The sequence below is a fragment of the Corylus avellana genome, chromosome ca11 (genome assembly GCF_901000735.1).
Source record: "Corylus avellana chromosome ca11, CavTom2PMs-1.0".
NCBI lineage: Eukaryota > Viridiplantae > Streptophyta > Magnoliopsida > Fagales > Betulaceae > Corylus > Corylus avellana.
Window position 1 is genome coordinate 19970862 of NC_081551.1, and position 120565 is coordinate 20091426.

General features: G+C 36.0%; 12 protein-coding genes and 1 pseudogene across 19 annotated transcripts; 8 read left to right on the forward strand and 5 right to left on the reverse strand.

Moving 5' to 3' along the window:
• Positions 1-20238: 20238 nt before the first annotated feature.
• Positions 20239-28365, reverse strand: LOC132166437 (putative ABC transporter B family member 8). The gene is made up of 9 exons (XM_059577253.1): positions 28105-28365; positions 27961-28015; positions 27369-27547; positions 26637-27094; positions 24953-25493; positions 24537-24716; positions 22409-23698; positions 21407-21825; positions 20239-20676 (listed from the first exon to the last, which is right to left on the reverse strand). Exons 1-9 carry the CDS (start codon positions 28363-28365, stop codon positions 20301-20303), a joined length of 3759 nt encoding a protein of 1252 aa, XP_059433236.1. The 3' UTR covers positions 20239-20300.
• A 6643-nt stretch (positions 28366-35008) lies between these two features.
• On the reverse strand, positions 35009-41429 carry LOC132166457 (uncharacterized protein C3F10.06c). Of its 3 annotated transcripts, none has more exons than XM_059577272.1 (7): positions 41091-41429; positions 40794-40951; positions 39846-40545; positions 36918-37018; positions 36711-36819; positions 36238-36297; positions 35009-35659 (listed from the first exon to the last, which is right to left on the reverse strand). In XM_059577272.1, exons 1-7 carry the CDS (start codon positions 41383-41385, stop codon positions 35469-35471), a joined length of 1614 nt encoding a protein of 537 aa, XP_059433255.1. In that variant the 5' UTR covers positions 41386-41429; the 3' UTR covers positions 35009-35468. The 3 variants fall into 3 exon arrangements, with proteins under 3 accessions (XP_059433255.1, XP_059433257.1, XP_059433256.1); XM_059577274.1 differs by having other exon boundaries at positions 40794-40946; positions 41091-41290; XM_059577273.1 differs by lacking the exons at positions 36711-36819; positions 36918-37018.
• A 772-nt stretch (positions 41430-42201) lies between these two features.
• Positions 42202-44568, reverse strand: LOC132165557 (senescence/dehydration-associated protein At4g35985, chloroplastic-like). Its single transcript, XM_059576179.1, has 5 exons — positions 43777-44568; positions 43170-43303; positions 42901-43067; positions 42645-42729; positions 42202-42512 (listed from the first exon to the last, which is right to left on the reverse strand). The coding sequence occupies exons 1-5, from the start codon at positions 44356-44358 to the stop codon at positions 42341-42343; spliced, it is 1140 nt and encodes a 379-aa protein (XP_059432162.1). The 5' UTR covers positions 44359-44568; the 3' UTR covers positions 42202-42340.
• Positions 44569-45733: 1165 nt separating this feature from the next.
• Positions 45734-49959, forward strand: LOC132165755 (cytochrome B5-like protein). Its single transcript, XM_059576432.1, has 6 exons — positions 45734-46174; positions 46954-47058; positions 47195-47235; positions 48664-48741; positions 48862-48953; positions 49563-49959. Exons 2-6 carry the CDS (start codon positions 46980-46982, stop codon positions 49630-49632), a joined length of 360 nt encoding a protein of 119 aa, XP_059432415.1. The 5' UTR covers positions 45734-46174; positions 46954-46979; the 3' UTR covers positions 49633-49959.
• Positions 49960-50054: 95 nt separating this feature from the next.
• On the reverse strand, positions 50055-57439 carry LOC132165887 (uncharacterized). 2 transcript variants are annotated; one of them, XM_059576578.1, is made up of 14 exons: positions 57106-57439; positions 55974-56029; positions 55674-55848; positions 55191-55292; positions 54943-55014; positions 54689-54805; positions 54409-54486; positions 53342-53404; positions 53164-53260; positions 52494-52572; positions 52207-52418; positions 51315-51460; positions 50827-50949; positions 50055-50595 (listed from the first exon to the last, which is right to left on the reverse strand). In XM_059576578.1, the coding sequence occupies exons 1-14, from the start codon at positions 57190-57192 to the stop codon at positions 50443-50445; spliced, it is 1560 nt and encodes a 519-aa protein (XP_059432561.1). In that variant the 5' UTR covers positions 57193-57439; the 3' UTR covers positions 50055-50442. The 2 variants fall into 2 exon arrangements, with proteins under 2 accessions (XP_059432561.1, XP_059432562.1); XM_059576579.1 differs by lacking the exon at positions 55191-55292.
• Positions 57440-64935: 7496 nt separating this feature from the next.
• LOC132165580 (uncharacterized) lies at positions 64936-67276 on the reverse strand. Its single transcript, XM_059576206.1, has one exon. The coding sequence runs from the start codon at positions 66973-66975 to the stop codon at positions 65155-65157; it is 1821 nt and encodes a 606-aa protein (XP_059432189.1). The 5' UTR covers positions 66976-67276; the 3' UTR covers positions 64936-65154.
• A 1172-nt stretch (positions 67277-68448) lies between these two features.
• On the forward strand, positions 68449-70969 carry LOC132165642 (mitochondrial import inner membrane translocase subunit TIM17-2-like). Of its 2 annotated transcripts, none has more exons than XM_059576288.1 (2): positions 68449-69335; positions 70656-70969. In XM_059576288.1, the coding sequence occupies exon 1, from the start codon at positions 68551-68553 to the stop codon at positions 69223-69225; it is 675 nt and encodes a 224-aa protein (XP_059432271.1). In that variant the 5' UTR covers positions 68449-68550; the 3' UTR covers positions 69226-69335; positions 70656-70969. The 2 variants fall into 2 exon arrangements, with proteins under 2 accessions (XP_059432271.1, XP_059432272.1); XM_059576289.1 differs by having other exon boundaries at positions 68449-69289.
• Positions 70970-73425: 2456 nt separating this feature from the next.
• LOC132165266 (probable 3-hydroxyisobutyrate dehydrogenase-like 1, mitochondrial) lies at positions 73426-81878 on the forward strand. Its single transcript, XM_059575751.1, has 2 exons — positions 73426-74514; positions 81405-81878. Exon 1 carries the CDS (start codon positions 73491-73493, stop codon positions 74508-74510), a length of 1020 nt encoding a protein of 339 aa, XP_059431734.1. The 5' UTR covers positions 73426-73490; the 3' UTR covers positions 74511-74514; positions 81405-81878.
• Positions 79748-81017, forward strand: LOC132165267 (probable 3-hydroxyisobutyrate dehydrogenase-like 1, mitochondrial). Its single transcript, XM_059575752.1, has one exon. The coding sequence runs from the start codon at positions 79822-79824 to the stop codon at positions 80758-80760; it is 939 nt and encodes a 312-aa protein (XP_059431735.1). The 5' UTR covers positions 79748-79821; the 3' UTR covers positions 80761-81017.
• On the forward strand, positions 81518-91814 carry LOC132165265 (leucine-rich repeat receptor-like kinase protein HAR1). 4 transcript variants are annotated; one of them, XM_059575749.1, is made up of 4 exons: positions 81518-81609; positions 87602-87714; positions 89337-90908; positions 91022-91814. In XM_059575749.1, the coding sequence occupies exons 2-4, from the start codon at positions 87612-87614 to the stop codon at positions 91444-91446; spliced, it is 2100 nt and encodes a 699-aa protein (XP_059431732.1). In that variant the 5' UTR covers positions 81518-81609; positions 87602-87611; the 3' UTR covers positions 91447-91814. The 4 variants fall into 4 exon arrangements, with proteins under 4 accessions (XP_059431732.1, XP_059431731.1, XP_059431730.1 ...); XM_059575748.1 differs by having other exon boundaries at positions 81521-81609; positions 87598-87714; XM_059575747.1 differs by lacking the exon at positions 81518-81609 and having other exon boundaries at positions 87659-87714; positions 88135-90908.
• A 5321-nt stretch (positions 91815-97135) lies between these two features.
• LOC132165204 (LRR receptor-like serine/threonine-protein kinase HSL2) lies at positions 97136-100658 on the forward strand. Its single transcript, XM_059575692.1, has 2 exons — positions 97136-99752; positions 99866-100658. Exons 1-2 carry the CDS (start codon positions 97136-97138, stop codon positions 100288-100290), a joined length of 3042 nt encoding a protein of 1013 aa, XP_059431675.1. The 3' UTR covers positions 100291-100658.
• Positions 100659-105348: 4690 nt separating this feature from the next.
• LOC132165205 (receptor-like protein kinase HSL1) lies at positions 105349-108642 on the forward strand. Its single transcript, XM_059575693.1, has 2 exons — positions 105349-107980; positions 108075-108642. The coding sequence occupies exons 1-2, from the start codon at positions 105349-105351 to the stop codon at positions 108419-108421; spliced, it is 2979 nt and encodes a 992-aa protein (XP_059431676.1). The 3' UTR covers positions 108422-108642.
• A 6474-nt stretch (positions 108643-115116) lies between these two features.
• On the forward strand, positions 115117-118532 carry LOC132166389 (receptor-like protein kinase HSL1; annotated as a pseudogene).
• Positions 118533-120565: the final 2033 nt, after the last annotated feature.

A 120565-nucleotide genomic window follows, 5' to 3' on the forward strand; every position in this document is an offset into this window, starting at 1 on the left:
AAAAGAAATGCAAGAATATTATGCAAAATACCAGAATCGCATTATGCATGGGGTAAAGAATATTTTGGAAATATATATTTTTTCCTGATTTTAGGTTTAGGCCACTAAAATATGGATAAAAATACATCCAAAAACAACCTAATACAAACGTGCAGGAATGAGAATGAGTTCAAATAATTATTTTGTTAACTATTTGACCGGGATAAAAGATAAATCAAAAATCAACTTGATTCGAAGTCCTGGTTAAGCTGGAATACGTGGTTATTTGTCCTTAATCCTTAGCTTAACTCCTTAGCACTACCATAAAAATTGGAAACAGTTATAGCGGAGGGGTATTTTTGTCTTTTCATTTTTTAAGGGTATATAAATACTTCTCTACTATTACTAACTGGGTTGAGGACGTGAATAATTTTTTGGCCTCTTGGGTTGAGAAGGATTAGTTTTAGCGTGGGGCTTTTGCTCATGCTTGGTAATGGGCTACCTATGTCCCGGATAGAGCTCTGCCTGGAGCAAATTTGTTGTATAAGCTAAAGATTGGGCATGAGTTAACAGATGTTGACGTCATAGATAGGATTTCAATGTAAGATTTGTATGTTTTGACCTCTATAACGTGTAATCTCTTAGCTTCGACTATGATTTTTTAAAGTTTTATGCTCTGTGATTGTAAGAATTTTTATGCTCTTGATTATTCGATTAATGAAATCTGAATGAATTTCTCTAAAAAAAAAAAATTGAATGATCTAAAACTATCAAAACATTATTGTCAATGTTCCCCTCCCCCTAGACTAGTAAAAAGATAAAAATGCCCCTATAGATTTCTCAATAAAACAAAAATACCCCTATAATTTTTTTTTAAAAAAAAAGGGAAAAAATTTTAATTTAAAAATAAGAATTTTTTTTTTTAAACGGAAAATTTTATTTTATTTTTTGTTTTACAAAACGAAAATTTTATTTTTTTTAAAAATGGAAACTTTTATTTAAAAAAAAATTATAAAAAAAAAAGAAAATTTTCAAGTTTTATAAAAAAATCAAAATTTTTTTATTTTTTTTTTCTTATAAAAAGGATTTTTTTTTTTTAATTTTTTTAATTTGGCCACCACTTGGATTTTTTTTGAAAATTTGGGGGAGACATTGTCAATTGGGTGGTAGTTTGAAGGGAATATGTGAACTTTCCTCTCTTTTTTTTTTTTTTTTTTAATTTTATTTTTAAGAAAAAGTATTGCAATGATCCTTAAGTAGTTAAGTATGACTTTTATCAAATTGTTGGTCATTAGTCGGCCTATTAGTGTTCCCAATCATAGACTAGTCATCAACCAATTAGTATGCTTAATCATCCCCTAAGCAATCAGCCCTTTAGTTAATGGCTCAGTCATTCTGCCAGTTTCGAGGTTCAAAGTGGCCCACTTAGTCCAAAATATTTTTTAGGGTGGCTAGCCACCTCCATTAGTTTCGGGAGTGACTAATTCATTTAAGAGCATCTCCAGCAGCTTAGTTAAAAGACTAATATTAACTATATTTAACTATTATTGCTCTTTTTTTAGCTCTAACAGAGTAGCTTGCCATTAGATAAAATAGCTACATTGCTACAGTGAATAGGAATTTTGAGTTATTCACTATAGCACACTAGATGAATAAAATATTGTTTATTTTGTCTTTATTTCACCTCTTTTCACCCAACATTTATTTTTTCTTCTGAACACCTCTCACATTTGCTACGTCTCTCTCGCAAACAAAAAATTTCTTTACACAATTTATCTCCCTCTCTCTCTCAAAATTTATTCACACAGTTAGATGAAAAAATTTATTTCATGGAAACACACGGATGAAAACAAATCAATTGCAATTGAATGAAAAATTTAATGCAAAAAAAAAATTATTGCATAGAAACACATGGATGGAAAAAAATCAATTGCAGTTGGATGAAAAAATTTATTTATTTTATTAATTTTAAAAATTAATACTTGCATGTGAGATGAATGTTCCTCGTATGTGTTTATTTTTGTTTTTATGAATGATTTTTATGTATGTGTTTGTTTTTCCCTTTAATTAAGTATTGACAATAATATAATAAAAAAAGAATAAAAAAGAATATTTTAAAATAAATAGAAAATAAAATAGAGAATCTGTAAAGAAATATACTTTTTCACTATGTAAGAATTGTAGCTTTCCCACACATATGGTGATTTTCATACCGCCCGTTCTTTATATATATATATATATATATATATATATACACACATCTACGGAAATATATCACCAATAAAATATATAGTTAATTATTACCCCTTAAGGTAAACAGTGCATATCTTAGTTTTGGTTGTTCTTCTTCCTTCTTTTATATATATATATAGCAGGCCCGCTATTTCACTATTAACCAGATGAATAGTTTGGCCAACTGCACCATGAACCCGTCCCCTAAGCGAACCAAATGGATTGCAAATGTCATATTTCTTAGATGACTGATTATCACATAATTGTTGCACTATTTGTTATATTTTTGAATGATTGTTTATCACATAGGTGGTATGTCTTATAAGCTAGTCATACATTTTTAGTGTTTACTCTCTGCAGCACATACGTTTTCCTTTTAACTATTTCTTCTGCCTATATATTCTCGTTACTGCCTTAACATTTTGGCATTCAAGCCTTCAATTTGGTCCTAGTCTAGTCTAATTCTATTTTATTAATCTCTCTCTTCTTTGTGAGAATGGATTGCAAGTCCTTGAGGAAATTTCTCTTTACGGAGGTCTTTTCCTTTTCTTTTTTTCTATTTTTTTTTTTTTTTGGCAAAAGATATGTTGATACTAGTTTTCTCTTCCTCTTCAACTCAATAATATAGGATCTTTTTGTTCAAAAATAATAATAATAGAGTTTTTGTATTAGAATATGAATTATACAATTAAATTTACATTTTTTTTTTTTTTTTTCTATCAAGGTCTTGAGTTTGAACTTTCACTTTGTCATTCATTCTAAAAGATAAAAGTTATTATCAAAATTTAATACTAATTACCTATACGGGTTATTGCAGGCAATTCTTAATGACCAGTTCACTAGACTGGAGGAATTGGACAAGGACGGAGATTCAAGCTTTGTTTATACAATGACTAATACTTATTTGGGCGGGTCGCTAAAACATATAGATGCCATTGAACAAGCATTGTGAGTGGCATACATAATATGAAATTGATTCTCATGTATTTTCCATTTTCATTAAACCTTTTTAATTTTTTTTAGGCTCATCAAATTTTGCTGTCTTATAAATAACAATAATAACTAAATTCCAAATTTAAAGTTGTGATTGGAGATAGTTATAATAACATCGGGCCCAACAGACAATAAACATGCAAGTACCGAATCTTATGGTAAAAAATAGACCCACAAACAAAAATGTTATTTCCAGTTTTCCCTTTCAAGAGATCCCACCGCCGGATCTTGAACTAAAAAACCCACCACCACCTCCTCAGCCCAACACCGCCGAAGGCCATCGCTCAAAGCCATCGTCTTTCAAGTGTAGTTTTGTGCCTTTTCTCTCGTTACTCTCTCTTTAGAAATGAATTTTGCTTTGACTATAGGTGGCGAAATTTCTCGTGGTCGGGATGTTTTTCTCTTCGGTGGTTTTGTAAAATAGAGATGGTTATTTTATCTTAAACCAAAAGCCCACAAAGCTTGATCACGTAAAGGCAAAGAAACATCCCCTTTTGACATTGTCATCATGAAGGAAAGAACTATTATATAAACAAAAAGGCCAAGAAAGAATTCTTTGGCATCAGTGACTTATTTGGCTGGCCGAGATGATGATACTATGAGCTCGTATATATTGCTAAGGGAGATAGACCAACGTTGCTGAGAATAGAGAATTGAGGTCAGAAACAGCAAGAGATCCACAACCCATTTCTATTAAACAACATACAAAGAATTGGGGTGGCGGAGGAGGTAGGGGATTTTTTTCTTATAGATTTTATGGGTCTCTTGAAAGGGAAAGTGAGTCTCTTTTGTTGTTCAGAGGTTTTCTTTTGTTCATAAGATTCGGTGTTTTCATGCTTATTGTATTTGATATTTTTAGCTTATATGTTACCTTCTTATTGAATGCCGTAAAAGAAGGATTTTCACCACATCCTGATTAAAAGTATTCTCTTATGTGTTTAATAGGAACGCAATCCCCCTCGATCAGGCTAAGGTTGATCAATGTCTTGAAAAATTCCAAGGCAGCAGCACCACGTAGGAATTTTTTTCTTTGTGCTGGGTACTTGCATGAAAAAATAACTCCAAAAAAAAAATCACTCTTCTTTTTAGTATTTTCTGTTTTCCTAATTTTCTAACTATTATTATGATTTCAATAATTATTGTTATTTACAGCTTTGGTGCTAATAAGGTGACTATTGAAGTCATTAAAATGCTGAATTGTTGCAAGAGAGGCGACATGGAAGGGTAATGTTACCCAACTTGAATTTTTTTTTTTTTAAGCCCTTAATTAATAATTTGGAATTCTAAATATAGTTTTATCTGCTTATATTTCAGTCCAAGATTTGTTTAACAACCTGAACATACTGCTGATACTGCTTATACTTTACATTAGTACTAATGCTAAAGCATTATAAGAAATTATTGACTTGTCCATGAATGTATAAACAGTTGTAAGGCTGAATTTCCAAGTCTGAAACAAGAGTGCGATACCCTGAAGAATAAAATGGAAGAGTATATGAAGGTCTATCTTTAAACTCTAGCTCTCTCATACACATGTATATGCAAATTAGTGGTGAAAAGGTGGTTACAATTAAAGGTTATTGGCTAAAACCACTAACTATAACCGCTTAGGTGGTTAGTAAAATCGGCTAATCGTTTAGGCCGTTAGCTGTTATTTAATAACACTCGGCTAACAACTTTTTAAAAGAAAAAAGAATTTTAAAATAAATAAATAAATAAAATGATGTCGTTTCTATGGTAACACCCTATTACATAGGACATCTTTTCTAGATTTTTATACTTTTTCTAATATATTCAAATACAAAAACGACATCATTTCATGTATTTTTATATAAATTTATAAGCGATTAATGCCCGCTATGTCAACCCTTACAAACACGAATAATGCTATAAGTCTTCTTAGAGTCATCCTAAATGTGATGTGGCTTTTAAAATTATCAATAGATTAAAAGTCAATAAATCACATCTCAAATTCAACGGTAATTTTAAAAGTCACATCACATTTGAAATGACTCTAAGAAAATTCTAGGAAGACTTTAGCATTACTCTACAAACACAGACAATTACTTTTAGTTTAAATAAATAAGTGATATGTTTGTTTTATGTTCATTTTGCAGTTGTTGATAAACAAGACAAGTCGGACTTGTCAGGCACTAGTGGCACCTAGTGAAAATGTGGTTAGCAAGAATAAGTAGTATTTGGTGGATTACATCAAAAACCAGGCGATCCGATCCGTGGACTAGTTATGTTAACTTTTTATTGTGATAATTGCTTCGAAACTAGTTTTCTCCAAATGTGATTTGTGAGGACTAGGTTTCTTGTCAAGGTTTTCTATAATAATGATTACCTATACCTAATAAAACCCTTTTATGCCTATGAACTTTAATTAATTTTCGTATTTTTAGCATTATATGAAATATTCTCCTTCTTTGTATGACTCTTAGTATTAGTATGCATGCGAACTTCAATTAATTTTCGTATTTTTAGCGTTATATGAAATATTCTCGTTCTTTGTATGACTCTTTTAGCATTAAGATTTGCCCAAGTGGTGAACACGTTGGAGTTATCAAATTTATCATAGCACGTTCTTATTTTAATTTAGGAAAAATTTCACTTTCGACCCCTGAACTATCACGTATGCGATTTGACATATTTCCTCCCCCCCGAACATAGAAACCTTTCAATTTGGACTCATAAACTTTCAATTTCAATCAATTTAAACCCCTGCGTCAAATTTTAAACGTTAAAAGTGATACAATGACTTTATACCCCTAACTTTTTTATAAAATTCCAAATTTACTCTTAATTTCAAATTCAAGATTTATATATATATATTAGGGTTTTTTTTTTTTTTTTGAATATATATACGGATATTTTTGTTTCATTAAAAAAATTTATGAGTATTTTTGTCTTTTTGTTTGCCTTAGAAGGAACATTGGCATTCTTTTGCTATTTTTTTGTGGGGGAACATCGACACAATTGACAATTTGGGCGGACATTGACAATGAAATTGTAGTTTGGAGGAAGTATATGTATTTTTCGATATATATATATATATATATATATAAAGGTATAAAAGAAGAAACTAAATTCTAAGAGGTTGCATTATATATATATATATATATATATATATATATATATATATATATATATCACCAATAAAATATATAGTTAATTATTACCCCTCAAGGTAAATATTCCTTTTATTTATTTATTTTTATATATTTTAGGTTCAGTAATATTAACCGATGATTAATTTTGTTAATCATTACCTATCTCAAAAGCTTAAACTTAATTTGAAAAGTTAAATTTAATTATTTAATCAATACTTTAATAAGCAAACTATATCATTAACTCATCCCCTAAGCCCACTGACTCAATGAAACACATGTTTTTTTAAGACGGACATGCCTTGGCTCAAAATGAGTGGGGACTAAATTTTATTTCATTTTTTTGGACATTTGGGGGCTAATTTTATTTTATAATCACACAAAAATCATGATCTATAAACATAAAATATAGTTATTTCTTTTTCATTTGTTTCATGATCGATGAAGAAGACAAAGAGATAATATTGTACATTATCTGAAGCATATTAACCAGCTGGGTACTTAAAATAAGATGATACTTAGTTATTTACTATTTCACCATATGTCATATTTCTTATATGACTGCATATTACATAATTGTTGTGTTATATTTTTGAATGATTCTTTATCACATAGTCGATATGTCCTATATATCTATAGCTAGTCATACATTTTTAATGTTTACTATGATTATATATTTTCCTCACTGCCTTCCCCTTTTGACATTCAAGCCTTCAATTTGGTGCTAGTCTAGTTCTATTGTATTAGTCACTCTATTCTTTGAGATAGCAAGTCATCGGATAGCAATTCATTGGAAGAACAGATTTCCACCATGAGGAAATCTATTTTTTTTTTCCAAATGAAACATTGATACTAGTTTTCCCTTCCTCTTCAATGATATAGGCTTTTTGTGTTATAATATAAATTAAAAGATTAAATTTACATTTTCCTATCAAGATCATGAGTTCGAATTTTGACTCCGTTATTCACTCTTAATTTTAATTTAATATTTCATGTATTGAGGCTTACTTATTTTAGAATATAAATTAAACGATTAAATTTATCTCTTTAAATTTTTGTTCATCTTCTTCTACGTCCTTGTGACTAGATAGGAAAGTAATTAAACTTTTTCTAAATTTTTTGGCTACATTGTTTGGTCTAAATACTCCTTACAATCTGAGTACCTGTTCTGCACGGAATATATACATGCAACACTAGTTTTTCTGTCACTTTTTCCTTTTCATTTCCTTACCCTTTTGTTTTCCTATAATTATTTGTTCTGGGTGTTTAAGGACCGAATTAATTCACGAAAATCATTAGCCATTTAGACAACTCTCTTTGTCCTAGAAGCTTAGTCCATGCAAAAATCTTTGTGGGAAATTAAAACTCGAATATTTAGAGTTGAGTTTTTTCAATTAAAAATAAAAAATTAGCAGGATTTCAATTTAAGCCTGCTTGATCCATCTTATGACTGGATATAGAGCTTGAGTTATGCCTTTCCCTTCTCCATATATGCAAAAGCATCATAATCAAATTGTCTTCATTTAAAGAAAGTAGTGAGATCTGAAAGATAAAAGTTATTATCGAAATATAATACTAATTACCCATGTGGGTTATTGTAGGAAATCCCTACATTGGAGATGATGGAAGATGACAACGACCCAAACTTTGTTGATACAGGTGCTAGTACTTATTTGAGTCAGACACCACTTGATATATATGCCATTGAACAAATATTGTGAGTGGCATAATATGAAATTGGCTCTCATTTTTTTTCCATTTTAATTAAACCTTATCAATTTTTTATTTTTTATGCTCATCAAATTTTGCTATGTCTTACAAATAACAATAACAATAATACTTATAATAACATTAATTTGGCTTTATTTCGGTACGCGATCCCATCGATCCTGCTAGAGTGGATACATATCTTATAAAATTGAAAGGAGCGAGCATCAGATTTTTTTTTTTTGGTGTTGGGTACTTGCATGAAAAAATAACTCCCTAAAAAAAGGAATTTCTCTACCGAGCTTGCATTCAATATTAATATTTCTCATCCAATAATCTTCAAAAATTAGACATGGTGAGTTCAAAAGCTCAACATCCTAACAAATAACATTAATTGAAGCAATTTTTTTTTTTACATAAATTGAAGCAATTGTGAACAAATAATCACTTTCTTTTTAGTATTTTCTATTTTCTTAATTTTTCTCACTAGTATTATGATTTCACTTATCATTGTTATTTGCAGCTTTGTTACTAATAAGATGACTATTGAAGTCATTAAAATGATTGATTGTTTTAGGAGAGACGACATGGAAGGGTAATGTTACCAACTTGAATATTTTTTCAACCCTTAATAATTTTGAATTCCAAATATTGTTTTATCTGCTTATATTTCTCTTTGAGATTTGTTTAACAACCTGAATGATACTGTTGATTTCTTTAGCAATATTGCTTATAGTTTATGAGTACTAATGCTAAACCAGTAAACCATTATAAGAAATTATTTACTTGTCCATATGAATATATAAATAGTTGTAGGGCTGGACTCCCAATTCCGAAACAAGAATTTGATACTCTGAAGAATAAACTAGGAGCATATTTGAGGGTCTGTCTCTAATCTCTCTCTTAGACACATATACAAGCACACATACAATCGATTAATTAATGTATAGTAGCAGGTATAATTAAGTGATATGTTTGTTATCCGTTCATTTTGTAGTTGTTGCGACAAAACAAGCCCAGCACGTCATCTTGTGGCGCCAACTATTGAAGAAGATGTGGTTAGCAAGAATAACTAGTATTTGGTGAATTACATTTGTTAGTAAATTCACAATTTTTATAATTCTCGAACAATAATGAATATTCAATTCCCTGGTGCTATTTATGTTCAACTTTTTCTTGTGGCATTTGGTTGAAAACTAGTTTCTTGTCAAGTTTGTGTAATAAGGTTGCCGATACATAATAAAACCCTTTTGTGCATGTGAAATTCAATTAATTCTCATATTTTTAGCCTTATATGAAATATTCTCAATCGTTCTCTCACGGACGCTTCAACCTCAATTTCCTATATGTATGACTTTCTTGGTACCGAGAGTTGACCCAAGTGGTGAATGCCTTAGAGTTACCAAATTTATCATTTTTTATTTTATTTCACTCTCACTTTCTTTTATTTATTTATTTTCTTGGTAAGTGATAGACGAAGGGCTGATTCCACAAATATAATGCACTCCCATAGCGGGTTTAATTTCATACAAAATAAAAATTACAAAAGAAATTCATGATTTTTCTCATTGATGAAAATATACCATAATATCAACCAAGAACATTCTGCATATATATATTTCTTTCTTGATTTTTGGTCGGTTCATTGATGAAAAACAACACAATACAAAGGTGCAAGGAATGAGAACGAGTTCAAATTATTATTTCATTAACTTTTTGACCGGGATAAAGATACATGCATTAAAACAACTTTAATTAATTGATTCAAAGTCAAGCTTAAGCTGGAATGCCTGGTTATTTGGCCACTTGGTCCTTAACCCTTACTTTAGCTTCTTGTCTTGTGAGTATCCAGCCTCTTGTCTTGCCATTTCTTTTGTGTGTGCGAGTGGGATTTGTTTCCAAAGATCATCTTCATCCTCTGGAAACCCTAATTTACTCTATATATCCAGATTTGACTCTAATTAAACTTCAATCTCCCATATCTCCTTCTTGTTATATATATATATATATATCCATTTGGATTTGCAATTTCAAAAAGTGCATACGATTTAAAAATAATAATTTTAAAAAGCACAATTAACGGCTTAACAAAATCGTGATTTGGACTTTTAAATTGCAATTTAAATTTTAAAATTTTGGGTGGCTGAGATAAAAGTTGGATAAAATTGTGGTTTCTAGGTTTACTAGAATTTTTTTAAATAAATTCAAATAAAACTAATCTGCAGATAATTAAATAAAATTATCGGCTATATATTGGTTTTGGATTTTAAATCATCGGCTAGTGTGATTGAGAAGTTATAATGTTTGAATTAATTCAAACATGTAATTCTGTTATATTTTGATCGAATTCAAACACTAGTACTTATCACTTTTCTTCAATTATATATATTTTCCTTTACCTATTTCTTCTGCCTATATATTCTCGTCATTGCGCTTCTATTTTGGCATTCAAGCCTTTCTTCTTTGTGAGAATGGATTGCAAGTCGTTGAAAGAACACATTGCCATCACAAGGAAATCCCTCTTTACGGAGGTATTTCTCTCTTTTTTTTTTTGGCAAAAGAAACGTTGATACTAGTTTTCCCTTCCTTTTCAATAATATAGTCTTTTTGTGTTAGAATATAAATTAAATAATTAAATTTACCTCTTTCTATCAAGGTTTTGAGTTTGAACCTTGACTCTGTCATTCACTCTTAATTTTAATTTGAGCTCATATGTGAGGAGAAAATGTTATAATATAAATTAAATGATTAAATTTATTTTTTCATATTAACTTAAACTTTTAAGATAAGTGACGATTTAATTTTTTGTTCCTCCTCTTCTAAGTCCTTGTGACTAGATAGGATTGGAAAGTAAGGTTGTTTTTATTTTTCTGGTCTCATAAATACTCCTTAACTTACACAAAAGTTTTTAATATTGTGGTCTGTCATGATAGTACGTATATGCATGTACGATAACTTTCAATCTAAGTAAGTGTTCTACATGGAATATATGCAACACTAGTTTTTCATTTCCTTACCTTTTTGTTTTCCTGTAATGATTTGCTCTGATCAGAATGTTTAAGGACCGAATTAATTCATGAAAATCATTAGACATTTAGACAATTGGATGTTAATAGCTTAGGTCTCCTTGTCCTAGAAGCTTACTAGTTATTAGGTTCAATATATATTAAGCAGATGAATAGTTTAGCTAACTGCACCATGAAGTACCCGTCCCCTAAGCCCACCGAATGGATTGCAAATGTCATATTTCTTAGATGACTGATTATCACATAATTGTTGCAATAATATTTGTTATATTTTTGAATGATTGTTTATCACACAGTTGGTATGTCTTAGCTAGTCATCCATTTTTAGTATTTACTCTTTGCAGCACATATATGTTTTCCTTTTAAGTGTTTCTTCTGCCTATATATTCTCGTCACTGCCTTACCATTTTGGCATTCAAGCCTTCAATTTGGTCCTAGTCTAGTCTAGTTCTATTGTATTAATCTCTCTTCTTTTTGAGAATGGATCGCAAGTCGTTGAGGAAATTCCTCTTTATGGAGGTGTTTCTTTTTTTTCTTTTCTTCTTTTTGGGCAAAAGATATGTTGATACTAGTTTTCCCTTCCTCCTCAATAATATAGGCTCTTTTTTTTTCATAAAAATAATAATAATTAGGTTTTTGTATTATAATATAAATTAAACAATTAAATTTATTTATTTCTATCAAAGTCTTGAGTTTGAAACCTTGACTCCGTCATTCACTCTCAAAAATAAAAGTTATTATCGAAATTTAATACTAATTACCGATGTGGGTCATTGCAGGCAATTCTCAATGACCAGTTCAATAGATTGGAGGATCTGGACGAGGATGGGGATTCAAGCTTTATTCAGTCAATTACTAATACTTATTTGGGCGAGTCGCTAAAAGATATGGATGCCATTGAACAAGCATTGTGAGTGGCATAATATGAAATTGATTCTCATGTATTTTCCATTTTGATTAAACCTTATTAATTTTTTTTTTTTTTTTTATGCTCATCAAATTTTGCTATGTCTTATAAATAACAATCTAATAATAACAATAATAACTAAATTCCAAATTTAAAATTGTGATTGGAAATAGTTATAATAACATTGGGACCTATTGGTTTAATAGGAGTGCAATCCCCCTTGATCAGGCTAAGGTGGAATTTGTTATTCATAAATTCAAAGGCAGCAGCTCCAGGTTCTTTTTCTTTTTTTTTTGGCGCTTTGAACTGGGTACTTGCATGAAAAAATAACTCCAAAAAAAGAAGGAATTTCTCTCTCGAGCCAGCATTCAACTATTAATATTTCTCATCCAATAATCTTCAAAACACTAATAGACATAGTGAGTTAGAAGCTTTACGTCCTAACAAATAAACATAAATTGAGGCAACTACGTACATAAAAATAATCCCTCTTCTTTTTAGTATTTTCTGTTTTCTTAATTTTCTAACTATTATTATGATTTCAATAATTATTGTTATTTGCAGCTTTGGTGCTAATAAGGTGACTATTGAAATCATTAAAATGCTGGATTGTTGCAGGGCAGGCGACATGGTTGGGTAATGTTACCCAACTTGAATCCTTTCTTTCCTTAATTAATAATTTGAAATTTTAAATATAGTTTTATTACTTATATTTCTCTCCAATATCTGTTTAACAACCTCAACGACTTATAGTTTAAGTTAGTAGTATTGCTAAAGAATTATCAGAAATTATTGACTTGTCCATGAATGTATAAACAGTTGTAAGGCTGGATTCCCGAGTCTGAAACAAGAATTTGATACTTTGAAAAATGGAATGGAAGCATATATGAAGGTTTATCTCTATTCTTTAGCTCTCTAATACATTTATACAAACACACATACATTTGATTTTAGTTAGAATAAATAAGTGATATGTTTATTTTATATTCATTTTGCAGTTTTTGCAAAAAGATCATGGAGATCTAGTGGTGCCTACAGCTGGCAAGTATTGAAAATGTGTTTTAAGTAGAATTTGGTGGATTACACCCTATAGTTCTGGAATAATATTGAATAAAAACCAAGTGATTGGATCTGCTAGTTATGTTAACTTTTTCTTGTGGCATTAATAAAGGTTACCGGTACTTAATAAAACCCTTTTATGAATGTGAACTTCAATTAATTTTCATATTTTTAGCTTTGTATGAAATGTTCTCTTTCTTTGTAGGACTCTCTTAGTAACCAGAGTTGGCCAAAGTGGTGAATGACTTAGAGTTATCAAATTTATCAAGATTTTTCTCATGAGGAAATATACCATAATCTCAAATCAAGAACATTCTGCGTATCTATATTCTTATTGTTTTTTCTTTCTTGATTTTTGGAGTTCATTTTTGGTTGGTTTAGGCCATGCACTAATTAAAATATAAATAAAAATACATTTAAAAAAAAATTAAAAAAAACTAATAAAAACGTGCATGGAATGAGAATGAGTTTAAATAATTATTTCATTAACTTTTTGACTGGGATAACCGGATAAGGAAACATCAAAAAACAACTTAATTGATTCAAAGTCTAGTTTAAGCTGGAATGCCTAGTTATTCGGCAACTTGGTCGTTAATCCTTACTTTAGCTTCATAGCACTACCATGAAATTGGTAGCGCGCATCTAGCCTAATCAGAATTTGGGCATTAAAAGTTAGAGACAATTGCTTTTCACGAGAAGTATAGGATGAAGAAAAGTGTTAAGACTGTGTTACAACTTACGATCTTTGTGTCTTATATGGGTTAAATATAATCTTAACCATATTAGGGCGGAGCCAGCACAGGTCGAGAGGGCCAGTAATTTTTTTTTTTTTTTTTCAAGTAGCTTGGTTGCCGTCCCTCAATCACTCGATAGAGGCATCTACATTACACTGGCAAAGCATTCCCAAGATTAAGAGAACTGAGATTTGGTCTTTGATGCTTTCACCATATCAAATTTTTAAGTTTCAGAAGTTTGAGGTTAGCATTTTCACATTTCTAAGGAGGAGGACGAACGAAAGATTGCGTTTAAATCTTTTACAAAACGTTCCGTTTTATTGAAGTTTTTAACAAAACGTGTCGGATTGTCTTAGTGTTTTGGGAGCTGCTGCATTTTAATTTTTGCGCTGGCATGATTTAAAAGCTCTGTTTAGTTTTTATTTTTTTTATTTATTTATTTTTCCTTCCAGTAAACATGACCTCTAGCCTTACGCTACCATGAGTCATGACTTTCGGAGTTGGGAACTTATCTAGAAATTGGTGAGTTTTATGGTTGTCCTCACATATTAGTACTTATATATATATATATATATATATATATATATATATTTGTGTTTTCTGTGTTTTTATAAGTCAAGAAAGAAAAGAAAGCATTTCTGAAAAAGTTACATGTCCAAGGGCAATTTAGGGAAAAGGCTAGAGTATGCGATCGAGCGCATAAGACATTTAGTAAAACATGTTAAAAAAATATTTTTTTTTATCAAATATTTGTTATGCGAAATCGTGATTTTGGTTTAAATTCGCACTTTTTCAAATATGCACCCACTAGCGTGCTTATAGAAATTGCAAATTTTTTTTTTTTTTTTTCTATTTTAGATTAAAAGCTTTTAAAATCGCAATGTTAAATGTCTTACGTTTTGCGATATCTTTTATAAATTCAGATTATTCATATGAAATTACAATCTCCAATGCACCCTAAGCTCCAATCAATTTAAAAGGAGCTTGCGTTAAGGTAAACAATTATGAAATATGAAGAGTCATTGAGGATAGGTATGACAAAATAAATTTCAAATTATATTTATATATTTTAAACAATAAATAATTTTTATTCAATTATTTATTTATTAATATTTTTGTTTAGTTTTTGTTTTTAATTTTGCCCCCTGTGAACCAAGATTTTGGCTCCATCACTGGGTCAATATATATATATATATATAATTCTTGGACACCTTTCCCTTGCAAGCAAATAGATTTTTAAGGGGGAGTTCTATTCAAAGTTTGTATAATTTGTTATCAGAGCTAAACACCACATCACAGATTCGAATCATAGAAGAAGTAACTTATAGGCTGGATTAAAATATTGAAAAGTGAATTGAGTTGCTAAAAGAGAAATGACTATCATCGGGTTAGTATCGATAAAGTGGGCTGCCATAAACACAATTCTCTTAGACGCTAATTTTCAATGATGAGTTCTATCCAAAATTAACAATAAAATAAGCCTTTTGTGATAGACTCAAAATGACACAATTTATAAAACATAGCATGATTCATAAGAGGCATAAAGCTCAGCCCAGTTCCAAAGAAAATGAAATGACAAAAGATTCTCTGATCTTCGATATCCCATCCACGCTATAGATTAGACTATTTCACAACCACCCGCTGCGTATTACATTACAAATACACACACATTTCACTAATCCAATAGACCATCACACTTAAAGGGCCCACGGCCCAGTAACCCAATAGATATCCATTACACGAAGAAGAGAATTTGTTGGCTGGCTGAGGTAACTCTACTTGCCGGAAATGCTCTTATTTTTAGTTCTTTCAAAAACTGTTCCTTCCAAAAAAAAAAAATAATAATAAATAAATAAAAATCAACTGGAAAGGAGCCCGTTTCTTCTGAGTGAAGGGCAAAATTGTTAAAAAAATATGAAATGATAATTTTGCCCTTCACTTAAAAGAGAGGTACTGACTCCTTTTCAGTTGATTTCAACTGGACATGATCCATTTCTTTTTGTGCTTCTACTGAACCTCTCTCTATTGTCTTAAAGGAGTGATTGGTCTCTTGTCCTCCCAAAAATTGCACTCTTCTTTTGTCGTATTCTGTTTCGTAGCCATCTTTTAGTGAACTATGATAATCTTATTCACTATCTATAAAGTGCGGATGTATATGTGAAATAAGAATATTATCCGCTTATATAGTGCGATTTACCCTTGAAAATGAGGTGATGTATATAATTATTAATCAAGAGAGGCGTGCCTTGGTTTAAAATGGGTGAGAAGGGAGAGCCTGGGGGGACTAAATTTTATTTTACTTGGCCATGTGGGGAAACCAACCTCTAATTCAAAATCTATAAACATAAAGTATAACAAAGCATTTTTTTTTTTTTTTTGCTGATCCGTGATGTAAAATGATATTGTACATTCTTGATTTGAAGCATACTGAAAGGCTAGTTAAATTCTTAAAATGGGATACTTTGACAGTTTAATTCTTCCAATTCTATAATTCTTCCACATCTCCCGTGTGGGGACGTTTTTTTAATAGTAAAACGGCACCTCTAAAGGGTGTTGTTCACTGTTTAAACGACACCTTTTCTAGAGGTGTTGTTTTTATTATAAAAGGGTACTGATTAAAATCGTTTTTTTTTTTTTAGTGACCCACTATTTACTCGTCACAAAATGATGAAATTTTTGTAGTGATGTTATATCTTCTCAACATGGCAACTATCTATTTCACTGCTTATCATTTTTTTTTTTTTTTTTTTTTGGATAAAGCTTTATCATGTTTCTTATATGACTGCTTTTCACATAATTTATGTCATATTTTCTAAATGACTTTATATCACATACTTGCTATGAAGTCTTTTTTTATTTTTTTATTTTTCCCAATGTTTACTCTGATTGTTGCCTCTTGGTTAATAGCAAATCATTTTCCTCTATAGAAATTGTAATCTCACTTTTTAGAACCAATTAACGCATATATAGTTAAACAATTTTTTTTTCTTCCTTCAATTAAATTTCTGGCTATATGTATATATACCCACCTCTATGTGGCTTCCCACTGCAGCATTTAAACCTTCAATTAATCTGATCCTGGTCGAAGTTCTACTGCTTTAATCTCTCTTGTTTTTTTTTTTTTTTTTTTTTTTTGAGAATGGATGCTAATTCCTTGCAACAGCAGATCGCCACCATGAGGCAATCCTTCTTTGATGAGGTTTAATTTTTTGTTCTTTAATTTTTACAAAAGACACAATTTCTAGTTTTCACTTCATCTTTCAGTGCATGATAACCCAACAAAGCCTAAAACATTAAAGAAGAACTTTTCTCTTTCCCAAACATGTGCTTAAATGAAAGACAGAGACCGAAATATATATATATATATACACTTAGCATTGAATGTGGGTTATTTCAGAAAATCTTTGATGAGATTCAGTTCATTCATTTGGAAGGATTTTCCAATAAGGGCTGCCCAAACGTTGTCAAGAAAGCTATCGACAACTATTTCACGGAGACTCCTAAGATGATAGAGGCAATCGAAGAAACATTGCAAGTATTATATGAAATTGGTTGATCATATTTAATAATAAACAATAATAACCCCTTCATATTCTGGTTCATTGTAGGAATCATATAGCAATGGGCAATAACCCACCTATTGATCGCCAAGATCTGTCTATGCATTTTCTAGAGTTCAAATGCAAGAATTACGGGTATTTTACAGTTTTACTGCTTCTCACTGTCACTATTATTATGATATATTAGAAAAAATCACTATTTTTTTATGCAGCATTGGTGCTGATAAGGTGACTACTGACATCACTAAAATGATGGAATGTTACTGGAAAGATGACATGGAGGGGTAATATATGTTTATATACACTAACACCATTTGGAATACTTTTTCTTTAGCAAGTTGTGTAGTACTAAGTATAGTTTTATCTGTTTATCTGTCTTTCTCAATTTGATTTTAGACTAACATTAATAAAGTTAATCATTATGCTGAAATCCCAATATTGGTATGAGCATTCCACTTCGAGGTGTCGTTAGTACTGAGAGTAATTTTATTTAATACATTGTTATACAATTGTCATATACAAATAGACAATTATTGACGAGTCCATTACTACGAGCAGGTCAAGGGCTGCATTGGAGATGCTGAAACAAGACCATAACGACATGAAGAACAAAGTGGAAGCTTATATGGAGGTCTCTCTCTCACAAATACATGGATGATTAATTTTCTCGCTTCAGTTGAAGATAAATAAGCGTCTATTTGTTTTATGTTTGCCTTACAGCTGTTGCAACAAGCTAGTGTTGCTGATCAGTCTTCTAGTAGCAACAACACCGACGAGTGAAGGAATGGTTAGCAGTAACGACTAGTTTTGGCGGATCACATCATTGTGCAAGTTCACCATTTCTATAATACCTAATAATATTGAATAAAAGCCAGCAACTACTAGTTTGTCCAATTGTTATTTGTTGGAAACTAGATTTTCTTTGTCAAGTCTGTCGATAAAGGTTATACCTATGCCCAAGCAAACACTAAAGAATATATGTGAAGTTTAATTAAATTTCATCGTATATTAGCCTTATTTTGCTCTCTCATGTGCAGACTACAACATTAATTATGTATGCAGAGATTATGGTCTCTCTCCACTTTTACAAGGTTCTATATAAATATGTTTTAGTATATTATATCTTTGGCCAAACAATTTTAGTTTGGTCAGTCCCTTAAAAAATAATCCAAAAAATTAAGTATACAAACAAACATGGTTCTATAAAGCCTAGAAATAAAGGTGGTCTCATATGAATTTGGTCTAAATTTACACTAGAATCGATAATATTTATTTGTTGGTAAACAAGTTTTATTTGCGAGACTTTATTGATCATGAAAAAGAACAATTAAAAATAGAACTTCAGCAATATAAACATAATGTAGTTCATCATTTAGACTTCTTTTCTCGTTTTTATTGCAACTATAAAACAAGTATTTTCAATCGTGAATATTGTTAAAACTAGACTATATAACAAAATTAAATATGAGTTTCTAAGTGGGTCTTTGATATTGTACATCGAAAGAGGAATTGTTATGAAATTTAATACAAATTCAATCATAAATTATTTTTGGGATATAAAAGTATGCAAGGTTCGATTTTGATAAGTGATTGAATTGAAAATTGAAATATATATATTAAGAGAAGAAAAAAAAATATTTTGTATCTTTTATTTTTCTAATATTTATTTAATACTAAATGAACACTAGTTTTATTTTATATATAGTGATTTAATCTTCAATCTTAATACATTTTTCATCTATGCTTTGGCCATCCTGTCTCTATGTATGACTATATGGTAACCAACAACTTCCATTTCTTGTGCTTGTGAGGGTCACCATTTGCATGACACTGAATTTCTAAGTGGAAACATTTGGACAAGCCGACAAAAAAAAAGGGGGATAGCAAACGGTTGACACTTGACGGTTTATGTAGATGGGCTGACTCCAACCGATCCCCCTGATCGAGAGCCCAGAGCCCACATAAGCCCATGCTATAGCACATGGGCTTTCAGTCTCAAACACAACGGACCCGCCGACCCGGCCAACTCAAAGCTATTAGCTCAGATGAGTAAAGGGTCGATCGGTTCCTGATTAAAGGACTGTTGAAGTTGAAGCCTGAAGGAAGCAATTTCATATAATCCTATGCTTCTCAAATATTTTTTTAACTTTATTCATATGGATTTTTTTTTTTTTTTTTTAATTTTACATTCACATTTTTTTTCCTTTTTTTAATACATTCACATTTACTTGTTTGGCAAATGATAGAAAAAGGCCTAAAAATCCCACCAATCCACTTCCATAAAATGGGATTTATTGACCCCTCATAGACTCATAGTCTTTTCCCTTATTAATTATAATAAATAGTCTCTTAATTAAATAGGCTGGTTTTATAATGGTTCATTTAGACTTTCTCTTAAAATTTGAACCACCATAAACCTCTTCAATTCTACAGACTAAATACCGCTGAAAACTTCTTCATTACAGCCCCTAAATTAATGCTCCTACATCAATGCATAGCTCCGGCGGTCTCCATGTCTCATTCTTCAACTCATTCGCTTCTCAAACACAATATTGTCGCGACTCACAAATGTTGAGTAATTATAACAAGTTCTTCGCCAACAAATGTTGTCTGCCTGGGTATAGTTAAATAACGGATTCATGTCCTCTGACATGTACATCTTTTTTGGATATGTACATATCGGAGGACGGGAATCCGTTATATGTAAATCTTTTGGGTATTTGTAGTTTATCTTTTTTGCAAATTAATTATTAAATTTGTAAGACGGTAGATCTCACAGATTCAGTAGTTGATGTCACAAACTAGGTTTCTTACCTATATCTAAGAGACTTAATTAAGACTGATTCCAAAAGTGAAAAAGAGCTATAGCCCATCATAGGGATATATAAATAACATCAACTTGATACAAAGTCCAGCTTTTCCAAGTGGGTGACAAGTTTTTCCATATTTTTTAAGCCCTAACATATTACATTACTTCAATGCACACCCCACCATCATATAGGTTTTCCAAGTGGTTGGCATGTTTGAAGGCTAGCAAGACTAAAGAAGGCACCCCGCTTGCTCTTGAGCTGAGCATAGGTTCCTTGCTCCACCACCTTCCCGTCCGCCACGACGGCGATCGAATCAAGCTGTTTTATCGTGTTAAGTCTATGTGCTACCACAATTGTTGTTCTTCCGACCATGATTCTGTCCAATGCTTCTTGAACAACTTGCTCCGATTGCACGTCAAGAGCACTTGTTGCCTCGTCTAGTAGTAGTACCGTTGGGTTCCTTATTATGGCTCTTGCTATTGCTATTCTTTGCTTCTGCCCTCCTGACAATTGCACTCCTCTTTCGCCGCATTCTGTTGCATACCCATCGTTCAGTGATCTACAACAAAGTAATGAGGTCAACATGTGGACTAATTAACCTTATCATATTTATCATATAAAACTAACAAACCTTCGTACTCCAAGTTTAATTAATTGTCCTTATTCAATCACCCATTAATTAATTGGTTGAAAATGTAATTGGATGTGATTGTGGGATATAGATTTTCAGTAATTTTGTAATCCAAACAGCAAATGTGAGAAAATTCTTATGAAACTCATATGTCCAAGCAGGTCTTCAACAATCCACCCATCTTTGAGCAAGTGGGTTTCATAATGACTTTCTCACATCTGTTGCCAAATTTCTAGCAATTCAAATAATAAATTATTGAAAATTTAAATCTGTGGTGTGATTGTTTTATGAAAATTTGCCTCCCAAACTAGACCCATGACAATTTCAAGAAAGACCAATTACTTCAACCCACTTCACAAATAACGGTTTGAAATGCTGAGTTGATGACCATTACAAAAAAGAATAATTTATTTAGTAGACTAATGTACAATTCTCATACAACTGAGATACAATGACAGTAAACATCAGCCATTAAATCAACACTTGTAAAAAAAAAAAAAAATCAAATATTGATTTTCACTGTCATGTCATCAAATTATATGACAATTCTATAATTAACAATCTACTATATATTTTTATTATCACGTCATTTCAATTATATAACAGTCGTATATCAGTCTAGCTATTAAATAACATTACTCTTAACGAAAATACTTACGAGATAAAACCATGAGCGTTGGCAGCTCTAGCAGCCTCAACCACCTCATTCTCCGACGCGTCGAGCTTCCCGAACAAAATGTTGTCACGGATGGTGCCGGCATATATGACAGGCTCTTGGCTGACAAGCGCGGTATGCCTCCTGTACCATTGAATATCTAGTTCTCTTATGTCCACCCCATCTACTCTCACGGACCCCCTCTCAACATCGTAAAACCTTTGAATCAATCCGATTACCGTTGATTTCCCCCCTCCACTTTTTCCAACAACTCCAACACTCGTGCCCGCTTTCACCTCCAAGCTAAATTGGTTCAACACCAAGGTCTCCGGACGGCTTGGGTATGCAAAATCAACCTTCTTCATCTCTATCCTTCCACTTATTTTCTCCAATTTAATTCCACGATTAATGTCTCCCCCATCCTAAATGAAAATGAAAACCAAAACAAATAACATCAATTTTGTGTCATACTTTTAAGCTGGAATTGACTGTAATATTATTTAGTAAACTATCAAACAACTTGACCACTTATCAGTAAAAATCAATATCATCTAGTTTTATGAAACTTGTAAATAGATCGAAGGAGTAACTTTACTTTAAACCCATGAATTACTACGAGATTTGACAAGCCCCCTCAAACTTAAAAACCTCTCAATTTGAACCCCTGAACTTTTAATTGCAATCAATTTGAACTCCTCTGTCAGATCAATTTTAAACATGAAAAGTGAGACAATGAATACACTTATACTCCTGATTTTTTTATAAAATTTCAAATTTACACTTAATTCCAAATTACAATAAATAAAAATAAAAATCAGGGATATTCTGGTCTTTTTAGGTATTTCCATTAGAAGTTAACGGAGGGATTCAAATTGACTACAATTGAAAGTTTAAGGGTTCAAATTGAGAAGTTTTAAAATTTGAAAGGCTTGTCAAATTACGTGGTAATTTAAGAATTTAAAATGAAGTTACCCGTAAATAGAATTAGTCCAACGAGTTACTTACATTATAAGACCCTGGAATTAGGGACTGGCGGTCAAGAATCTTGAACACGGATGCAACCGCAGCGGCGCCCTTGGCTATATCAGAGGTCATGCTCCCAGCGTCGGCAATAACCTTCCCGGTGCTCACCAATATGAAAAACGTCTTGAACACATCGCCGGCGGCTATCTCTCTCTTTTCCACTAGCGTACCTCCGTACCAAAAATCCAAAGCCCATGACATAAATGTTAGGCACTGAGCCGACCCCATCCCAATCCCGGCTAGCCATGACTTCTTCCTCGCCTCCTTCCTCGGCGCTTCCTGTGCTTCATCAAACAATTGAAGAACCTTTCCCACGCTTCCGAATGAAGTCACAATTCTGTGATTATACACTGCCTCCACGGCAATCTGGGTACTTTGATTTTGCGCCTTTACAAAATTTGTTGAGCTGCTGGAGAGCAAAACCTTTCGCGTATAAAAGCATAGAATTGTGAGAGGTTGAACCGCGATCATGACAAGCGCTAGCTTCCATGCCACAACAAGCCCCATGATCATTGCAATGGTCACCGCCGATGTGGTTTGGACGATCAAAGAAACTCTGTCTGCGACAAGGGATTTCACCATGGAAGCCTCGTTGCTCAATCTTGAACATAAGGCGCCGCTGGAGTTTTGCTCTTCATCGAACCAAGCCGTTTCAAAAGTCAATATCTTCTCGAGCATTCTCAGTCGTATTCTCTTCGTCAGCCGCTCTCCCATATAAGCAAAATTGTAGTGCTGCAAGAGGTTCATTGTGATGGAAATGAATGTAAGTAAAGAGAAAATGAGGGAATATGTGCGGATTCTGGCGCGCATTTCTTCGTGGCTTTCTGCAAAGAAAGCCGCTATCATGCCTCCTATGGTTAAGGCATAAACGGGTTGGACTGCCCCGAAAGCTACAGCGGATAAACTTCCGATCAAGCCTTGCTTCCATTCTGGAGCGTTCAAACAGAGAAGCCGGAAAAAGTAAGGCGTCGGGCGAGATATTACAAGAGATGGGTTATCGACGGTCAAGGGTGATTTTGAGAAAACTATAGGGCTTGATCTTGCGGTGCTAAGCCGGCTAGCACTGCTTCTTGCGACTGAAGAAACGCGCACTTCAGAGCTTTGGTCTTGGTCGTCGCAGCTGAATTGTCTCTGTAGTTTTGCTAGTTTGGCATAGTGACCATTTTTTCGGTTGATGAGGTCGTTATGTGAACCTATTTCGATTATGCAACCGCCACCAACTACTGCTATGAGGTCTGCATTTCGAACTGTAGAGAGCTTATGGGCAACCACCTGATTTTAATCAACAATAATAGTTAGTTACTAATGCAGGGTGATATATATATATATTATCTAACAAGTGGTTCACATTACACTTATTACGTCCGCCACAAAGATGTGAAATTAACAAGCATTTCACATTACACTTATTATGTCCGCCACTAAGATGTGAAATATGTTATCGCAGTTCATATATGACACATATTTCTATAAAATGGGGATTATCACATGAGTTTGTAAGCTATGGCAAAACCACCTTGATGGGTGGAGGGTTATGATGCAACCCCAAATTTCTTTAAAAATCCATAAAATATATATTTTTATGAGTATCCCCATTGTAAAATTTATTTTTGCACCTCCCCCTAATATATACATATATATTAACTTTTGTTCCCCATCCTTCAAGTTCTAATTCTATTTTTATTTGTAAGAAGATTATAGTAAAAAGTTGTAGTACCTCGAACATTTTCCTATGAGGTTAGGTGTGCATCAATCCCATTGATACTTTTATTGTTACTCTGTGTTCCATTTTCTAGCAAGAATCAAAAACTCACATGCAATTTCCCATAAATTTCAGAATGCATGTCATTTTTTCTTTTACTTTTGTCTTTGTCACCTAATGTAGTGCATAATGTTAAGAAGAAACCCATCTAAATTTGATGATCATAAACACCAATTTCCTTAGTTCCCTTCATCCAAAAGGGAGAAGAAAGAGAAATCCTATTAATTAATCAGTTGGTTGTAATAATATCTTTTATCTTTGAGTGCTTTAGGTATCGCTAATTGGAAACCGAAAGAGTAAAGATTATTCTAAAAGACAAATCATGAATATTGGAAGTGGGTAAATTACCAGGGTGGTTCTTCCCATGGAGGCTTGATCAAGGGCAGTTTGGACCAATACTTCTGATTCGGAGTCAAGGGCACTTGTTGCTTCATCAAGTAGGAGAATCACAGGGTTCTTGATGATGGCTCTGGCTATAGCAATTCGCTGCTTTTGTCCGCCTGATAATAATCCCCCTCTTTCACCAACCTGCAGCCACAATATCTAAGATTATACTAATACTATTCTTAATCTACTTATTATAAAATTCAATACAGAATTTGATCAAGAATTATGAGATAATATGATAGTGAAAATTAAGCTTTGAATCAATACTGGTAAAAAAAAAAAATGAATGGTTGATTTTCACTAGAATGTAACCTCAGTTGAATAGCAGTATTGCTGTCCACTAAATTATATTACTACGTGATAACTAGCATACCCACCTTTGTTTCATATCCTTCGGGAAGTTGCCTAATGAAGTTATGAGCATTGGCAGCCGTGGCTGCAGCCATGACTTCATCCATGGTGGCATCAAGCTTACCAAACCTTATATTGTTCACTATTGATGTCCCAAATAGTGCATGCTCTTGACTAACAAGTCCCATTTTCCCTCTTATCCATTTCAACTGTAGTGACTTTATATCCACACCATCAATTCGCACTATTCCTTCATCTGCATCATAAAATCGTTGCACCAATGCAATTGCTGTGGATTTTCCACTTCCACTAGCACCAACAAGAGCAACAGTTGTCCCTGCTCCAACTTTAAGATTGAAATCTTTGAGAACAATAGAATCTGGACGAGAAGGGTATGTGAATTTGACACACTCGAATTCTATTTCTCCCCTAATTTTGTCCAATACAAGTCCTTTAGTATTTTCACCATCAATTAAGGGTACCCGGCTGATCCTATCAATGATTCGTGTAGCAGCAACTGAGGCTTCGGTGAAGTACTTCACATCTGGAAGCGCCATGCCAAGGGATCTGCATTGCATTCACCATTTTGGTTAAAAGATGTCACTATACGTTGACTATATTAGAAAGAAAACTGTAATATATTCAGTAGGGGAGTGCTTGATGCAAACAAGTATATAATATATAACCATAAATCAAAATATATTAGAAATGTAAATCAAATAGGATTTATTCGGTATCTTAATACTATGCCAGGTGGTATCAGAGCAATGGTCCTGCTTGCACAAATCAATACGCTAAACATAAGTTGTTTTACAAGGAAAAATAATTTGAAGATATTACAAGGTGGTATCAGAGCAATTCGGCTCTGCAAACCTTAGGAATGATTTCAACTAGGACATTAGTATATAAGCATGTGCTACATTCTCGTTTTACAAGCTTAACCCTAAGGCAATTAGGATGACTCCTTATTCGAGTGGTATGTATGAGGGTAGCCGACACAACCACACCACCGTGTGGGCTATATGTACAAGTATCCTATCTTTAGTGAGTAACCCAAGGGGTGCCTTGGGCAATCAAGTAGGGTTCCCAATATATTGAACATTTCTTTGTGGCCGCGCACGGGGGTGTACCATAAGGTTCAATGAGATGCGCCAACCTTAACCGTATGAAGGTTAATTGCATCTGTGGACGTATGTATGAGGATAGCCGACACAACCACACCACGATGTGGGCTATATGTACAGGTATCCTATATATCTTTAGTGAGTCACCCAAGGAGTGCCTTGGAAAATCAAGTAGGGTTCCCAATATATTGAGCATTAATTTCTTTGTGGCCACGCTTGGGGGTGTACCATAACCGGCCTTAACCATACGAAGGTTAATTGCATGTATGGGTATAGCCAAGGGGAAGGGTTATCATGATGTAAATGCATAGTAGTAGTGCTCCAAAGTTGTTTTAATTAAGAGCTAAAATAATTTGGGGGTGTTGCAACAAATTAAAGGTCCTATATGTTACTTAAAAACTAAGTTCTAACCCTAGGCATACACCCTCATGCAATAAGCTCAATCAGTGAGCCTGTAATTTAGGAATCTTAAGTTAATTAGGCTTTACTATGATCTAAAATTTATACTAGATCTCAAAATAACCAGAAATTAATATGCTTCAAGAGATATGCATGCAATGAAAAAATTGAGCAAGAAGCCACATACAGTCCACTTAATATGAAGGAGATTCCAGCCGCATAGATCCTTCCTCCACTTTCACCTTTGTACATAATCAAATGACTTCCGTACCAAGCGAGAAGAGCCCATATTGCAAAAGAGAGCCCTGTACTTCCAACAGCCAATCCTTTGGCAATGCCTTGCTTAATTCCCAGGCTGCTTGTTCTATCCAATATTGATGAATATTTCTCAACAATTATCCTCTCTGCAGTGAATGAAAGAACTGTTTTAATGGAGCTCAGAGCCTGCTCAATGATGGTGTTTGATTTGCTGTACTCCTCGTAGGACTTCTTGGACAGATAGAGAAGATATTTGCCATAAATTATTCCAGGTATAATTAGAAAAACTAGTGTTGGGAAGGCTACTAAAGACAGCCTCCAAGAAAAGTAAGTGGAGAATGCAAGCCCTGATAAGAAAACTGATGAGTGCATCAAAAACTTGGGCGCCTGAAATTAAAATAAGAAACAACAAAGAATTTTGAAACAAGTTAATTAATTTTTCTGTATTGATTTTTCACTGAGAAAATTAACTACACATTGATATGTACATATAGATCTTGAACATATATGTAATTAGGAGATACATCAAGAACGAATAACCTTCAAATCAGCTGTCATCTAATTAATCACTTTCCTTTTAAAAGATATACATGAAAAGTTGCATTACAATGTTTTCCGTTTTTCGAATGGAATGTTTAGATATAACATGAGATTCTTTTACCTTTTCACTCAGAACTTCTTGTATGAGAGAAGTATCTTTTGATATGCTATTGATGATCTCTGCAGTAGTTGCTTCTTGTGAATCAAAAAACCCAACTTCTTGTCGGAGAACAGCTTCCAAATACTTGTAACGAATTTTCAGCACCTGTCGCTCACTGGTTTTGCTCCAGCAGTAACCTTCTGCAACCATTAACTATTTCTTTAGTCTAGAAGCCACCTTAGTTATATATATATATATCTCTCAAATGAGGCAAGGGCCGGTTTGATAATTTTAACGATGACCCAAAGAAAATTAAATTGGTCCTTTCGTTTTAGAAGGTAATGTATATTCAAAGAGTAATTTCTTATTTTTTTTCCAATTACCTATTTCAAGACTAGGGCGTTCTAGGGTTTCATAAAATGACCATTTTTTTTTTTTTTTTCATTCTGTTAAATATGGCGGATGTCTCCTTATTCCACTACAAACTAAACTAAATCGAGAGATACTATTTGGAACAGAATGGGGACTAATTTAATTTGCGATAAATAATACCAAACACCACATTGTCCTCAGAAAGCAAAGCAAACGAAGGTAAAAGTTATTTCGAAATTACCCATAAAAGCCGCCACCATTACTGCTAATCCCAAGTATACGAAGTACAAACTGCACTGTTAACAGAACCCGAAAAGAGGAAATGAGAGAGAGAGAGAGAAAGATAGAAAGATAGAGCGAGAGAGAGAGAGAGTTGACAACTAACCTTTTCAACCTCGTCCATGAAATTCCCATGATTTTGTTGGGTCTTATTACCATAACCCAAATTATTCATGAGACGGCTAGCAAAGACCAACAAGCAGTTTGTAGAGATGCCATCCCCAATAGCACCAATGGTACCAAACAACATCAACATAATATCAACCCAATCAGCGTATCTGAAAATTATGGCTGTCGAAATCTTGTCCTTCCTTCTCAATATCGACATCCCTCCTCTCTCCAACTCATTCTTCCCTGGAGAAGCCATTAATTGTACCTTTTAAAAAACCTCACTCGAGTATTTGCAAGAGGAAAAAGCAAAAGGTTGTGCATATATATATACAAAGACTTAAGTTGCTCAAAGAAATGGTCTTTATATAAATATATAGGGATAGATGATGACTCGTGATTTCCATGAAGCAACCTTTATATCATAAGCATTATGCATGTGGGGCTGTCCTGTACTTAAAGATATATAGTCTTTTTATGTTTTGGTGGTTGTTACTTTCAATAACATGAGAGCAAGGGGTAACCCATTTGTAATGTTCAAGAAAGATGACTATGACCAGTACTACTGGCCAATTGGCCATTTTTGTTTTTGTGCCCTTTCTTTTTCTTTTCCTTCGCTTAATTTAGTTGTTGTGATCTGAGATCACTTTGAAAACATGTCCTTTCATGTCGGCTTTGTTATTAATTATTGAAACCATGCTATTATAAAAGATCCATTATTAATGCTAGCCTACACGAGCCTATTTCGAAAAAACTCATATTAATTATTTCCTCTAATCCAAGGTCCGAGAGAAAGAGTACAAAAAAAGGAATTTAAAAAATAAAAAATTGGGCCTAAGTCGATAGTAATTCTTCTCAAAGCTTGTAAAATAATTTATGTCAAGATTATAATTAATTAAAAATGCTGGCCGGTGGTTGGTTAAAGGACATTAATTAATCTAGCTATAATTTTCCCAATTCTGCCATACTTAATTAATTTATTATATTATTATACGTGAGAGAGAGAGAGAGAGAGAGATTATCATGGCTGAGAGTTGTGAAATTTCCGTAAAGCATATTCCTCTATCTTTCCAGTGAGCTGCATGCACTGATGATTCTGTTCTCATCCCACTAGCCATGTCCCGAGTTGGATTTGCTGGACTCATTCTCTCTCTCTCTCTCTCTCTCTAAATAATAATGAGCATAAAAATATATTTCGATGGTTTTGTTCCATTATTTTCTCTCTCTCATTATCTTTCTTAAACTTTATTAATTTGCGAATATAGGACGACTCTCTCTTGCGAGATATCGAGCCCTACTCATAGATATTTTGACGTTTCCCTTCGCGTTTCCTAGAATGCATGATAATAAAGTTTAATTACAAACCAATAACATATCTTTTTTTTTTGCATTATAAGGTACCTTTGCTCTTTAACGTATATAACCTACCTATATAATCAAATATTTCCTGTAGATATGAGGTGATTTCCATGAGATACGAGATCTCCGTGACATATGAGATCTTTCTTAAACAATCCATCACATATATAATGTAGTACCAGTACTTTATATATAGTTTATGCCATACTCTAACTTTGTTATTCCTTTACTTTCTTTCCTCTTTTGGCATATTTAGTGATACAAAGCAATGTCACTATGAAGTCCCTATACCTCATACCTTACCCCAATGTAGATGCATAAGCATCCCTTCTCTCCAGCCATGAATACATATTCCAAAAGTACTATAGACCTGTTATTAAGTTTGCTCCCAAAAAAAAAAATTAACTTAAGCTTTTGAGATAAATTAATAGTGTTTAATATAGTATTAGAGCAAATGTTCTAATTTGGGCCCCCATCATGGGCCGGGGGTGGTAGCGAGCCACCCCCCTCCCCTTGGCAGCCACCCATCAATTTTTTTTTTTTTTTTTTTTCAAAAAAAAATAATTTTTAAGTTTTTTGGTGTGTGGGTGAGAGAGAGAGGGAGAGGCATACTCCATATCAAAGTGTGGAATTGTCCATCTTATAAGCGCGTGTTGAAAAAATGATGATGTGGGAATAATAGTGGAAGCAATATAGAGAATAAATACAAATAACTTACAGGTGGTTCGATGTTAATTAGACACGTACGACCACCACTCAAAATACCCCTAAGGGCTACATTGTGCTCATTATCTTGATTTGTCTACAATACAAAGGTCATTATTTATAGGATAATGTCTAAATACAATTATTGTAATCAAATCCCCTTAATTTGATTACAATCCCAATATATGATTACAATCAACTCATAAATAGAGAATATTTGATAATAGCATAATTATGGAATATACGAAAAATATTATATATTTTCTATATATTCTAACATAATTTAGAGCGTCAAATTCTCAAAATTTAGTTAGTGTTGTTTAAACTATTCAAATGACACCTTCTAAGGGTGAAACTAGAATTTTTGGAGAGGAGGGAAAAAAATGGTGGGTCCAATTTCATAAAAATACCTAAAATTTAGAACAATTTTTTAAAAAATTTATGACGTTTTTTAAATTTCAGGTGCCCCGAACCCCAGTGCTAGGGGTGGCTTTGGCCCTGATTTCACTTGACCCTGCATTGTCATTCAGATTCGAGGCAGCAGTGTTTTGCTATGTTTTGCATTCTTTTCCCGATCTTTATCTTATCAGAATTAAAATGAGTCCCACATCTCCATCCAGAGGCCAGGTTTTGGATGCCATTACCATGATAAGAAATCGGTAGATTCTCATTCTCTAATCTGATTTTTGCATCAAGCAATGGATTGTTTATTAAAATATAATTAACTTATTCATTGGGTGATATAAATGAATTTCACGATTAAGGAATGGCATGTTCTAATTTGCTACGTCAGAATGGCACTTGGCGTGTCTGGCCTTTTTCCACTACATCCGGACTATTCCCACTTCCTATAAAAATGTATCAAAAGAGAAGAATATTTGCACATATTCCTTTATATATATATATATATATATATATATATATATATATATTCCTTTCATTTTCCATATACATGCAATGATATAATATATTTGAGAAGTAATATACATTGAATTTGCCCACACGCTTTTCCTCGTCCATTTTAGTATTTTACACGTCCATGAATATGTTGTGATTAATTCAGATAAAGTGTCTGTAATTTTTCTCAATCGTTAAACGCACGTTTAATCTTTTATATGGGAGAAACATGGATGCCACGTCCGGCATTTTAGCCATAAACCAAGCTAAAGTAGCTCACGTAGGTTATAGGTTTGGGCAAAAGTAATTAAGGCGTGCTATTTTCAATTAGTGGGGGATTAATAAACAATTATATTTGTGAGACAATGTGGAGGTATCACTCTCCTTGAACAAGCCTAATTTATTTTCCGAAACTAGTCAAAGCCATCAGCCTCGCAAAGCTCGTCACAGCACTCATGAGTCATAAAATGCTTTTTATTACGCATGTGAATCATGTGCATCAAATATATTTGTATCTGTCTAATCTAGTACGGACACATGGGAAATGTTCAAAAGCATTTTATATATATAGTAACCAAAGGACGCCATGTTTTGAGACAGGCCGGCCGCTGTTTCCGGGAAAATCCCGAAGAGTGTTTCAAGTTAAAGGCTTAAAGCAGCCACGACTTGGAGATGCGTGAATTGTGATCGAATCCTCATCGATCAGTTGGGTTGTTAAAAAAGAAAAAGGCTTCTTTATGTATGTCTCTAACAATAACACGTGATTTTACAAAGAACTTTATCATTAATCACGATAAGAGAAACTAAGATAAAGGAAGAGTACACGTACATCAGTAACATCACCCTTTTGAAGTGGTTTTTGAACCAAAATTTGATTCTGCAATGTAGTTGTGGTTTACCAACAACCATCGATTATGTTTTGGATAAGAATAAAATTACTTTTCACATTCATTATATAGTTTAAGTGATTTTACTTTTGTTTTTGTTTTTTTTTTTTTTTTTTTTAAGTGATTACTAAATTGAAAAGCTACTTGAAATATGTCACGTCAATCAGTATAAAATATGTGTAATAAATAAGTGTGAAGAGTAACATTATTCTTTAAAAAAAGTTTTGAGTAATGTTATTTAGCAAATTGTTATGCAACTGAGATAACGTGACAATAAAAATCAGCTTTTGAATTTTTATCTTTTTAAAAATGCTAATCCAATGGTTAATTTTTACTAACACATTATCAAGTTGTATGGCAATCATATAGTAGTATATTAAATAGCCTCATATACTATAAAGTCTTCTTTTTTTCTTTTTTTTTTTTCAAAATTAGGTTTGATAAATGTTTGTCTTTCTCGAATCTAGTTTATTAAACTCATGTATGTTCTTAAAACTATTAAAAAACATATGTAAAAATCACAAATTTTAAAGACATGCGTCAATCTAATTGACCGAATTAAAAGAACATAACTTTGTCCTAATGCTTTCAAATCAAACTATGTTTTCTCCTGATCATTACGTGGTAACTGGTAAGGGTGGGGCAGCAGGGCATACAATGACTATTTCACGATTTACCCATTAAAATAATATATATCAACTTTGTTGAGTAACAACAGACAAAAATATAAACTATCAAAAAAAAAAATTTTAATTTATATTAAACAAAGATGCGTGCACTTGATTAATTTTAACTTTATAATTAGAAAGTGGATTCGGAGCTGTGGTGGGCCCTGCTCTCTTTAAACTCAGGCCGCTGATTTAGCTTGTTGGCACTGTTTAATACGTGTATAAAGTTCTAAGGAAAAGGTAGGCATTTAGATTGGATGGGTTGGTTGGTTAACTCTTAATTTTTTATTTTTTTATTTTATTTTTTTTTTTTTTTTGTGTGTGCGTGTGTCAAGTAAGAATGACTATGAAAGGTTCAAAAAAAAAATTTCACTTTCAAAGAGGAGAGAATATAATATTAAATTACAAAGCTTTTAGGTCATTTGGATTTTTTTTTTTTTTTTTTTTGAAATGATTTTAGGTCATTTGTTAGTTTTGAATAATATTGCATGGTGATGCCATTGATCACATAGTTCATCTCATATCATATCATGAATACCAACAAAAGATGTAGGGAATGACATCAAAAGATGGATATCTATGATGATTAAGTTAGTATGAAAGGTTGATGAATTTAGTGATAGAATTAGAAATTTAAATTTGGAGTTAAAAAATATTGGGAAAAAAAAAACAATATAGTTTGGAGGGGAAAACATGGTAGGGCAAGGACAGAACTAGCATTTGGAGTTTGGAGGGGCCAAACTAAAAATTAAAAGAAATTGGGAGAGTAAAATTCTACTTATAAAAGGATTATAAGAGCATTTTAGAAAAAAAAAAAAAAAAAAACAAAAACAAAAACAAAAACAAAATTGGGGAAAACATGGTGGCTCGCGGAGCTTCAACCACCCCCTAAACCACCATGTTATTTCGCTTCTGTCCTTGGGTGAGTCCTTTTCTTAGAGAGTAATAGAAAATGAGAGTAATAAGGATGGTACAATATGATCTGTGAATGTGCATGGGTTGCATATCCTCTTATGTGAAGGGCCTATGAATGATGTACAATTTCGGCAAGGTGTAATTAGGTGATAGGGTGTGGCATTTGGCTAAGCGTGATGTCTAATCTGTGTTCTCTAGTGAGGCGTGCCATTGGCCAGGTGTCTCTTACTGAAGGAGTATCATCTTGGTCAAATGCGACACCGAATTTCTTGCATGCTTGTCAAGCTACAAATGTTATCAAGTATTGTGTTGGACTATGCGCCCGCTGACAAGTTAAGGATATCGCCTATTTTTTCACTAAAAATAACGGGATCACTAAGATGAAGCTATGGGAAGTTATATAATACGCCATCTTCTAATTGTTATCTAAGGAGTTGTTGTGTTGGCTTTCTTGGCTCATTAGAGCTTGTGACTAGGACCTGACTCCCCAGTTTTAGGCCATATTTTCAATTTGGGCTAATCGGGCGGATACTCCATATATAACATTATATATATACTTTTTTTTTCCAATGTAAAAAAAAAAAAAAAAGATGAAACTAGCATGAATATTTGATTGTCACAACTTGCAAAGACAATGAAAGCTGCATTTCACTGTAAAATAGAACGTTAACATCAAATCACAGGACCTAGATATTAAAAACATATTTATCTCTCTCTCTCTCTCTCTTTCTTTCTTTTCTTCCTTTTGGTAATATAATCTTCTTTGTCAAGATGAGCATACATAATGTTGCTTTTGTGTGGAAAAGACACTTGACTTATCAATCATTCTAAAGCAGAATCAAACGGGCCAAGGAGGTCCACCATTTTTATTAGTGCAAGTGGAAATGAGGGTCCAATTATGGATTACCATGCTGTTTACTTTCTTACTTACATTCTGTTTTTTATTAGAGAAATCTCTTTCTACAGGGAATTCAAAAAGTTTTGTACAACAATAAAATAAATAAACAATTATAATGCTATGGCCATAACATTGACAGAATAATGCTATGGCCATGCAGAATGTTGGATGAGATCCTGCCCTAGTGAATGCCCACCCCATAAAACCTTACACTGGGACCAGCTGCAGCAGCTCCAGAGCTTTGACCACTTCTTTTTCTTTTTTCTACATAATTATGAGAAGGAGATAGCATAATCATGCCAATTATGTGCAATTTATTCAGCTTTTTAGATGAGTCTAGCTTCCCTCTTTCTTCTTTTGTTTGTTTATGCTCCTTTCCTTGGCATTAAGGTAAAGTTAAATCAATATAAAGCCCTAAACTAGGGCTTTAAGCGACAAAAGCCAAGTGGTAAAAAAAACAAATTAAAAAATTAAAAAAAAAAAAAATCATCTAGAGTTATATTATATAGCAATCCTCTTGTGTAATGAGTAATAGAAAGAACAGTAGCAATAGAAAGCCTGCTTTCAAATGAGTGATACAGCAATCCTCTTGAGTTTTCAACCAGAAAATTTAGGTCATTGTGTAATGAGGTGAAACAATTAGATGGAAAATAACATTGAACTTGGCTCAATCCTAGTGGCTAAAAAACAACCCTCCAACCTTGTTTCCATTGGGAAAAATAATACATAAAATTGAAGGGAGAAAAATATGTGCTCCAACTGCAACACAAAACTGGCAATAAAAATTGTTCTTAAAAAATACTTCAATATGAACAGCTCAACCATACAAAGGTTTAGATACTGAGGGGGCATTGGCCAAAAAACTCAAACCATATCAGCATATGTTAGCTCTGAGGTGGCTTTATGGGGGTGATCAAGATAAATCTGCAGCACAAGCTTATGGGGAACCCTGTAACTTGCAAAAATTTAGAATATATTCATTATTTACCCAAGCAACTACTTCTGTAGGCTTTGGAGAGACATTTTGAGAAAATTATTGCATGTCTGGGGCTGTCTGAGGCTCTGAGCCGCCTCTTCCACCACTTAGAAAACCAAAAACTTGCTTCAAGTTTCCTCTGGATGGCCGAGCATTTGTTGCAAATTTACAGATATATACGAGTCGTCGTCGCATCTCCCATTTAGTAATACATGTCTCATTGAAGGATTTCCCATTGTCGAAGGTTCCTAAACATGAAAGTTTGAATTTAGAAAATACTCGAGCATAGAAAAAGATAGCAGTTACTCCATACATCAATCATTATGGGATGTTAGTAAAAAATGGTTAAAGAATACTTATAGATAGAAAAAAGGTCACAACAATACAATGGAAGACCATGCTTAAGACAATCAGCTAGTTTGCAGAGACATGATTGAGGGATATGCACACCCAATGAATCCATTGGTGAAATAGAAAAAAATATATATATCATGAGAAATTGCCCTTCAACCATGAACATTGGCTGGGCAATTTTAGACATCTCTTTCAGGGCCTCACAGTATAGATGCTTAGCAAAGGAAGGATGCACACTATCTACCTATTGTACCACATATATGTATTGAAACTGTGTTCAATGCTGATGCCCATTGGGCTTTGTAGCCAAGAAATGTTTCATTTTGAGTTTTTTAATTAATAAAAAAGTTGCTTATCTGGGAAAAAAGAAAAAGATAGTAAAAAGAGTGAAATAATTGGATTTTATTCCAAAAAGGAATAGGCTATAAATGTTAAAAATATATTGAACTTGTTGCAAGATAAGGTAACGCACCTCCATCATTGAATAATGATGTCAAGATAGCAAGACAAACGCACACACTTATATCTTCCCCTGAAAAGTGAAGATACATGAACATGTTAGCAACCAGGAATTTGGGAAGCCGATGTAAACAAAAAAAGTTCCATTCAATTTTCTTAGGGCTTGATCATACAGAAGTTCAGAAACGGCTAAGTTAAAATAAGATGGTCTGCAGAAAATGAGATCTGAACCAAAATAAAAACAGTAACAATATAACACAACACCAACACTAATTTGAAGAAACAAGGGAATAATGTTCTTTAATTTCTATAAGAGATCCTGTAAATAACAAGGAAAAAAAAAAATCATTGTAAATGATTACAACGAAAAAATAAAAGTACACTTGCGCTTAGTTAAAATAATTTCATGTCCTTAACTTGGCACATCTAATACCATTTTAATTAGTAAATACATAATACCCCTAGTGAAGAGAAATTAGTCTTTACCGTCATGGCAACATACGAGAAGTGTCTTTCCTTGGCTAAGATTCAACTTCGCAAAGTTTACCGCAGAAGGAAGATTGCTTAATAAGGAAAACCGATCCAATTTTGACGTCTGGCCAATAAAAGCCAAAGTAAGCAGAATAACTTTCAAAATTAAAAATTAAAAAAACAAAAACAAAACAAAACAAAAACTTATCCTTTTACTCGTACCACTATAGGAAGATGCAAATACGCTTCAGCATCTGAAAGACTGAGAGAGATAGACTCTCGATCACAATTCAAGATGCAATCAACATTAGACACATTTGCAGCTGCACCAAAGAATATAAACTAAAGGGTGAGCCAAGTGAAAATTAACAGGTTATGAATTACTGCTTAAATAATTTTGCAGGAGAAATACAATAGGAAAGAGAACAAATAAGTGTAATATGAATACACAATAAGCATAGCACCTGTATCTAGAGACCATAAAACCCAATTACGAAGATGAACAGCAACCCAACACAAAGGATATGTTCATAAGCATAGAAATCTAGAAGGATAAGGTGAGATGAGGCACGGGGGGATAGGGGGTTGTTTCACCAAACCATTCTATCAGCCGGCGTTTTCAACACAATATTTACTGTCCACTATTGATGCATTTCCACATCATATATCATATCCATGTTCAAAACTTAGGATAATGCAACTACTGAACTTCCTATGATTCTAGTCCAGCGAAGAAAATAGTGCTGTATATCTAACTTGATGGCAAATTGTGTCCATAAGGCATTGCTTGGTCCATTTTTCGAAGAATGAAATCTCATTATACTACAAACACCTAAATTTTCTTTGTTTTTTGATTGCTGGGGTATCTGGGGCTTCGCCCCGACTACATCCCCCGGAAACCAAGCAAAAGAAAGGGAGAATATAAGGATTTCCACCATTATTTTTTTTCATAAATAATTAAATCTCATAAAAAGCACAAAGGGGTGTGACCCAAGTACATGGGAAGTATAAAAGAGAAACACGCAATTAAGAAAAAGAAGAACACAACACAAATTGAGAAATTCTAAGAAATTAAAAAAAAAATGAGAATAGTTGTAAGCAAACATCCAAACACAAAAGATGTAAACATAATGGCTTTAAACTCTATCACCATCCTCTCATAATCTTCGAAACTTCTAGCATTGCGTTCTCTCCAAATACACTACATTAAACATAGAGAATCTTCCAAGCTTATATATTACAGTGGCTTTCGAACTGGCCTCTTCAACAAGTCAACAGTTCCACCACCCGTTGGGCATTGAGACTTGACCCACTCTATCCCAAAAAGAAGAAAGTATCAATACCCATATCTCTAGCTACTTTGCAATGGAGTAAAAGATGATAAATGGTTTCCTTACTTACACATACATCATCAATCCACCACTATGATGTTCCTCTTTCTCAAGTTATCTAAAGTTAAAATCTTCCCTAAAGTTATCGTCAATATAAAGAACGCCACTCTCAAACAAGCCTTATTTCTCCAAATGCTCTTCCAAGAAAAATGAGAGCAAGGGCATAGAAAAAAGATCTAACTTCAAACACCCATATTTTTCGTCGTAGCACAACATCATAACCACTTCTCCAAAAGAACTCAGTCAAGAAGAAGCAAATTTCTATCCACCAAACCACCTGAGAATATCTTTTTTGAAAATATGGAGTATAAATCTTTGGCCAACTTACCAGATGGAATTTGAATTCATCACTGACTTCACCCCACAAGAAATCCCACTAATGTTTCCCAATACAATTAGCAACACCAACAAAGATGGGGAAAAGGGACAAATGATAAGTAGGAAAATTAGAAAGAGTACTTTTAATCAAAGTGATCCTACAACCCTAAGACAAATAAAGCTGCCTCCAACTAGCCAAACGACATTCCATCTTCTCAATGATACCATCCCAAATTTATTTTGCCTTTAAAAGAAGCCCCCAACGGAAGACCGAGGTACTTCTTAGGCAAAGAGAAAACCTTACAATCATGGATACGAGCCAAGCCTTCAACATCGTCCACGGTGCCAATAGGAACTAAACCTGATTTAGCCAAGTTAATTTTCAAACTTGAGACAGCTTCAAAGCATAAGAAAAGACTGGTTTGGAACAGTGTGAGGGATGCCTTGGAGCAGGCATTTCGTTGCTCCAAGGCATGGAAACTACATGTTATTTTTTTTCCACTAGATTTTGTTTTAGAATATATTGGACCCCCCTTAGACGAACATCCTGACTTTGTCTCTGTGTTATTGGATCTTTATTTGTAGGTTTTATAGTTATTTAGTTTGGGCTTTGTAGTCCAAGTCATACTAGGATTAAGTTTAATATCTGGAAATATTGATGTAACACTTTTAATTTAATAGAGAACATGAGAATTTTGCAGCAATTATGCTTGATATATATTTGATGCAATTCTTCTTAGATGTGTGGTGTCGAGGAAATCCAAGGTGTGATGCCCAAAAATAACTCTGCTTTTGCACCAATTCTTTTGCTAAAGTTCTCCTCATAAAACCCTAAGCCCCTCATCCATCAAACAACTTCCAAACTACCCGAGAATTAATTTTACTGATCTCAGGACTGTTCACAGCACCCTAAACAGCAGCTCAAAACTTGGGTCTTCCTCATCGTTCCACCTCCAAACCCTACATTATTCCTTGCCTTGTTTTTTAGAAACCTAAATTCCCTAACTTTTATCTACCTTTACCACTATAAAACCCTCATCCTAGCTCTTTCTAAACCCTACAACAAGTTACTGTTCAGAACCTGCTACGACTTTGCTCCCTTCTTCCAGCCCCTTTAAACCCTTCAAAATCCAAACTTTTTGACTCGATTTGAACCATAACCCTAGAAACATCCAGTGCCTGCTGACTGCTGTCTTAGATCAGATTTGGTGCAAATCGGCTTTGTCCTATGCCAACTTTCTTTCATTTCCTGTATTAATTTATGGTTAAATATTCTTTTCCCTTTTTGAGTATGTAACTCACCATAAATGTTCAAAGGTATGAAACCATAAAGCACACTAACTTCATATTGTGATGAACAAAGTTTTGGAAATCTAAGAAACCAGCAATAGTGGGTGACAAAAACAAAAACAAAAAAGATGATAATGTTGATTTAGCATACCAGGTTGGGATGTGCCAACTGCAAGATTTGTTGAACCCAGCCAAGAAATTGCACAATCTTCATCAGAAGACTTGATATCAATTTCAATGTGTGAGATATCCAACGGTAGTGGCACTTCTCTGTTTGAAAAATGAACCGAGCTCTCTAACAACTTTGGGGCCTTCACTGTGACCTGAGGAGCATTTTGTCCCCTATGGGCACGATATACTCGATCCTTTTCAACTATATCTGCTACCTTCTGATTACACAAATCAGGTCCAGAGTTTATAAGATCATAGGCATGATTCCAGAAAAGATTAGGTGATAAACCCCTTGCCCAGCTTTCTTCATCATCTCCTGCTCCTGCTATATAATTCCAGCTAAACTCTGAGGTAGACCTGTGTTGAATTACGCCACTTGAGGAAGAGGCAGTAAGAAGTATAATGGGTGTGAAATCCCATGAATCATGGTCAGGCACCTCATTTAACCAGATGACGGATTTTTGCGAAATCCATAAAGGGCGTAAGGGCTTTTTCAAGCAGAATGCTAGAGAGGCAATATCAGCACCACTTGCATTTAACTGTTTAGTCCACTCTTCTAACCGATCCTCAATAGAGGCCTTCTCTGTTTCAGAAACCCAGAGGGGAAGATGCAAGGAGCAGTCCCAATCAAGAGCGACCCCCCTTATACTTTCATCATCCTGATGAGAAGCATTTGACTCCTGTTCAAAATCAAGCCAGCACAAAGAGAAATGGAATATGTTTATGACTTGGGAGCATTACTGCCAACTTAATGCATAAGGGGAGAATGATATCAATAGGTAAATGCTATGCGCAAATCAACCTATGCATACTCATCTTGCTAAAACAATATAACAGGAATCTCTCAGAAATAAACACAAACTTGAAAAAGGAAAAGACAAGCCCAAATTCTCAAACTTTCATTAAACTAAATTATAGCAGCACTCACCCGATTCGTTTGAGCCGCAGTATCAAGCATACTGTTCAAATGATTGCGAATGCACCGATTCAGAACACAAGTCCAAATGGGTATCGTCTTTGACATGCTGTCGGGAAACCGTTTCCCTCTCCTAGTGGAATCAACTATAATACACCCTCCCTTCTGTCCTACCCATTAAAAACAAAACATATAAAATTGCCAACACCAACACAAAAGCAAGAAAAAAAAAGTTCGAAAAGATTTCAAATTTGCTTCAATTGGGACTCCGAATATAGTTAAGGAACAACAAGAAAGCTAAGCTTATACCGGCGAGGTGAGCGACGTGGAGGTTGAGGCGAGAGGTGCTGAAGGACCAATTGTTGGTGTGGCCGTCGGTGGACTTGAAGTAACAGGTGGAGTGGAACTTGGAAGAGTACCAGGAGCCGCACCGGAGGTTCGCGAGTAGAGGGAGGTCCGGCCATAGCTGGGCGATCTCGCCGACGAAGATGGAGTCCTCGTAGATCGATCTCAGAGCATTGTACAGCGTATTATCTCTCTTCTTTATGCTCCTCGCCGCTCTGTATATGCTCAGATTCGTCGTCGTCGGGGTGCAGTCCTCCATGGGTGTTTCGGGCGCGCAAGAGGTGGTTTGGTCCGTTTGGAACAAGATAGTACTAGGTTTTTACTTTTAGTCTGTTGGGAAGCTGCCACGTTAAGCTTTTGTCATGTCTTCGGGAAGCTTAAGGAGTCAGAACAGCACGTGAGCTGTTTATTCGGGCGTCCCTTATTAGTGGGCCTGTTTCTTTTATTTCGTGGGTCTGCTGTGTTTCTTGTCCATCTTGAAGAATCAGGCCCCGAGTTGTGCAAGCCCATTTCGGCCCCACGCTTAAATGTTGTTAGAGCTTTTTCATTTTCATCTTGCTTGTCAAAATAAGCCAAATATTAAAATTGGATCAAAATGAATTATATTGGGTTCAATAAAATGCTGAAATATGAAAAATAATTATTATTATTATTATTATTATATTGGATTCAAATATGAAAAAAAAAATTCAAAATTGAGAATAAATTTGTTGAACCGGATGTGAACGGTCTTAAGGTCGTGTTCTTAGTAGGGTTATGGTTTTATTGTTATTTAAGCCTTGAATTATTAATGAAAACGCAAGACAGAATTGCACTTTAGGGAGATTTTTTTTTTTTTTTTTCCTATTCAAATGAGGAAAAGGATTAGAAGAAAAAGTTTAGAGAGGTTAGCTATCCCAAAAGTAGCATTGTTGCAAACACTTGCATCAAGTGCCAGATTTGTTTAAGCATTCAAGTCTCATTCTCTAAACCTTAACCAAATTTTAGCTAGAAAATCCGATATTTCTATTTTAACTACTACTTTTCAAATACACCCCACATCTCACTCTCTAAGACTAGCTTGATAAACCATGTCAAGAACAAGAGGCACAATTGCACACATACCATTCATTACCAGCCATATGGGAAAGAACCAAAAAAAAAACATTAATTCTGAGTTGCAAACAAATGACAATTAAGGCATTGCTTCACATATTGTTGTTGGCCCTTAAATCTTAATATTTTCTGCTTCTGTCCTTTGCAGTAGTATTCATGAGTACTCCCGTGGTGACAGATGATGCTGGATTGATGGCCTTCCGTATCTTGAAAACATTCCAAGCTATGCCGCAACAGTGCCCTGCAGTTGCAATCACCTCCCCTGTGGCCTCCCCTGCACTTTCCCCGAACCTGGTGCTCAAGAAATAGGATATATATATAAAGTTACAGATTGAAGTAAAAATGTCACAAACCACAAGAAGTCAACAGCAGTATAGATGGTATATGAGATAATGTAGAATCAATGTATTTGTAGGTCAGTACCTGTTTGAGACCATTCTAGTTGTAGCACTGGTGGTGGCAGAAAAAGCTTGTTTCTCAGCAACTTCAGCTGCATCCAGCACCTTGTCTGCAGTTGGTAGGACGGAATATAAATTAAATGATTAAATTCATTAATTTTTATTAGTTTAAGCTTTTAGGATAAACGTTGATTTAACATAGTATTAGAACAAATATCCTAAATTTGAACTTTGTCTCCGTATTTCGATTTAAAAGATATATAAGGATTAGAACTACTTACTGACAGCATCGAGTGAAGCTAAGATGATCTCTCCTGGAACCATGTTAAGGAATGCCTTCCCCGCTTGGGAATTAACCACGGGTTTCATCACTGTTCCAGTGGCAAAGCTAATACCATCAAGCATGGATTTGCTTATCTTTTCTGTCATCTTGGACATCTTTCTCACTCTGAGTCATAATTAAGCAACAAAAAGCACACAAAAAAAATACTTTAATGGTCATGTTTGCATAACATTATTATAATCAAACTGTTCATATCATTTGGGATACCGTTTTAAGCCTTTGTTGCTTCCGCTCTTCTTTGTGGGACCAGTACTTGTGGTGTTGCTCTTACTTTTTCTTGCCATGGCACCATTTTTCTCCTCTGCAGCATTGATTAGAATCATTTCTCCTCCTTTTTGGACCTGCAGTACTTTTTCTCACTCTTTATGTCTGGAATGGCTCTTACTTTTCTCTTTGGCAAGTAAACCTAATGATTTATAATGTAATGTTGTGGTTCTAGCTAGCTAGTAGCAAGAATTATGTAAAATCTCCATCTTAGAGCTCGTTTGAAATAGCGTTTGATGGACCTTAAAGTACGTTTAATACTCGAAAAGTTCATATAAAGAAAAAAGTATTCGTTTCGTAAAAAAATTAGAAGCGTTTTTAGGTTCAAAAAGCTTAAAAATTGTAAAAAAAAAAAAAAAAAAAAAAACTATTTTTAACTTAAAAATTATATTTCTAAACGTAAAGATTACTTTCTAGCTATCTTTTCGCTTCATCTTGAAATTAAATATTTGGAGAAAAATTATAAGCAAGAATTTCATGATAGGTATTACTTAAACGTGTTAAAGTATTAATTAAACGAAGAAAGGAACCATAATTTAACGAGACGGACCTGATTGATGTAAGCATTGCTACATATGAAGATCCCCCTGACAATCTGACCAGTCCCCCCTGCAATTGCTCTGGCCAACATATTATTATAATCATCCATCCTGGGAGCAAACTCTTTCCAATCGGTATTTTTGTTTCTAGACGACGCCGGACACGAAAAGCACGAGTGGTCCTTCAAAAACGAGTCCAGAGAACCCAGGCTGCTACCTTCAGACTGCTCGGAAAAAGTGACTCCATAGCTGAGAGGATCGCCATCTTTCATCGGCAAAGTGAATAAATAGTGGAGAGCGTTAAGCTTCACAACCGGCTCATCTTTTGTCAAAGGCCACTGTAGATCCTCGCCAACCCTTACGATGGTGGCAAGAGAAACATTGTCGTCGGAGATTCGAACAAGCGTGAACTCGCCGCTTGCGAGCTCTACAGCTTCTCCTTCTTCCATCAGATGAACTCTGCATCCTGCTGGGATCCGCACAAGAACCTCCTGTCTGGTGTTTTTGGGTTCTGGGTATGCAGAAAAACCTCCCGAGGAGGAACCTTTCATGGGAGACGAGGCTTTGGAGCTGCGGAAACTGAAACAACCCATCTATGCTGCTTTCTTTGGTTCCAAGCAACTGTTTGTCATGTAAAAGGGGGCAGGACAAGAAGAATACTTGAAGAGGAAAAGCAGTGATTCCGTGTTTGTAGCTTTATTCTATCCCTATTAGGCTATTCCTGATGAACTTTCGGTGGAGGAAAAATGAGAGCATATATGCATGACAGACTGTCTGTCGTCGTTGATCCTCACAACAATGTGAACCCAAGACTTAACTTTAAACTAGAAAAGAACTTAAAAAGACTTAAATTACTGCTCGATTTAAAAAGATATTTTCAAATTTCATAATTAAAACCTTTCAATTTTACTCTTCAAACTTTCAATTTGATACAATTTACTGTCTACATTCTTCGGTTGGTTAGTGATTAAATGGCTTTCATACCCTAAAATTTTTATAAAAGTTTGAATTTAGTCTAGGGTAATTTAGTCTTTTTAATGCTTTTCATTAAGGTTTAAGGGCAAAAGTTGACACATCTGGCTTACATGATGTTATTTTAACATGTATATTGTACTTTAATCAAGGTCAAGATTGAATTTTAAAGTTGACTTAATTTTAAAAACTTTTAATAAAAGAGAGAAAATGAAGAAAATTTTTGAGAAATTCAATATTGACCATTGATTAAACTACAGTATACATATTGTTATTAAAATAACAGAGCTTTTTGCTCTGTTTGTAAGAGTTTTAGACTCACGACTTTTATCAATAAATCAGTATGATATGTTTAAAAAAAAAAATTTGATAAATGATCGATTGCATTAAATTAAAAGTTCAATGGTAAAATTAAGAATGTTTAAAATTTGTGATAGTCGTATCTTAATTGAGAGGTCCTGAGTGAAGATATATATTGCTTTAAACTATTACTGCCTAGAAAAACCACACGATGATTAGACAAGGGCAGGGGTAGCTCAGCTGTCGGCAAGCGTCTTTTTTAAGCAGTGATTCATGAGTCTGGAGGCTTCCTAGCTAGTATAAAAAACTCAAGGAATTTGTTATGAAGAAAATAAATATCTTCATAATGAATGATCATATTGATAAAGTTGTTCCTTATCTATATAACAAGATTGTGAAGAAAAAAATATCTTCGAAGCTGGACTCATTTAATATCGTGATTTAGCTCCATGTTTTGGGCCAAACCTTGGCCCAACTCTGCAAGTCTTTAAAATTCACAACTTGCACATTGCATTTGCAGTATGGGCCTTCTTCCATCAGGCATCAGGTATAAAAATTAATAAAAATCAATTCCAATTAGGCGTTAAGTTCTAATAGGATACCAATTAGCGGCAAATTAACATAATTAAAATTGTTTTGACAACGTACACTCGTAAATATAAGATGAAGGAAAATCAACGAGGTAGGAATTAGGAAAATCAAAGAAGGTGAAGGAAAAGTTTTGGTAGGAAAAGCAAAGAAGGGCAGCGGCGAATCTTACAGAAGCGGTGGAATTGGCAATCAACTCAGGACGGCGTTGGGCGCAGGGGGGCGTCTGGAAACGGTGGTGGGGAGATGTTTTGTCTCTCAAGAGGGGAGGAATTTTTTTTTTCTTTCTCCTTTTTTACGTAGATGAGGGAAAGAAAGGGTAAGATATGATGTTTTGGTAGCATTTGAATTTTTTGTTACATGCTTATGTGTCCGCATCTTATTGGAGGGCAGAAATCGTAGAACTTGTTCTCTTATTTGGTTACTTCGTAGCGCCCAACGATCAGTCACAAGTTCTCATCCTCAGCCACGGCAACAGCCAGCAGCCCAAGACATCTGTTTCGCCGGCCTCCTCCGATCGCCGCCTGCCACAACAGCTATCTAACTCTGGTAATTGCAATGCGGAACCTTTTCCCATATATCTGAATCAATATTTACTTTGTTGAAATTCTATTTGTTTGTTTATCTATAATAAACCCAGAAACCTGCTCACTATTAAGCATTTTGTCTATATATATTTGTTAGTTGTCGTTTATGGGTGGGATTGGGGGCGTAATGTATCTGCGTTTTAGCTGGAAATAATGGGTTTCGAGTAAAAAGCTCAACTTGGAGGGTACCCGACCTCTGCTTGAAAATCGTAAAACAGCATTTGATAAATAATGTAAGTGCATTATTTGAATTAAAACTTGGTTCATGGGTCAGGTACGAAACTAAAACCATTATATTTAAAGCTTTTTTTTTTTTTTTTTCTTAATATATCTGTTAGATTTACTTTTTGGTTTCCCTTGTTGAATCACTGCTTATCTAGTTTAGGCCGATACAAAATGATTAATTGAATTATTTAATTGATATTCTACTCTCTCTTGTACGTGAGCTCAAACTTTCCATAAAACATGAAATTTTTAATTGAAATGAGAGGTGAAATGACGTAGACAATCTAATAACAAATTTACAAACTGAATAACAACATTCTTGTCCTACATTCAATTGTGACTTTGAATACTCTGCTTTGATCTAAAATTACATATTCCAAAAGCTTAAGTGGATAAGAAATTATTGATTTAATTACTTAATTGATATTCTAACAGCACTTAAAAGCTTGTTTAAGCTTAGTACATACTTGTATTATGCTTTTTATTTGATTTGTTCTAAATTTGATGGAAGCTAAGCTCTACGAGGAGCCGGAATTTGAGATATGATCATAGTTGTACTGGCACTGATTCTGTGTGTCTTACTGGGAGTACTAATTTTGATCCCACGAGGCCGTAAATCTGGTAAGCTTCTTTGTTTGTTTACCTTTTCACTTTCATTTTCTTTGCCCAATTATCGTAACCAAAATGAAACTATGTTAAGTAGTTGTAATGTATATGTACATTATGTTTGATTTAGGGGGAAAAAAACTAATTGCAGGTCATTCGAAGAAAGTCGAGTCAAATGCTAGCAATAAGAAGGTAAACACTTGGTAAATTAACCCAATAAGTTACTAATGTTTCTTTAGATTTTTTTTTCTAAGACTTTATCCTTCAGATTCCTACTTTTTTTTCTGGGCACCTTCAGATTTCTACTTATATGATATGATTTGATGTTCTGTTTGGTTGTTGAGAAGCCCAAGGACGTTGTATAGACAGCATTTTGATTTTATCTTTTGTGTCATTTTGGTTTTGAAGCGTGAGAAGTTAATGTGATGTGTTGTTTCAGGCTTGGTTCAGGGAAGTTTTTGCAGGTTCCTACTAAAAGAAACCGGCAAGTGCTATTATTAGTTTGAAGTCATGGATGTTTAATGAAATATTCATTGAAAGAGAACTTGTTGTGTTTGAAACTGCGGATATGTATTTGAAAAAGAGAGAGAACCATGCTGTTAAATCTTGATCTATGCTTCAAATTTACGAAAACTGTCTTCCTTTATGCACTTAGCACGTCTAAGAACTGTCTTCTTTACTATTAAAATATTTGTTGGTTAATGGCATTCCCTCCAATGATTAGTTGTAATGGTAGATTATGAGATTAGTGCAAAAATGAGGCAAATTTCATCTTAACTGCAAATGAACTCAGCTCATTTATAATACCCTTGAATTGGAGATTAAATGGAGATTAGGATTGATGTAAGGGAAGTGAGTAAACCAAGATACGCACACCAGTTTTCCCTTGAAACAACTTCATTGTATCAAGATGGTTTGAAGACTCAAATTTTGTTATTGGAGGTGGGAAGGGAAATGAGGGAAGGGAGAGGGTGGATTTTCAGATTGAAGTTATTCCATGTTCATAGCTGCTTAAGTGGGATAGACTTGATTACTAGATGAAGAGATCGTATTTGATGAAGATGCACGAGCTCCATAAACTTGAGCTTCATGCAATACTGCATTAAACCTTGGTTAATATGCTTTATACCAAACTGATTATGTTTGTTGGCACAGTACTGAAATATGGAATCAAGATGTGTATTACTCTTATGTACTTCTTCATTGTTAAGAGGACAAAATGCATGTATATCCTCTAATGTTTAATGCATTCTATTGACATCCTCTAGGATTCCAATTTTTTATCATACTCCTATGATAACCAATTATTCTAATAAATTATATGTTAAAATCATTAAAAAGTTGTCTTATAAGAATAATTGGATACCATGTGATTGTGATTGGAGAGTCTATTAAAGATTTAATAGAAAAGTGGATGGAATTAGTTGATTAGAACAACTGGACACCACAAAGGATGTGATTAGAAAAATTGAAAACCTTAGGAGATGTCAATAGAACTACATTGAACCACCACGAGTGTAGGTGCACTTTACCCTAAATTTCTTAATGTGTTTAGTCGCCTTTAATCATTCAGAGATTTCTACATGACTCTCCAACTGTGCATTTTGTTTTTGCTTTTAGGCATCCAAAATCTACAGTAAAGCTGAAGTCTCTTTGCATAACAAGAAAACGGATTGCTGGATCATCATCAAGGACAAGGTCTTACCTTATCCTGTGGTTTGGTGCTTCATTTGAAACTTGGATCTACCTAGAATTAATGCATTGATAACTCTGTACCAGTTTTCTTATGTTGCCCATTTTTCTGTTCCTTGATTGTAGGTTTTTGATGTTACCTCATATGTAGAGGAACATCCAGGTGGTGATGCCATCTTAGCACATGCTGGTGATGATTCAACTGAAGGGTTTTATGGGTACGCATCCGTTTGCTAGACAATTTTACTTTTCACCACTTGTTTTGCAGTAGTAAAACATGTTTTTTTTCCTTTTCCTCTTCATTATTCCATAGATTTTCAAAAGAAAATGTCTTGCTGGTTTTGATTTACCTTCTCGTCTCTGTTAGTGTTTGTATAACAATTAGGAAGCATCAAGCATGCAATAAGGTTTTACTTTATTTACTTTACTTTTTTGGGGCTGACAGTTTGTCCAGAGCTTCTTGAGCACACTAACTAATCCCAGAGCACATATAGCCCCTCCCTCCATCCACACACTAGACAATCATCAGGAAAAAACCTGTGCAGGTGGAAACATTGTGAAATATCTCAATCTCTCTCAGAATCCTTCAAATATATGCTTATAATCTGTGTAAATATTGCATTGCTATTCCTTCAGATTTCCATGCAAAGCGTAATACATAATTCTCCATATTCACAATTGTGTGATCAGTACTTGGTTGAGTTTTTCTTTCATTATCACAGCTTGGATCACAATCAAACTTATCATTTTCTTTTTCTTTTATGTGTGTGTGATATATTGTTATGGCAGTAAAAACCCTAATATCTTGTCAATCTTCCATTTGTCAGGCCACAGCATGCAACCCGAGTCTTTGACATGATTGATGACTTTTACATTGGCGATCTGGAGCAGTATTAAATACAGCCTTTGGTTTGTAAAATTAACAAGAGAAGTGTACTTTCAGAATCTTGTTAATTCTGTTGACAATCATGCCTTTATTGATGAGTTATACGTTGGAGATCGGGAGGCTAGTTAATCACAGCCATTGGTTTGCAAAATTGACAAGAGAAACAGTTTCTGCCTTTAATCTAGACAGTCTGTAATTTGTGTTCTACTTACTGTCCAGTCATTTTTGTATTTTAGGTGACTGTTGAGAAAAACGTTCGATCTTTTAACCAACATTTCTGTTCTCTTTGTTTTAATGGTTTACTTTGCTCTATTTACTGGGAAGCACCTTCTGGAGAACAGCTGGCATTTACCATCGCCATTTGCAAAAGGTAAAAATAAAGAACTTGCTGTTGCATAACAGAAGAGAGAGGGAAATTAAATAAACAAAAGGGTGAACGAAAAGATAACAAATCGTCAGCCTCCAAGAAAGAAGAGGATGGGAATCATAACTCTAATGTCTAACATTATGAATTTTGAACTGTGTATGGACCCATAACAAAACAAAACAAAAGTAAAAAAAATTACAAAATCAGCCCAAACAAGGTGGGTGATGAGGAATAATCAAATTGATTGAATGGGGTTTAAAGAATGAAGCAAAAATTCCTAAGCACTTTGATCAATCTGTAAATGGATTGGCAGCGCAATCTAAATACTCCACAATAATCTTGCTTCTGAAGCCCTTGATGCCCATTAAATCTCAAATACTGGGCAAAAAGATCCAATATTTTCTTCTTTTTTTTCTTTTTTTCTTTTTTTTTCTTCTTTAGGTACAGCCAGTTTCTAGACATCATATTTCTTTGGCTGGTGCCATTGCGACATACTTCTGGCCAATGAGCTGAGGAATGAGGCTTTGGGAGGAGCTCCTTTTTTCCCATATAAATTCTTCCCTCCCAAGTCCGTAAAAACTGGCCCCTTATCCTTGCTTCTTTCAATCTGCAGAGTACATAAAATCAACAAAGATCAATATGGTTTGCTCCAAGATCCACTAGTACACCAAGCAAACTACTGCCATTTACATTAAAACAGAATGTTCAGGCATAGATCTATATTATTGTGTGGAAATTACGGTCCAAAAGTAGGACATACAATAGATATCAAATGAAATAATACTCGATTGGAGAAAATCGTGTTTCTGAAATAAGCAGAAGACCTTAGCCAGCTTACCTTGTATATCTTTCCATTCCTCAAATGGTACCGGATACCAGACCAATTGATAGACTGAGAAAAATGAGAACGCATCGCAGAAACAGGGTATAGAAAGTTATCCACGACCATCGCAATGAATACCTGCTCAATTGAAAATCAGCCCACTTACATTAGTAACTAATAATCAGCCATCACCATGATGTCCCAACTCATGTAATTTAAATTATGTTTCTCTTTGTGCTTAAAGTTCAAGCCTTTTCAGGTATAACAGGGTTGAGGCCGAAGTCGTTGTTTCCATCCTGTACAGGTGTGCGAGTTTTTATTTTACCTATATAATAAGTATTAGTAAGTTTGTCTATGTAAATTCAGGGAGTTGATTGGAGATACTATCGAATGCTTGACGGCATTTACAGAAGTTCCTATGCAGCCTTAGAACTTCCAATGCAGAACGAAATATGAAGTTTACCAAGTCATTTCACTGAAAGAAGAGGCTTAAAAGCACTCACAAGAGTCCAGTTGTAAGAAGCAAGAGAGAGTTTGGGTGCCTCAGGAGATAACATGTTGCATAGTTGAACTTCTATTCTTGTCAAGTTCCACATTGAAAGAAGTTCTATAGCAGTGCATGTAGCTAGGCAGCATACCAGTAATAACCCTGAAAAATCAGTTACTAAACCGTTAGAACTGAAATATATTGTTTCAAACTCTCAAATTAGAGTAATGCTAGAGACCATCTTTTTATCCCTCCAAAGTTGACGTGACTTTTAAAATCACCATTTGATTAAAATCTAATGCTACTTTTAAAAGATGCATCAACTTTTAGAAGATAAAAAAAAAGATAAAAAGATTGTCCCTAGTACTACTCCTCAAGTTAATAGTGCATTTATTTGGCTTGAATTTGTCATTGGTAACACAAATATCCTATAAAGGACTTGCAATCTAAAAAAGTGAAAGCAAAATGGATGCATCTTTAATTGGAAATAGGCGATTTAAACTAAAATCTCAGGGTGCAATACAAGGATAAAACCAGCCTTCCCTAATGCAAAACCATGTATCAAGTAACTGAAACAGCCAGCATGGCTTCTTTTTTTTTTTTTTTTTTCTTTCTTTCTTTTAAAGGTTCCGAGGGGGTATGTAGAGTAGGGTGCTTTTTTCCTTCTTTTTTTTTTGATAAGTAGTAGGGTGCTTTTTTCCTATGGATTGAATATACTAGCAATCCCGCTTCTAGTAACCACACATTTATTTAACTGTTCCTCATTAAGCTTAAAAAGCCACATTATCAAATAATTGTATAAATTGACAGTTTGAAACACTCAGATAAAAACTTTATCCTACATGATATATCCATTTGATCTAATCAACACTAACAACCTACCTAAAAGTGAAAAGTAGTGTGCTCACCACCAGAAGTCAAGGCAGTTTCCTCCAGTGAATACCCTTTAATGTAAATTCTAAGTGCTGCAGTGATATGAATCATAGACATAAAGTATGGTGCTACAAATCCCCATGACAGGTAGCAGTGGGTAGTAAACAATGCACGATTCATTATCCAATTAACCTTCGTTGTGTAGGACTCTAAAACAAACGTTTGCTTCCTCAAGTAATTCCAATACCTACACAAGAAGCCAGGCATTAAAACTTGGAAAGAAGGTAAGAGGCTTGAGTTTAAGCAAGGGAAAATTACAAACCTTGGGAAAGTAAGATCGCTTGCAAGGGGATGAGGAAATACCGCAACTGGAGGTGATGTTATAAGCCTCTTATGTGCCCCTGAGAAGGGAAAATAAAATCAACAATTAAACAAAGAGCTATTCTGCACCATGTTGACTAGAAAATAAACATAGCTACATCCTGCAATTGATGACAGCCATAGTCCCGGACCCTTGTCAAAGCTCACCAAAATCAACATTTTAACACTTAAACAACCAAAAGTATCCATTATGCACCAGATATAGAATAATATACCAGTGATAGCATATCAACCAGTCATCCAAGATCGAGTGCTTCGACACAAAATAACAAAAATAACATACTATTGTAATAATAACATAGCAATGTCAAGAGTTTTTAGACAAATATTTGAAATATGTCTAATGGTGCACAAGGATGTCCAAGATGACAATAAATAGTGGATTAAAACATGGGATTTAACTAGAAGGATTAATAAACCCAAGAGAAGCTCCATTTCAGTGCTCTCACACACATGCCAAGTTGGTAGAAACAAAGGTTCACAGGCATTTAGTTAATAAGTAATCTTAATCAACCGATGACGACACAAAGTTGTGATCTGTGCAGATAAATGCTTCTCTGTCTTCTAAAGTGGCTTGCCAGGAAAAAAAAAAATACTGAAGAGTTCCATACCAGCTATAGCAGCAAGAGTCATATCATCGGAGTATCCACCATCTCGAAGTCCCGAGACCACACCATAGCGATCAAGTCTAAAATCATCAGCATGCATCTGCAAATAATCTAAAACATTTACAACAAAAATCTAAATTACGTGAATGCAGCACCTATAGAAAAGGTAGCAGATAGTTACCATCATGCACCCTCCCCACAAAAAGAATGTTTTTCCACCAGTAGCAAATCCCATTGAACAAGGCTGTGAATTAGAGATGGAAAATAAACTGTCAGCTACACATGAATTGGAGGATATGATAACTGAGTACCTATAACAAAAGCTAACAACTAGATGTCAACATCTATATAAGCCCACCACTGGACGCAGCCATTAACATTCCCAGATTTTCCTATAAGCAATTGAAATCAACTCCAATAATTAAAGTTCTATCCCAGTACTCTGTTCTCACTGAAATTCCGATTCAAAAATGTATTAGTTCACTCATTAAAATCGTTATATCTCCATTTGTTAGTGCTTTGCTATTTCCATGGGAATTCTCATGATGACATAATTGGTTATTCACAACAGAAATGAGTCAGATTTGATAATAGTTTCTAGGAGGGATTCCATTGGTGTTGAGGACAATTAAGCAGAATGATGTACACTCCTCTTACATATATATTTATAACCGGTTATTCACTTAAGCCTCCAGAATATCTTCTTTTTCTTTAATAAGTAATCAAGATATCAGTAAAAAACGTAAGGCTCCCCCAATTACACAAAAAGTATACAAAAGAAATCATCTAACTAGTAGGAGCAAAAGTTTCCAAAATATCTTGTAACAATTTACTTCAACATGCCCCCTCAAATATGGGCTCCAAACACAACCTAGAGGATAGGTCTAAGAACTCAAACACAGGACCAACCTACTCTTGTACCATTTAATGGTACCCAGAGAATAGACAGAGAAGAGATTAGAACAATAAGAGAGCATCTTGCAAATATTAATGTCATTGAATTTATAATATTAACCTTATTAAAGAACAGTAACATAATGCATTCCAGCTGAAAATTTTCTGTAGGAACCCTAGCTATAATTTCAAGCAAACCCAGGCTGTAGCTTTTACAACTACCATTTTCTGGTTTCATGTATTGCCAGGTTGGAAACAAAGATTTATAATACAGAACGAGACATATATTTACACATACATTAAGAAGCTTGGGAAAAAGAACAAATAATGAGAAACTCATAGATTGTGTCGTACCATGTGATATTCATAGATGCAGTAACTCCCTAAACTTCCTGAAGGTAAATCAAGAGGGTATCCAGTTTGAATAAATATCTGTAAAGTGAAGCCAAGCAAAGTTAAGAACAAAAAGAATCCACAGTTTAGACCAATGCACCATAACCATAACAATTATTTTTTGATAAGATAACCATAACAAAAATACACCGCAAAAAAAATTAGCAAATAGAAAGTAACTAGATAAAATCCCAAAGAATTCGAATAGATGGCATTTGGGAGTTAATTTGTAAAATCATACATCAGGATTCTTTTCCATCTCAGCAGTGAGGGCTCCAATTGAACCAGGGTGAAGCCTAACATCATCATCCAAGAATAACACATACTTGGTGTCCTTATGCATTTTATCCACTCCAACCTGCACGAAAGCAACACATTACAATGCCTAAGAACCAATAAAAATATGTGCCTCTGGGAAAAACTATCAACCCATAATGCCACAAGTTATTTTTGCATTGGCAAAGACCTTTACCAAGTTGTGAGCTTGTTACGTACCAACTGATTATGAATTTTTTGACTACAAGTTGTTGACAAACCAGCTACAAGAACCTTAGCCTCAACTTCATCCTGTGCATATTAAAAAGTGAGGAAGAGCCATTAGAAGGCAAGGTCTTGCTTTTAGTATTAGTGTTTTCTGCATTCAGGAACATAAATTATGTATCCAATCACAATAGATGCTGGGTGTTTCTTCTCAGTATTACCACAAAGAGACAAGCATACAAAATTCATGAAATCATGTATACCTTAAAATCTGATATTAACAAAGATACAGCATGGTAAGCAGGATCTTCTGTACTTTCCACCACAAAAAGAAATTCTAAAGGACCACCATAAAGAGACGTGATCTGCATCCATTCATGAGACAGAACCATGATGAACACTTCAGATCAATATAAATATGTGCAATTAAGGCGGAAAGCTTCAATATCAATCTAAAATAAATACAATGAGTTTAACTGTAAATATTAATAAGAAAAATAAAATTGAAAACATGGTCAACGTGCCTAAGTATCAGCTCCAAGAAGAAATTGAAACACTTAACCAAATAATATAGTCATCCAGAAAGAAGCGTTTACCTACATTTAGTGATAGCAGGAACATATATATTTATATATGCATATATTTACTTCTTCTTTTTCCTTTTTGTAATTTTAAAAAATAAATAAATAAATAAATTCACTCGTTTAATTAAGCACACAATAAAATGCTTAAGATAAAAGCCTCACCTGACTTCTCCAATTGTGTAGATTGTGTTCTCCAAAACCCTTTAAAGGCATAACAACTGAAACTCTAGGCAGGTTAACCTGATTAGAGTGCTCAAGTTCATTAACATCACAACAAAGAAAAGAAAAGCTATTGCCATGTCGCATACTGTCCTTCATCTGTTTGATCTGCCTATTCCTGCGAGAAAGAAGATGTTGGAGAAAGCTCAAATAGCAATTTTGAGTTTTTATACAATAATATAGGATTGATCATAGAGACTGTCACCAAATTCATTACCAAAATTAATCCATTGATTGTAATACCTGACATAAGCCGCACAAGCCCACCCAAAAGCAAGAATTAAGCAGATTAGACATCCCTACAGCAAAAGAAAGGATTCAAATTAATACAAAATGAACTCAGCATATATTTATGCAAAAGCATAGGGATTGGGGATGGACTACCACCATTATAGACACCATATTATATAAACAATGGATATTATTGGAGACTAGACAAACCAGATTAATAAATAATTCTAGTAAAAGTTGCACTTCCTCTGAAATGCCACCAATGAAACTAGACAAACCAGATTAATAAATAATTCTAGTAAAAGTTGCACTTCCTCTGAAATGCCACCAATGAAACTAGACAAACCAGATTAATAGTGGCAAGCATGCAAGACATCTAACTTTGCAGCATCTAATCGCATCTAGCCTTTCTGTCTCTTTAGTCTAATTCTGTCAACCATTTAAATAATTATTCTTATTTCAACTGAGTGAATTTCAGGCTTAGTTTTATGAAGGCTTATAAAAAAAAAATTTATGAAGGCATTTTTTAACCCATTTAAAACTACAGTTCAAACTTCTTATATCCTCAATACATTTCGTCTTACAAGGACTGGCACCCAAAATTAACATTAACACAAATATCTGGCAAAATTTCAAACATTTAACCTTCCATTATGCAATTCAGAAATGCACTCATATAGTGCCATTCGCTATAAAATGAGCTTTCCAGATCTGAAACTAGTACAACAAAAGGCTCGATTTTCTCTAAAAATAAAAAATCAAAATTGTTGATACCACAGTAGTCAGTAGAAACGAAAATAGGATAATTTCCGTCTCACAAAAACCACAGCTCATCCAGCTAAGAATCAAGGAAGAAGATAAGAAACTAACTAATCATCCGTTTGGCAGCCGAGGAAACGCAGGAAACAGAAGGACTCAAATTTGAAAATCAGATAACAATTATTGAGAAAGCGAAGGAAGAAAAACGTGCAAAATTGAGCCAAACAAGTAATTTGGATTCCTTCCAGACACCACATCCAATAAAAAAGAAAAAGAAAAAAGAAAACACAAGAACCATAATTTTCCCTCCATTTTCTTCTTCCTCAACTGTCTCGGCAACCAAACACTTTTGGATCTGCAAGTGCGAAGCGGAGAGGGAACAAACCTGGATCTGAACGAAGACGGCGAAAGGACTACAGAAGGCTCTGCTTAGAGAGAAGAGGAACGAATCGAAAGCGTCCAATGCAGGCATTGTCGTTCAAAACAAATCTATTTCCACCACTCTGAGCCTAAGGTTTCCAACAAGCCAAAAAACGACGACGTCAAAGACAAATAGAGCCCTTACGTTTAGCTAATCCGAGCCTCTCTCTGCGTCTCTCTCCCTCTCCTTCAGATCACCATGGACGAGGAAGAAGAAGAACACGAAGAGAGAGACAGAGAGAGAGAGAGAGAAAAGGAATAGTGCGAGAGACCGCGTAATTTTTATATTTCGAAGACAAGGCTCTTTCGGCCTCTTTGACCACACGATTATCTGTTTTTTTCCTTTTTGTATTTTTGTTTTTAATTTTCAGAGGGAGAGAGAGAGAGTTGAAAGAGGGAAGAGGGAGAGACCGTTAGATGGGTGGTTATTTACTTATTTATAGGTGACAGAGGGATTGTGACGGGGGAGGAACCGGGAACGGGAGCGTGTAAGGTGGCACGTGTTAATTAGTGAAGGATTAGGCTAAGCAAAGAAGATGCTGCTTTATGATCCGAATCTTCTTCATTTTGCTGTCGCTTTTTGTACAGCCTCGTATGCATTAACTTTTGCTTTTTGCTTTTGTTTTTTTTAAATGTCAACGTCATTACTTTGCTAATTCCACGTCGACTCAACAGAAGAGCCCCTGCTCTTCAGACACAAGATTCTTTTCAAAGAGGACAGAAATTCCCAATAACAGGAGATTCATGTTCTTCAACACCTTTCGCTTGTGAAAATAATTATTTGTCATGACATAAAAATAAAAATTATTTTTATGTTTTTAGAAGTGTTTTGTATTTGAGTTGTTTGTTAATGTTTTTATTTAAAAGAAAATAAAACTATAAAAAACAATTTTAACAAACACAAAAAGTTCTTGAGGTCTAACTCTATCATTGTTTAGTTTAACGAATTTAAAACGAGCAAGTTACAAAATGCAATCTTAAATATCAAAAACAATTTTTAAATGAGGTATTCAACTCCAGGGATAATCGAAAAAGAGAAGAGGGCAAGACCTTTAAGGTGTTAATCCCCGGGCAAATCGGATAATTTTATTCATATGGAAATCGAGCTCAGAGATGATCGTGTACACAAGGCCTCCGTAGTCTTAGCTACACCCTTTTTTAAGTGTAGTGGCATTCTCGGTAGTATGTTTTTTGGCTTTCGTGTCATATAAAATGTAATTAAGTGTTTGATAAAATTGCAATCGGTAATTCGACTTTTAAAATTGTGCATTTTTAAGACACGCTCTTTTGTCTATAATTTAAAACTCATTTTTTCTAAATGCACTGCCAATTTCAAACACAACACTTTTTCACGATTTTGTTTTAAAACGTCTTTTATTGGCCGGGCAAATACTATAGTAAAGTGTCAATAGTAGTATGTTGGTTTAACGGAGCATAGACAAAGTATATCACTAATTTTTACCCAATGACAAAAGGTAACATACTCATTATAGTCATTAAATTAATTATAAAACTTTCCCTCAAAAGAATTAATTATATACTTGCAAGTTGCAACCAGCTTTGATTTCCATAGTAAATTAACATCGGTTTCTATCTCATCAATCAACTTTAATAAAATCAAGGGCAACGGTTATATTTGATAACATTTCTTTTTTCATTGTCTTTTACGAATAAAAATATTAATAAATAACTCAAAATTACATTTAGAGAAAACTTTACAAAGGCCTCCTAAATTTTCACTTGTTTTAAAAAGATCTTCCAGTTCAAAAACTCTCAATTTCTTCCCTTCAAACTTTTAATTTGATGCAATTCACCCATCTATTAAGGTTTGGCGTTAAACAAATGTTAAAATAGATGAAATGACATTTATAAAAAATTCTAAATTTATCCTTAATTTCACATTAAACATTTTATTAAAAAAAATGAAAAATTGAGAGTATTTTGGTATTTTTAATAATCTCAATTTTGATTTAATGTCAAATCTTAATGCATGAAAGTTCAGAGACACTTGTGAAATTAACCCTTATTTTTACTTTTATGTCGCACTATAACATTCTTTTTTTTTTTCATTAAAAATAAATCTCTAAAACGCATTAACACCCTCTAAAGAGAACCAAACAGGAGTGGAAGATATTTTTGTCTTTTCATTTTTTGAGGAAATAAAAATATCCTTTATTATAATTAATTGAATATTTTCTCTTAAAATGAAATTAAGAGGATCTTAATTCCTAAACACTAATTATTGTTGGGGCCCTTGGGTGCAACTTGGCAACAACCCAAGCCTTTGATGATCGTGAATCGTGATGACCAAGGACTGTTGACAAAAGTTCGAACTTCAAAACTCCCTCCCAATAACCCCATTGATTTTGTTTGGTAAAGCAAACATTCATGACCATAAAGTCATTAAAAAGATATGCAACAATATTTATTTGAAAGTGACTCTCAAATTGCCTGTTAAACAATCAGTGACGTTGCCCATTCCTTCATTACATCCAGAGGTGGCATTAGCAAATATTTGAGTGTGCATAGCTGGGCAACAACAATAATAATAATAATAATAATTATTATTATTATTATTATTATTATTATTTAGAATTATTATTTGAACAAACATAGCTAGAAGAGTCGTGTACGCTAATTGAATCATATAATCTATTTTTTCATTAATTGAATATTAGGTATGTCCATCTTGAAAGAAACCATTGTTAGACTTTGGGAACAAACCCAATTAACAGAGACCAAATTATGAAATCAATTTAAAACATCTTATTAGTGTGTTATTAAGCAATAGTCACGTTGATACTTTAAGCTATTTTCAAAATTATTTTATTTTAGTCATAGTCTGGCTGCTTACGCTATTATGAGTCATGACTGAAGAACAAAGTAATCTTATCCTAGAAAAATACCCATTTGGCCATATAAAATTTTCTACACAAATGAATCTTGAAAGGATTGGTATATTCCAGTCGATTAGATTCCGATTCCTTATTATTTTCTATCCAAAGAGGAGGGAGAGGGGTTCCCTACAGAAAGGGGGGAGCCTATGTCCGTGCTGAGTGCTCCACGGGTGGGGTTGTTTGAACATAGAAACTCCTCTCACATATCATTGTCTAATAAAGAAGGGATAAGAACAAGATGAATGATCCATGTCACAAATGGTTAGCACTTCATACCACCTACTGAAAATGATACTATAAGATGTGGACAAAGTTTTTTTTTTTTTTTTTTTTTGATGAACTCATTTGAATTTGTAAAATTAACATTTATTTCTAGAGCACATGATTCTAGTATACATTTTTTTAATTTTACAGACAAAGTTAATGCAATTGAGAATCACGTACTATAAGGACAAATGTTAATTTATATTAAAAATGCATGCAAAAATGACATGCTCTAAAAGACATATAGACATGAGTTAAATAGACTAAATTAGATAAATTTTCTCGAACTCAATTAAAAACAAACTTGTTCATCAAATTTTATGACAAACTTTTTTGGTTTACTCGCAGGAAGAAAGTAATATAGGTTGTTAGAATTAGATTTGAATTGCAAAAGCTTCCTTCTCCTTTATTTTTATGTTTTTTTTTTAAAAAAAAAAACAAAAATATTAACAAACAACCTAAAAACAAAACACTTGAAAAAATGTTTTATTCTCTATGTCACATCAGAACATTTTTTTCAAACAAAAAACACATTCTAAAAAGCAATAACAAACGGAAACTCTAGACACAGATAAAACTAGTTTTACTTCAATTCCTTACATGACTTAACTAGCAAGTTCTTTGGCAAGCAATGGGCTGTCAATGAAGAGGGTAGCTTAAGATGCTATCATAAGGCAGTGATATGACCATATCAGGACTTTTGAAGTTGGAAATGATCAAAGGAGGCATATCCTAATACAAATGCCTCACTCACATGGCTTTGCCAGCTCTACTTTCCAAAAAACATGTTAGGAAGTGATGCTTGTGTTGTGCCATACCATGTGGGCCATTGCAGCAAATTTGAAACATTTTTTTCTGCTATATGATTTGAATGGTACTTCAACCTACCAGTCTTCTTGACTTTAATCTGCATTTTCTAATGGATGAATGATTGCCAGCTTTTCTAACAATGTGAACTAAGATTGAGGGCTTGAATTTTGTAATCTCCGCTGTATGAAGCGTGGCTCGGCCCCGGCCAGCCTATCGAATGAGATATGTGAAAGAAAAATTAAATACAATTTTCCTATATTATTGATTTCATTTATTGAAAAAGTGAAAAGGGATTAGACAGTAAAGTCTCTCCCTTAAACAATTACTGTTGAGGTAATTATTCACTATGAATTTAGTGAAGTACTGTGTGAAAGAAGGATAGTTGGGGACCATATATATTGTGGGGTGCAAAAAAGTGCAAAGAGACAAGCTTTTCCCTTATTGAGGTGATCAACTGGGAACCTTCTCCCCAATCCATGCTGCTGGGCTGTCTGTCTGTAATTTTGGCAGGCTGTTACATATAATGTGCAGGGAGGGAACGTCATTGTTTCCAATGGATTTTCACCAGAAAGCATGTCACGACAACAACCTTGGTACGATAATATCCATGAAAGGAACAACATCAGAGGAGAAAACAATGATCAAGAGAATGGTTGAAACTTGAAAGTATTAATTTTTTTTTTTTAAAAAAATAACATTAACAAACAACCCAAAATATAAGAAATTTATAAAATATTTAAAATTATTTTTCACATTTATGTTACATTGAAACATTTTTTCAAATTTAAAAAATTCCAAAATTCCAAAATGCATTAAATAATTTTCATATTTTATGGCCAAAATTTTGTTTTGTTACAATTTAATGATATACATAGTGTCGTGATATTACATGCAATATATACATTATTAGACTTCTAAAATCTAATATGGATCAAGAAATTAATTAACTCTATTTCACTTTATTCCTGAAAAATGATAAATAATTCCAAATGTTAATAAATATCATCCTGCTCTTTATTTATTATTATTATTATTATTATTATTATTATTTTGTTAATTGCATTTACTCTCTCCTATCCTTTAAAATGAGACAAGATAATGACTACATAGATATGTGGGGATAGGAGAGGCCCGGAGGGAATGCATTTAATTAAGGGAAAAAAATAATAATTGAATAGGTGAGCCATGACTCATGAGTGTTAAAGATAAAATAGAGAATTTGGGATCAATTTTGGTCAACACTAAAGAAGAGGAATTTAAGATAAGGGAGAGAATTACTTACCTTTTTTTAATTAATAAGTAATAGTATAAAGGAGCACAAGCCGTGCAATCCAAATACACATGTAGTATATAAGAGAGACATTCATTCAAGGGGAGGAGAAAGAAAACAAATTCAAAATTTTCAAAAAAATAAAAAAAATGACAAACTACTTGTAGCAATCATCTACGTATAAAGGGTTTAGAACATGATATCTTTTAACTCTATCATTGTTCTCAGCTAATCTACAAAGTTTTGAGAGTTGCATTATTTTCAGATGTATCACATCACACGAAGGGGGGTCGTCCTCCATGCTTTTAAATTGCGGTGACTACCAAACTGGCCTCTCCAACTTGCCAATAAATGTACCACCCGTAAGGGCATTACTCACTCCATCTCGAAAAATAGAAACTCGAATCCAACAAATATCCAACTACTTCACAATAGAGCATAAGGTGATCAATAGATTATGGCTCTTCGATATTACACATGCAATACTAATCCATTACTATGGCCTATCTTTTTCTTATAGATTATCCATAATCAAAATTCATCCTAACAACAAAGAAAGTCACCCTGAAAGATGCTTTGCTTTTCCACATGATATTCCAATGGAAAAGATAGCAAGCCAGGGAGATTAATTAAGTGCATGATAACCTCAAATATCTACTTTTTTGGATGGATGGGGGACCAACATATACTATTCTGTGCCTCCTCATCTCATCTCACTCAACCCCACAGAGTACAAGAGGTCGAAGAACGAGGTGACCAATTCCACCCTCCCAATCACACACGGCTCGGATGAAGATAACCTTCCATTGATTGACAGGTGTCGTTCAATTCAAAAACTGCACATGATTTGCTGCTACCATGGCCTGGCCTCCTTCAAGCAACCAATTCAAAAGTCGTGTCAAAATTGGATTCTAGACCAATCTCCCACCTCAAATCGCAAAGAGTGGGGCAATTAATGACATTTATTCTTGAAATGTCAGTACTAGGGCATATGATGAAAGTGAAATATATCTGTCTGCATCTTACTTTTTACCCTTTTTTGGTACTTTACAGGTCTGATTCTTTTATGTAATCAACAAAAAGAAAACACCATCTTTCACACGCCAGAAGGTGTCAATTTGTCCTTGTACAATCAGATTGCTCTTTCGTGTTCTTGGAGAATTGGAATGCATGCTAGCAGCCTAGGAATTTATCTGGTCTTTTCAATGCACCGAAAGGTTCTATATACAGATATGGAACATGACACAAATTGGCCTGTAATTGGAAATTAGGATCTTTTCAAGCAATTGTAGTATGAATATATTGGTGGGTATCAATTAGTTTAATTAATAAAGTTTTATTTCGTCCAATAAAAGATTTAGGATTGAGTATCCACGTTCAGATTACACTTAATAAGGGGAAAAAAATGAAAACCATTTTAAAAGTTGTTAAACCCAAGTATAATTTAAAGGTAAGAAAATAAAGTCCTTTATTTTTCTCATATTTATATAGATTAATCAAAGTTGAAAATAATATCCACACTAAACATCAGTAACATGAAAGAAGAACAAAAAATATCAACAAACTAGAGGTTGGGAACCCATGACATTTCTACAGGTCAGGTTGGGCTTCTTTCGGGGCTGAGAAACTTTCTAAAAGACCAACCCTAAACCCACACAATCACACATCTTGCTAAAGCAAGGTTGGGCTGGTTAGCTTCCAAAACTCTATCTACAAGATGTTCTATGTTGAAAGCTATCTGAACATGCTTCAGGAAACCGTATGTTCAAATTTTAAAAAATTCAATCATGTTGTGCCACATAACTGCATATCCACACCAAATGACCTCTCCAAATATTTCCCAAAATCTCTAGCACAACAAATTTCAGGTGGAACAATGCATAAGGAGGATTTGTGGGGAGATCCCTCATCATGTACGCACATTTTTTCTTTACCTACACTCTCAATTTAGTTTTCCTTCCTCATAGAGCCACCATTTACTTAGGCATTAGAGGCTACTCTGGTCCTCTAGGACTGACGATTTCCAATGACTTTTTCTCTCTATTTTGCAGGAGTTCCGTTGCCAGTCCAACCGTCAGGAAAATTGCTTCAACAATAGGCAATCACCAACAATAAAACTAGCCAAAACTACATCTTCTAGCATTTCAAGCATAAACCGAGGTAGAAAAGGCAATATCCGGCTATATTTGCAAACCAGTATTGCATTCTTTGAGTATCAACTTGAGGCAGATTATGCTTCGTCGTGATCATGAAAGTTGGGGTATTTGCATGATTAGCATCAGATATTGTTGCATTAATTATAAGTTGACAGAAAAAGATGGAACAAAAGTTTGATTTTGAACAAATAGAGGGAAAACGACGGAAGCTCAAGGGCAAATAAAAGTAGTTTCTGCAGTGATCCAGTGAAACAAATAAAGGCAATGCTTTAAAATCTTAGTAAATAAATAGCTTGCTAGCAGCATGACTGTCCAAAAGTAGTGGCAAAATTTGAAGGATGGATAGTTACTTATCGGAGAGATGTGAAAGGAAAATTTATAATTCACACTTTGCATCATGAAAATCAAGGAGAAATATTTGATGTCAGGGCCACCGGATCTCATCCGAGGGCATTACTTTGCTTGTGACCAAAGTTACAACTCTTCATACATGTTTCAGTGAAGAAGTGAAAAGGCATTCAAAATTGCAAACCTACTACCAATTTTGTATAAAATCCTACGGGTGCTGATAAAAGATTTATAACGTTTAACTTTAGATAAATAGACTGAGGCGACAATTAATTCAATGCATCGGCCATGGAATCTTGTTCAAGTGCATCAGTCGGCTTATCTCCAATGTGGCACTCATTTTTGTAGTTGTTTCCAATTAAGTGATGAAGAAGCACACCTGCTGCAACACTGACATTTAAGCTCTCCACAGCCAAAAAGGACCTGAATTCTTCACCGGAGCAGCCCGAGTTTCTTTCTGCAGTTTCCGTATCATTCACACCACCAGTGGATAAGTCCAGAGGAGCATTTCCAGGGATCCTAAGCAACTGAGTACATGATCTCTCCACCAAAGGCCTCAAACCGGTACCCTCACTGCCCAAAACTAGAACTGTTGGTGCACCAGGCAAAATCTCATCCAAGGGAACAGCTTTTGGAGAAACTGAACCCCCAAGAACTCGCCAACCATTTTCAGCTGAGGTTACTAGGAACTGCATCATATTCTTGCAATACCTAAGCTCCATTAATTCAAGTGCGCCTGCACTTGCTTTGCTCACAACACCAGTCAATGGAGCTGAATTCTTGGCACATAACACCACCCCTGAAGCTCCAAAGAAGTAAGCCGACCTAATGATTGCCCCCAAATTCTGTGGATCCGTAACCTCATCCAAAGCTACCCAAAGAGAACCTTTACCTTCCTCCTTAGAAATAGGGTCCAATTCCTTTATTTTTACCATCTCCAATGGAGAGGCATCTAGCACAAGACCCTGATGGGGGCGGTTATCAACCACCATATTGAGATCATGCTTTGATGCTTCCCTTATGCTTAATCCAATTCTTTCAGCCATCCTTAACACTTTCTCAAACCCTTTTTTGTCCTTCTTCTTCCTATTGTTATTACTCAAATCCAAACCTTCTTGGAGGTACAATGCATAAAATTCTCTTCTGTGAGCTGATAAAGCAGCCAAAACTGGACCAACCCCATAAATCCCTTCGCCAACCATTTTAGGCACAGTTGATTCAGTAGCCTCTTTCCATGTCTTTCTACCCCAATTTTCCTGCTTATTCCACCTCTGCAACTCAGGTTTCTCAGATGCAGCCCTTACATCCACCACTCCACTGAACCTATGTTTAATTTTATCCCATCTCGGATCATCGTTGGCCTCTACTTCTCCTCCTTCTTCTTTATCTTCTTCAGAGCTTCCATACCTATCAACATAGCCCCTTTGCCGATCCTCTGCCTTATCTACTATTCTATTCCTACCTCCTTCACTCCCTTCAGTCAACCTGCCACTTTTCCCCACAAAATTTTCTGCTGATACCTTCCAAGAAGAACGAGCACTTCTCATTGTTGTTGCTTCCTCCGACCTTTTTGCCGATTCCTCCCTAGAAGACCTACCGCTCACTTTCTCCAACCTATTTGCCGATTCCTCCCAAGAAGAACGATTCGTCTTTGTAGACGTTGCTTTCTCCGACCATTTTACTTCCTTAGCTCTATTTGATGCCAACCAAGGAAGAGTTTTTCGAGGTCTCAACCCACCATTCTTCTCACCATCTCTCTGAGTATACGAACTTGAAAAACTTGGAGCTTTTATCAAACGGCAACACTGGATGGCACTTCTAAGCCGAAACCCACTTCTGGGTTTCGCTATACTGCCCATTCCCAGGGTCCTATAATGGGAACAAGTTGAAAAATCCATGGATTTCATGACACGGGAATCTCCAAGGGTTTCGATCCTAATGGGGTTTAACAGGGGTTTTGGATAAGACCCAGTGGGACAAGATTGGGGCTTTGAGTTGTGGAACAATTTTAAGCATCTGGGTCGTGAATAAATCCTAATAGCCAAGGGAAATGCCTGGCTCTTCGTCAAATTGGTATACATTGTAAGCATCTAAGAAACTAAATAACTATAACGGAAAGCTTAAAACGCGAAGTCAGAGAAAGAAGAAGAAAAACCAGGAGAAAACGAAACTACCTCAATTGATTTAGACAAGAAGGGTCTTACGTTTTAGATGCGGTAGTTGGTACCTTATCCGCATCCCATGGATCGCTTTTGTTCCCACCTCCCAGGTTTGAAGCGAGTGTATCTACTATCTATCCTCAGTAGGGCTAGAAACGGGAGGCTTTCGATAATGGAGGACAAGTCAGACGACGTCGTTCTCAAGTCTAATTAAACACTGCAGAGAACGACGCCGCCAAACTGGAAGCTCCTGCTCCTGATATTCCCCGCACGCACGAATAAGCTTGACCAACGCAGGAGGTCGACTTAAACGACATCGTCCGGTGACGGTTAACAAACCTTTTCCTTTTCAATTACAGCTAACTATATTTTAAAACATCTTTAAGGTTTCTATTCTTCTTTATTTTGAAAAAAATGCCACATTAGTGTAGCATTATTTAGTGGAGTAATGTTACATACTGATATACTATATTTATATCATATTCTTATTTCACACGAATGAGATCATTTCCCTTTCTTTGTGAGATTTTGTTTGATCTAATTGTATATATGATGTTATATGGTACTGTCACACTATTTAAAATTTTTAAATGATATGGTATTATATACATGATAGATAAAATTACTCATGAAATAGAGATGATCTTTGTCTATCTCATACTACCACATTAGCTTTTTTATTTTATTTTAATTGTGATCGATCAAATAGCTAATGAATATGTTAGTGGGGATAAAAGGGAGGTGAAGTATATAGCATTTAACTTTCTCTTTAGAGTCGGTAAAGAATGATAATGAATGAAAGTTTGAATGAAGTAGAGAAAAAAAATTGAAATGTAGAGTATTTTTTTTTAAAAAAAAAATGAATAGTTAAAATAAAAAGTAATTTTATTTTAATTATGTTTTCACAAAAAATTTGAAAAACTGGATGCTAATGCTTAGGCTCTGTTTGTCAATATGTTGGTGGGTGTTTTTTTCTTCTAAATATTCCAATATGACATAAAGGTAAAAGCCATTTTCATGTTTTCAATAATAATTTATGTTTCAGCTAATTGTTAATATTTTTATTTTAAAAATAAAGAACAAAAAACAGAAAGTAAGAATGCTAACAATAAGCCTTTCAGGACGTAAGGATTGTAAGTTGTAACACAATATCTTAAATTTTAATAAATTATTTTTGAAATAAAAAAATAATCTTATTAATATAATATTTATCAATAAATAGTATTTATTATATTATATATGTATTTTAAAAATAATAATTAGACATAGGAAATTATATGCCGTAAAAAATTTAGGTACAGCTCGTCCATTAGTTAAAACGACGTGACGTTTTTGGGAATCGTCGCCTCGATAAAGTGCGAAACTTCTTTACCAAGTCAATTATATATTTTCCCTTTCCTTTTTAAGAATTTTCTGATCACCGTGGATGTGTCTCATAATTTTCCTCGTTATTTTTCCCAAACATTGAAAAGGAACGCCAAGAGAAAAAAAACCCTAGAGAGAACCATGGGGACGCCAGAGACATCAAGGGAGCCCTGCCCGGACCGAATCCTCGACGACATCGGCGGAGCTTTCGCTATGGGGGCCGTGGGCGGCTCGGCCTTCCACTTCATCAAGGGCGTTTACAACTCCCCAGGCGGGGCTCGCATCCTCGGCGGCTCGCAGGCCGTGCGGCTCAACGCGCCGCGTGTCGGCGGCAGCTTCGCAGTCTGGGGCGGCCTATTCTCCGCCTTTGACTGCACCATGGTCTTCGTGCGCCAGAAGGAGGACCCCTGGAATTCCATCGTGGCCGGCGCCGCCACAGGAGGCTTCCTCTCCATGCGACAGGGACTAGGCGCCTCTGCTCGCTCGGCAGCCTTCGGCGGCGTTCTCTTGGCGCTCATCGAAGGCGCTGGGATCATGCTCAACCGTATGTTCAGCGCGCAGCAACAGATGCCTGTGATCCTCGAAGAGCCCGGGCCCAATATGCCCCCTCTCCCGGGCTTCATGGGCCAGCCCCAGTCCATGCCGGAACCGGCCTCGGCGGCTGGGTCTTCTTCTCCAGATTCAGGTTCGGGGTGGCTTGGAGGGTGGTTCGGCGGACCGAAGAAGGAGTCTTCGGCAGGGACGAGTAGCGGAAGCGAGACGAAGATCTTGGAGAGCTTCGATGCACCTCCGGTGCCGAGTTTTGAGTACAAGTGACAAAGGGAAGGTTTTGATTTGAGGGGCATGGTTTTGGACCAGGGAAGTCAAGGGTTTATGTTAGGTTTTTTCTCGCACTTGAAATTTATATCACAATTGTTCTTCTTTCGGTAAGATTATAGTAGTAGCGCTGTATAATAATGCTTCATTCCAACTTTGTATTTTTGAATTTTGATTGGGAGCTAAAAATTTTATTGTGTTTTGGGTAACTATTCATTGATTGATATTTTGTTGGGAGCTGGTGGTCTTGAATTGGGGCTTTGAAATTTTGCTGTAGTGTATAAAAGATCGGGTTTTCAGCAAAAAAGGTTTCAACTTTTTGGGCATCTTTGTGACTGTAATTTCGTATTAGCATAGTCACACTGTCGTGCCTTGGTGCATATTTCTGTTTTGTAATCAAGTTGTGAATGCCTTCCTTGCCTTTTCACTTTGAATTTTGCTTGTTTCATGTTTTCTATCTATTAAGTTTGCATCTCTTGTCACAAAACAAGTTTATATTTTGTATTATTTTTGTTTTCATTCTTTATTTTAAACTTTGTTCTGCATTTTGTACTCAATCCAAACCCTTCTAATTAGACAAATAGACGTACTGTACTCTTTATGATGTGGGGTGAAATGTGAATGTTATTCTCGTTGTGAAAGCTTAGAACTTGATATTTATCAGTTGTGATGAATCTTGTTTTTGTGGAAGCTCAATATAATGTTTTTACGGTGGAAGCATTCCTTGCTTCTTGTTTGACAAATGTACATTTAATTTTAAGCTCTTTATTCAAAATACTAATGTATGAGTCATTCTGCCGATCACGCAGTCTCCTTATCATGCTTAAATTTTGGGAATAATTGTCTTCGTAATGTTTGAACTGTGAATTGCATCCCGTGTCTTTAGATCCTCAAACTGTGATTCCCACTGAAATGATTTCCTAGTTTTCCTAAAACATGAATGAAAAAATACAGTTTTGTGCAATTAGGTAATATCAGAATTTGCAGATATGACTTGTAGACATCCTTATTCTGCAGTAGGACGTATTGTTATCTCTCGTATGCGGTAATGCTTAAACTTTTGTATTGCTTATGGTAAATGTAATACTGTGTGTGCTTCTTTGTGCCTTTTGCCCCTAGATTGAAACAACCTCTAATTAAATGCCTCACTGTGTTCTCCTCTATGCATGCATTATGCATCAATCCTTAGTTAAGCAATATCTAAGTTTTTAGTAACTTCACTTTTATTTTGATATTTTTATGCATAGGCAGTTGCACATGTATATATTAATTTGATATTTTCTTTCGTAGGTATTTCTTTGATCTTCAGTGATTTGCAATACCCTTGTTTGCTCTTTCTCCCCAATAGATGAAGTTGTTTTCGTGCTTAGCTTTAAATATGTCTTCATTGATGAGAGTACTTAAGCTTTGCCTTACTTTTACACTTGTAGTGATTGCTGTGACTGGTCGACAAGATTTTATTCTCTCCTCGAAGCTTTAAAGTTTCGTAAGGGCGGGACACGGTAGAATACGTATTTTGATACTGGTGTATGCAGAAATTAGATGCAAAGAATGATTATATCTTTGGTCTGTTCTAAATAATTTTGTGATGTTTTTCAATTTTCCACTTTGATGCTGGCATGCTATATAATATGCCAGTTTTCTAAGTGAGATAGAAGAATTTCTGACCTGTGAACCAGTTTCATTGTTGGGTTGGATGTATCTGGTATGCCATCTACTTTTTGTATATGGTGGAGATTTAACCCTTTTCTTTGTATAGTTTTTAGTAACTGGTATGGGCATCAGTATTATTAACTTGTTGGATTCAAGAAGTGTGTTTGAATGGTTTTCAAAATAGGTGTATGCATGCCGCCCGATTTGGGCTTGGAGAAGGTGCTCAAGTTAGCTAGAGGGATTTAGGTTTCCTTCATTGATTGGGAACAAGGTTGATTTAGTAAACCTCATTATAGCTGTTGACAGTACAAGTGAGATATTTAAAGAGCGAGTAATGCTACATTTTACACCCATTTTATAATAGCTAATGAGGCGTGTTTTTTTTTTTTGACATGTCCGCACAAGAAATGGGGAGGGGGATTCGAACTAGTGATCTCCGCTTTATTAGGCGCGATCCCAGCTAATTGAGTTACCTTTTGGGGATTAATGTGGCGTGTTTTAAGTGGCTTTTTATATCAGCCACTTAAAATATGCCATGCCAGGAAGTGTGAAATGAGTGTAATAAATGGGTATGAAGAGTAATATTATCCTTATAGGAGCCGACTCTTTTCACTTGATCATAGTAGTTGACATAATTGAGTAGGAGTCTATCCAGTTGACTTGCAAAATATTGACAACATGCCAAGGGCCGAATGGTAGGCTAGAATTGATGCTTTACTTTGTTTAGTTTGTGCCATATTTTTGCTGGTGATATTTGATATTTTGGTGTATTTTAGGAGTTAAAGGTATATTTGAGTTTGTGGTTTAAGTCTCCAAAGCATGCAATTTGTACATATGGCTAGCTCCACCATTCCCGATGCTTGTGGCTAAGCATAGATTTAAAGAGACGACAATCAGCAAGCAAGATAGTAAGCAAACTACATAAACAAGTTTAGGATGGCGTATTTCTCCCTCTCTAATGTTTCATATTTATAGAAGTCAAAGTTTCGCCTATGCCTCATCTCATATGGAGTTGCTTCCCTAACCGACTGATTGACATTCGAGCAATTAAGAGAGGAAGGCTGTATGACTCATTTTGCTTTGGACAGGTGGGTCTTGACACCCTAGACTACTTAGGACATGTGGATTTCGTACTCTATTTTTTTATTGTTTTAAGCTGCCTAAATTTTTGTGAAATTTAGATTGTGTAATATCATGAGATGATAGGTAAAATCTGTCAATTAAATGGGTGGACCTCTACCCTAATTCCTAAACTTATTCATGATTTTAGGTATCTTATTGATGGCTTCCCTTGCATTATGGTAGGGTAGATGCAACTGTGGAATACAAGTTTTCGAGAAGGCGGTGAGAATGGTCAGGATAGGCAAATCCGGCAAGAGGCACAACAAACGCATCAAAACACCTTAAACAAATTGCTATAACCATATTTTTCAGCCCACTAATCAAACAAAATCTTTGAATCATTAGATTGCATAGATTTCCTTTGATAGCTGGAAAAGTAAGAATATTAGAAGCTGAATTTTTTGAGGAATAACATTTGGCATTTGCCAAACAGAAGTGCTGGACTCTTCAAACTCACGACCGCCTAACAAAGTACCCGTTTATAACCGTTTAACGCATGAAGGTATTTTATAAATAATCATTTTACCAAAAATAAAAAATATATATTTCCTTAGGATTTTAATGACTCCTCCATTGGCTTATCGAAAAGAATAATGATAAATGTCATTCTTATATTCACTCAAAATTAATGTGATTTTTTAAATCATTTAATAAAAAAAATTTAATAATAGTCTATTACAAATTTAATGATAATTTTAAAAGTTACATCAACTTTGGATGGGCACACTATTACAAAAAAAAAAAAAACGATGGACACGAGAGACACAAGGGTGACATTTGTTGTTATTCAATTTACTCTATCTAAAAAATCAGACTTCAAATCCTTTAAATGTTTTGAGATATGCTACTAACTAACTACTAAGCATTCTTACGTATCCATCACTTAGCATTTCTGTTTAGGTGTCACATTTACGTTGACTTGTTTTATTTTTTTAAAAAAAAGAGAAAACAAAAGAACAAAGAAAATCGTAGGAGATGTACGTGACAATGTTAAATAGCTTTTCTCAAGTACTTAATGGATAATAGCTTTTCTCATTTACTTAATGGATAATGCTATATACCATGTAAGTATATAATAAAGATGATGTGGCAAGATTTAGTAATCTTTAGATTGGCTCTTGTTAGAACAAAAAAAAAAAATAATAAAAAAAATCTAACGGACATTGTAACATCAACTTTATACGAATTTTGTAAATCGTTTTTGCATAAAATTGTATCCTTTATAATGACTAAAGTAGAGCATAATTTTTAAAGAAAAATGATTAATGTTAATAATTTGTTCACCGATCATTTTTACAAATCTAATAATTAATTTGTAAGATAAAATAAAAAAAAATTTACATTGATATTTCTTATTTAAAAATGTGAAATTACTTTTATTTTGGGAGATAAATCGCAGGTAGAGCATGGACAACGTTCCAGAGTCAGGGAACTAAAATCACGTCTACAAATGGATAATACTGAGAAGACAATATAAAAGCAAAGAGACAATGCTACTTCCTCTTCTACCCCGCTCCCTCTCCCACACTGCCACTCACTCCCCTCCCTTCCTCACCTTCCTCTGCCGATCCATGGCCACCGAGCGCATCAGCCCATCCACCACCCGCGTTGGATGGATCGGCACCGGCGTCATGGGCCGCTTCATGGCCGGCCACATCATCAACGCCGGCTACACCCTCACCGTCTTCAACCGCACTCTCTCCAAGGCCCAACCCCTCGTCGACATGGGGGCCCACTTGGCCCAATCCCCACTCGCTGTCGCCTCCCAATCCGACGTCGTATTCTCCATCGTCGGCTACCCCTCAGACGTTCGCTCCGTTCTCCTCGATCCCACCTCCGGCGCCCTCTCCGGACTCCGCCACGGCGGCGTCCTCGTTGACATGACCACCTCGGAGCCCTCCCTCGCCGACGAGATCGCCGTCGCGGCTGCCTCCAAGGACTGCGCCGCGATCGACGCCCCGGTCTCAGGCGGCGACCGCGGCGCCAAGAATGGAACCCTCGCGATATTCGCCGGCGGGGACGAGACAGTAGTCAAGCGCCTGAGCCCGCTGTTTGCCCTTCTGGGTAAGGTTAATTACATGGGTGCCCCCGGAAAAGGGCAATTCGCGAAGCTAGCGAACCAGGTGGTGATCGCTTCGACGATGGTGGGGTTGGTGGAGGGGATGGTGTACGCGCACAAGGCCGGGCTGGAGGTGGGTCTGTTCCTGGACGCCATCTCGACGGGTGCTGCGGGGTCCAAGTCGCTGGACTTGCACGGGAGTAGGATCTTGAAGAGGGATTTGGAGCCTGGATTCTATGTGAACCACTTTGTGAAGGACTTGGGGATATGTTTGAAGGAGTGCCAGAGAATGGGTCTGGCTTTGCCTGGGCTGGCTCTGGCTCAGCAGCTCTATCTGTCGCTCAAGGCTCATGGGGAGGGCAACTTGGGGACCCAAGCGCTTATTTTGGCTCTGGAGCGGCTTAATAATGTTTCGCTTGAATCTGCTCCGGCAGCGGCTCCTTCGTCATAGACTGGTACGCATTTTTTAATGTTTATGGGGGCAATAAAGATTATATAGTGTTTTTTTTTTTTTGATATCGTGTATCGGCCAATATTTCCAATGGTTAACATAAGTGATAAATTACATTTTCCCTTATGTCTGGTTTGAGAGTTGCACTTTCTGCTTGTGTTTGTTATTTCTGCTCGTGTGTAACATTTTGGATTTTTGTGGTGGTGTTTTCGTGCTATTGTTGCATATTGTGAAATGAACAAGTTTGGAGAATGGAGAGATGGCATGATTTGCTTATAATCTTTTGCAACTGCACCCTTTTCCTGAGCGAAACATGCTCCGTCTGGTGAAATTTTTGTTCTCTTTTTGAAACAGAGAAATATTAACAAACAACACTCCTAAAAAACACATTAGAATACTTTTTCATACAAAAATTAGAAAACATCCCCAAAACACATTAACAACGAGAGTATGTTTAGCAAGGATAGTTGAACTTCCATAAACTAATTCTGCATCATATGGACAGCTAGTCTGGCACAAAAAGACAATACTAGTCGTCAGTAATTCCTATAGGTCTTTGCGACTAAAAGTAAGTTTATAAATGGATTCCTAAGTTGAAGGAGCCTTATGCAAAGCTTGCTTCCTTGATCTTTGCAAGGGAGCACAAATCTATCTTGTTCTTGGGTCCACTTGCCTTTATGTTTAGTGGTTTATGCATCGGTGGCAAAGGTAAACCATATGTGATGGACAGAGTATAAGTGGTACTAAAGCAATATATAGGGCAGCAGATGCAATGACAGTCTTTTGGATAACTCGTGAATACTGAGAAGAGGTGTTATCACTTCCACATTATGCATAGCTGGTATGTCTCTCTTACACCTCTCCCATTCCCATAGGCCAAACATTGAGATATGATTGATGAATGGTGCAGATTCATGCCAATATTGGCTCTTCTATGTTGAGTGTATTAATATTCTCTTGATATTAGACTGTTCCTTCATCCTACTCTGGTACACAAATTTTAATGTTTATGGGGACGATAAGGATTATATATCTTTATTTTTGAGTGAGTGTAACTGTGTAATGGCTTACATTTACAATAATCAACATAAGTAATATATTACACTTCCCCATATGTTTGGTTTAAGACTTGCACTATATCCTTTTGTTTGTTCTTTATGCTGTGATATTTTGGATTTCATGGTGGGTTTTTTATGCAATCATTGCATACTGTGAAACGAAGAAGAATGGAGAGATGGTATTATTTGCTTTATAGTCTTTTGCACTAACACCCTTTCTTAGCAGGAAACTATGTATAGTTAAAATAATTGTAGGATGCTTAAAATATATTGAGTTCGTTCTACATAATTTGTGAGGCAATTGATCTCATTATATCTTTAGGACCCTTGCTTTGCTTTAATGACGACAAGTTGTTTTTGGCTGTAGTCAGTCATCATGGAAACAATGAGATTTCAAAGTTTTTAGGATTTTGAATTCACCAGGAGGAGAAAGCATAAAAGATTGTAGGATTTTTTTTCAGAGTGCATAATGGGCGGTTGGTCAAAATCTGGAAAGTCCCCTGGCTTCCTTCTATCCCAAATTTTCGGTCTATTCCAGGTGAGTCATCCTCCTTTGGATTGCCTGGGACTTTGAGTATGCTCCTCAAGGTCTTAGGTTTGAAACCGACTGAGTGGAAACTGCTTCTTGGGACCATCGGACTGGGGGTTCACTCCTTGAATTAACCGAGGTGCACTTGTGGGAAACTCTTTGTCGAGGGCCTGTGCGCCCCCGGGATTAGTCGGAGCGAAGCTCCGGATACCCGATGCCAAATAAAAAAAAAAAAATCAATTCTAGCTAGGGATTTCCTTCTCTTTGCCGCAATAGCCATGGACTGCCTATGGTTTGCCAGAAATGAAGAAGCCCATAAGAATTCCAACTCTCTTCACTCCAGCTCGTTGTAAAAGTGAAAAAAACAAAAATTTGTTCCCACCAGGAGGCTTGGGGTGATTTGGTTGCCTCCACTCTAGCAATTTGGAAACCTCCCCCCACGGGGGAGCCTTAAAATCAACTTTGATGTTACAATAAGAAAGAGCCACTCTATGGAAGCAGCTTTTTGCTGTGACCCTCCCTTTGGGGAGTCGTCAGTGGCTCTCCTAGGGATGTAGGAAGCTCACCTCCTTCGACTGGAAACATCTCAGTGGAGGGGGACTCACTTATAGTGTGCTAGGCTCTCCAGGATCTTTCCCTCCCTCCCTGGGGGATATGGTTGGTTATTTCTGATGCTTGTTCCATTCTTAGAAGTAACCCAGGCTGGTTGATTCTCCATGTCCCCAGGAAAGCCAACCAGCACACTCAGCTTCTCGCAAAGTGGGCTTCTTGGTCTTGTTTGTATGGGCTCATCCCGGTTTTCATGCAGCCCCAGCATATTGTTTTTTGTGACCTGTCCCTTCCTCCCTCCATTGTATTGGGCATACAATGGAAGTGATAATACCTCTTCTCAATACATCGTTCAAGAGTTACTCAAAAGACTAAGCACTGTTTGGCAACTCCTTTCCCTCTCCTCAACACTATTCACACTTCCTTTTCCCAAAAAAATCAATATAGAAACATTCTTACTTTTATCCACATCAATCCACGTCAGCTACAGTAACAAAGGGAAAAGGGTGGAAAAGGGTTTGCCAAACACTCCCTAAGACTTGGAAAAATATCATGTTTAGGGTGCATTGTATGATGGAGAGAAGTGGCAAGACTCTTATAAAGTTTATAAGAAGTGTGGAAAAGATGCTTCCAAGGCCTAAACTTTTCTTTGGCACATGTTAGATGATTTGGAGTCTACATGGGAGCTTGTATGATTTATTTTGAGTTTATTTTGACTTGGTTTTGTACTTTGGCTTATTATTGGTATTGGGTTTTATTTATGGGTTTCAGTAGGTATTTATTTTGGACTTTAGTAGTTAAAGCTCAAGGAGTCTTAAGTCTATTTAGATTAGGCATTAAACATATATAGATATGGATGTACTGGTTTTTCTATGATTATTGAATAAAGAAGATGACTATGAAAATTCCAGCAACTATTATTTTTGTAGATTATGTGATGCAACTATATCAAGGTGTGATGCCGAGAAACTAGTTATGTTGCTTAGGTTTGTGCTACATCACTGTAACTCTTCCACAGTTAAAAATTTTGAGGTGTGAGGTGAATCTAAATGAATATATTGGTTGTATGGGGTCCTACTTGCCTAGAGAGATTGAATCATCTGAAATTATTAGTATACACTGACTACCAGTTTCATCAAACCATGCAAGCCAGAGATTTATTAACATGTAGGTCTTAAGGTGATTTTGTACACCCTCAAAGTGGTAGGCCAAGAAGTTAAGCAGGTGTGATGCTCCTGTCTGTTGCTAGGTTTGGAACAATACATGAATTACTCTGTTGTAAATTACTTTAAAGGAAAATTCCTCAAAAATTGGTTGCCTCTTGCTTTTATTGCAACCTAGCATGTAATGCCAGGATTTTAAAACAAAAAGGAAAAATAACCTTTACACATCCCCTTGTGGAATTTGAGACATTCAACAATCCTATCAGATATCTTGAGATACCTTTTTAGATCCCATTTACTTCTCCCAGCATTAATGGCACGATATCTGATTTGCTGTCTTTATAAGTTTGTTTGTTTGTTTTTTCTTCTTTTCTGTTTTATTTTTGATAAGTAATCACAAATTCATTGAAAAGCACAAAGGCACTACCCAAATACACAGAGTATACAAGAGAGAAGCCTAGTTAGTGGCGGAGAAAAGATACAAGAAAGCATGAAAATTTACTTATCAAAAAAAAAAAAGAAAAAAAAAAGAAAAAAGCATGAAAATTGAAAATTTGAAATACTACAATCTAAGGCAACATCCCAAAGAGTCTTAAAGGATAAAGCTTTTAATTCCTGTGTACTTGAGTTGCGACCCTCTGCGTTTTTCAATGATATTCTTGCTTATTTATCAAAAAAAAAGAATAAAGCCTTTAATTCCACTAAGGTCCTCTCATGGTCCTCAAAGATATGATCGTTTCTTTCCCTTCATAAACACCATATTAGGCAAGGCTGAATCGTCTTCCTAACTACGTCAACTTGAAACCTACCACCTGACACTCTCTGGCAAGTAAGGTGATTAACCATCCTTCTAGGCATAACCCAAACTAGCCCTACATTGCTGAATATAGTATTCTAAAGAATACATGTGATCTCACAATGAAGTAGAAAATGGTCCATTGACTCTCGAATCTCCTTACATATGCAATACCGCTCAATTACAATGATATGTTGTTTCCTTTGGTTATCTATAGTGAGGATCTTTCCAAAGGCAGTCGACCAAGCAAAGAAAGCCGTTTTCAAAGGAGTCTTATTTCGCCAAATACTCCACTCTTCCAAGGGAAATGAGTGTTATCATGGGAAACAAGAACCTTATATTAAGATCTAACATCAAACAACCCTCTCTTGGAAGGAATCCAAGAAAGTTTGTTCCTTCCACCTCGTCTCACTTTAACAAAATACATCATAGTGAAGAGGGAGGTAAAGTAATCCATCTTCCAATTATTAGGCGCTCTGAGAAAATTAATATTTCATTTATAGGAGGCACTAGAAAGCATTAAATGGTCTATAATAACGTCTTTAAAAGGGGCAATGCTAAACAAGTTTGTACAAGATGTCTCGAGAGTTTGAGCCTTACATCAAATAACATGTCAGAGATGGATTTTGGAGCCATCTCCCATCTCAAATTTAGTGTGGCTAGATAGCTCCCCCAACCCTTCCTAATATTCTTCTAGAGCCCCACCCCATACAACCAATGAACCTCATTAGAACACCATTCACCCTAAGCATTGCCATATTTAGAATCCACTTCATAAGGCATCTCTCTCATGAACGAAGCGCCACAACCACTTCCCCAAAAATGCCTGATTAAATACAAGTAAATTTTTAACCCCCAACCTTCTTTCAGCTATAAAAGTACACACCTTAGTCGAACTAACAAAGTGAAATTTGAACTCTTCACTCATATCACTCCATAAAAAATCCTGCTACAAGTTCAATAAGTGATTGGTTACACCAACTGGAAAGAGAAAAAGGGTCAGGAAGTAGGTAAACAGATTAGCTAAAGTGCTTTTAATTCTACTACTTTTTGATAAGTACATCTTCCATCCAACCAAACGACGCAATACTTTTTCAATGATGTCATCTTAATTTTTTTTTTTTAAAATGAAGGGTGACACGTGTTTCTTCTACTCCGCTCCTTCTTCCACACTACCACTCACTCCCCCCCCTTCCTCACCTTCCTCTGCCGATCCATGGCCACCGAGCCCATCAGCCCATCCGCCACCCGCGTTGGATGGATCGGCACCGGCATCATGGGCCGCTTCATGGCCGGCCACATCATCAACGCCGGCTACACCCTCACCATCTTCAACCGCACTCTCTCCAAGGCCCAACCCCTCGTCGACATGGGGGCCCACTTGGCCCAATCCCCACTCGCTGTCGCCTCCCAATCCGACGTCGTATTCTCCATCGTCGGCTACCCCTCAGACGTTCGCTCCGTTCTCCTCGATCCCACCTCCGGCGCCCTCTCCGGACTCCGCCACGGCGGCGTCCTCGTTGACATGACCACCTCGGAGCCCTCCCTCGCCGACGAGATCGCCGCCGCGGCTGCATCCAAGGACTGCGCCGCGATCGACGCCCCGGTCTCAGGCGGCGACCGCGGCGCCAAGAATGGAACCCTCGCGATATTCGCCGGCGGGGACGAGACAGTAGTCAAGCGCCTGAGCCCGCTGTTTGCCCTTCTGGGTAAGGTTAATTACATGGGTGCCCCCGGAAAAGGGCAATTCGCGAAGCTAGCGAACCAGGTGGTGATCGCTTCGACGATGATGGGGTTGGTGGAGGGGATGGTGTACGCGCACAAGGCCGGGCTGGAGGTGCGTCTGTTCCTGGACGCCATCTCGACGGGTGCTGCGGGGTCCAAGTCGCTGGACTTGCACGGGAGTAGGATCTTGAAGAGGGATTTGGAGCCTGGATTCTATGTGAACCACTTTGTGAAGGACTTGGGGATATGTTTGAAGGAGTGCCAGAGAATGGGTCTGGCTTTGCCTGGGCTGGCTCTGGCTCAGCAGCTCTATCTGTCCCTCAAGGCTCATGGGGAGGGCAACTTGGGGACCCAAGCGCTTATTTTGGCTCTGGAGCGGCTTAATAATGTTTCGCTTGAATCTGCTGCGGCCGCGGCTCCTTCATCATAGACTGGTACACATTTTTTAATGTTTATGGGGGACATAAAGATTATATAATGTGTTTTTTTTTTTTTTTGATATAGTGTATTGGCCAATATTTCCAATGGTTAACATAAGTGATAAATTACATTTTCCCTTATGTCTGGTTTAAGAGTTGCACTTTCTGCTTGTGTTGTTATTTCTGCTCGTGTATGTAACATTTTGGATTTTTGTGGTGGTGTTTTCGTGCTATTGTTGCATATTGTGAAATGAACAAGTTTGGAGAATGGAGAGATGGCATGATTTGCTTATAATCTTTTGCAACGGCACCCTTTTCCTGAGCGAAACATGCTCCGTCTGGTGAAATTTTTGTTTTCTCTTCTTGAAACAGAGAAATATTAACAAACAACACTCCTAAAAAACACATTAGAATACTTTTTCAAACAAAAATTAGAAAACATCCCCAAAACACATTAACAACGAGAGTATGTTTAGCAAGGATAGTTGAACTTCCATAAACTAATTCTGCATCATATAGACAGCTAGTCTGGCACAAAAAGGACAATACTAGTGGTCGGTAATTCCTAAAGGTCGTTGCGACTAAAAGTAAGTTTATAAATGGATTCCTAAGTTGAAGGAGCCTTATGCAATGCTTGATTCCTTGATCTTTGCAGGGGAGCACAAATCTATCTTGTTCTTGGGTCCACTTGCCTTTATGTTTAGTGGTCTATGCACCGGTGGGAAGCGTAAAGCATATGTGATGGACAGAGTATAAGTGGTACTAAAGCAATATATAGGGAAGCAGATGCAATGACAGTCTTTTGGATAACTCTTGACTACTGAGAAGAGGTGTTATCACTTCCACAGTATGCATAGCTGGTATGTCTCTCTTACACCTCTCCCATTCCCATAGGCCAAACATTGAGGTATGATTGATGAATGGTGCAGATTCATGCCAATATTGGCTCTTCTATGTTGAGTGTTCTAATATTCTCTTGATATTAGACTGTTCCTTCATCCTACTCTGGTACACAAATTTTAATGTTTATGGGGACGATAAGGATTATATATCTTTATTATTGAGTGAGTGTACATTTACAATAATCAACATAAGTAATATATTACACTTCCCCATATGTTTGGTTTAAGACTTGCACTATATCCTTTTGTTTGTTCTTTATGCTGTGATATTTTGGATTTCATGGTGGGTTTTTTATGCAATCATTGCATACTGTGAAATGAAGAAGAATGGAGAGATGGTATTATTTGCTAGGGATTTCCTTCTCTTTGCCGCAATAGCCATGGACTTCCTTTGGTTTGCCAGAAATGAAGTATCCCATAAGAATTCCAACTCTCTTCACTCCAGCTGGTTGTAAAAGTGAAAAAAACAAAAATTTGTTCCCACCAGGAGGCTTGGGGTGATTTGGTTGCCTCCACTCTAGCAGTTTGGAAACCTCTCCCCACGGGGAGCCTTAAAACCAACTTTGATGTTGCAGTAAGAAAGAGCCACTCTATGGAAGCAGCTTCTTGCCGTGATCACTCCGGGAAGGTTCTATTTGTTTGGATGAAGATTCTCCCTTCCACAGACCCTCCCTTTGGGGAGTCGTTAGTGGCTCTCCTAGGGCTGTAGGAAGCTCACCTCCTTCGGCTGGAAACATCTAAGTGGAGGGGGACTCACTTATAGTGTGCGAGGCTCTCCAGGATCTTTCCCTCCCTCCCTGGGGGATATGCTTGGTTACTTCTGATGCTTGTTCCATTCTTAGAAGTAACCCAGGCTGGTTGATTCTCCATGTGCCCCCGGAAAGCCAACCAGCACACTCAGCTTCTCGCAATGTGGGCTTCTTCGCCTTGTTTGTATGGGCTCATCCCGGTTTTCATGCAGCCCCAGCATATTGTTTTTTGTGACCTGTCCCTCCCTCCCTCCATTGTATTGGGCATACAATGGAAGTGATAATACCTCTTCTCAATACATCGTTCAAGAGTTACTCAAAAGACTAAGCACTGTTTGGCAACCCCTTCCCCTCCCCTCAACACTATCCACACTTCCTTTTCCCAAAAAAATCAATATAAAAACATTTCGTACTTTTTCATTTTTTATATTACATCATTCACTTTTTACTACTATTCAAATAAAAAAATAGTACAAAACAAAATTTTTTCACTTTCCTATACTAAACATTCTTACTTTTATCCACATCAATCCACGTCAGCTACAGTAACAAAGGGAAAAGGGTGGAAAAGGGTTTGCCAAACACTCCCTAAGACTAGGAAAAATGTCATGTTTAGGGTGCATTGTATGATGGAGAGAAGTCGCAAGACTCTTATAAAGTTTATAAGAAGTGTGGAAAAGATGCTTCCAGGGCCTAAACTTTTCTTTGGCACATGTTACATGATGTGGAGTCTACATGGGAGCTTGTATGATTTATTTTGAGTTTATTTTGACTTGGTTTTGTACTTTGGCTTATTATTGATATTGGGTTTTATTTATGGGTTTTGGTAGGTATTTATTTTGGACTTTAGTAGTTAAAGCTCATGGAGTCTTAAGTCTATTTTGATTAGGCATTAAACATATATAGATATGGATGTACTGGTTTTTTCTATGATTATTGAATAAAGAAGATGACTAGGAAAATTCCAGCTACTATTATTTTTGTGGATTATGTGATGGAACTATATCAAGGTGTGATGCCCAAGAAACTAGTTATGTTGCCTAGGTTTGTGCTACATCACTGTAACTCTTCCCCAGTTAAAACTTTTGAGGTGTGAGGTGAATCTAAATGAATATATTGGTTGTTTGGGGTCCTACTTGCCTAGAGAGATTGAATCATCTGAAATTATTAGTATACACTGACTCTACCTGTTTCATCAAACCATGCAAGCCAGAGATTTATTAACATGTAGGTTTTAAGGTGATTTTGTACACCCTCAAAGTGGTAAGCCAAGAAGTTAAGCAGGTGTGATGCTCCTGTCTGTTGCTAGGTTTGGAACAATACATGAATTACTCTGTTGTAAATTACTTTAAAGGAAAATTCCTCAAAAGTTGGTTGCCTCTTGCTTTTATTGCAACCTAGCATGTAATGCCAGGATTTTAAAACAAAAAGGAAAAATAACCTTTACACATCCCCTTGTGGAATTTGAGACATTCAACAATCCTATCGGATATCTTGAGATACCTTTTTAGATCCCTTTTACTTCTCCCAGCATTAATGGCATGATATCTGATTTGCTGTCTTTATAAGTTTGTTTGTTTGTTTTTTCGTTTTTTCTGTTTTATTTTTGATAAGTAATCACAAATTCATTGAAAAGCACAAAGGCACTACCCAAATACACAGAGTATACAAGAGAGAAGCCTCGCTAGTGGTGGAGAAAAGATACAAGAAAGCATGAAAATTTACTTATCAAAAAACAAATGCATGAAAATTTGAAATACTACAATCTAAGGCAACATCCCAAAGAAAGAGTCTTAAAGAATAAAACCTTTAGTTCCTATGTACTTGGGTTGTGCCCCTCTGCGATTTTCAATGATATTCTTGCTTATTTATCAAAAAAAAGAATAAAGCCTTTATTTCCACTAAGGTCCTCTCATGGTCCTCAAAGATACGATCGTTTCTTTCCCTTCATAAACACCATATTAGGCAAGGCTGAATCATCTACCTAACTACATTAAGCTGAAACCTACCTCCTGGCGCTCTCTAACAAGCAAGGAGATCAACCACCCTTCTAGGCATAACCCAAACCAGCCCTACATTGCTGAATATAGTATTCTAAAGAGTACCCGTGATCTCACAATGAAGTAGAAAATGGTCCATTGACTCTCGAATCTCCTTACACATGCAATACCGCTCAATTACAATGATATGTTGTTTTCTTTGGTTATACATAGTGAGGATCTTTCCAAAGGCAGCTGACCAAGCAAAGAAAGCCGCTTTCAAAGGAGCTTTATTTCGCCAAATACTCCACTCCTCCAAGGGAAATGAGTGTTATCATGGGAAACAAGAACCTTATATTAAGATCTAACATCAAACAACCCTCTCTTGGAAGGAATCCAAGGAAGTTTGTTCCTTCCACCTTGTCTCACTTTAACGAAATACGACAAAGTGAAGAGGGAGGTAAAGTAATCCATCTTCCAATTATTAGACACTCTGAGAAAATTAATATTTCATTTATGGGAGGCACTAGAAAGCATTAAATGGTCTATCACAACAACGTCCTGAAAAGGGGCAATGCTAAACGACCGATGAAACCTCATTAGAACATCATTCACCCTAAGCATTGCCATATTTAGAATCCATAACCACCATCTCCATAAGGCATCTCTCTCATGAACGAAGCGCCACAACCACTTCCCCAAGAAAGCCCGATTGAACACAAGTAAATTTTGAACCCCCAACCTTCCTTCAGCTATCAAAGTACACACCTTAGTCGAACTAACCAAGTGAAATTTGAACTCTTCACCCATATCACTCCATAAAAAATCCCGCTACAACTTCTCTAGGCGATTGGTTACACCAACTGGAAGGGGGAAAAGGGACAAGAAATAGGTAAACATATTAGTTAAAGTGCTTTTAATTCTCCTACTTTTTGATAAATACATCTTCCATCCAACCAAACGACGCTATACTTTTTCAATGATGTTGTCCCAATTTTTTGTTTTTTAAATGAAGGGTGACACCTGTTTCTTGTTGTATCCATTAAGATATATTCAGAGCTTCTTGTCAGTTTGATATGCCTGAAGGAAATGACAGAGAAGCAGATTGTCGCATTCTCTTGAGTGCCGAAGGAAAAAAAAAAAAAAAAGAAAGCACAAATACCTTATGACATAATCGTAGTCCAGAATCCTTCCTTAATTTGTAGCAGACTAACCTATAGATTTTGCTGAAGAGTTATAAGTCCACTTGACAGAGGAGAAGCACGAGGCTTTTCTTTTCTTCTCTTGTGGAAGCGGGAGGTTCCCCCCCTTCTCTCTCCTTCCTCCTCCTCCTCTTTCTCCTCTTTCTGGTTCCTATTCAACTCTAAAAGGACAGACGGTGGTTTTCTTCTGTTAATTTTTCATTGGAAACGTTTGTAGTAATTTTTCTGATTCTCTGTAGATCCAATTGTCCCAGATTTTGAACTTAGTAATTGGATTCAACTGAAATCTAGATTGGATATATTTTTTCTCATATTAAGGGGTTGAAATCTGACTTATGGCCTGACTCTTGCATTTTGAGAATGGATCTCAACAGAACCCTTAGATGGTTCCTTCAACGAGCACAATAGAGTGGAGAGAAATTTTTCTCTGTTCTTATAGAAGAGAATTAACAAACTAATGTGTGCACACACGCTCGTCTGGGTTAGGCTTAGAATCTTAGTTTGAAGTTAATGTAGGCCCTATCATAAAGTTACTCATATTCAGAATCAATTCAGGAGTTGGATTAGTGTGGATCGTTTCCATTTGATGTCATCCTCATTTATTTGTTCTCATCTGGGGTGGGAGGAAGGAAATGCCATATGCCATCGTCATCTACCCTAGTGTGCACTACTAACGCACTTTCTTTGGTAATTGGGTTGGTTTGAGTTCACCCATGAGTGTAGTTTAATTCTACCCGACGTGTAGATGGGATCTAACTTGACGTTACCCAAGGTCAAGTCAAGTCAGGTCCTCCATGGGCCATGGCTGCCTTCTTCTTTCCCACTAAGTCCACATCTTTGGATGCTTTTTTTTTTGGTTCAATTGCTGAGTATGAACAGTTTCCTTTTTTCCCCACCAACCGCATACCTTTGAATGTTTGTTGTCAATGTTTGTGTTGCTTCAGTTTGGTGAGAATGAACAAACACTTTGCTGATTAGATTACTAGTTTTTACTCTATGATTGGATGCTTGACTACTGCACCAGTGGAATTGAAAAGGGTAAAGCTATCTAGAAGCCAAGTGGATGGAGGAGTTTTTCTCATTGACCAACTATTTCTAACAACTCCACTTGGAAAATTTGCAAAGATAAACGAGAAAAAACAAGGTTTGCCTCTGTGGAGTGGCACTATTCCCTTGCAAGACCGTCACTAAAGAGCAATTAGTCTTACGTGGGCCTTGCATACGTCAGAATCCGACATTTTTTTTTAAATGAGTACGTGAGAAGATATACCGATAGGTGGGGGAAATTGTTCGGAAAAAATGAACGAAGAAAAAGAAGATTCCCATCGTGGAAGTTGACTAGAAAATGTGTGGTGTGAAGCAAACGTGGATCATGTAAATTGCGTCCAGGTCGTCCACCAGTTTCTGTCCAACTTCCTTTTTCTATTTCCAAGGCGTGCGCTGCTATGTATGCAAACACATTAATTTCTCTTTCATTTCTTAGAAAAAGCAAAGAATGTCGCTTTCCTTGAAACTATACTTACTATGTTACGTTCGGTAAAATTAAAGTGAAGTAATTATTCTAAGAGCATGTTTGGAATTACTTTCGAGAAATATAGAATTTTTAAGTTAAAAAGTATTTTTTGGCAAAAGTTTCATTTTTAAGCTTTTGTCAAAAGTGTGTTTTGGTCATTTTTATGTTTTTTTAGATATTTAAAAGCGTTTTTAATTTTTTTTTACCAAATGATTATTTTTTTTTGAACGGACTTTTTGAGTGTAAAATACGTTTTTAGGCCCTTGAAACGCAAACTCAAACATGCCTTTACTCCTACACGAAGTGCGAAGTTACACATGAATTGCAATATTCCTCTATAATTTTATGAGTTATAATTGACCCTCCAAATTATTAGCTCATTTTACTTATAGTTCTTTGCCATTAAGATTTTTGGTTAATTTAAACGGAAAATGCGTTGCTTGGTATACACATGATCTAATAATTAAAATGACAATAATAATTTTATTTATTTATTTTTTAAGGTAGTCGCTAAGAGATGAACAGACCCAGCATTTGGGTCCTATGGAGTGGAGACTCCAATAGGCTGTGGATCCGTGGAGTGGAGACTCACGTCACTCACCTCACCTCAGCTGGCTGCGGTTAGTCTTTGCAAATTTATTTTTTAATTCAAGGTTATATTGGTATTTTCACACATTTTATTGGAGGTATAATGAACATTCCATGCGTTTGCATCCCAAATTAACAAACAATTCTAACATGAGTGGCTAATAGTTTTGGAGGTTAATTGCAACTTTTTAAAGTTTGAGGGGATATATCTACAGAGCTTATATTTTCAGCAAAAACGGGGATGTAAACGCAGTGTTCTTTTTCTAACTTTTTATACTAAATTCCAAAAACACAGGAACTGCGCTTCCAAGAATATTGGAGTGAAAACCAGATAGGTTTAAGTTCTTTAATTCCGTATGAGAAAATATTTATTTATTTATTCATTTTTTGAGCTCAGCAAGACTTAGAACTTTACAACTTTATAGTCAACTTTTGTGCTTGCCACTTGCCAGGAAAGAATAGCGAGAGTGACCCTCATTTAAGTGTTATTTATTGTCCAAGTTCCACGAATCGATTGATCATTGGCCATTGGTTTCAACCTCCAACGCCTTCAAATAACGGTTTAACGCACTTCTTAGCACATCAGCGAGACCGAACTCAACCCTTCAAATGACGAAACCCAAAATATGCATCCAACTCTCTTTCTACACAAGCCTCTTCCTTCTCCTTTTCAGCCATGCAGCCTCTCAGCTCAATGATCATGAGCAAGCAATCCTACTGCACCTAAAGCAACACTGGAAAAACCCCCAGTACCTCAGCCATTGGACACCTTCAAACACTTCCCACTGTTCGTGGCCAGAGATCACCTGCAGTACCGGTGGCTCAGTCACCGGACTATACCTCATTAACACGAACATTAGTGGAACAGTCCCACCCTTCATCTGTGACCTCAACAACCTCACAGCCCTTGACCTTTCATTCAACTATATGACCTCTAATGAGTTCCCACGAGCTCTCTACAACTGCTCCAACCTCCAATACCTCAACCTCTCGCAGAACTACTTCGCCGGCACACTCCCTGATGACATTCACCGCATGGCTCAGCTTCGCGAGCTCAACCTTGGAGCCAATAGCTTCTCCGGAAAAATCCCAGCATCTATTGGGCGGTTAACAGAGCTGAGGATACTTCAACTTTTCTCATGTCCGTTTAACGGTCCTTTCCCGCCAGAAATTGGCAACTTGTCCAATCTTGAACGACTAGAATTGGCCTACATTTTGGGGATCACAACATTGCCTTTGGAGTTCACAAAGTTGAAGAAATTGAAGTATCTTTGGGTGGCAGGCTCGAATTTGGTAGGAGAAATCCCAGACAAGATTGGAGAAATGGCGGCACTGGAGCATTTGGATTTGTCAACAAACAATCTGAGTGGGAAAATCCCGAGCGGTTTGTTTATGCTGAAAAATTTGAGTATAGTGTACCTCCACAAAAACAAATTGTTCGGGGAGATTCCTCGGGTGGGTGAGGCTTTAAATATAGACGTTATTGATCTATCCGAGAATAACTTGACTGGAACTATACCCGATGATTTTGGAAGACTCACCAAATTGTCCGGTTTGGCTTTGTTTTGCAATCAATTATCTGGAAAAATTCCAGATAGTATAGGTCGTCTCCCAGGGCTGATAAATCTTAAACTGTTTAGCAACAATCTTTCAGGTACTTTGTCTCCGGACTTTGGGCAGTATTCTATGCTTGAAGAGTTTCAAGTTGCATCCAATCGGCTTACTGGCCAGCTGCCAGAACACTTGGGTGATAATAAAAGGTTGACAGGAGTGGTAGCTTTCGACAACAACCTCAGTGGTGAATTGCCCAAGTCCCTTGGAAGTTGCAATAATTTGAAAATTCTTAACGTTAAGAATAATAGGTTTTCAGGGAGTGTTCCTAGTGGTGTATGGACATTATTGCATTTGAGCAACTTGTTGTTAAGCAACAATTCTTTTACAGGTGAACTTCCTGAAAGATTGTCATTGAACCTTTCTCGATTAGAGATGAGTCACAACATGTTTTCGGGTAAAATTCCGGCGGGAGTGTCTTCTTGGAGGAATTTGGTGCATCTCGATGTCAGCAATAACCTCTTAAATGGTACAATTCCTTTGGAACTAACTGCTCTTTCTCATTTATCAACTCTTTTACTTGATCAAAACCGATTCTCAGGCTCCCTTCCATCAAATATTATATCATGGAAATCGCTAAATATGCTAAATCTTAGCCGAAATGCAATCTCTGGACAAATTCCTGAGGGATTTTGTTATTTACCAACACTTACTGATTTGGACCTCTCAGAAAACCAACTGTCTGGCGAAATTCCACCTAAACTTGGCCTCTTGAAGCTCACTTCGCTCAATCTCTCTTCCAATCTTTTGACTGGGAGGATCCCAAGTGAATTCGAAAATGGTGCATATGCTAGCAGCTTCTTGAACAATCCTCGCCTCTGTGCTAGTAAGCCATCACTAAACATTGCCGAATGCAATTCCAAAACCCAAAATTCAAGCAAAACTTCATCCAAATTACTTGCTTGGATTATAGGTGTACCAGCAGCTTTCCTAGGTTTGTTAGCTTCATTGCATGTGATCAGAATTTATTGGAAGAGAAAACAAGTATCGGATTTGGCATGGAAGCTCACCTCATTCCAGAGGTTGAATTTCACAAAAATTAACATTTTGTCAGGACTGTCAGAAACTAATATGATTGGTCGCGGTGGATCAGGAAAAGTGTATTGTGTTAGCATTAATAATCCCTCACGTGATTGTGTTGCTGTGAAGAGGATTTGGAGTAACAAGAAGCTAGAACATAAGCTTGAAAAACAATTTCTTGCAGAGGTCAAAATACTGAGTTCAATTCGACATTCCAACATAGTGAAGTTGCTCTGTTGTATCTCTAGTGATAATTCAAAACTTCTTGTCTACGAGTATTTGGAAAACCGTAGCCTGGATCTATGGCTGAATAGGAAGAGTAGAGCAACAACTGTCTCAGGTTCAGTCCATAACGATGTCTTGGATTGGCCTAAGAGGTTGAAGATAGCAGTTGGGGCTGCCCAGGGACTCTCCTATATGCACCATGACTGCTCACCACCCATTGTTCATCGAGATCTTAAGTCAAGCAACATCTTATTAGACTCAGAGTTCAATGCAAAAATTGCTGATTTTGGTCTAGCCAAGATATTGATGAAGGAGGGAGAATCTGCTACGATGTCAGACGTGGTTGGCTCTTATGGCTACATAGCACCAGGTGATTGACATAAAGTTTTCCAAAGTTTCATTTTGATTATAATCTTGGTTTGTCTCCTTTTTTTCCATCATCAGAAATTTTAGTTTGTTGTTTGTTGTTAACTTGAACTGCAGAGTATGCTCACACAATACGAGTTAATGAGAAGATTGATGTTTATAGTTTTGGGGTCATCCTTTTGGAACTGACAACTGGAAGAAAAGCTAGTGAGGGTGATGAACACACATCGCTTGCCGAATGGGCATGGCGACACTTTCAAGAAGGCAACTCCATAGTTGATGCCCTGGATGAGGAGGTGAAGGAAAACACACAACATAAAAACGAAATGTGCTGTGTTTTCAAACTTGGAATCATTTGTACAGGTACACTGCCTTCTACCAGACCGTCCATGAAAGAGGTTTTGAAAATTTTGCTCCGATGCAACCAGCCATCTGGTTATGGAGAGAAGTACTCTGATTACAATGCTTCTCCTCTCCTCAAGAATTCAATGTGCGAGAGGGTATTAGAAAATAATGATGCAACTTTGGCATCCATGGTTTGATGAGTTCTTAAGAAATGTTAAATACCATCATTTTATCCAATATTTATGCAACAATGTCGATATGACACTCCCAATTAACCATTGTTAGATAAATAAATAAAAGATCAGATGCTTAGTTGTGAGTGCCACGTCAGCATTGTTAGATGAATATTGGATATAATTTTAGTATCTATCATTTCTCTTTGGAAGTTAGAGGATAGCATTGTTGTAATGGTAATGTTAGGTTAGCAAGTGAAGTGTCTCTAGTTTTTATGTTGGAATAATCTCTTGCGACGTTGTTGTATTAGAGCAGCATGCTCTTTCTTCTTGGCCCCTTTGTATTTTATCTTAGGCATATTATTAAAATAACTAATTATTCAAATATTTTACATCTGTCTTGAAGCTTTATTATTATTATTATTATTTTGTAAGAAAAACATGTAGATCTTGCAGATTAGCGTGTTTCATAGAGCATGATAGAAAGTATATATCATAAGGTGAAGTATGTGATGAAATCTTTAGGATTTGATTACCACGTGTGAGACTCACACAAGTTTTATAAATTCAATGATAATTTTAAAAATTAGGAGAACAAAAAAAGAACCGAAGAAGGATATTTGTTGGTGTTAGAGAAAGAAACCTTCGGTCGAAGTGGCTCACCTGGGTCACGAGCAATCATGACCTCAGTACTAAATTCTTCTAATCTCCAGCCACCATTTCTAAAAGATGTGCCACTCTATAGATTTTCTCGAAATTGATGATGAGTTGTTGAGATCCGACATGGAGAAGATTGGTAGTTCCTTCAACAACAATTTTGAAGATCCTTTCTCCACCTCCAAGCCTTCATTTTAAGAAGACTTACATGGTTTGAGTCCCAAACTTATCTCGAAGGAGGACAATGCTATGCCTTGCAGCTTCCCTGATGAAGTAGAGATCCTTAATGGTTTCTCTTAGAATGCTTAATTAATATGCAACTATTAGGCTAAGATGCTATTACTATAGTTGAGTTGATCTGACCGTGCCCATCAGGTTTTTTAAATTTTTAATTTTTTAATAAAGGCTGATTTACGGGTTGATAAATACTATAACACCAGCTTAATAAAATGGAAAGTATAATATTTAGTATTACTTTTTCAACAAACGCCATTGGAGTACGTATAGTATAATGAAAGATGAATTACTCTTTATCGGTTTCTGTTTAGAAAATTTTCTTACTTTCTTTTGAAGTTACTTGACCACCTCAACGTTGCCCTTAGTGAGAGTATCTCAATAGTAGAAGGCCTTAAGGTAATTATTAATTGTAGACATTGGAGAAGACTTCGATAAAATGAATGGATTTTATTATTTCAAGTGAAACAGAGGATCTATTTCATTGCCTAAATTAGATTTCATAGGTTTAATAATGCAACTATACAATTCAAATAATAATCAATCTATTAGAACTACAATCGCTAATCAGTAGCTGCACAATTCTATCTTCTGGTTTTGAATCCAGAGGTCTTCATCTTCAATTATCTGGCATTATCTCACTGTTATCCATGCCTTGAATATCTTCATCAATATTAGCAACCTTAATAGAATATATATATATATATATATTGTCTTCGGCTTGTGGTGTGGATGGTAACCCACATTTGTTCTTATCTGCAACAATTCCTTTAGGACCATAATTTGCAAACTGAGAAGTAGAGAGTCGCTTGGTAAAAACGTCTGCCAGTGATCAGCCGTAAAATGAATTTAAGCAAGATATCACGATTAACCACTTTTTCCCCTAATAGAATGATAATAAACCCTCAATGTGTTTTGCGCGAGCATGAAACACAAGATTTGAGGCGGAAGCTAACGCACTAACATTATCACACCAAATGATAGGAACAGAAGGAAGAGAGACATGAATTTCCTTAAAGAGCATGCACAACCAGTAAACCTTGCAGCATCAATAATTCTCTTGAGTGCCGAAGGAAAAAAAAAAAAGAAAAAAAAGAAAGCACAAATACCTTATGACATAATCGTAGTCCAGAAACCTTCCTTAATTTGTAGCAGACTAACCTATAGATTTTGCTGAAGAGTTATAAGTCTACTTGACAGAGGAGAAGCACGAGGCTTTTCTTTTCTTCTCTTGTGGAAGCGTGAGGTTCCCCCCCTTCTCTCTCCTTCCTCCTCCTCTTCTTTCTGGTTCCTATTCAACTCTAAAAGGACAGACGGTGGTTTTCTTCTGTTAATTTTTCATTGGAAACGTTTGTAGTAATTTTTCTGATTTTCTGTAGATCCAATTGTCCCAGATTTTGAGCTTTGTAATTGGATTCAACTGAAATCTAGATTGGATATATTTTTTCTCATATTAAGGGGTTGAAATCTGACTTATGGCCTGACTCTTGCATCTTGAGAATGGATCTCAACAGAACCCTTAGATGGTTCCTTCATTGAGCACAGTAGAATGGGGAGAAATTTTTCTGTGTGTTCTTATAGAAGAGAATGAACAAACTAATGTGTGCACACACGCTCATCGGGGTTAGGCTTAGAATCTTAATTTGAAGTTAATGTAGGCCCTATCATAAAGTTATTCTCATATTCAGAATCAATTCAGGAGTTGTATTAGTGTGGATCGTTTCCATTTGATGTCATCCTCATTTATTTGTTCTCATCTGAGGTGGGGGGAAGGAAATGCCATATGCCATATGCCATAGTCATCTACCCTAGTGTGCACTACTAACGCACTTTCTTTGGTAATTGGGTTGGTTGAGTTCACCCGTGAGTGTAGTTTAATTCTACCCGACGTGTAGATGGGATCTAACTTGAAGTTACACAAGGTCAAGTCAAGTCAAGTCCTCCATGGGCCATGGCTGCCTTCTTCTTTTCCACTAAGTCCACATCTTTGAATGGTCTATTTTTTTTTTTTTTTTTTTTGTCAATTGCTGAGTATGAACAGTTTCCTTTTTTCCCCACCAACCATGTACCTTTGAATGTGTGTTGTTTTCACCGTTGTGTTTGGACTGTTTTTCTTGTGTTGCTTCAGTTTGGTGAGAGTGAACAAACACTCTGCTGATTAGATTACTAGTTTTTACTCGATGATTGGATGCTTGACTACTGCACCAGTGGAAAAGTGGGAAAGCTATCTAGAAGCCAAATGAATGGAGGAGTTTTTCTCATTGACCAACTATTTCTAACAACTCCACTTGGAAAATTTGCAAAGATAAAGGAGAAAAAACAAGGTTTGCCTCTGTGGAGTGGCACTATTCCCTTGCAAGACCGTCGTCACTAAGAGCAATTAGTCTTACGTGGGCCTTGCATACGCCAGAATCCGACATTTTTTTTTTTAAATGAGTACGTGAGAATCCGATCGAATATACCGATTCGTGGGGGAAATTGTTCGGAAAAAAAGAACGAAGAATAAGAAGATTCCCATCGTGGAAGTTGACTGGAAAATGTGTGGAGCAAACGTGGATCATGTAAATTGCGTCCAGGTCGTCCACCAGTTTATATCCAACTTCCTTTTTTTCCTCCAAAGGCGTGCGCTAGCTGCTATATATTCAAACACAATAAGTTCGCTTTCTTTTCTTAGAAAAAACAAAGAATGTCACTTTCCTTGAAACTATACTTATGGATTGTTTGGGATTGCGTTTGAGATGCCTAAAAGTACTTTTAACACTCAAAAAACCCGTTTGAATAAAAAAGTATTTGTTTGGTAAAAAAATTAAAAACGTTTTTAAGGGTCCAAAAAGCCTAAAAATGGCCAAAACACACTTTTGGCAAAAGCTTAAAAATAAAGCTTTTGCCAAAAAGTTTTTTTTTGACTTAAAAGTTCTATTTTTCAAACTCAATCCCAAACAAGCTCCTATTCCGTTACGTTAGGTAAAATTAAAATGAAACTTTTATTCTTAGAGCATGTTTGAGATTGCGTTCGAAAAATATAGAGCTTTTAAGTCAAAAAGTACTTTTTGGCAAAAGCTTAATTTTTAAACTTTTGTCAAAATTAAGTATGTTTTGACAATTTTTATGCTTTTTATACCTTTAAAAGCATTTTCAATTTTTTTTATCAAATGACTATTTTTTTCTTCGAATGGACTTTTTGAGTGTTAAATGCACTTTTAGGCCCCTTAAACACACACCTAAACATGCCTTTACTCTTATGTGAAGTGCGAAGTTACACATGAATTGCAATATTCCTCTATAAATTTATGAGTTATAATTGACCCTCCTAATTATTAGCTCATTTTACTTATAGTTCTTTGCCATTAAGATTTTTGGTTAAATTAAACGGAAAATGCGTCACTTGGTATACACATGACCTAATAATTAAAATGACAATAATAATTTTATTTATTTATTTTTTAAGGTAGTCGCTAAGAGATGAACAGACCCAGCATTTGGGTCCTATGGAGTGGAGACTCCAATAGGCTGTGGATCCGTGGAGTGGAGACTCACGTCCTTCACCTCACCTCAGCTGGCTGCGGGTTAGTCTTTGCAAATTTATTTTTTAATGCAAGGTTATATTGGTATTTCACACATTTTATTGTAGGTATAATGAACATTTCATGCGTTTGCAGCCCAAATTAACAAACAATTCTAACATGAGTGGCTAATAGTTTGGGAGGTTAATTGCAACTTGTTAAAGTTTGAGGAGATATTGCAATTAAAGTATGAGTTCAAGAGGTAAATATAGTTTTCCCTTAGGTGAACGTTCGGCTTGGCTCTAACAAAAACCCATGTAAAAATACTACGATGCAAAATAAAACCTAACAATATTTGAAATGGCTCGGCTCAATAATTTATTGACACAGTCCAAGAAAGGAGTCACAAAAAATGACGATTTTTGAGGCAGTCTAGAAAATAGGCTGTGTAGAGAAACATCTATTACAACAGCGAAAAAGCTTCAAACTGTACTAGGGAGGATAACACTAATAATGACCGAATCAAAGCCACCTTAAAAGAGCATCACTCCAATGTCCGACGAGGGAGGAGGGAGGTATTTGGTAGATGACACTTCGGAGGAGACATCACAATAGGATTTGCGTATTTATATGGAAGTCTCCAAAGAAAAAATGGGGAACCGGTTAAGGAAATCCAAAAGAGGAGGGTAATCAAATATTAGCCTTAGGAATTTTTTTTTTTTTTTTTTTTAAAGGCGTTAGTGCGTGTAGCCCATGCGCACGACTCCGGTACATCAATTCGTGGTTTTGGCCACTCTCTTAAGTTTTAATTTTTTAATTTTTTTTAATTTTTTTTTTTTTTTTATCAAGGTTCAAGTGACTAGAAGCATTCACCATTTTTTTACACCGGAAGACTGAACTACAGAGCTTATATTTTCAGCAAAAAGGGAGATGTAAACGCAGTGTTCTTTTTCTAACTTTTTATACTAAATTCCAAAAACACAGGAGCTGCGCTTCCAAGATTGGAGTGAAAACCGGATAGGTTTAATTAGGTTCTTTAATTCCGTACGAGAAAATATTTATTTATTTATTCATTTTTTGAGCTCAGCAAAGACTTAGAACTTTACAACTTTATAGTCAACTTCTGTGCTTGCCAGGAAAGAACAGCGAGAGTGACCCTCGTTTAATTTTATTTGCGAGAGTGACCCTCATTTAATTTTATTTATTGTCCAAGTTCCACGATTGATCCTTGGCCATTTGTTTCAACGTCCAATGCCTTCAAATAACGGTTTAACGCACTTCTTAGTGCGTCAGCGAGACCGAACTCAACCCTTCAAATGATGAAACCCAAAATATGCATCCAACTCTCTTTCTACACAAGCCTCTTCCTTCTCCTTTTCAGCCATGCAGCCTCTCAGCTCAATGATCATGAGCAAGCAATCCTACTGAACCTGAAGCAACACTGGAAAAACCCCCAGCCCCTCAACCATTGGACACCTTCAAACACTTCCCACTGTTCGTGGCCAGAGATCACCTGCAGTACCGGTGGCTCAGTCACCGAACTATACCTCATTAACAAGGACATCAGTGGAACAGTCCCACCCTTCATCTGTGACCTCAACAACCTCATAGCCCTTGACCTTTCATACAACTATATGACCTCTAATGAGTTCCCACGAGCTCTCTACAGCTGCTCCAACCTCCAATACCTCAACCTCTCGCAGAACTACTTCGCTGGCACGCTCCCTGATGACATTCACCGCATGGCTCAACTTCGCGAGCTCAACCTTGGAGCCAATAGCTTCTCCGGAAACATCCCAGCATCTATTGGGCAGTTAACAGAGCTAAGGATACTTCAACTTTTCGCGTGTCCGTTTAACGGTTCTTTCCCGCCAGAAATTGGCAACTTGTCCAATCTTGAACGACTAGAATTGGCCTACATTTCGGGGATCACAACAACATTGCCTTTGGAGTTCACAAAGTTGAAGAAACTCAAGTATCTTTGGGTGGCAGGCTCGAATTTGGTAGTAGAAATCCCAGACAAGATTGAAGAAATGGCGGCACTGGAGCATTTGGATTTGTCAAGGAACAATCTGAGTGGGAATATCCCGAGCGGTTTGTTTATGCCGAAAAATTTGAGTATAGTGTACCTTTACAAAAACAAATTGGGCGGGGAGATTCCTTGGGCGATTGAGGCTTTAAACATAGCAGTTCTTGATCTCTCCGAGAATAACTTGACCGGGTCAATACCCGATGATTTCGGAAGACTCACCAAATTGTCGGGTTTGGCTTTGTTTTGCAATCAATTATCTGGAAAAATTCCAGATAGCATAGGTCGTCTCCCGGGGCTGATAAATCTTAAACTGTTTAGCAACAATTTTTCAGGTACTTTGTCTCCGGACTTTGGGCGGTATTCTATGCTTGAAGAGTTTCAGGTTGCATCCAATAAGCTTACTGGCCAGCTGCCAGAATACTTGGGTGACAATAGAAGGTTGACAGGAGTGGTAGCTTTCGACAACAACCTCAGTGGTGAATTGCCCAAGTCCCTTGGAAGTTGCAATAATTTGAAAATTCTTAACGTTAAGAATAATAGGTTTTCAGGGAGTGTTCCTAGTGGCGTATGGACATTATTGAATTTGAGCAACTTGTTGTTAAGCAACAATTCTTTTACAGGTGAACTTCCTGAAAGATTGTCATTGAACCTTTCTCGATTAGAGATGAGTTGCAACATGTTTTCGGGTAAAATTCCGGCGGGAGTGTCTTCTTGGAAGAATTTGGTGCATCTCGATGTCGGCAATAACCTCTTAAATGGTACAATTCCTTTGGAACTAACTGCTCTTTCTCATTTATCAACTCTTTTACTTGATCAAAACCGATTCTCAGGCTCCCTTCCATCAAATATTATATCATGGAAATCGCTAAATATGCTAAATCTTAGCCGAAATGCAATCTCTGGACAAATTCCTGAGGGATTTTGTTATTTACCAAGACTTACTGATTTGGACCTCTCAGAAAACCAACTGTTTGGGGAAATTCCACCTAAACTTGGCCTCTTAAAGCTCTCTTCGCTCAATCTCTCTTCCAATCTTTTGACTGGGAGGATCCCAAGTGAATTCGAAAATGGTGCATATGCCAGCAGCTTCTTGAACAATCCTCGCCTCTGTGCTAATAAGCCATCACTAAACATTGCCGAATGCAATTCCAAAACCCAAAATTCAAGCAAAACTTCATCCAAATTACTTGCTTGGATTATAGGTGTACCAGCAGCTTTCCTAGGTTTGTTAGCTTCATTCCATGTGATCAGAATTTATAGGAAGAGAAAACAAGTATCGGATTTGGCGTGGAAGCTCACCTCATTCCAGAGGTTGAATTTCACAAAATTTGACATTTTGTCAGGACTGACAGAAAATAATGTGATTGGTTGCGGTGGATCAGGAAAAGTGTATTGTGTTAGCATTAATAATCCCTCACGTGATTGTGTTGCTGTGAAGAGGATTTGGAGTAACAAGAAGCTAGAACATAAGCTTGAAAAAGAGTTTCTTGCAGAGGTCAAAATACTGAGTTCAATTCGACATTCCAACATAGTGAAGTTGCTCTGTTGTATCTCTAGTGATAATTCAAAACTTCTTGTCTACGAGTATTTGGAAAACCGTAGCCTGGATCTATGGCTGAATAGGAAGAGTAGAGCAACAACTGTCTCAGGTTCAGTCCATAACGATGTCTTGGATTGGCCTAAGAGGTTGAAGATAGCAGTTGGGGCTGCCCAGGGACTCTCCTATATGCACCATGACTGCTCACCACCCATTGTTCATCGAGATCTTAAGTCAAGCAACATCTTATTAGACTCAGAGTTCAATGCAAAAATTGCTGATTTTGGTCTAGCCAAGATATTGATGAAGGAGGGAGAATCTGCTACGATGTCAGACGTGGTTGGCTCTTATGGCTACATAGCACCAGGTGATTGACATAAAGTTTTCCAAAGTTTCATTTTGATTATAATCTTGGTTTGTCTCCTTTTTTTCCATCATCAGAAATTTTAGTTTGTTGTTTGTTGTTAACTTGAACTGCAGAGTATGCTCACACAATACGAGTTAATGAGAAGATTGATGTTTATAGTTTTGGGGTCATCCTTTTGGAACTGACAACTGGAAGAAAAGCTAGTGAGGGTGATGAACACACATCGCTTGCCGAATGGGCATGGCGACACTTTCAAGAAGGCAACTCCATAGTTGATGCCCTGGATGAGGAGGTGAAGGAAAACACACAACATAAAAACGAAATGTGCTGTGTTTTCAAACTTGGAATCATTTGTACAGGTACACTGCCTTCTACCAGACCGTCCATGAAAGAGGTTTTGAAAATTTTGCTCCGATGCAACCAGCCATCTGGTTATGGAGAGAAGTACTCTGATTACAATGCTTCTCCTCTCCTCAAGAATTCAATGTGCGAGAGGGTATTAGAAAATAATGATGCAACTTTGGCATCCATGGTTTGATGAGTTCTTAAGAAATGTTAAATACCATCATTTTATCCAATATTTATGCAACAATGTCGATATGACACTTCCAATTAACCATTGTTAGATAAATAAATAAAAGATCAGATGCTTAGTTGTGAGTGCCACGTCAGCATTGTTAGATGAATATTGGATATAATTTTAGTATCTATCATTTCTCTTTGGAAGTTAGAGGATAGCATTGTTGTAATGGTAATGTTAGGTTAGCAAGTGAAGTGTCTCTAGTTTTTATGTTGGAATAATCTCTTGCGACGTTGTTGTATTAGAGCAGCATGCTCTTTCTTCTTGGCCCCTTTGTATTTTATCTTAGGCATATTATTAAAATAACTAATTATTCAAATATTTTACATCTGTCTTGAAGCTTTATTATTATTATTATTATTTTGTAAGAAAAACATGTAGATCTTGCAGATTAGCGTGTTTCATGGAGCATGATAGAAAGTATATATCATAAGGTGAAGTATGTGATGAAATCTTTAGGATTTGATTCCCACGTGTGAGACTCACACAAGTTTTATAAATTCAATGATAATTTTAAAAATTAGGAGAACAAAAAAAGAACCGAAGAAGGATATTTGTTGGTGTTAGAGAAAGAAACCTTCAGTCGAAGTGGCTCACCTGGGTCACGAGCAATCATGACCTCAGTACTAAATTCTTCTAATCTCCAGCCACCATTTCTAAAAGATGTGCCACTCTATAGATTTTCTAGAAATTGATGATGAGTTGTTGAGATCCGACATGGAGAAGATTGGTAGTTCCTTCAACAACAATTTTGAAGATCCTTTCTCCACCTCCAAGCCTTCATTTTAAGAAGACTTACATGGTTTGAGTCCCAAACTTATCTCGAAGGAGGACAATGCTATGCCTTGCAGCTTCCCTGATGAAGTAGAGATCCTTAATGGTTTCTCTTAGAACGCTTAATTAATATGCAACTATTAGGCTAAGATGCTATTACTATAGTTGAGTTGATCTGACCGTGCCCATCAGGTTTTTAAATTTTTAATTTTTTAATAAAGACTGATTCACGGGTTGATAAATACTATAACACCAGCTTAATAAAATGGAAAGTATAATATTTAGTATTACTTTTTCAACAAACGCCATTGGAGTACGTATAGTATAATGAAAGATGAATTACTCTTTATCGGTTTCTGTTTAGAAATTTTTTTTACTTTCTTTTGAAGTTACTTGACCACCTCAACGTTGCCCTTAGTGAGAGTATCTCAATAGTAGAAGGCCTTAAGGTAATTATTAATTGTAGACATTGGAGAAGACTTCGATAAAATGAATGGATTTTATTATTTCAAGTGAAACAGAGGATCTATTTCATTGCCTAAATTAGATTTCATAGGTTTAATAATGCAACTATACAATTCAAATGATAATCAATCTATTAGAACTACAATCGCTAATCAGTAGCTACACAATTCTATCTTCTGGTTTTGAATCCAGAGGTCTTCATCTTTAATTATCTGGCATTATCTCACTGTTATCCATGTCTTGAATATCTTCATCAATATTAGCAACCTTAATAGATTTTTTTTTTCCTCTTCGGCTTGTGGTGCAGATGGTAACCCACGTTTGTTCTTATCTGCAACAATTCCTTTAGGACCATAATTTGCAAACTGAGAAGACGAAAGTCCCTTGGTAAAAACGTCTGCCAGTGATCAGCCGCAAAAATGAATTTAAGCAAGATATCACGATTAGCTACTGTTTTCCCTAATAGAATGATAATAAACCCTCGCATGAAACACAAGATTTGAGGTTGAAGCTAACGTACTAACACACTATCGCACCAAATGATAGGAACAGAAGAAAGAGAGACATGAATTTCCTTAAAGAGCATGCACAACCAGTAAAGCTTGCAGCATCAATAACAGAGGATTTATATTCAATTTCAGAGCTGGATTTTACCAAGGGATAATAGTGTTACTAATTTTAGTCACCATAGGCAAATTTAGGAAGACTGTCCTGCTTCGCTACCTGTCCAATGTCCCAAAAACCCATTTTCAAACGCAGGCCCGTAGCAATTAAATCACACAACTTATTCCAAAAGCTTAAGATAATAAGAAATGAGAATTTTAATCATTTAATTTCACTTATTCCAAACCACAAGCTCTGCCATTTGTCCAGTGACAACGATGACCCCGACGACAGAGACAAAAGCTTCTATGGAAGCTTCAAGAAAAAGAGTTAAAAAAAAAAAGAAGAGAGCCAAGCCAAAAGAAACAATAAAAAAAGATGCGTTTGTGCACATTACCACGCCACATACCATGCACAAATGGATCCAAAATGGCAAATCCACACACGAACCTGCATTCGCTTAATCATTGTAGTTAAAAAGGAGAAAATGCATTATCAGATGGGAGTGCTTTTACCCTATAACCCTTTCACCTAATTATATCTTGGCTCTTTACTATAAAAAAAAAAAGTTATAAAAGGCAGACCATTTGGTGTGCCATGTCATTGGCACGTCTAGACACTCTCTACAACATACTAATTAGTCCGGTTCATTGTTGTTATAATGTCACTTGCTCGTGGTACCTGGCCCATTTGGTTGTTAATTTGTTTTTCCATGTGCAATCACATTCTACACACTATGAAATTAGACCCCATATAAATTGCCCCCCAAGCCAAACCCAACTCTCGCCAAAACCCCAGCAACATGGAGTGATCACCTCTTGGGCTATTTGTTTTAGCCATGGCATCCCTAGCTGCTCTAGTCGTCCTTTTCCCCTTTCGATCCCACAAGCTTATAAATCTTCCTCCAGGTCCCAAACCTTGGCTCATCATAGGCAATCTAAACCAGCTTATTGGTCCCCTCCCTCAGCAATCCCTTCATAAATTATAACAAAAATATGGATCAATCATGCAGCTTAAGTTTGGTTCCTTCCCAGTCGTGGTTGCCTCGTCACCCGACACGGCAAAGCACCTTACGGACCATATATATTTGCGCCATGGGTGGAAGATATATCTCTCCGAGCTATTTAGCTCAAAACGACTCCACTCCTACGAGTGTATATATATATATATATTGCTGTGGATTAATGTATGTGTGAGATAGAACAAATAATTTGTGTTTAAACTATTCCAATTGAATCGGTTGGGGATGCTTCTCATTTATTGAGTTGTACAAAAGATTTGCAGTAAAGATGATTACAATTTAAATTTGAATAAATTAATGACATCTATGAAACCTATCTACGTACACTTTCAAATACATGTTGCGGCTCATCCTGTGGCTGTGAAGATAAGTTGTTAGCTTTTGACGTCAAATGTTGTTGTGAGTCATTATCATTTGCCTTTGCTGTCCACCCCAACGATACTCAATATTGTCTGTTTTTGACTCTCCCTAATCAGACTTTCTAAGAGGTCACTCATCCTGGTACTATTCTCGTATAAACTTGCTTAACTGCGGAGTTCTAATAGGATCATGACCATCACAACTTTAAAATGCGTTGATGCCGTGAAGGAGGTAAGTATACATATAAGCATATCTCTATCTCTCTACCCAAGCAATGTGGGACGCCACATTGGGCTACTAACCGAGCTTTAAACCTCTTAATTGATCCATCAAGTTTTTGCTTGCTTAATCTTATAAACCCATCTGTTTCGTATGATGTTGAGAGTATAGGGCTTTTGTGTTTGTGGATATAGGGCTTTTGTGTGTGTGGATATAGTTCTGTTTTTTTTTTTTTTTTTGTGTGCCAGATAGCAGTGTACGTACATGGATGTAGAATTGGTTTATGGAAGTTCACAATTCCTAAAGGTGTAGGTGTCTAATGGATATCCAAGTTAAAAGAGGCTTATATATATGCAAAGTTTGATCCATGATCTTTGCAAATGGGCGGCCCAATAACAAGGTCACATATTTATCTTAGTCTTGGATTCACTTGCCTTTCTTTTAAGAGTTTGTTTCGGATTGCGTTTGATGAATAGAGCTTTTAGCTCAAAAAGAGCTTTAAGGCAAAAGTTTCATTTTTAAGCATTTGTCAAAAATGTTTTTTTTTTTTTTTTTGGCAATTTCTAGACTTTTTGGACAATTAAAAGCCCTTTTAATTTTTTTATCAAACGAGTACTGTTTTCTTCGAATGAACTTTTTAAGTATTAGAAATATTTTTAGGCCTCTCAAACGCAATTCCAAACAGGCCCTAAGTGCACTACACACCAACAACCACAAACCATGTAAGATGGATAAAGGAATATTGACTTCTCATCAGTATTACTAACCATCAAATAGGAGCCTCAGAAGACAATTTGCTCCCTAAATCCACTATCTCTCTCTCTAATTTGAGCGGTGTAAATCAGATTATTAGTTGTTAGCTAGTCAATGCTTGGATGATTGACTTCTGCTGTTCCTGCAAGAGTGGAAAAAAGGGAAAGCTATCTAGAAGCTGAATGGATGAAGAAGTTGTTCTCATTAATTCATTGACAATAACTTTTTCCTAACACACTCCAATTCCACATGGAAAAGTTGCAAGAGAGACGAGAAAAAACACAAGCTTACCTCAGTGGAGTGTGGCACTAAATCGTCACTAAGAGTCTAAGAGCAATTAATCTTTCATGGACTTTGCATAGGCGAGAATCCGACCTGATACACCGATTCGTGGAAATTGTTCGGAAAAAGAAGATTCCCATTGTGGAAATTGAATGGAAAATGTACGTGTGTGAAACCAGTTTTTTGTTTCTTTCCATGTTTCCTCAAAGGCGTCCTATTCTATCACAATGTGTCCTCTTTCCTTGAATATTCAATGCCATCGATCTTTCCCATTTTTCGCGTTATGTTAGGTAAATGGGCAACTCAACAACTCATCATCATCCTACGTATTCACAGCTGATCAGGAAGACTTACAGAACTTTATAGCTAGGTCAATGCTTTTCTTTGCCCAGAAAAAACTTGGAAATTAAGGTGATCACCTCTTACAATTTTCTACCTTTTCTAAGTTGACGTTTGACTGATTGCCGAATGGTTTCACCTCTCTTCGTATAAGTGAGATCAGAGTTCAAACAAGAGGTAACAAACTGATCAGACTCCAAATGACGAAAACAAGCCTACAATTCTCTTTCTACACCATCCTCTTCCTTCTCCTCTTCAGCCAAGCAAACTCTCAACTGATCAATGAACAAGAGCAAGCAATTCTACTGAACCTAAAGAAACACTGGAAAAACCCCCAGCCCCTTAGCCAGTGGACCTCATCAAACTCTTCCCACTGTACCTGGCCAAACATCACCTGCAATACCGATGGCTCGGTCACTGGAATATCCCTCCAAAACATGAATATCACCGGAACAGTCCCACCCTTCATCTGTGACCTCAAAAACCTCACAACCCTTGACCTTTCATTCAACTACATGACCTCTAATGGGTTCCCGACAGCTCTCTACAACTGCTCCAAACTCCAATACCTCGACCTCTCGCAGAACTACTTCGCCGGCACCGTCCCCAACGACATTCACCAGATGGCTAGGCTTCGACAGCTCAACATTGGAGCCAACAGCTTTTCCGGAAACATCCCACCATCTATCGGGCGGTTAACAGAGTTGAGGATACTTCAGCTCTTCCTTATTCAGTTTAACGGTTCTTTCCCGCCAGAAATTGGCAACTTGTCCAATCTTGAAGTCCTAGAATTGGGCGCCATGACAAATATCACGACAACATTGCCTTCGGAGTTCACAAAGTTGAGGAAACTCAAGTATCTTTGGGTGGCAAGCTCGAATTTGGTAGGAAAAATCCCAGACTCGATTGGAGAAATGGCGGCACTGGAGCATTTGGATTTGTCAATGAACAATCTGAGCGGGAATATCCCGAGCGGTTTGTTTATGCTGAAGAATTTGAGTATAGTGTACCTTTACAAAAACAAATTGTCCGGGGAGATTCCTCGGGTGGTGGAGGCTTTAAATATAGATGTTCTTGATCTCTCCGAGAATAGCTTGACAGGGTCAATACCCGATGATTTCGGAAGACTCACCAAATTATCGGGTCTGAGTTTGTATTCCAATCAATTATCTGGAAAAATTCCAGATAGCATAGGTCGTCTTCCGGGGCTGATAAATTTTAAACTGTTTAATAACAAATTTTCTGGTACTTTGTCTCAGGACTTTGGGCGGTATTCTATGCTTGAACTTTTTCAGGTGGCGTCCAATTATGGGCTTATTGGCGAGTTGCCAAAACACTTGGGTGATAATGGAAGGCTGCTACGAGTGGCAGCTTTCGACAACAACCTCAATGGTGAACTGCCGAAGTCGCTTGGAAATTGCAATAATTTGACATTTCTTGATGTTCATAATAATAGGTTTTTTGGGAATGTTCCTAGTGGCCTTTGGACATTATTGCATCTGGGCATCTTGATCTTGAGTCACAATTCCTTTACAGGAGAGCTTCCTGAGCGATTGCCACGTAATCTTTCTCGATTAGAGATGAGTCACAACAGGTTTTCTGGTGAAATTTCAGCAGGAGTGTCTTCTGCGAAGAATTTGGTGTTTCTCGACGCCAGTAATAACCTCTTAAATGGTGTAATTCCTCAAGAATTAACAGCTCTTCCTCATTTAACAACTCTTTTGCTCGATCGGAATCGACTCTCAGGCTCCCTTCCTTCAAATATTCTGTCATGGAAATCGCTAAATGTGCTAAATCTTAGCCGAAATGCAATTTCCGGACAAATTCCAGAGAAATTTGGTTCTTTACCCGTTCTTACTGTTTTGGACGTCTCAGAAAACCAACTGTTTGGTGAAATTCCACCAGAACTTGGCCTCCTAACGCTCAATTCACTCAATCTCTCTTCCAATCATTTGACTGGGAGAATTCCAAGTGCATTCGAAAATGGTGCATATGCCAACAGCTTCTTGAACAATACTCGTCTCTGTGCTAATAGCCCATCACTAAACATTGCCAAATGCGACTCCAAACCCCAAAATTCAAGCAAAACTTTGTCCAAATTAGTTCCTTGGATTTTAGGTTTTGTGATACCAGCAGCTTTACTGGGTTTGGTAGCTTCATTCCTTGTGATCAGAATTTATAGAAAGAGAAAGCATGGATTGGATTTGACGTGGGAGCTCACATCATTCCAGATGCTAAATTTCAGAGAATCTGACATTTTGCCTGGACTGACAGATAATAATGTGATTGGTAGCGGTGGTTCGGGCAAGGTATATCGTGTTGCTATTAATTCTTCACTTAAAATTGTTGCTGTGAAGAAGATTTGGAATAACAAAAGGCAAGAAGAAAAGCTTGAAAAAGAATTTCTCGCAGAAGTCAAAACACTGGGTTCAATTCGACATTTCAACATAGTGAACTTGCTCTGTTGTATCTCTAGTACTCACAATTCAAAACTTCTTGTCTACGAGTATTTGGAAAATCGTAGCTTAGATCTATGGCTGCATGGAAAGAGTACTACTAGAGCATCAACTGGCTCAGGTTCAGTCCAGCATGTCGTCCTAGACTGGCCTAAGAGGTTGCAGATAGCAGTTGGGGCTGCCCGGGGCCTCTCCTATATGCACCATGACTGCTCACCACCCATTGTTCATCGAGATGTGAAGTCAAGCAACATCCTTTTAGATTATGAGTTTAATGCAAAAATTGCTGATTTTGGTCTAGCCAAGATGTTGATGAAGGAGGGAGAATCTGCTACAATGTCAGCTTTTGCTGGCTCTTTCGGCTACATAGCTCCAGGTACGTGTGAGACATTGATGTTTGTTTCCTTATTTTCCATCAGTATATATATAGGAATTTCAATTTTATTTGTTGTTGTTAACTTGAACTGTAGAGTATGCTCACACAACACGAGTGAGTGAGAAGAGTGACGTTTATAGCTTTGGAGTTATCCTTCTGGAGCTTGCAACTGGAAGAAAAGCTTGTGATGGTGATGAAAACACATCACTTGCTGAATGGGCATGGAGACGCTTTCAAGAAGGCGGCCCATTGGTTGATGCCTTGGATGAGGAGGTGAAGGAACTTCGTTACTTGGATGAAATGTGCTGTGTTTTCCAACTTGGAATCATCTGTACAGGTATACTACCTTCTACCAGGCCGTCCATGAAAGAGGTTTTGAAGATTTTGCTCCGATGGAACCAACCGCCGGTTTTTGGTGAGCAGAATACTGCAGGTGAGTAAAATGTGGATTCAAACCACGAGAGGATATTAGTAAATAATGATGCCAATTAAATTTAGTATCCCCTAGTTGATGCTTTTTCAAATGCCACGAGGAATTAAAATGTACGTTCAACATTCTTATGGGATGGATATCATGCATGTTGGATGCAGTAGGGTTTTTTTTCTTTTCTTTTCTTTTTTTTTAAAAAAAAAAGAAAAAGAAAAGAGAGTGGTAAGGTGTTGCAAATTAATGTGCCATTTTCGTTACTTTTACCTATGGTTGTGTTTATTAAACTCTAGTTTCTAGTTTGTAGTAGGTGAAAATGTGTTTGTTGTGAAGTAACGTGTGGTTCTAGAACTCTTTTTGTAAAAGGTTTCTCTTGTCTTTTATATAGTGTAGCTGTAGAAAAATCATAATGCAAGAAAGAAGAAAAGAAAACAGAGCCGGAAAAGAGCTAGAAGCTCTCTTTAGAAAAAAAACTTGCTCTTCCTCTCCCCTGTTTTTTTCCCTGTGTTTCTCTTGTCTTTTACTCATTTTCTGCAGAATTTTTATAGCAAGTTGTTCTTCTTATTCTATTGTGTTTCCCTTGTCTAATCTACTGCCCTTGGAGTGTGTCTTGCTGAAAAATCCAGCCAACATAAGGTTTTGATCGGTAGGAGTCTAGATTTTATTAGAAGAAAAATCCTAGCTAATCTCTCTCTTTCTCACACATACGTTATAATTGTTAAAACTAATCCTTGAACTTCAAGTACGTCTTCACTCAAAAATAGTTAAACATGGGACAAAGAAGATGGTTGAAACTAATCAAAAGTTATGATTGTGAGATTAATTACCATCCTTGCAAGGCTAATGTCGTGGCAGATATGATGAGCTAGAAATCAACTAGCTGCCTTGAGTGTTAAATTATCAGTTATCCCAAAAGTTTAAACTAGTAGGAATAAGTAAATTTAATCACTTAACCATTACTTTAACACTCCCCCTCACATGTGAACTCCCTTTTAATAGGTAAGGTTCAACATGTGGAATATTTAATTAAATAGGGGTGAATTGACGGAGTCAAGGTTCGATCTCAGGACCTTTAGTTTTGATGCCATGTTAAATTATCAATTACCCCAAAAGCTTAAACTGGTAGGAAGAGGTAAATTTAATTACTTAACCATTATTTTAACATTGAGAATCGCTTAACGACAATTAATTATGGATATTGAGAGGCTGGAGCAAGAGGTGAAAGGTGAGCCAACACTATTGGCCAGTTTGCGGTACTACAACGTGAATTATTAGAAAGGATTAAAGTTGCACAAATGGATGACTCTGGGTGTCAAAAGATCATACAACAGCCTGAGGAAATAAAATGAATAGAGTTTAATCTTACGGACGATGGGATGCTCACCTATTGCTCACCTATTTCAAGTGTGTGTGCCAAGAAGCAATGAGATGAGGAAATAAATTATGGACGAAGCTCACTGATCTCTGTATACGGTTTATTCAGAGAACATCAAGATGTACAAGGATTTAAAAAGATCATATTGTTCAATATGAAGAGAGACGTTGCAAAGTATGTTAATGACCAATGCTCCAACTGCCAGCAACTCAAAGGAAAACATTAGAAGCTAGCAGGAACGCTCATGCCACTACTTGTGCCTAAATGAAATTGGATGAAATTGCTATGAACTTTGTACCAGGATTACCAAAGGCACCAATAAGAAAGGATGCCATTTTGCCATGTGAAAAAGACCGCGCATAACATGCCAATGAAGGTTAAGAATATGATGGATAAATAGACAATATTGTGTATTCAAAATGCTGTAAAAATACAACGTAGTACCTTCACTAATTGTTTCGGATCATGATTTCAAGTAGAGGTTTACAAGCATTACAATTATTAATTGCTAACAACTGCTAACCGAATAATCGCGTAACCACAAATAACTGTAATCGGATAACCGCCTAGGGCAATAACAAGGTAACCGGCTTTTATATATATATATAGACCCAACTCGACTCGTGACCAAGTATCATTGTTTTGATATGCTGTCTTATAAATTAAGGTAGATAGGGACCTTTTAGTATAATTAAAGGTGTTGCTAAGAGATAATACAAAGTAATACAGCACTCAGCAGTGCTTCCAATAACGCACCAGCTACGACTAAGCTATGAAAGTGGATCTATGGGCCTCCAGTCCAAGAAAGCATCCTAGTGGGACTGTTTGTTGGAAGCACTGCTGACTGCTTTTATATATATGGATCTATGGGCCTCATTTTGTATATTATATATATATATATTAAAAACAATAAAGTCAGGCACCAGTACATAAAATTCCTGTCCCAAGTCTTCTGATATAGCCAATAGTGTGTCTACGGTCTACCTCTATGGAAATAGGATCTTTTTCTCTTTGATAATATCATTAATTATATTGTACAGATATTTTTGTTTCTTTCCAAAAAAAAAAAAAAAAAAAAAAAGACAAAAATATTCATGATATATAATTAACTGAATTTTCTCCGGTTCAAGTTGTTTCGGGTCTTCTTTTTACTAGTACTCTTAATTATGCAACATCTCATCTAAACTTAAACTGGTCAAGACTCCGACTAAGGCTCTCTTTTGTTTTCTTCTTGATAGTTATTTGGACTTGATAAGAATTGAAATTGAGTAGTGATATAGGAGGACTAGAGTTCTCCAAGAATCCTCCTAAATATGATGTAAATTTTAAAATCACCAATAAATTAAAATTTAATAATGACTATCTCAAATTCAATAATAATTTTAAAAATCACATCACATTTGAAATAACTCTAATCCTCCTTATATGATCATTACTCAAAGTGTTTCCCACCTTTTGTTTGCTTTTTTGAAGCATATGGTCCGGTGGACCGGTTCTATGCTCCCTTTATTTATTTATTTTTCTTTTGACTCCTTTCCTCTATTAATTATTCATCAGAAAGATTTCTAGTCACTTTTTTGATTCACCAAAGATCTGTCTTCTATTATAACTAATTTTCTAATTAACAACAATATTCCATGTGGAAAAGTTGTAAGATATATGAAAAAAGACAAGCTCGCAATCAATGATATAAAGCAGACTAAAGTTCTCTAAAATGTGATGTACGTAAATTTTAAAATTACTATAATAATAATCTTAAATTTAATAGTAATTTTAAAAGTCACGAGAATTATAATCCTCTTTATAGCATTACTTTCTCTTTCAATCCCATCAATCATGCGGAAATATAAAAGATTCTCGTTGTGGAAATTGCTCGGACAGAAACAAAAGGATTTCAATTGACCGAAAATGAATGAACAAAAGCAAGTCTTCCAGTGTCCATCATTTGGTCCTACGGCTCCCATCTTCCACAAAGATGTGGAAGTTTAAGGCAAATAATGCAATGTTTGGGTCCAGTTCATTAATAAAGTTTTAGAGCTGCGAACAAGAATCACGTTTCTGTGGTCCCTGCCGTAAGGGGAGGGGCGGGGGGGCAATTTCCCATCCTGACCCTTAACAAACATTTTATTTTATTGGAAAAATTTCTTTTATAACTCATAATTTTTCATTTCCATTACATCTTGTCAAAAATTTTTTTTTTTAATTTTTATTATTATAAAAAAATTACATTTTTTTTAGAACTCCTGCTATCAGGCTGTAAAAGTAAGGTTTTACTGTTTTTAATAAGAAGTTGACACATCATTTAAAAATACCAAATTCAATAGCCATGAAAACACCAAATTTGGATGTTACGAAAAAAAACAATAAACAAAAAAAGAACACAATAAACAAAAACATTCCAACGGCCCTAAAAAGCCCCACCACCTCCTCAACGGCTGGAGGTGAGATTGGAGACAACAGATGGTGGCAGCCGCCGCCTTCTCCTTTTTTCTTTTAAAGGGAAAAGAGAAATATGATTTTTTCTTTTTTAATCATAAGATCCCGTGTACTCATTCTTACTGTTTGTAGTGTATTTAGCTTATTTGTCATTTTTTTATTGGATGCAGTAAAATATTGGTTTTACCCCACATTGTCATTGAATGTATTTCTTTTTTTTTTTTTTTTTTAGAAAATGTTCTCTAAATTTGATTGGAGGAAATTTCTTTGAATCAGCTTAAAAGATTGACATGTGTATTCTCACACCGTTAACAGTTCCCTTCTTCTAACAAATGAAATCATTTCTCCAACTTGTAATAAGTCGATATTAGCACCATTCAAAGGTTAGTCAATATCAATCTTCCCAATTTTCTCAGTTGTTCTTAATTTTCACTCTTCTTCCACACAGTAAAACAAAAATAACCATCTGCCTATATATGGTTGTATTCCTCAAATTCCGAAACTTTTTTCTGCACAAAAGAATCCTAAAGCAAAGCCTAAACCCATTTACCCCATTGATGAGTAGATTGTCACTTTTAGTGAAACTTGGATAATTTCATTCTGACCCATCATTTTCGTTAGCATCGAAAATTGCTGAAAATAATGTCTCAATTTTCTGGGATTCTGACAATAAACCACCAAACTCAGCAGAAGTATAAGAATGCTGCAAGGGATATTTGTAACCCAAAGGTGGGGGTATGGTTTGGCGATAAGTTGAAGAGGGTGGGATTTTTGCTTCGGACTGTGCCGATCGAATAAGCCCCAGCGGCGGATGTTTCATTCTCTTTGTCATTGATCTCTTTTGGGAGATGATTCAGAAGAAGGGAACAGTTAAAGATGTGAGAATATGTTAAGTTTATTAAAAAAACATGTGCCTCTTACGTGTAAAAAGGGACACATGTCAATCTTTTAAACTGGTTGAAAGAAATTTCCTCCAACTCAATTTGGAGAAAATTTTTGTCTTCTTTTTTTTTTCTTTTTCTTTTTTCTTTTTTCTTTTTTCTTTTTTTAAAAAAGATAGACATAAGTATTTTTTCAAATTCCGTTCAATCCCGACCAACACTGGTCCTAAATCCTTGCAAATTTTTTTTTTTTCTTTCCTAAAAAAAGGATGGGAATTCTGGGAATTTTGGAAATTTGACACCCCCTCCGTTTGGATTTAACCGAAATCCCAAGGGATCGGATGGGTGAAATTGAAAAAGAATTGAAAGATGAATTATACTAAATTGACCATTTTTAAAGCTTAAGGGTATGATTGTAAAAGTGATGAGAGATCACTTTTAATATTTGTATATTTGGATTGTTCTTTTAAGTTAATTTGTTGTTGAATATATGACATGCTCTATATACATTTTAATTTTATAAAATATATACTTGTAGTTAATGTTTATGAATTAATATAATTAAAGACATTTAAAAAAGAATACCGAGAACAACTAAATAAACTAACGTAAAAAACAAATTAAGGAAATTCCACTTACTCTTCTTGATCTTTCTTCACTTTTGCGATCATTCTTCTAAATTTTAAAAACTCTCAATGTCAGATATCAAAGTTAAGTTTGCAATGTCAGGATGTTGAAATTCCCAAAATGTCTTTTTCTTACAAAAAAAAAAAATTCTAAATGATTTAGTTAAGGAAATTTTGTAATTTTAAAAATTTTAAAGGAGTATAAGAGACCTTTCACTCATTTACCGTATAATTTAACCCTAAACTCTAACAGTATGAATGACCTTGCAAATTTTTTAAACTTGAATACTTCAAATTGAGAGTTTTTAGACTATAAGAGAGTGATTGTAAAAGCAATAAAAGATGAGGATTAAGTAAAGTTTTTTCAATAAATTACAATTAAGTTACATTTATATGTTTTTAAAAAATAATTAAATAATATTTAATTATTCATTTATTTTGTCACTTATATTATCTAATATTTTTCACACTCATGAATTTTGTTTCCGCCTTCTCTTTTAATCTTACATGGAAGGTCTTTTAAACATCACATAAATATATAGGAACTCGGGGTACTTTAATTTGGCTGCTGCCTAATTTTCTTTCTCCGTTTAAGTAAAAGAAACCCTCACAATTTTTTTCACCAGAAGACTTGGACCGAAATATAAAGACATTTTTTTGGGGTAAAAAGTGTTAAATTACTAGTTATTCAAAAAGTTTAAACTGATAGAAAGAGATAAATTTAATCACTTAATCATTACTTTAATAAAAAGAATGACAAAAATGACACACAATATATATATATATATATATTGTCAGGATTACAACTCAATGAGTCAACGAATGTCCACACCTGAGACCAAAAATAAAATAAAAAAATGACGTCTAAAGTTGTCGTTGTGCCATCAATTTTTGTTATTTCATTATCAATTTTTAGGATAAGGGATATGTGGTGAAATCACTGTCTTCGCGTTTTATATATAAAAAATACCGGCCCCACACATTTTAATACCCTTATCGGCTATAAACGAAGTTGTTGTCAGGTAGAACTTCATCCTTAAATCCTGTATGGCCGGGCTCTCTACAAATGTGTTGACTGTGTGCCATCAGCATTAGAGAGAAAGAGATATAATATTATATAAATAATAAATATATTATTTATTTAAAATATATTATATAAGGGTAAGGCTAATTAAGGATGAATTCAAAACTCTTATTAAATATTCTTTAAAAAAAAAAAATCTTATTAAATTAATTATTATCTGATAAATCTAGTTTATAGCCTTTGAGAAGAGTAATTAAAAAAGGGAAAATGATTGTTTTTCAAACAGTGGGTTTTCGCGTCTTTATATATTGCATGCGGTTTCACCTGCTTCGGCTCATGCAGCAACCATCGTTGAGCAGAGTTCAAACTTCAAACCAGAAGTGACGAACTCAACCTCGACATGACGAAAACAACCTCATTAATACCACTTATCCACTTCTCTTTCTACACCATCTTCGTCCTCCACCTCTTCAGTCATGCAAACTCTAAACTCATCAATGCTGAAGAGCAAGCAATCCTACTCAACCTGAAGCAACACTGGCAAAACCCACAGCCTCTCCGCCACTGGACCCCATCAAACTCCGCCTCCCACTGTTCTTGGCCAGAGATCACCTGCTCCGATGGCTCAGTCACCGGAATATCCCTCCCAGGCATGAATATCAACGGAACAGTCCCACCCTTCATCTGTGACCTCAACAACCTCACTGCCATTGACTTTTCATTCAACTACATGACGTCTAACGGGTTCCCGAAAGCTTTCTACAACTGCTCCAAACTCGAAACCCTCGACCTCTCGCAGAACAACTTCGTCGGCAAAGTTCCTGATGATATTCACTGGATGGCTGGGCTTCGCCAGCTCAACATCGGAGGCAACAGCTTCTCTGGAAACATCCCAGTATCTATCGGGCAGTTAACAGAGCTAAGGATACTTCAGCTTTTCGCGTGTCAGTTTAACGGTTCTTTCCCACCAGAAATTGGCAACTTGTCCAATCTTGAACGTCTAGAATTGGCCTACATGACGGCAATCATGCCAGCAAGGTTGCCTTCGGAGCTCACAAAGTTGAAGAAACTCAAGTATCTTTGGGTGGCAGGCTCAAGTCTGGTAGGAGAAATCCCAAACACGATTGGAGAAATGGCGGCGCTGGAGTATTTGGATTTGTCAAGGAACGATTTGAGTGGGAATATCCCGAGCGATTTGTTTATGTTGAAGAATTTGAGTGTAGTGTTCCTTTACATAAACAGATTGTCTGGGGAGATTCCTCGCTTGGTGGAGGCTTTAAATATAGATGTTCTTGACCTCTCAGAGAATAACTTGACCGGGTCAATACCCAATGATTTCGAAAGACTCACCAAACTGTCGGGTTTGGCTTTGTTTTTCAATCAATTATCTGGAAAAATTCCAGATAGCATAGGTCGTCTTCCGGGACTGATAAATTTACAATTGTTTGAAAACAATTTATCAGGTACTCTACCTCCGGACCTTGGGAGATATTCTATGCTTGAATTGTTTCGGGTGTCGTCCAATAGCCTTACTGGCCAGCTGCCACAACACTTGTGTTATAATGGAAGGTTGACAGAAGTGGTAGCTTTCAACAATAGCCTCAGTGGTCAACTACCCAAGTCCCTTGGAAGTTGCAATCATTTGAAAATTGTTTATCTTAAAAATAATAGGTTTTCTGGGAATATTCCTAGTGGCTTATGGACAGTATTGAATTTGAACAAGTTGATGTTAAGTAACAATTCTTTTACAGGTGAGCTTCCTGAGAGATTGTCATGGAATCTTTCTCGATTAGAGATAAGTCACAACAAGTTTTCAGGTAAAATTCCGGTGGGAGTGTCTTCCTCGAGGAACTTGGAGTATCTCGACGCCAGCAATAACCTCTTAAACGGTTCAATTCCTCATGAACTAACAGCTCTTTCTTGTTTAACAACTCTTTTACTTGATCAAAACCGATTCTCAGGCTCCCTTCCATCACATATTCTATCTTGGAAAAAGTTGACTACTCTAAAGCTTAGGCAAAATGCAATCTCTGGACAAATTCCAGAGGAATTTGGTTCTTTATCAGTTCTTACTGTTTTGGACCTCTCAGAAAACCAACTTTCTGGCCAAATTCCACTGCAACTTAGCTTCCTAAAGCTCACTTCACTCAATCTCTCTTCCAATCATTTGACTGGGAGGATCCCAATTGAATTCGAAAATGATGCGTATGCTAGCAGCTTCTTGAACAATCCTCATCTCTGTGCTAATTGGCCATCACTAAACATTTCCAAATGCAATTTCAAACCTCAAAATTCAAGCAAAACTTCATCCACGTTACTTGCTTCGATTATAGGTCCGATGATAGCAATTCTACTAGGTTCGGCAGCTTCATTTTTTGTGGTTAGAAATTGTTTGAAGAAAAAGCATGGATTAATGGATTTAAAGTGGGAGCTCACCCCGTTCCAGAGGCTAAATTTCACAGAATCTGACATTTTGCCAGGAATCATAGAAAACAACGTGATTGGTTCTGGTGGATCAGGGAAGGTATACCGTGTTGTTGTCAATCCTCCACGTGAAATTGTTGCTGTGAAATGGATTCTGAATAACAAAAGGCTAGAACAGAAGCTTGAAAAACAATTTCTTGCAGAAGTTAAAATTCTAAGTTCAATTCAACATACCAATATTGTGAAGTTGCGCTGTTGTATCTTCAATGATCATTCAAAACTTCTTGTCTACGAGTATTTGGAGCATCGTAGCTTAGATCTATGGCTGCATGGGACGAGTAGCAGAGCATCGACTATCTTAGGTTCAGTCCAGCATGTCGTCCTAGATTGGCCTAAGAGGTTGAAGATAGCAGTTGGGGCTGCTCAGGGACTCTCTTATATGCACCATGACTGCTCACGACCCATTGTTCATCGAGATCTTAAGTCAAGCAACATTCTATTAGACTCAGAGTTTAATGCAAAGATTGCTGATTTTGGTCTAGCCAAGATGTTGATCAAGCATGGACAATCTGCTACGATGTCAACTGTGGTTGGCTCTTATGGCTACATAGCACCAGGTAATTGACATAAAGTTTTCCAAGTTTCATTTTGATTATAATTTTGGTTTGTCTCCTTTTTTCCATCAGCAGCAATTTTAGTTTTTTTTTTTGTTTTTGGTGGTTAATTTGAGCTGTAGAGTATGCTCACACGACACGAGTCAATGAGAAGATTGACGCTTTGGGGTTATCCTGCTGGAGCTTACAACTGGAAGAAAAGCGTGTGATAATGGTGATGAGCACACATCCCTTGTAGAATGGGCATGGCGACACTTTCAAGAAGGCAGGCATGTAGTTGATGCCTGCTTGGATGAGGAGGTGAAGGAACTTTGTTACTTGGATGAAATGTACGGTGTTTTCAAACTTGGAATCATTTGTACAGGTGCATCGCCTTTAACCAGGCCGTCCATGAAAGAGGTCTTGAAGATTTTGCTCCAATGCAACCAAACGCTCGTTTACGGAGAGAAGAATATTGCTCATGCAACTTTGACATCCACTGTTTGATGCTTTGACATCCTCTCGCATTCATCTTACAGCGGAGACTTTTATAGCCGAATTTGGCTTGGACTCTCTTTATCTATTGGCACAGTGCTTATTCAGTTTCAGCCTCTTCTCAGAGGTTACTAGTTCCTATTGAGGGTTCAAATAGGCTCGCTTGAATCTGTACCCATTTTACTTCCGTAACCGCCTTGTGTTATCTCTTAAGAGGGTTGAATTACTTGTTTAACCTATTTTCTATAATTTATTTATATTTCTTGTTGTTTTTCGTTTTTGGTATGTTGTTGGGAAACCCACTCCATTTCTATTTTCAGGATCGTCCCGTCCTTCTTTCTTTTGAATCAGGAGTGAAAAGGAATCTCCCCTGTAAATATTTTCCTTGTTTAATTCAAAAAAAAAAAAAAAAAAAAATCCACTAGGAAAACTTACGTACGTTCAACATGATTTCAGGGAAAATGGGGACTTCCATTTCAAAGGTGGAGTTAAATAAAGAAAGCTTATGAGATAGCATGTTGGATGAGGGCTTTTTCATTCTACTTATCCTAATCATATCAATAAAATAACTATTTCAAATAGTTTTTTTCATGTGTATCAAACATTTTTTTTTATTGGAAATACAATTCATCAGTTTTAGCAGCAAAGTTTAATCCATCGAAGTATACTTATTGAGTTCCCCTTGGGTTAGGACCATATGTAAAAAGGCTATTTTACAGGCTCCAATCTCCATTTGACACATCACCATTTCAAAAAAATTGCAAAAAACTAAAGCGAGAACAAAAACAGTAAATCAAAGTGAAAAACAAAAAGACCAAAAACCTCTTACCCCTGCCGCCAGACCCACATCGTGGGTCTCGCCGGACCCACAACGCTGTGGGTCTGGCGTGACCCGTCTCAAAACCCGCCTGTAACCATCGTAACCAGGATCACAACCCGATTCTAATGCCTCAAAACTCGTTTTTTGATTCAAAACTAAAACCTAGAGGTAGAAAGTGAATCCTTTAGGGATTTTATCACCCTAAAGGCAGAAAAAATTGACTCTGGCACCGGAGAAAGTAACTCACGGCCAGACCCACAGGTCTGGCCGTGACCCGCCCCACAGATCTGGAGTGACCCGCCTTTTTGAGCTCAAAATATAGTGTATGGGTGTATGATATTTTTGTGAATTTGTTTTGTGTTTGCTTAAATCTTAGTTTGTGAGTGGGGGCTGCCTTTTGCAGATGGTCCGAATTCAAGGTTTACTCATACTTATTTGTTATTTGCAATACTTTTGCTTGTTCTTGAAGATTTTCATATTAGATCTTGTTCTCGAGCAAGTCAACCCACGCATGGCGTTAAATGGGGGTTTCACTCAACAATCTCGTGATTAAGCTGAGATATATGTTGAACGAACTCAGTAATCAAGTGGAGGCAAGATGCTTAACAAACCTAATACTAAAATGCCCGTCTATTCCATCTAAAATAGGCTAATAAATTTGCATAGAAAATTTGAGTGAATTCTTTTCCGTTTGAATAATAATGGTTTGAAGTATTTATTTTTATGACAGAAATTTCATGCAAATCAATTTGAAGGAAATTTTTTTCAACCAACTTTAATAAGTGTCAAATGTCATCTCTTCTCTTGCATATATATATATATATATATATATATATTTTAATATTCTTAATAGTTATTTATTATCATTTTACTAATTTGAAAATTTAAACATTAATTTTTTAAAAATTCAGAGACTTTCCTATTTATATTTAAATTTCTGACTGGATCTGCTTTAGAATCTTTTCTATTTGATGCCATCCTCTTTTTCTTTTTCTATTTGAGGCTTCATCGTTATCCTAGTCCGGATTTCTTTGGGTTGGTTGAGATTATCTGAAACGTAATTAAATAGTAAAAGGGTTGAGTGGGTTAATTATCGGAGTCTATAAACGTATAGATCGGCTCTAACTTAAGTCAAGTCAAGTCAAGTCCTCCACGAGTCTTCACCACGGAACATATAAAAACATACAACGACCCAAACAATCACAATCACAACAATTTAAAATTTTTGCAACCACGACAATTTTCAGAACAATCCAACCAAGCATAAATAAATAAAAATTAATAGAGATTTAGTGACCAAGTAAAAAACTTTTGAAAATAACTTTAAAATAAAATAACATTCTAGGGGTACCCAATCGTGAAAATCGTGGCTTAAAAGACTTTTATAGGTGGGGATAAAATTTAAATTTTTAAGTCAAGTCCATTAACAATAAATTAAACAATATGTGCCTTGTCTCATCCAACAAAACAAAATTAGGCTCTGT

Excerpts from the sequence above, each read along its gene's own strand:
- LOC132166437 (XM_059577253.1), bottom strand. The coding sequence starts at position 28,365 with ATGGCTTCTCCAGGGAAGAATGAGTTGGAGAGAGGAGGGATGTCGATA. Across the intron at positions 28,016-28,104 it reads TCATGGACGAGGTTGAAAAG|TGCAGTTTGTACTTCGTATA; the intron begins GTTAGTTGTCAA and ends TTCTGTTAACAG. Across the intron at positions 23,699-24,536 it reads CCATGGGAAGAACCACCCTG|GTGGTTGCCCATAAGCTCTC; the intron begins GTAATTTACCCA and ends GATTAAAATCAG.
- LOC132166457 (XM_059577272.1), bottom strand. The coding sequence starts at position 41,385 with ATGGAGGACTGCACCCCGACGACGACGAATCTGAGCATATACAGAGCG. Across the intron at positions 40,952-41,090 it reads CCACGTCGCTCACCTCGCCG|GACAGAAGGGAGGGTGTATT; the intron begins GTATAAGCTTAG and ends TTTAATGGGTAG. Across the intron at positions 35,660-36,237 it reads ATCATTATTCAATGATGGAG|GAACCTTCGACAATGGGAAA; the intron begins GTGCGTTACCTT and ends TTTCATGTTTAG.
- LOC132165557 (XM_059576179.1), bottom strand. The coding sequence starts at position 44,358 with ATGGGTTGTTTCAGTTTCCGCAGCTCCAAAGCCTCGTCTCCCATGAAA. Across the intron at positions 43,304-43,776 it reads GCAATGCTTACATCAATCAG|GTCCAAAAAGGAGGAGAAAT; the intron begins GTCCGTCTCGTT and ends AAAGTACTGCAG. Across the intron at positions 42,730-42,900 it reads AGCTTCACTCGATGCTGTCA|ACAAGGTGCTGGATGCAGCT; the intron begins GTAAGTAGTTCT and ends TACCAACTGCAG.
- LOC132165755 (XM_059576432.1), top strand. The coding sequence starts at position 46,980 with ATGATCATAGTTGTACTGGCACTGATTCTGTGTGTCTTACTGGGAGTA. Across the intron at positions 48,742-48,861 it reads GGATCATCATCAAGGACAAG|GTTTTTGATGTTACCTCATA; the intron begins GTCTTACCTTAT and ends CCTTGATTGTAG. Across the intron at positions 48,954-49,562 it reads TCAACTGAAGGGTTTTATGG|GCCACAGCATGCAACCCGAG; the intron begins GTACGCATCCGT and ends TCCATTTGTCAG.
- LOC132165887 (XM_059576578.1), bottom strand. The coding sequence starts at position 57,192 with ATGCCTGCATTGGACGCTTTCGATTCGTTCCTCTTCTCTCTAAGCAGA. Across the intron at positions 56,030-57,105 it reads CCGTCTTCGTTCAGATCCAG|GGATGTCTAATCTGCTTAAT; the intron begins GTTTGTTCCCTC and ends CTTTTGCTGTAG. Across the intron at positions 50,950-51,314 it reads CTTCTTACAACTGGACTCTT|GTATTCATTGCGATGGTCGT; the intron begins GTGAGTGCTTTT and ends TCAATTGAGCAG.
- LOC132165580 (XM_059576206.1), bottom strand. The coding sequence starts at position 66,975 with ATGCTTACAATGTATACCAATTTGACGAAGAGCCAGGCATTTCCCTTG.
- LOC132165642 (XM_059576288.1), top strand. The coding sequence starts at position 68,551 with ATGGGGACGCCAGAGACATCAAGGGAGCCCTGCCCGGACCGAATCCTC.
- LOC132165266 (XM_059575751.1), top strand. The coding sequence starts at position 73,491 with ATGCTACTTCCTCTTCTACCCCGCTCCCTCTCCCACACTGCCACTCAC.
- LOC132165267 (XM_059575752.1), top strand. The coding sequence starts at position 79,822 with ATGGCCACCGAGCCCATCAGCCCATCCGCCACCCGCGTTGGATGGATC.
- LOC132165265 (XM_059575747.1), top strand. The coding sequence starts at position 88,292 with ATGACGAAACCCAAAATATGCATCCAACTCTCTTTCTACACAAGCCTC. Across the intron at positions 90,909-91,021 it reads TTATGGCTACATAGCACCAG|AGTATGCTCACACAATACGA; the intron begins GTGATTGACATA and ends CTTGAACTGCAG.
- LOC132165204 (XM_059575692.1), top strand. The coding sequence starts at position 97,136 with ATGAAACCCAAAATATGCATCCAACTCTCTTTCTACACAAGCCTCTTC. Across the intron at positions 99,753-99,865 it reads TTATGGCTACATAGCACCAG|AGTATGCTCACACAATACGA; the intron begins GTGATTGACATA and ends CTTGAACTGCAG.
- LOC132165205 (XM_059575693.1), top strand. The coding sequence starts at position 105,349 with ATGACGAAAACAAGCCTACAATTCTCTTTCTACACCATCCTCTTCCTT. Across the intron at positions 107,981-108,074 it reads TTTCGGCTACATAGCTCCAG|AGTATGCTCACACAACACGA; the intron begins GTACGTGTGAGA and ends CTTGAACTGTAG.